This window comes from Bos indicus x Bos taurus, chromosome 6 (genome assembly GCF_003369695.1).
Source record: "Bos indicus x Bos taurus breed Angus x Brahman F1 hybrid chromosome 6, Bos_hybrid_MaternalHap_v2.0, whole genome shotgun sequence".
NCBI lineage: Eukaryota > Metazoa > Chordata > Mammalia > Artiodactyla > Bovidae > Bos > Bos indicus x Bos taurus.
Genome location: NC_040081.1, coordinates 106,074,526 through 106,218,704, shown reverse-complemented (window position 1 = coordinate 106,218,704; position 144,179 = coordinate 106,074,526). Strand labels below are relative to the sequence as shown.

Here is a 144,179-nt window from a genome sequence, read left to right as displayed (position 1 = left end):
CTATGACTTGATCAGATTTATTTTATAATAAGATCACTCTGGCTCTTGAGTTAGAAATGGATGCTAGGAGGTTGAAGATGGAAGCAGAAAGATGGGTTAAGAGGCAGTAGCGAAAGCAAGAGCTAATGGTGGCCCAGGCCTGCTTAATATGGTAAAAGCAATGGAAAAGAATCAAATTCTGCATATACTATCTTGAAGGGAAGACTTAGGATTTCTGGATGAACTGAGAAGAATATTTGGCATGAGAAAAAGAAAGGAGACAAGTAGGACACTGAGTGTTTGTTTGACAAAATTAAATGACACAAAGCTTGGGAATAGCAAGCAAAAATAATCATCTGCAGCAAAGTTTTCAGAGGACGCTGCAATTAGGATGAAAGCCATGCACCATCCACTTCTAACACAGAACCTATACGCTTTCTCCTCCAATCCCCTGACTTTCTCTTGTCAGTGTCTCTCTTACAGCCTCAAGACTTTTCATTGATGGAAATCAGTTTGAGTAGTAAAGAAAGATGAGCACCAAAGAATTGATGCTTTTGAACTGTGATGTTGGAGAAGACTCTTGAGAGTCCCTTGGACTGCAGGAAGATCCAACCAGTCCATCCTAAAAGAAATCAGTCCTGAATATTCATTGGAAGGACTGATGCTGAAGCTGAAACTCCAATACTTTGGCCAACTGATGTGAAGAATTTACTCTTTTGAAAAGACTCTGATGCTGGGAAAGATTGAAAGTGGGAGGAGAAGGAGACAGCAGAGAATGAGATGGTTGGATGGCATCACCAACTCAATGGACATGAGTTTGAGTAGACTCCAGGAGTTGGTGATGGACAGAGAGGCCTGGAGTGCTGCAGTCCATGGGGTCACAAAGAGTCAAACATAACTGAGCAACTGAACTGAACTGAACTGAATTCAACTTCAAGTGGAGCTAGCTCTAAAGAATCCACCTACCAATGCAAGAGACATAAGAGATGCAGGTTCTGTCCCTGGGTTGGGAAACTCCCCTGGAGGAGGGCATGGCAACCTGCTCCATTGTTCTTGCCTGGAAATCCCATAGACAGAGAAGCCTGGTGGGCTACTGTCCACAGGGTCACACAGAATCTGACACGACTGAAGTGACTTAGCACACATGTAGGATTCAGCTTCAACAAAAATTAGTCATTGAGCCATGGCCTCTTGACTGAGGTGTCAGCGAGACATGGCATATGGGCAGGTGGTTAAGTCCTGCTGTCCTCCAAGTTCGTGTCTTTGGCTAATTAGGAAAAATGCTTATTGTCTTAAGAATCTAAGGTGGAGCTCATGTCCAGTTCAAGCGGTTCCCATAGGCCTGCAGGTTGGAAATTGGACTCCTGGGTTTAGAATGTGAACTCTTACAGATCAGATCATCCACTTTCGTTTTGCTCCATTCATTATTTCAAAGAAGAAAAACAGACTGCACACTCTCAGTAATAAATAGCATCAACCTATAACCCTGTGTTATGGAAATCCCATCAATAATAGTTTCAAGAAAGTGAATTTTGCCTGTTAATCTTCCAGACAAAAGCTTCAAACTTCCAAAAATGTTTTCAGAGATAAAACAATGTACTGGACATTTCCAAAGGAAACTGTATAAAGGATGGAATCAGAACCAGGAAGATGTAAATGGCCTCGTGCAAAGAGAAGGGCTGGAAGAACAGGGATGTGAGTTCACTGAATGAGTATGTGTCTTCATACTCATACTAAAGGCTGCAAAGCTTTAGTCTTTTCATCTGCAAACAAGGGTAATAATATAAACACCTCCATGGGGACTTGTCAGAATCTGTTGGAATAACAAATGCAATGAAATTGTTGAAATATACAGCTTTCCTTAAATGTTTGTTCTATGGCCCCTATCTAAATTATAATCCTTTGTCTGTGAGATCTCTTAGAAAGAAAGCAGATATGACAGGGAGAGAGACAGAGGGAGGGAGACAGGGAAAATAATGAGACTTACCAAGAAACATGGCCAGGCATCCCTTTGAGTAAAAGTCATCCCTGATGACAGAAAAGCAAATTATACACAGATAAATTGAGTCAAGAGCTTGACAGAACCCCAACCCCCCACCCCACCCCCACCCCCCCAAAAAAACAACTCTGGGAAACAGACACAAAATCAGGGTGATTTGAGAGACCCTGGGGGGATAGGACAGGGCCACACACTGAACATGTGGTAAAGTCACCAAAAACTGGAAAAGGAGAAAGCAGTTAGCCAGAATATGAGGAAGAAAGAAAAGAAAGTATTTCAGTGAGTTTGCTCTGATTGAACTTAGGGGCAGAAAACAGTGATGATCATGGCTAAACACTGGCCCTCGTGTGGACCTGGCTCTGGCTAAAATCTTCGTGAGTATTATGGCCTTAAATCTTCACCATCAAACCAGTAAATGGAACAGCATCAAATCACCTGCTGTTCCATTAATTCTTCACAATCACTCAGTAAGGTTAAGGGCTGATGGACTGACACTTAGGAAGACATAAGTGTGAAATTGAACGTGCTTTTAGAACATCAACACATGGTGAACTGTTCAAAGGAGAAGTCAGTTTCCTTGAAGGGACCCCAGCAGAGGACCCTTGGGCTGCCGGAGGGAGGCGGTGAATTGGATGCCTCAGCTCCCAGTGCCCGCTCACATCTTCCATCACCACCTGGGTGTCACCTTATTTTCACACTGTCCACGTCTACTTGGTCTACCCTGAGTTCCACTTCAGGCTTCTCTGCTGACTGAGACTGTGTGTAACCTTCAGAAAAGCTAATTAAACCTCACACCTCAATTTCCTTGATTGGCTTAAATAGCAGTTAATTGATCAGAGGTTTCTAGAGATTAAAGAAAACTACCCATTAGTCACAAGGAAAAGGCTCTGTGATTAGTCTGATGACAAGAGGTTTTCTACATGTAAGGCACGACCCAAGTCCCTGACAGTCTTCCCATCAGATGCTGAAGTCAGCCTGTTGCCTTGGCAGATCATCTCGGGTCTGATTGTTGCTGACAGCCCTAAGTGGGAAGCAGGTTGAATGGGGAGGTGTCCCTTCTGCATCATTTACAATACAAGGTCTTTATTTTCATGATTCATTATTTCACCACTGAAATTTGGCTCAAAGGAAACCCATCCTTTCCCTTCTAGCTAAGCCCTGTATCTTTTTTTTTTTTTTTTTTTCTTTTTAAAGAGTCCCCTGCTTGCATCATTTCAGGACTTATTATATTTGTGGGGTACTGTAGGACACATTGACTGCATCACACTCTGGGTTATTCTCCATTGAAAGTCTTCAGATCCCCTAATTCTAGAGGACGATAGCATTTGTTGGGCTTCCCTGGTGGCTCAGATGGTAAAGAATCTGGCTGCAATGTGGGAAACTTGAGTTCAACCCCTGGGTCAGGGAGATCCCCTGGAGAAGAGAATGGCAACCCACTCCAGTATTCTTGCCTGAAGAATTCCATGGACAGAGGTTATAATCTTTGGAGTTGAAAAGAGTTGGACATGACTGAGTGACTAACAGTTTCACTTTTGTGGCAATAATAAGGACAGCTTCCAGAAAGAGATACATGGTTTCTCAAAATGAAAAATAATAATAGAATTACTAAAGACTTGTCAACTAGGCCTTGTTTAAGAACTCAGTATCCAGAAAACCCAATACCTTGAAGCTGAATAATCTATCTCTGCTTCTGAGCGCTCTGTCGCTTCAGTTGTGCCTGACTCTTTTCGACCCCATGGTCTGCAGCCCTCCAAGCTCCTCTGTCCATGGGAGTTTCCCAGCAAGAATATTGGTGTGGGTTACGATTTCCTCCTCCAAGGGATCTGCCCAAGGGAAATCAAACCTGTATCTCCTGCATTGGCAGGCAGATTCTTTACCACTGAGCCACTGGGAAAGCCCTGGTATCTCTGCTTATGTCTCCCTATTTATCTTGATGGAGGAGAAGGAACTGAAGAAGAACATACCTACTACATGCCAGGTTTGAACTACAAATGTTAAGTGCTATATTTTATATTTATTAAGTATCTATATTTTTATTTTATATAAAGTTATATTCATGTTATTTATTCACTCTATTGTTTATTTTATTTTTTTTTCTATGAGTGCTATATTTATTCCATAATCCATATTCCAAATATAGGCTATCTCCTCTATTAACCTCTGGTCTCACAAGTCTTGAAACGACTAGGCTCCTGTCCCTAAAGTTCTAACTTCGTTCAGGATTGGGAACACGTCTATTGTTTATTATATGTGATTATTATTTTATATTGGGCTTTTCAGTTAGCTCAGCTGGTAAAGAATCTGCCTGCAATGCAGGAGACCCCAGTTTGGTCCCTGAGTCAGGAAGATCTCCTGGAGAAGGGATAGGCTACCCACTCCAGTGTTCTTGGGCTTCCCTGGTGGCTCAGGTGGTATAGAATCTGCCTGCAGTGTGGGAGACCTGTGTTGGATCCCTGTGTTGGAAGATCCCCTGGAGGAGGGCATGACAACCCACTCTAGTATTCTTGCCTGGAGAATCCCCATGGATAGAGGAGCTGGTAGGCTACAGTCCATGGGGCCAAAAAGAGTCGGACATGACTGAGAGATTAAGTACAGCACACAGCACAGCATAATTTTATATTAAGTTGTAATTTAAGTAATTGAAGCTATATTTAAGTATCATAATCTCCCAACAAGTTCTCAGTAATCTCAAGATCTCAATATCATTCTCCCTGTCTTGCATCTGTTAGATTCTTATCAGCCACATTGCTGATAAGCAGATTTTGAGTCTGTATCTGTCCAATGCAGAGGGCTGGCTGTTTCCACAACATCAGATTGTCTCTAAAACACTAAGTCTGATATCAGAGTTGCCTGGGGCTTCGAGAAACAGTGTACTTTCCCAGATCAGGTACCAAGGAAGAAAGCTAAATCATTTTTATGTAAGATTCCAAGAAATTCTCTGAACAATCCTAAAATGATAATCTACTTTTGCATTAGAGGAAGCCTAGGCTCAGAGAAGGTAGGTTATTTGCATATACAGGTGGTTAAGAGCAAATGCTAGGTATTTACCCAAACCTGTTTTTCCCACATTTTTAGTTTCATAACATTCTTCATCCATTTCACAACCAGGACAACCACCTAGGTTTGATCTCATTCCTTCAGCTTTCCAGGTTCCTCTGTCCATGGGGATTCTCCTGGAAAAAATACTGAAGTGGGTTGCCATGCCCTCTTTTTCTTCTCTACTAACAGGACCCTAATTTTGTTTGAAGCAGTAATACGTTGAAAGAAAAAAAGAAAATCTAAAGCCCCAGTCATACTGTTTTCCTTGATGGTAAACATAGATATTTGATACTGTTTTGAGCAATGAGACATAAACTGTGGTCTCCTGTTGATTTCTAAGAAAATCTTCTTCCAGCCATAGAAAAGTCATTCTTCCTTATTACCTCCTTCTGACTGGAAGATAGAATCCATGTCCCATCTGTATCAGATGACTGATACAGAATAGTCATCTTGTATCCCCAGTGATGAGAACTATGTGCTACAGATGGTGGAATAAACAGAAACTAGATAAGTCTGGATCCTTTATGATTCCATTGAGCAGCCGCAAAAGCCCTGGAGTGCTCAGTAAACAAAGTTTCATTTGCCTTCCTGCAAGAAGGGAGATAAATACAAGATAATTTCATGGCCTCCTGACCCCAACATGAATCTGTGAGATCCATCCCCAAATTGCTGGTGATCTTTCCTTCCTGCCCATTCTCCCTACAAACTTCACACTTCAGCATCAGATGTGGAGATGGCCTTGCAGATGCTCCTTAACAAGATTCACAGTTACATACAATATCTCTCCCTCTTTTTACTTTGTATTTTGTTGCTGTTGCTATTTAGTCGCTAAGTCGTGTCTGACTGTTTTGCCATCCCATTGGCTGGATCATTGAAAAAGCAAGAGAGTTCCAGAAAAACATCTATTTCTGCTTTATTGACTATGCCAAAGCTTTCGACTGTGTGGATCACAATAACCTGTGGAAAATTCTGAAAGAGATGGGAATACCAGACCACCTGACCTGCCTCTTGAGAAACCTATATGCAGGAAGCAACAGTTAGAACTGGACATGGAACAACAGACTGGTCCAAAACAGGAAAAGGAGTACCTCAAGGCTGTATCTTGTCACCCTGCTTATTTGACTTCTATGCAGAGGACATCATGAGAAACGCTGGGCTGGAAAATCACAAGCTGGAATCAAGATTACTGGGACAAATATCAATAACGTCAGATATGCAGATGACACCACCCTTATGGCAGAAAGTGAAGAGGAACTAAAAAGCCTCTTCATGAAAGTGAAAGAGGAAAGTAAAAACGTTGGCTTTAAAGATCAACATTCAGAAAACTAAGATCATGGCATCTGGTCCCATCACTTCATGGCAAATAGATGGGGAAACAGTGGAAACAGTGTCGGACTTTATTTTGGGGGGCTCTGAAATCACTACAGATGGTGATTGCAGCCATGAAATTAAAAGACGCTTACTCCTTGGAAGGAAAGTTATGACCAACCTAGATAGCATATTAAAAAGCAGAGATATTACTTTGCCAACAAAGGTCCATCTAGTCAAGGCTATGGTTTTCCCAGTGATTATGTAAGGATGTGAGAGTTGGACTGTGAAGAAAGCTGAGTGCTGAAGAATTTATGCTTTTCTTTTTTTTTTTTCTTTTCTTTTTTTTTTTTTCATTCAGCAAATATTTATTGAGTTTCTGTGATGTTCAGTTGCTGTTTTATTTTATTTTATTTTATTTTTAAACTTTACAAATTGTATTAGTTTTGCCAAATATCAAAATGAATCCGCCACAGGTATACATGTATTCCCCATCCTGAACCCTCCTCCCTCCTCCCTCCCCATACTTTTCATCTGTGGTGTTGGAGAAGACTCTTGAGCATCCCTTGGACTGCAAGGAGGTCCAACCAGTCCATCCTAAAGGAGATCAGTCCTGGGTATTCTTTGGAAGGACTGATGCTAAAGCTGAAACTCCAATACTTTGGCCACCTCATGCGAAGAGTTGACTCATTGGAAAAGACCCTGATGCTGGTAGGGATTGAGGGCAGGAAGAGAAGGGTATGACAGAGGATGAGATGGCTGGATGGCATCACCGACTCAATGGACATGAGTTTGAGTGAACTGCAGGAGTTGGTGATGGACAGGGAGGCCTGGCATGCTGGGATTCATGGGGTCACAAAGAGTCAAACACGACTGAGTGACTGAACTGAACTGAACTGAATTGAACTGAACTTTACATAGCCCATAAGGCTCCTCTGCCCATGAGATTTCCCAGGCAAGAATACTGGAGTAGGTTGCCATTTCCTTCTTCAAGGGATCTTCCCAGGACAGAGATTGAACCCCTGTCTCCTGCTTGGAAGGCAGATTCTTTGCCACTGAGTCACCTGGGAAATCCCTTTTATTTTGAAATAATTTCAAACCATTCATTACAGAATGTTTCCAAGACATGTATAGGAAAGTTATGCATATCCTTTTTCCAAATTCACCAATTTTACTACATTTGTTTTATCATATCCTCTCCGTGTGTCTCTCTCTTCCTCTTCCTGTCTGTATTCAGAAAGAGTGAGAGACAGAGAGAGAGGAACAGTGCTCCTTGTCCCTCACTCCAAAATTCTTCCCAATCAGCATCTGTGGATTCAACCGACCAGATCATGCAGTAAGTACTATAGTATTTACTATAGTGAATCCGAGTGTAAGTGGACCTACCCAGGGACTCCACTGGCAGTCCAGTTGTTAAGATTTCTCCTTCCAGTGCAAGGAGTTAGGTTCAATCCCGGGTCCAGGAGCTAACATCCCATATGCCTCATGGCCAAAAAATCAAAAGAGAAAAAATATTGTAAAAAATTCAATAAACACTTTAAAAATGGTTCATATCAATCAAAAAAAATTTTTTTAAGTAAGGTGTATCCACCAAATTCAAAGCCGTGTTGTTCCAGGGCCAATTCTGAGCTAACATTTGTTGGGCCATCTCCTACGCACTGGGCACTACTCTGAGTGTTGTACAACCATCTACACCTCATCATAGCCCAGAGGGGCAGGAACTGTCATTTCCCCATTTCACCACAAGGAAAAGAAGAACAGAGAGGTTACGTAATTTTCAAGTCACACGGCTACCAAGTGGCTGGGCTGAATTCAAACCCAGGAAGGCGAACTCAAGACCACACAGTAACTGCTACCTGAAATCATCTCATGACAAGGTGCCTAATAGAACCCATATTCTGCAGAGCACCCCTGCCTTGTAATCTTTCTTGAAAAGTAGGTTTCACAGGAGAAGCAGAATCTGTATGTGAGAGATTACAAAATGCGGGCAGTGAGCATACATTGAACACTCTGTGTTCTAGGAGATGTGGTAATTTATGTGGCAAATTGTTATTGTCATTCAGTCGCTCAGTCGTGTCTGACGCTTTGTGGCACCATGGATGGCGGCAGATCAGGCTTCCGTGTCCTTCACCATCTCCTGGAGCTTGCTCAAACCCATGACCATTGAGTCACTAATGCCATCAACCATCCCATCCTCTGTCGCCCCATTCTCCTCCTGTCCTCAATCTTTACCAGCTTCAGGGTCTTTTCCAATGAGTCAGCTCTTCTTATTGAGTGGCCAAAGTATTGGAGTTTCAGCTTCAGCATCAGTCCTTCCAATGAAAATTCAGGCTTGATTTCCTTTAGGATTGACTGGTTTAATCTCCTTGCAGTCCAAGGGACTCTCAAGAGTCTTCTCCAACACCACAGTTCAAAAGCATCAATTTTTCTTTATAGTCCAACTTTCACATCCATATATGACTACTGGAAAAACCATAGCTTTGACTAGACGGACCTTTGTTGGGAAAATGTCTCTGATTTTTAATATGCTATCTAGGTTGGTCATAACTTTTATTTCAAGGAGCAAGCATCTTTAATTTCATGGCTGCAGCCATCATCTGCAGTGTTTTGGAGCCCAAAAAAATAGTCTCTCACCTTTTCCATTGTTTCCCCATCCATTTGCCATGAAGTGATGAGACCGGATGCCATTATCTTAGTTTTCTGAATGTTGAGTTTTAAGCCAACTTTTACTTTTTCACTTTCCTCTTTCACTTTCATCAAGAGGCTCTTTAATTCTTCACTTTCTGCCATAAGGTTGGTGTCATCTGCATATCTGAGGTTATTGATATTTCTCCCAGCAATCTTGATTCCAGCTTGTGCTTCATTCAGCCCAGCATTTTGCATGATATACTCTGCATATAAGTTAAATAAGCAGGGTGACTCTCCCCTCAGTCCATGGAAAAACTGTCTTCCACAAAACTGGTCTCTGGTGGCAAAAAGGTTGGGGATTGTTGCTATAATATATGATAGAATAGTACAGATAGTGTAGTAAAAAATATATATGTGAAATGAAAGTATCTCTTGCCATAGTAATAAACAAGTAATGTCACAGCCATCAGTGATTCCTGGCCTCCAAATTTGAATGAGAGCTCCCAAACTTTTATGCAGAGGATGCTGCCACCTCCCACAGTGATTGCTGAGGATCTAAGGGAATTTGAGAAACAAAGTGAAGAAGGAAACAGGATTGGCCCCAGATAGCTGAGGTGCATATGAAAGGAATGAATTCAGTAAACCCAGAGTCTTGCATCTTCCCAAACAGAATGCTAGATTCCTTAACTTGATACCTGATCATTGATGTTCAGACTGTCTGCTCCCTTTGTTGCAAACTTGTATATAGCCTGACTTCCCTTCCTGTCTCCTTGGAGCAGTTTTCTCAGAGTTACTGAGATGCTTCCCAGGCTTAGAGTTCTAAACATTCCCACCAGATAAAATAACTCTCTACTTTCAGCTTGGGACTACACTTTCTAGTCTCTCTTTCTTTCTCTCTCTCTCTCTCTTTCTCTCTCTCTCTCTCTCTCTCTCTATATATATATATATACATATATATATAGTTTATTATATAATATGTAGTACATATAATAAAAACAACAAATTAGATTTATTATATAATATGTAGTACATATAATAAAAACAACAAATTAGATGGCCCCTGCCAACTGAAAAGCAAAGGCAAAGGAGAAAGTAAGAGAGAAGGACTCAGTACAGAGCACAGCATATTCTAACTTCTTTGACAAATAGTCTTAGTGTTTCTGGACCATGTTTAAAGGGTCAAATGCACATCTCCAACTTAGACAGTGTGTCCTCGTAAACAAGCCATTATGTGTTCACCATACTGTTTGTTCAGCCTTTTTTAAACTTCATAGGAGTGCTTAAAAGGATAGGAACCTATCCATAGGTCAGTGGGCAGGTAAAGGCTGAAAGATCACTTTGAAGTCCAGCCACAATGACAGGGTAGGGTTGAGTATAAGAGTCTAGTAGAGTTCCTAGCACCTAGTTTTCAGAAACCTTTTTTTTTTTTTTTTTTTTTTAGTTTTTAAGGTTGTTAAGTGCATCTCTGTGATTAGTGTTCTATCTCCTTGAGAAGGATGCACATTGCACAGAACAGGGTGGTAAAGGAGACAGTGTCGAGGTCCAATAGCCAGGAGCATGGGGTCTATTTCCTTCTTTCACCCCTGGTTTGCAGTGTGACTTTGGGCGGATACTTTCCTTTGCAAAGCAGAGAAAACTTAGCCTGGGTTGTGAGCAGCACGAAGCAAAAGGGAGATAAGGTTGTAAGGACGTTGGATTTAGCAGGGAGAAAAATACTGCAGGAAAAAAAAAAATTACCATGCAGACACACAAAATGTAATTTATGGCTAAGCCTGAGAAAGCTGGGGGAAGTTCTCCTTGATCTTATACACAAAGGTACCAACTGGGAAGACGCTTGACCCAGTTCAGAATTTCTTTCATTTCTTCCTTTAAGTTTTAGCCAAAATGTGATTGAAATGTATTTTGACTCAGTCTTATATAATAACTCAATCACAAAAACTGGAGAACTGAAATCTCTCTTTCCTTACTTCGAAGTTAAGAAATGTAAAAGTCAGGTTGAACCTTAAGATCTGAGCTTCCCTAAGCAGAACAGAGGACTTACCTATTCTCTTGCCTCTCTGTGTCCATTTTCTCCATATGCATTTGCTCAACACCCATAAACTGGCAAACATGCCATAAGGGAGAAGCACAGCATAGACTCTTAAAGTGACTCCTCAGAGAGCAGTCTACAGGCCAGCAGCATCAGTCAAAGCTGGTACCTGGGCAGCAGGTAGAAATGTAGACTCTCAGGCACCAGCTTAGACCTGCTGAATCAGAATGTGTATTTTCAACAAGATCTCAAGGTGTGTTTCACTCTAAGCCTGTATTATAAGCCAATGTTTAAGTCACCTGGAAGCTTGGAGTCAAGAAATTTAAATTCAATTTGCAATATGGCTACTTTCTTGTTCTATGATTTTGAGAAGAGCTTATAAAGACTTATAAGCCTATGTTTACTTATCTGAAGAAAGTAAACAATAATAACACCTACCTCTTAGATTTGTTTTGAGGATGAAACAGAGATCTCTGTTGCATGAAACCTAGCATAGAGATAACTCCCAATTAATATTAGTTGCTTTTTCAGTTTGTTACTATTATTATTATTATTAGCAAATTGCTCCTATTCTGTGAGAAGTGGATAACCTAGACTATGGAGATACACATGAACACGTAAGCACACCAATGTATTCCAGGTACCATAAGACACTTTCTTCCGATCTTTCTCCCAGAGACCCTCGGCCTTTCACCTATGAGGCATCACCTCTCTTATCTGGTCATCAGAATCGGAGCAGACATAGAGTCCATGGAATCCTCCAGGCCAGAATACTGGAGTGGGTAGCCTTTCCCTTCTCCAGGGGATCTTCCCAACCCAGGGATGGAACCCAGGTCTCCCACATTGCAGGTGGGTTCTTTACCAGTTGAGCCACAAGGGAAGCCCAAGAAAACTGGAGTGGGTTGCCTATCCCTTCTCCAGCGGATCTTCCCAACCCAGGAATCCAACCAGGATCTCCTGCGTTGCAAAAGGATTCTTTTCCAGCTGAGCTATGAGGGACGCCCCCTAAGATTAAAACCAGTCCCTGCTGCTGCTAAGTTGCTTCAGTCATGTCCGACTCTGTGCAACCCCAGAGACAGCAGCCCACCAGGCTCCCCTGTCCCTGGGATTCTCCAGGCAAAAACACTGGAGTGGGTTGCCATTGCCTTCTCCAATGCATGAAAGTGAAAAGTGAAAGTGAAGTCGCTCAGTCGTGTCCAACTCCTAGCGACCCCATGGACTGCAGCCCACCAGGCTCCTCCGCCCATGGGATTTGCCAGGCAAGAGTACTGGAGTGGGTTGCCATTGCCTTCTCCGAACCAGTCCCTACTTAACCCCAAAATATACATAGATGCTATCTTTTGGATGGAAAGCATAGTGAAAACAACTGGAGAATTTTCAGGCTTTGGTGCTGTTTGGTTTGTTTCCTATTCTATATTGGAAAGTTTATGATTCTGGGCCTGAAAATACATCCTCATGAATCTTCAAAGTGGGTACTTAGGATAGAGATCTCAAACCAGAACTGGGCCCAGAATTCTACAGGACTATCAATCAAGAAGGGAAGTTGCCAGAACCAGAGGATCTGGATATGCTGAATTGAAGTGGCTGAGGGTGGAGCAGGACAAATAGAGTGTGACCCCAACATTGTCTCCTTCCCTCCTTTTTAGCCTTTTAAGCCGTCTCATACCCCTCTTCCAGACCCTTAAATTTTGGAGTGCTTCGTGTTCTGTCCCCAAAAAGCTTATCTGTGCTAGCTGTACTGTTTGTTGGGTGATTGCAAGCAGTCTCCTTTATTTAAATACCATAGATACAGTGCTTTCCAGGTGGTTCAGTGGTAAAGAAACCATCTGCCAATGCAGGAGATGCAGGTTTGATTCCTGAGTCTGGAAGATCCCCTGGCAGAGAAAATGGCAACCCGCTCCAGTATTCTTGTCTGGGAAATCCCATGGACAGAGGAGCCTGGCAGGCAAAAGTCCACATGGTCTCAAAGAGTCTGAATTGACTGCAGCAACTTAGCAGGTAGCTTACCTAACTCTGATTCATCAACATGTTATATGAGTTATTTTCCTAGTTTTGAGAGTGCTAGTCACTCTGTTGCGTCTGAATCATTGCAACCCAGTGGACTGTAGCCCACCAGGCTCCTCTGTCCATGGGATTTCCCAAGCAAGAATACTGGAGTGATTAACAGTTCCCTTTGCCAGGGGACCTTCCCGATCCAGGGATTGAACCCAGGTCTCTTGCATTGCAGGCAGATTCTTTGCCATCTGAGCCACTAGGGAAGCCCTCTTAATGCTTCTCAAACCCTGTCTTCTCATTATCTCTCCCACAGAAATCTGAATCCAGTTCAGCATTGTCCATCACCCAGCTCCTGAGTCATGCCTCTTCCTGATATCCCCACCTCATGCCTGTGCCCTAGAGGATTCTCTCTGGGCAGAAGCCAGAGGGATCTTTGTAAACAGTTGATGTAATCTCCCTGCATAAAGCCATGCCCCAAGTTCCTAACTCTGACCTTCAAGGTCTTTCACGATGTGGTCCCTCCCCTTCTCATGAAGTCATCTCTCTGGTCAGATTCTTCTTCATTTCTAGGCTCCAACCACACTGACCTTCTTAGTGTCTTTGCTGCTGCTGCTAAGTTGCTTCAGTCATGTCCAACTCTGTGTGACCCCATAGACGGCAGCCCACCAGGCTCCGCCATCCCTGAGATTCTCTAGGCAAGAACACTGGAGTGGGTTGCCATTTCCTTCTCCAATGCATGAAAGTGAAGGTGTTCAGTCGTGTCTGACTCTTCAAGACCCCATGGACTGCAGCCTACCAGGCTCCTCCGTCCATGCGATTTTCCAGGCAAGAGTACTGGAGTAGGTTGCCATTGTCTTCTCTCTTAGTGTCCCTAGAACAGCTCAGAACTATACAAAACTGTACAAAAAAGGTCTTAATGACCTGGATAACCATGATGGTGTGATCACTCACCTAGAGCCAGACACCCTGGAGTGTGAAGTCAACTGAGCCTTAGGAAGCATTACTACAAACAAAGCTAGTGGAAGTGACAGAATTCCAGCTAAGCTATTTCAAATCCTAAAAGATGATGCTGTTAACATGCTGCACTCAGTATGCCAGCAAATTTGGAAAACTCAACAATGACCACAGGACTGGAAAAGATCAGCTTTCATTCCAATCCCAAAGAAGGGCAATGCCAAAGAATGTTCAAACTACCATATAATTGCACTCATTTCACATGCTAACAAGGTAATGCTCAAAATTCTTCTAGATAAATTTAAACAGTTTAACCAAGAACTTCCAAATGTACAAACTGGATTTAGAAAAGGCAGAGGAACCAGAGATCAAATTGCCAACATCTACTGGATCATAGAAAAAGCAAGAGAATTCCAGAAAAACATCTGCTTAAATGACTACGCTAAAGCCTTTAACCATGTGGATCACAACAAACTGTGGAAAATTCTTAAACACATATGGTGGTCTGGAATACCAGATGACCTTACTTGTCTGCTGAGAAACCTGTATGTAGGTCAAGAAGCAACAGTTAGAACCAGACTTGGAATAATGGACTGCTTCCAAATTGGAAAAGGAGTAAGTCAAGGCTGTATATTGCCACACTGTTTATTTACCTTATATGCAGAGTATATCATGTGAAATGTCAGGCTGCACAAGCACAAGTTGGAATCAAGATTGCCGGGAGAAATATCAATAACCTCAGATATGCAGATGACACTATCCTAAAAGCAGAAATTGAAGAGGAATTTAGAGCCTCTTGATGGAAGTGAAAGATGAGAGTGAAAAAGCTGGCTTAACACTCAACATTCCAAAAATGAAGATCATGGCATCTGATCCCATCACTGCATGACAAATAGATGGGAAAACATGGAAATAATGAAAGACTTTATTATCTTGGGCTCCTATGGACAGAGAAGCCTGGCGAGTTACAGTCCATGGGGTCGCAAAGAGTCAGACAGGACGAAAGTAACTTAACACTATATTTGCCTTTCCTTCTGTTTGGAATATTTCCCCTCAGATCTTCCCATGATGATCTTCTCATCATTGTGTTTCAGCACAAAAGTCATCTCAGAGCTTCCCACATCCAGCTGTGGCAGACTCTCAGCTACTCTTTCTTTAAAGTAATTTCATTTGTTTATTTATGCCTATGCTGCATCATTGTTGCTGTGTGCAGGCTTTTCTCTAGTTGGGAAGAGCAGGGGACATACTCTGTAGTTGCTGTGTGCAGGCTTCTTATTGAGGTGGCTTCTCTTGTTGCAAAGCACAGGCTCTAACCACGCAGCATGTGGGCTCAGTGGTCTGACTCCTGACCTCTAAAGCACAGGCTCAATAGTTGGGCTGCACAGGGTTCATTTCTCTGTGGCATGTGGGATCTTCCAGAATCAGGGATTGGACCAGTGTCTCCTGCATTGGCAGGTGGATTCTTTACCAGGGAGCCACCAGGGAAGTCCTTTCCTCAGCTAATCTTTTGTGTGTCTGTGTGTTAGTCGCTAAGTTGTGTCTGACTCTTTGTGACCCCCATGGGCTGTAGCCCGCCAGGCTCCTCCATCCATGGGATTTTCCAGGCAAGAATACTGGAGTGGGTTGCCATTTTCTTCTCCAGGGAAATCTTCCCAACCAAGGTATTGAACCCAGGTCTCTTGCATTGCAGGCAGATTCTTTATTGCCTGAGCCACCACATCAATTTTCCCTTTTTAATAGCTCTTACCAGGACCTAACATTATCTTCATTACATTTTTGCTTACATGTTCTTTTTCTGCTTTTTCCTCTAGAATGTAAGTTCTTTAAAGGCAAGGACTAGGTCTCTTTTGTTTCCACCAGTACCTAGAACAATGCCTAGCCCATAGTAGGTACTATATACCTGTTGATCAATTGATTTTTTTCTGAATGTGCAGGTTCAGCCTACTACATGTAAGCTGTTTTATACCTTCAAGCAGCTACCCTGTATGGTGAGCTTAAGAAATCAGATTTCATGGTAATTAGGGAGCTCTGTGGCTTTTCAAAAGAGAGTTACTATTTCTATAAACCATTTGAAATAAGATAAAGTTTCTTGTTTACATGTCACAGCTATTTTTTCCTTTAAACCATTATATAAAAAATGTGTTTGCACAAAAAAGATGTTGCATTCAAAAATAGAATTTTACAAACATTGTTATGTATTCACCAAAAGGGAGCAACCACATACGTCATCTTGTTGCATGCTTAAGAATTATCTCTGCTTAGTGACACTGAAAAGGCCAAAGAATTGGGATGAAAATTGTTCTTGGAACAAAAGTGGTGAAGTGAAAAATAGTAAACAAAAAATATATATATTAAATCAGAAAATATCAAATAAGAATAATCTCATTTTTTATTTCTCAGAGCTGGAGTAGAGAAATTACAGAGAAACAGTGCCTCTGAAACAATCTGTATCATACAGATCTGAGAATAGAGAGTAAGCTTCATGAAGGCAATGAAACCTTTCTATACCCACCATCAGTTTATCCCATGGCTATAGCTCAGGACTTGGGAAATAGAATCTGATAAATTGTTACTGAATGAGCAAAGTGGACTTGTGCTTGTGCTCAGTCGTGTCCGACTTTTTACAACCCCATGGACTGTGGACTCCAGGCTCCTTTGTCCATGGAACTTTCCAGCAAGAATACCGGAGTGGGTTGCCATTTCCTTCTCCAGGCGATCATCCTCACCCAGAGATCAAATCCAAATCTCCTGTGACCCCTGCATTGGCAGGTGGATTCTTTACCTCTGTGCTCCTGGAAAGCCCAGATAAAGTGGAACCTCTTTATAAAGTGTACCATCAGTTCTATGATCAAGGAATCATCTATTTCACAAGCCCCTGCTACATCCCAAGCACTGTGTCAGTGGCTAGTGATAAAGAAAGCATTAAAGAGCATCTTATGATGATGGACAGAGAATGTGAGAAACTCCACGACCCTGTGTCTTATGTGAGTTCTGCCTCTGTGTAACTTTGGACAAGTTCCATGACCCCTTGTAATGTAAGCCCTGACTTCCGCTTTGACTGTGAGGCGTATGCTTAAGTATCCATTTCAAAGAAGGCTATCTAAAAAACACACAAAACCAGACTGCAGGTCACAGGATAGATAAAGATCCAGTGCCCCTCCCCTACCACCAACTGCCTTTGATTAAGAGATCTTCTTTGGTTTAAATAACTGACATTTTGGGCCACTTGTTTTTCTCTTCCCTTGCTTTAATTCCCCCTCTCCTATATTAAATTCACCAAAGAAGTTTGGAATTAACATAGATGTACTACTATATATAAAACAGATAAGCAACAAGGACCTACTCTATGGCACAGAGAATTATACTCAATATTTTGTAATAACCTGTAAAGGAAAAGAATCTGAAAAGAATATAACTGAACCACTTTGCTTATACCTGAAACTAATACAACGTTGTAAATCAACTGTACTTTCCTAAAGGAAATCAATCCTGAATATTCATTGGAGGGACTGATGCTGAAACTGAAGTTTCAATACTTTGGCCACCTGATGTGAAGAACTGACTCATTAGAAAAGACCCTGGTGCTGGAGAAAACTGAGGGCAAGAGGAGAAGGGGACAACAGAGGATGAGATGATCGGATGGCATCAGCGACTCAATGGACATGAGTTTGAGCAAGCTCCAGGAGCTGATGATGGACAGGGAAGCCTGGCGTGTTGGAGTCCATGGGGTCACAAAGAGTCAGATATGGCAGAGTGACTGAACTGAACTGAACTTAACTGATGCTGGGGAAAAATTGAAGGCAAAAGAAGGAGGGCAACAGAGAATGAGATGGTTGGATGGCATCACCGACTCAATGGACATGAGTTTGAGCAAAATTAGGGACATAGTGGAGGACAGAGGAGCCTGGCTTGCCTATAGTACATGGGGTCCCAAAGTCAAACACGACTTAGCGACTGAATAACAACAACAGCAACAACTCGGGATGAGCCGTGAGTCTGATACTTCAGTGAGTTCTCTACATATGTGATTTAATTTAATCCTCATCATTGATCCAAGTTGTGAGTTATATTCTCATTATTAATTTAGCCTTGGGGAGTTTATGATATTTGCCCAGTGTCTTAAGTTCAAGGAGTCTGGGATTGAATCCAGCTCTTCCTGACTACAAAGCCCAGGCCTTGAGCTCTCCATCTCACAAGGACTGGGGACAGTCCTAGCCTTACGTGGTTACCATGTGCCCAGTAGGATTTTTACTTTGGGACTCGTGGTCCGTCCCTGTTAGAGACAATCATCACGTGTGCTCTGTTGCCCCTCTGACTTTCCCTGGAGCCTAGACATAGTGAGGGACCAGATAGTCATGGAGAAACTCAGGTGGGGCATGATCACTTGCCTCTGGTTCAAGGAATCTGAGTGGGATCAGTTTCTACAAGGAGTCAGGTGCTGGAGAAATCCAAATTCATTTGCATAAATAAGAATTTGAGTGCTATACTGGTGACAAGGATGATTATAATTGTGGTAGTAAAAATAATAGCAAACAAAACAATCAGAAAATTAAACATATTTTTCTACCATAGATTATATAACCAATTAAGTGCCTCTTTCCCCTGGAGAAGGGAAGGGTTACCCACTCCAGTATTCTTGTCTGAGAGATATCATGGACAGAGGAGCCTGGCAGGCTACAGTCCATGGGGTCGCAAAGAGCCAGACACAACTGAACGACTTTCACTTTCGTGTTTCAAAAAGCCCTTACTGAGGATTTGTTCTTTGCCAAAGAACCTGAGGCACTTTATTACCAAACTTTTTCCTAAAATTCCTACTCTCTGAGGCTCTTTTCTCTCTCATCTCTGAAATGGGAATAACAGATCCAACCTGACAAAGTGCAGTGTGTGTGTGTGTGTGTGTGTGTGCTCAGTCATGTCTGACTCTTTGTGACCTTGTGGACTGCTGCCTGCCAAATTCCCTCTGTCCATGGAATTTTCCAGGCAAGAATATTAGAGTGGGTTGCCATTTCCTTCTCCAGAGAATATTCCCAACCCAGGGATCAAGCCCACATCACTTGCATCTCCTGCATTGGCAGGATATTCTGTACCATTAGCACCACCTGGGTAGCCCATGATAGAATGAAGTGATTATCATTCAAAGAGGAAAATGCACTGAAGGGATAAATGAAATGTCCAATCCCCTTTAGCCCCAGTGTCAAGACAGAGTTCTTTATAAACACCAGTGTGTTCATGTATTTTTTTATTCATTGAATATTTTCCATACATGGACCCACATACTCATTAAATAGATGCTTGAAAGAAAAACTGAAAGTGAAGTCGCTCAGTCGTGTCCGACTCTTTGCAACCCCATGGACTGTAGCCTACCAGGCTCCCCTGTCCATGGGATTTTCCGGGCAAGAGTACTGGGGTGGGTTGTCATTTCCTTATGCTTATAATGTGAGGTGTGACATGACCGCTGGAGATGAATCCGGGTATTACTTCTGAGATTCCTTTCTAGGCAGGTGCCTTGAGTAAGAAGAAGACAAAATCCACAGAATGCCAGGAACCAGGCATCAGACTAGCACTTCACAAACACAATTTCATTTAAATTTCACAGCAGCCCTATGAGGTAGAAGTTCCAATTCACACTCTGCAAGTGAGGAGGTTGACAGCGGGGAGCGTAAGTGATCTGCCCAAGGTCAAAGGTTAGCTTGCTTTCCAGGCATAAAAGCCCATCGTCTTCCTACACAGCCCCCTTTGTATCCATGAACCGTGTGCACTGCCTCCTGGCCCCTTTCATCATCCAGAGATACAGCGTGCCAAAGAGTGATTTAATGCCAGTAATAACCACTTCCCAAGTACAGAAGCCTTTGCAGTGTTCCCAGCTCTTTCACATTTATTATCTTGTGCCTCCTATGAAACAGGTTCACACCCTTCTCGCTACCTTTTATTTTCACAGGCATGGCAAGTACAGGATGTGATAAACACCCTGAACAAGGAAACGTTTAGCCTAAGCTAACTATTATCGGCAGCATCTATGACAAATGACTTAATATAACCCCGAAAAGCCCAATGTGATGACTAATTTGTAGTTTAAAGTAGTTGGAAATTTACTCTGTAAAAAAGTTACGTGAAAGGAACTCGATTAACTTTGAAAGAGAGAAAAAGCCAAGGAAAATACCCCCATAATGATTTACTCCTCCTGGCAGGGGTAGCAATAAAGATAAGAATTACAACCCCAAGAGCACGTAGAGAGGCAATGAACATGCTTGACTTTGCGTGCCGAATGCACAAAATGTATCAGGGCAGGCAGGGCAAAATTCACTTCAGTTGTCTAGCTCGACCTCCTCACTTAACAGGAAGAAACTGAGTCATATGTGGGGGTGTCTGATTCGGGATTCACTGAGACAAGATCTTCCCCTTGGCAGGGAAGGAAATAATGCTTGGTGTCAGGGAAGGACATGAAATCTGGGATCCTGGCCCCAGCTCACTGTCTCCATTCTGGGTGTCTTGGGACAAATCACCTAACCCTTCTAAGTGTCAGACTCTTTGGATGAAGAATATGATTAATAATGCCAAGTTCCTAAGATTATACAAGGTAAGCGGCTTATTCCATATAAAATTTCTAGCAAATGCCTGGCATGCAGTAGTTTCAAGACAAAAATATTCATTGCTTTCTTCCTCTGCCTAGTTATTGTTGTCCCCATGGAAGATCACATCAGATCTTTCCACTCCAACCCTACTCCTCACCAAAGAAAATTGTAAGATTGTTATTGACCTCATAGTAAAAGCATGAAGCCATCTAATCACTGTACAATGTGTTTGTAAACACTTAAGCCCCAGGATTCTATCCTAAATTGTCCAAAAATAAGGGTGCTAAATGTTCACTTTCTCACTATGATTGTTTTGGCCATCATTGCTCTATTTGTCTTCACTTTCATTGTTGCTGTTGCTGTTGGATTGCTAAGTCATGTCCAACTCCTTTGCGACCCCATGGACTGTAGCTTGCCAGGTTACCCTATCCATGGGACAATACTGGAGTGGTTTGCAATTTCCTTCCCCAGGGGCTCTTCCTGACCCGGGGATTAGGTCTCCTGTGTCTCGTGCATCGGCAGGTGAATTCTTTACCACTGAGCCACCAGGAAGCCTCCACTTTCACTGAATGCAGTTTAATTAGTGTCCTGGCATGTGGCATGGTGGTTATTCAGGGACTGGAGGAAGTGACTGGGAAAACATGACATCCCAGGCAGATGGAAACCTTCCCTAGTCATGAGCATATCTGAGAAGATAAAACTGCCACTTCTCTGTGATTCATGTTAGCTCTACCACTGCTGATTCTGTGTTGTCTGGACTTTCCCCAAACCTATTCTGGAGACTTTCTACTGTCCCTCTCTTAAAAGGACTACTCCCTTTGTTCTTAAGCGTAAAAGGCAAACTCTGCACCACGGCCTTTGAGTGCGTGGCACCTGTCTCCACTCCTCATGGTCTCCGGCCCCTCCTTTCTGCCCCTTGAACTCATCAGCCCTCTCACACTCAGGATGTTTTTCCACACTTTCACATCCTCCTAGAACGACTTTCCAGAACTGCTACTTCCACTTTGCAACTGCCTGCTCGGATGTCACCTCCTTTGAAGTGACACTGTCCTGAGTATCTCATTCTAAGTATGCTTCCCTTTCACCTGGTCCTCTAGCACATTCCTTGGACTAACTTTTAAATACAAAGTCTCCAAGTTCTGTACCTGTGTTGACATTTATCGGCCTGTACTTTTGTTGCCTCCAGTAATGTGAGCTTAGAGGGTGTATTATGTTCCCAGGGCTGCTATAACAAAGTAACACGGAGTGACTTCAAACAACAGAAGCATATTTTCTCCCAGTTCTGAGAGCAGTCGGAACTTCTCCAACACTGTTGGAACCAAGCCACAGTGTTGGTTCTTCTGGAGATTCCAAGGGAAATTCTGTCCCCAGCCTCTCTCTAGCATCTGGTGGCTCCAGGCAGTCTTGGTGGTCCTCAGCTTGTAGATACTTCACACCAATCTCTGCCTCAAATGACCATCTTCTCTGTGTCTGTCTGTGTCTCAAATTCCCCTCTCCTTTTTCTTGTAGGTACAATAGTCACTGAATTTACAACCCACCCTAAATCCAAGATCTCATTCCAAGATTTTTAGCTGAATTACACCTGCAAAGATGTGATCTATAGATAACTTCATCTTCATGGTACCAGGAATTAGGACTTGAACATCCTTTTTGAGGGAGGAGCATAATATAACCTACTACAGAGAGCAAACACCTTCTCTCTCTTGGGGACCACCTGAGTCCCTGAGCCCAGAATAGTACCTTTGCTTTAACAGGCTTTCATTAAATACAGTTTTGAGCTAATAAACACTGTCATTTTATGAGATTCCCTCTCTGATCCCAAAGCCTTGGCAAGTGGCCCCTCCTACCCTGAGAACTGCAGTTTTCTGTCTAAGCATCTCATTGCCTCTCCCATTATAGAAGATCCCCAGGAAGCTGGGTCCCTGGCAGGAGCAGCCCAGTAGTTTTGCATGGCTGTCCTCAGACAAACAGTGTCAAGTGGTGCTGTGCACACCACTCAGGGAGTCAGAGCAGACTGTACGTGCTGGGCTCCATGGGGACGAACATCAGGGCTCTTGCTGCCTGCTCAAATGACCCTCCTTTCCTCAGACATTAGACATGGTGGATTTGTGATTACAAATGCCTCTTCCCATTGCCACTCTGGCATCACCTACTAATTCTTACTCTTCCCGTGATCTCAATCATTAAATTTGTCCCCACCCTAAAATCCCTCCATTAGTAATAAAGACCACTGAAACTATAGCCCAATCTACTTAGTTGAATGATTACATGCTTCATTTCAGTTCAGTTGTTCAGTTGTGTCTGACGCTTTGCAACCCCATGGACTGCAGCACGCCAGGCTTCCCTGTCCATCACCAGCTCCCAGAGCTTACTCAAACTCATGTCCATTGAGTCAGTGATGTCATCTAACCATCTCATCCTCTGTCATCCCCTTCTCCTACCGTCATTCTTTCCCAGCATCAGGGTCTCTTCCAAGGAATCAGTTCTTCACATCAGGTGGCCAAAGGATTGGAGTTTCAGCTTCAGCATCAGTCCTTCCAATGAATATTCATGACTGATTTCTTTTAGGATTGACTGGTTTAACCTCCTTGCAGTCCAAGGGACTCTCAAGAGTCTTCTCCAACACCACAGTTCAAAAACATCAATTCATCAGCGCTCAGTTTTCTTTATAGTCCAACTCTCACATCCATACGTGACTACTGGAAAAAACATAGCTTTGACTAGATGGACCTTTGTTGGCAAAGTAATGTCTCTGCTTTTTACTATGCTGTCTAGATTGTTCATAGCTTTTCTCCCAAGGAGCATGAGTCTTTTAGTTTCATGGCTTCAGTCACCATCTTCAGTGATTTTGGAGCCCAAGAAAATAAAGTCTCTCACTGTTTGCATTGTATCCCCATCTATTTACCATGAAGGGATAGGACTAGATGCTATGATCTTAGTTTTTTGAATGTTGAGTTTTAAGCCAGTTTTTCCATTCTCCTCTTTAACCTTCATCAAGAGACACTTGATTTCCTCTTCACTTTTTGCCATAAGGGTGGTGTTATGGGCATGTGTGCAATTACTCAGTTGTGTCCAACTCTTTGTGACCCCACAGACTGTAGCCCACTAGGTTCCTCTGTCCATGGATTTTTCCAGGCAAGAATACTGGAGTGGGTTGCCATTTCCTTTTCCAGGGAATAGTCCCAACCCAGGGATTGAGCCCATGTCTCTTACATCTCCTGCATTGGCAGGCAGGTTCTTTACCAGCTGAGCCACTGGGGAAGCCTGACTTCCCCAGTCATATCCAGTCATCTGCATATCTGAGGTTATCAATATTTCTCCTGGCAATCTTGATTCCAGTTTGTGCTTAAGCCAGCCCAGCATTTTACATTATATAATCTGCATACAAGTTAAATAAGTAGGCTGACAGTATACAGCCTTGACATATTTCTTTCCTAATTTGGAACCAGTCCATTGTTCCATTTATGGTTCTAACTGTTGCTTCTTGACCTCCATACGGATTCCTCAGGAGGCAGGTAAGGTGTTCTGGTATTCCCATCTCTTGAAGAATTTAGATTACATGCTTAAATAACATATTTTTCCTTCAAAAGACTCAACCCATCAATAATTAATTGTTAGTATATTTTCTCTTTTATTATTTTTATTTATTTCTAATTTTTAACTGTGCTGGTTCTTTGTTTATTTGTGTGGGTTTTCTCTAGTTGCAGTGAGCAGGGCTGCTCTCTAGTTGCAGTGCACAGACTTCTCATTGAGATGGCTGCCCTTGTTGCAGAGCAGGAGATCTAGAGTGTTGGGCTCAGTAATTGTACTGCATGGGTTTAGTTGCCCCCTGGCCTATGGGAACTTCCCAGATCGGGGATCAAACCTGTGTATAAAGGCAGATTCTTAACCACCAGGCCACTAGGAAAGTCCCTAGTGTATTTTCTTATACAAATCTGGCTTCCTGAAAAATCTTGAAGCTACATGGGGGCAGCTTCTGTTCATTCTATAAGGAGAGTGCAGCCTCCACGCCTGCCAGCTAGAAGATGCTGAACACGTGCAAATGACCACCTCCACTGGGAAGTGTCTCAGCTAGAGAAAACTGCCTGACACAAGGTCACACCTCCTTCCACAAGGCAGCTGCATGTGGGCACTGCTAGTCAACAAAAGGATACAGAGTCCCAGCTCCCTTGTCACAACTCAGGACATTTCTGATGAGCCATCTCCCCTTGGGAATATCTGAAGACTTTGTTGGGTTTGAATAAGCTCAGTTTCTCCCTCTGCAGATTCCTGCTTCCTCTCTCTCCTTTCCAAGGCTGTACCTCTTTCTCCCTTCCACAGCTGTAGATCTCAAAACACTCCTGGAAAGAATGATGCTAATTCTGCATGCTAATCTCCATCTCCAAGTGTCTTCTCAAGGAATCAGTCTGTGATATTATTTGCAGATGCTATGTCCTCTGCCTGGATAGTATTTCTGTTTTATATTAACCTGCCAATCTATGTATTCTTCACATCCCAAATCAAATGTCATCTAGATGCACATTTCAGATTTTCTCTATATCAACACATATTGCACTGTCCTATAATTATTACTCAGACATTTTCCTTTCTTGCTAAAATAACTGTGTTATGCAAGGATACTGTAGTAATTAGCTACTTCTGTGTAAAATGCCATAAGTTTAAGGGCTTAAAATGTTGTTGTTGCTTAGTTGCTAAGTCATGTCCAATTCTTTTGCAACCCCATGGACTGTAGCCTGCCAGGCTCCTCTGTCCATGGGACTTCCCAGGCAAGAATATTGGAGTGCATTGCCATCTCTTTTTCCAGAGGATCTTCCTGGTCCAGGGATCAAACTTAAGTCTCCTGCATTGACAGGTGGATTGTTGACTCCTGAGCTATCAGGGATATAATACCTCCTTATTATCCAACTGGTCTGTAGGTTGGTAATCTAGAAGAGCTCAATTAGGTTCTCCATTTAGGATCTCAAAAGACTGAAATCAGGATGTCAACCAGCCTGGCTCTTTCCTGGAGGCTTTGGGGAGAATCCATTTCCAACTATTCAGGTTGGTAGAACCCAGTTCCTTGTGGTTGTAGGACTGGGTTCCCTGTTTCCTTGCTGGCTGTCCCCTCAAGGCAACTATGCTTTTAGAAGCTGTCCCCATGCCTTCTCACATGGACTTCTCCATCTTCAAAGCCAGAAATGGTGCATCAATTCAACGTCTTCTTATGATCTGAAACTCTGTGATTTCAACCTGTGTCTGCTGCTGCTGCTTCTGCTGCTAAGTCGTTTCAGTCGTGTCTGACTCTGTGCGACCCCATAGACTGCAGCCCACAAGGCTCCCCCGTCCCTGGGATTCTCCAGGCAAGAACGCTGGAGTGGGCTGCCATTTCCTTCTCCAATGCATGAGAGTGAAAAGTGAAAGTGAAGCTTTATGCCTTTAAGAACTTGTGTGATTAGATCAGGCCCACGTAGATATTATCCCTTTTTATGGTGAACTTTGCCTTATAACACAATCATAGATGTGATATCTCACATTTTCAGGGACTAAGAATTAGAGAGGGCATGGATTCTGGTAGCCTTATGTAGAAATTCTGCCTACTGCAGATAGAAAGGGAATCTTATTCACAGATTATGCTTCTCAGCACCTTGAAGAGCTTCTGATATTAAAGATAATTGATGCTTGTATTAATTTTTAGGTCGAACTGACTTCAATTTCAATGACTATTATGCTTTTAAATGCTCTGTTTTAGTTGCATGCATAGTGAGCAAAATACCTCAAATGGGGAATTAAAATAATTTTAAAATGAATTGCAGTTTTTTCATGAGGAACATTTGATCCATAGAAGAGATCAAAAAATGGAAATGTCAAAAGATGGAAAGAAAGAAAAGCCTCCTGAGAGATGAACATGTAATTTTGTAGTTTGGTATATTTTACAGATGAGTCCATCAACTTCCAAGTTCAATAAGCAAATGGTAGTTATCAGTTACTAAAGTTGCTTTACTGTTAATGCCTTGATTCAATTAATGACAGAAGATTTTTCTAAACCTGAATCTGCTTAAATTTATAATATTAAATAGAAATCCAGATGGGAGGTGTAGGAAAATAAGAATCAGTAGACTGCCCCTAGAGTGTGCTGTGATGGATTAATGGTTTTGATTTGGAGATGAGGTTATTTTCATGCATGTACTTATGTGTTTGTTTATCTACACCACTGCTGTGTGTTCAGAGTTGCTGTCTCTCTACATATACACATGCCAAGACTGACACCTTTTTCTAGCCTCCCTCCCTTCTGCTTATTGAAACCTTCACTTCGTTTTGTGCTCAGGCATTCAGAGTGATGACAAAGGGTGGACAGTTGTTTCTGGCTGCAGCATACCCAGATAAAACTGTTTCAATTGATTCAGAGCGCCGATGTCCGCCAAGACCCTATACTTCTTGACATTGCATTTTTCCCAGTGAATAATAAATCACTGTTCCACCAGCAGCCTCTCTCCCTCTGCCTTTCTCTTTTCTTCCACCATTAGTCATGCTGGTCCAACTCACCACCTGTCACTTGGCAAGCTTATGCCAATACTTTTACCCACGTAGAGGCAGATTTGGTTTCATTGAAGTTGGGAACACACCTGTGCTGACTTGAGCCCTCAACGCACAAGCTGTAGTCCTTTGAAAAGTTTTTTTTTTTTTTTTTTGCTGTTTGTATATATTGCAATCTGCTGTTTCTTGGTATGGACTTTTCAAACATTTCTATCATTAGAATTTTGAATTTCAGATGATGTAAATATGCTTCAGGACAAAATATATAAGTAGTTAAACACATAGTGGATAATCTTGAAAGAGGATCAATGTTACATAATTAACTTGTATTTAGTTCATCTACCAAGGCTCCTTTAATTCTCCCAACAAATCCACTGAAGAGAAATTGTACATTATTTTCAATAAATAGATGAGAAAGTTAGACCCAGGAGAAGCAACGTGTCTGTATCATTCACCAACTAACTGAAAGATCCTGAACTCCTTGTAAGGAGTGTCTGATTTAAAGCCCTTGTAATTTTCACTTTGTATGCTGTATTTTCTACGTGGTAACACTGATCCCTTATATCTAGTTCCTCAACATTTGAAGAACCCCTACTATGGTGCTAACCACAAAGTTTTGTAGAGGCAAACACACAGTCCTGTCCTGATGCTGGTGGCTCAGCCGAGTAAATGTTCATGTAAACAGTTATGATGCAGTTTTTATTAGAAGTTCTGTAACAGAAGTAAGTCTCAAAGTAGGTTTATGTAGAGCTGCTCCTCCAAAGAAGTAGTCACTACTCATGTACAGTTATTTAAATGATTAAAATGACTTTGTATGTAAAGTTAGGGATTCAGTTCCTTTAAAGAGCTTGATAGACATGGGTAGGAAGTGTCTACCAAAATGGACAGGGCAGAGAATAGAACACACCCATCATCGTACTACTTTCTATTGGACAGCGTTAGACTAGAGGATCAGAAAGGCTTCACACTCACCTTCAAGTAGCTCTTGAGCTGAGGCCTGAAGACTCAGTAGAAACCTTCAGGCAAACCAGCAGAGGGGAGAGATTCCAGGCAGAGAACATAGAATGTGCCAATGCAGGGAACCGACATAAGAAGACAAGGATTTTCTAGCGAAATGAAAGTAAATTAGAATAACCCCAAGTGTTTAAAAGATGTCCTGGAATCGGGAGCATAACATGGATTGCCTGGAAGGTAGGGGCTGCCTCAGTGATCACCTTCTATGATATTACATGACACAGTATGAAATAGAGGAGGAGGGGATGTATGTGGCAGGAGGTATGTTATACATGTATGTTGTGCATACATGTTGTGGGATGGCATGTGAGGTTCCTCCTGTGCAAGTTTGCAAATATTTTCTGTGACAGGCTTTCTGAAATTCCAATACTTTTGAAAGTATTGAAGTATTGAAACTCCAATACTTTGGCCACCTGATGTGAAGAACTGACTCATTTGAAGAGACCCTGATGCAAGATTGAGGGTGGGAGAAGGGGATGACAGAGGATGAGATGGTTGGATGGCATCACTGACTCAATGGACATGAGTTTGAGTAAACTCCAGGATTTGGTGATGGACAGGGAGGCCTGGAGTGCTGCAGTCCATGGGGTCACAAAGAGTTGGACACTGAGCTACTGAACTGAACTGACAGGGGTTTTTAACTTTTCAAATAAAATACTATTGAGAATCCTTTGACAGAAGGCAGCTAAAAATAGAACTGGAGGGCTTTTCTCTCGGGCATACCTGGATCATGAGACATCCTTCCTGAACCCTGGGGATCTGAAGAGCTAGTGGGCACATCAGAGACCCACTGATGATTTTGAACACGAGGTGGATGATTGGACACTGTATCAGGATTATCCCTCTGTCCAGTTTGGAGGAATGGTGGTGGGGATGTAAAATGGAAACTGGGATGGATGAATACAAAGGCATGGAAACAGATGAAGAAAAGACGGTAAATGACACTTTAACGAGAGCAGAAAGAATGGTCTCAGGATTTGAAGGAATCTAGACTATAAGGAAGAGAAGCAGACTCATTTCCATTTATTCCCCTTGAGCAATTTGGTGGCTGGTGGTATCATTTTTCATGATGTGGAATTCTAAAGGGATGGTTTACTTATTGGTTTAAATTCTCAAGGCCTCAAAAAATAAGAAGATGGGGAGCATGATGGTTTACATTTAGGCCTTGAGTTATGGCTCTGTCATTCTGTCAAAGTCAGAGGAAATATCCCCAAAATCCTGTTCACATCAATGAATAATGTGTATCTTATTTCTTTATTCTTCCCCATAGCAAACACCAATCAGAAGCATCTGAAACAAACAGACCCCAGAAACTAGAGTCAAACCAGCATTTTGTCAACTGATTAGATAGCAGTTAATTTAATGCTAACATTAATCAGGGTCTGATTGCTCCATTGTGAGGAACAAGAACTGTGTGCAGAGATTAATACGCAACATGTGTTTCAGAATGTTTCTGTAGAAACCCCCACGCAGTAATTAAGAAGAGCACCAAATGAAGGTTATTGATCCATTGTGTTATTGAGAAACAACATAACTGATATTTCAGATCTTAATTGTTGGTTCCAAAATAAAAGAGACTGTACAGATCATTAGTAACACAGAGTCCTTGTGTGTGTGTGGTTTTAACCATTTAAACTGAGACATGGAGTTCAAATGTTACCCTGGTTCAAATAAACATTGATTTAATTGTCAAGTAATCTTTATTTGTAAGTGTTTAAAGTTATCACCATTTGGACAAATCTGAGCTTTGCAATCAGTTTCCATGCCTGACCTCTGTGGAATGAGGTTTTTCATCTTTAAATGAAAGGCTACTATCTGGGTTTCAACACTCTTTTGCAAAGTGACATTGATAATACCCACCTCACAGATTTGTTGAAAGGATTCTGGGAGAAAGTCAGTGTTAGAGAGTCAGTACAGCTTACTGTTTAGGAACAAACACTGGATTCAACTTCTGTTTTTCAAGCACAGCTTTGCCACTTATTGGACATTTTAGTTAACCTCTCTGTTCCTCGTCTTTTTAAAGAGGTATAATAGTAATAGGCATTTATGACAGGGTTAGTGTAGAATTAAAATTTTAAAATATATATATATGAGAAGTTGTTAGAAGAGAGCCAGGCAGATTATAATCATGATATAACCATCAATAGTTTTTATTGTTATAATTTGAAAGTATTCAGGCACAGAGTTTATTCTCAATAAATATTAACTACATTCTTTTCCTCTCTACAGTAATTCAGTAGCTGGGAGGCTGGCCTTTTCTTTCTATGCAGCAATGAGACAGTGAGGAGGCAAATAGAAGGAAAGACTCTTGGTCTGCATGCTTCAGCCACTTGTCCACAGAGCTTCCAGACAGCATCTTTTTGTCTAATTCCTAAATATGACTAGACAACCCAGAAAAACCCGAAATGTGAAGAAACTGTGGTAGAGAAAGACTAAGATGAACTAGTTGAGGAATGAAGGCCAGGAAGCAGATTCTAATTAGTACCTACAGAAAACTAAGGGCACACTGCTATCAAAAAAAGAATAATTTGCCATGAGAAGCAAACCATGAAACAACTGGAAGAGTTTCTTTGGAGTTTACACACACACACACACACACACACACACACACACACACACGTATCACTGGAAGGACTGATGCTGAAACTGAAACTCCAATACTTTGGCCACCTGATGCAAAGAACTGACTCATTTGAAAAGACCCCAATGCTGGGAAAGATTGAAGGTGGGAGGAGAAGGGGACGACAGAGGATGAGATGGTTGGATGGCATCACTGACTCGATGGACATGAGTTTGGGTAAACTCCGAGAGTTGGTGATGGACAAGGAAGCCTGGCATGCTGCAATCCATGGGGTCACAAAGAGTCGGACACGACTGAACAACTCAACTGAACTGATATAAAATTAAAGGAAAAACATATACATGGGTTGAAGATAATGTCAAATAAATGGCATGGAACCTAGAGCTAAAAAGATAAAGATGAATTTGAGAGAAAAGATGAGAAATAAGTCAATGGGCCCAGCTTTGGACTCAGATGAATTCTCAAAAGGAGTAACGGCATTGATGGGGAGACTGGCAGAGGGATATTGCTAAATAAATAATACAAGAAATGTTTTCTGAACCTAAGTATGAATACTCCAAAGGAAAGTCCAAATCAGAGATACAACTACACATATATCAAAATGTCTAAGAGTAGAAAATAAATAAAATTAAAAGGGAAAATACTAAGTGATGGGAACAATGAGGAACAACCAGCATTCTCATACACTGCTGGTAGGAAAACAGAAAGGTGCATCCAACTTCAGAAAACAAATTGGCGATATCACATAAACTTAAACATGTAATTATGCTGTGACCCAAGATATGTTGCTTTCAATTATTCATACAAGAGAAGTGAAAACAAATGACCACAAAAAAGTCTGTAAAGAAGTGTCCATGGCAGCTTTATTAATATGATATTTAAAAAAGCAACCCAAGTGATCAATTCATCAATTGGTGATTGGATAAACAAATTATGGTACATCCAAATAATGGAATACTACTGAAACCAAAAGGAACACATTACTGATATATTCAACAACATGAATAAGTCTGCAAAGTATTTTAATAAATTCAAGAAGTAAGACATGAAAGCCTACATACTGTTTGACTGCATCTGTAGGACATTCTGAAAAAGGCAAAACAATAAAGACATAAATAAGATGAATGTTTTCCAGGGATGAGAGATGGAGGATTGGAGGTTAAGAAGAAGCTTGAAGTTCTGGAAAGACTCTGTATCTTGATACAGTGGCAAATTTATAATGATATGTTTTGTGAAAACTTGTCAAAATGAACTTCAAAAAATGGGTAAAATTGCTTGTGAATTTGCCTTTAATAGACCTGGCTTAAATAAAAAGATAAAAGGTTTACTGAATAAAAAGGAGATAATTTGTTAAGATCCACATTGCATATGTCATTAATAAATTTCAGGAATGGTGCCAGCAAGATGATAGAGTAGGAAGCTTTGGAATCAGCTTGCCTGTACAAACACCAATTCAGCATAATTCATGGACAAATTATCTTTGTGAGAAATTCAGAAATTAGATGAAAGACTCTTACAACCCAAGAGAATGTGGAGCCAGGCTCACAGAAGCCAGTAGGGAGATTCAGGTTACCTTCTCACCTCTGGACCTGCCTGACACAACATCAAATTATCAGATATTATAGATAATATGTTAGATCAAAAAACAAGTCTTAGAACATTTAAGAAGATTGAAATTATACCAAGTATATTTTTCTGACCATGATGGATTGAAAGTAAAAATTAATAAAGGATGCTGAATCTGTAATACTTTGGCCACTGAAAGAGAAGAGCCGACTCATTGGAAAAGACCGTTATGCCGGAAAGGATTGAGGGCAGGAGGAGAAGGGGACTACAGAGGATGAGATAGTGGGATGACATCACCGATTCAATGGACATGAGTTTGAGCAAACTCCAGGAGATAGTGAAGGACAGGGAAGCCTGGCATGCTGCAGTCCTGAGTCGCAAAGATGTAAAGCGTTGGATACAACTTAGCAACTGAACAAAAATAGCAGAAGGAAAACTGAAAAATTCATAAATGTATGGAAATTAAACAACACACACTTGAATGACCACTGAGTCAAGGAAGAAATAAAAAAGAAACAGAAAATACTTCGAGACCAAGGAAAATGAAAACACAACCTACCAAAAACTTAGGGGATACAGTAAAAACAGTATTAAGAGAAATGTGTGTGTGTGTGTGTGTGTGTGTGTGCATGCATGCATGCGCTCACTCAGTTGCTCAGTCATATCCAACTCTTTGCAACTCCCTGGATTGTAGCCTCCCAGGCTCCTCTATCCATGGAATTTTGCAGGTGAGAATACTGAAGTGGGTTGAGAAAATTTCACAGCAATAAATATCTCTATTAAAAAAGAAGACAGATCTCAAATAAACTACCTAAATTTCCATCTAAGAGAGTGAGAGAAAGATGAAACTTAAAGTTAGCAGAAGGAAAGAAATAGCAAATATTAGAGCAAAAATAAATAAAATAAATAATAGAAAAATAATCAACAAAAGTAAGAGTTGGTTTTCAAAAAAGATGAACAAAATTGATAATTCAGTTGTTTAAGAAACATAGGAAAATATTCAAATATATAAAATCAGAAATGAAAGAAGAGACATTGTATCTAATACCACAGAAATAAAATGGATCACAGGAAACCACTATGAACAATTATAAGCCAACACATGGAATCACCTATAAGAAATGGATAAATCCCTAGAAACATATCTTGGTAAAACAAAATCATGAAGAAGAGAAAGTCTGAACAAACATATCACTCATATGAAATTGAATCAGTAATCAAAACCTCCCAACAACAACAAAAAACCCAGGATCTGATGACTTCGTAGGAGAATTCTACCAAATATATAAAGAAGAATTAATGTCAATCCTTTTCAAATTCTTCCAAAAAACTGAAGAGGATGAAGCATTTCTAAAATTACTTTATGGGTCCAGTAATACTTTGGTACCAGAACCAAACAAACATACAGTTAGAAAAGAAGACTATAGGCCAATATCCATAATGAACACAGATACAGAATTTCTCAACAAAATACCAGCACACTGAAACCAACAGCACATTTAAAAAATTATACACCATAAGTGAAATTTATCACTGGGGTGCAAGGATAGTTTAACATAGAAAAGTTAAGTAATGTGACACAGTACATTAAACAAAACAAAAGGCAAAAAGCACATTATTGTGCCTATAGATGCAGAAAACATTCATCAAAATTTTGTTTGACACAATTTAACCTTTCATAATAAACACCATCAACAAGCTAGAAATAAAAGGGCATTACTTCAACATAATATAGGCCATACATGACAAGGTAATGTCATAGTCAACAGCAGAAGATTGAAAGTCTTTCCACTAAGAACAGGAGTGAAGCAAGGATGCCTGCCGACTCTCACTAGTTCTATTCAACACTTTCCTGTAAGTCTTAGAGTAATTACACAAGAAGAAGAAATAAAAGGCATATAAATTAGAAAAAAATTAGAATTGTTCCCATTTACAAGTGTCCTGATCTTACATATGGAAAACCATAAAGACTCCATTAAAAACAACAACACAAACTCTAGAACTAATAAGAGCACTAATTTCATTCATGCAGGGTCCACCATAACTTAGTACCTCCCAAAATCTCACTTCCTCATATCATCGTATGAGAATTAGGATTTCAAAATATGAATTTTAAGGGATTACCAACAATTGGACCATATCACATGGTCCAAATTAAACTCCAAAATATATAAGGAACAATTCAGTGGTGAAAAACAAACACTTAACTTGATTTTAAAATAAGGACTTAAATGAACATTTATCCAAAGAAGATATACAAATGGTCAGTAGGTAAATGGAAAAAAAATGGTCAGTGTTGCTAATTGCAAATAAAACCACCATGAGATATCACCTCATACCTGTCAGAATGGCTATTATCAAAAATAAATAAAAAATAAAAAGGCAGCAAGTATTGGTGAAACGTGGAGAAACTGCAACCCTTTTAAACAGTTGATGGAAATGCAAAATGGTGCAGCCTCTGTGGAAAATAGTATGGAAGTTCTTCAAAAAATAAAAATAGAACTATCATATGATCCAGCAGTCACACTTTCGATGTTTATTCAAAAGAATAGAAATAAGGATCTTGAAGAGATATTAGCACTGCCATGATCACCGCAGCGCTACTTACCATAGGCAATACAACCTAAAGACACATTTATAGATAAATAGATAAAGAAACTGTGGTTTATACACACAATGGAATGTTACTCAGCCCTTACAAAGAAGGCTACTTTGCAATATTCAATAGCATGACTGAATCATGAGGACATCGTGCTTCATTTAAAAAAGCCAGTCACAGAAAAGCAAATCCTGCACTATTCCACTTGCAGGAGGTTTCTAAAATGTTCAAGTTCATGGAATCAGAGTGTGGAGCGGTGGTTGCCCAGGACTGGGGGTAGGGGTAAACGGAGAGGCAGTCATCATCAACAGGCATAAAGTGTCAGTCAAATGAGATGAATAAGCTTTAAAAATATGTTCTGAAACACTGTAACTATAGTCAACAGTGATGTATTATACATTCAGAACTTTGTTTATAGGCTGGGTCTTAAGTTGCGTTCTTCTCACAATAAAATGAAATTAAAAAAAAAAAGAAATTTCAGTACACTGAAGAGTAACAAAGTGTTAACAATCACAGAGATAAAAATAGGTTATCTACAAAGAAGGAAAGGACAGGGGACTTCCCTGGTAATCCAATGGTTAAGACTTTGTGCTACAAATGCAGAGGGCATGGGTTCCATCCCTGGTCAGGGAACTAAGTTCCCACATGCCCATGTGGCATGGCCAAAAGACTTAGAAAGAAAGGACAGAGTATCTTCAGATGCATGAAGAACACAGGAGGCCACAAAACAATAGAGAGAGGATTCCAAAGGAATAAGGGAGAAATAATTTTCAAATTCAGAATTGTATATGAAAGGCCAATTGTCAGGACAGACAGAATGTATGAAATGTATATTCTGAACATTCACTCCTAGGAAGTTACTTGAGAATATACACCAGCAAAATTGAAAATAAAAACTAAGAGAAAGACGTGGCTTAAAAAATAAAGATAGTAAATTTAAATCAAGACAGCAATAAATGTAAGCCCAGAGGACAGGGTGCTGTGAAGCCATTTTAGAGAACATACAGTCCAGATTCAACCAGGACATGGAAAGAAGGATGCTATGAGAAAAAAAAGAAATAAACAGAATAAGAATAATGCTTGAAAATGTAGATTGGCAAGAGTAACATCACCAAGACGGTGACAGTTTATTCCCAACTTTGCTTCCCTCCACCACACACACACCCAACAGGAAGAAGAACTAACAATTATTCATGGACAAGACACAACTGAGAAAATTCTAGAATTTTGTGGTGAGGTTGAGGCACCTCCTTGCACTACAGAGACTGAGAAAGATTGATCATATGACAAGGGCACAATTTTCAAGAAAAAAATTTAAAAAGAAAAGGAAAGCTACTGGAAACTTTTAGAAAACAAAAATGGCATTCAAATCTTTATTTGAAACAGCCCTGGAATTTTGAAACAGACAGTAGGCTTTGAGATCTTTCAAGAGGATTCCAAGCACCCCTCCTCACAAATTTAATACACAATTTGAGAAAACAAGGCAAGATTGAAGACGCGTTGATTTAAAGAGTTTAGTGCTAAAATCACATAAAACAAATGCCCAAAGTGACTCAAAAAAACTCACTGAGACAGAAAATGAAACTTAGCAGAATTTCATGTTTGTACAACAGAAATCTAATTTGAATAAACTGCTGTAGAAAATTGATCTGATGTGTGGGAATTAATGTTTTTTTCTTTTATTATCAAAACATAAACGAGGCATATAAAATAAATTAAATATGAAACTGTGCAGAATTAAAACAAGGATTTGGTGGATACAACATAAACTTTGGGAAGCATAAACAGTACATGTTTCCCTACTTCCACCACCATTCAAGTTAAATTGTTATACAGAGGAGTGCTAAGTTTATCAGTTAACCTCGTATATCATCTTCCCTGCCCCCCATCCCTGCTCCCCCAGCACACAGAACTTGCCTCTTGGTGTAACAGAGTTTGAGAACTTGTCTTAACATGATTTTCATTTACTGACTTCAATCATTGCCAACTGGCACTGATACCGTGAGTATATATGCTCTCTTTTCAAACATCTCTAGCTGAGTCTCAAGGTATCATATTGGCTCATCAGAATGAAGATTTTCTTAAAATTAGAGGAAGGTTCTTTTGCTTTATTAACTTCTTTCAAAGAGATCTATTCTACTGGAAAATAAAAATCTTACTGAATCAGGCAGCCTTGCCAATCTATGGTACTGTTCACAAGTACCTAAATTGCAGATATTATGTTCCTTTGATCTACTTGAATAGTATTGAGCATTAACTCAAGTAAGGAAAATGAAGGTGAGATTTACCTAAAATACCATAGTTCACTTATTCAGCCACTCATCAGTCATGTGATGATGAGTTGTGGTCCTGTTGTCGTTTAGCCACTAAACAGTGTTTGACTCTTCGGCAACCCCATGGACTGTAGCCTGCCAGGCCCCTCTGTCCTTGGGATTTCTCACAAAATATAGAAATGGGTTGCCATTTCCTTCTCTGGGGGATCTTCCCAGCCCAGGGATCGAACCTGTGTCTACTTCATTGGCAGGTGGATTCTTTACCACTGAGCCAGCAGAGATGCCTGGGATGATTAGTTATTGAGCATATAATACTAGCAGGCATGCTGTATTATGGGGGTACAACGATGAGTAGATTGTTACATAATATTTGTGTTAGAAAAAAAAAAAATAGTTGGCTGTAAGGTAAACAGGTTAAAGAGTGAGAAAGAGCTGAGAGTGGAAGGAGACTGGATGCCTGAGTGACAGATAACCCACAAGACCTGATGTTGGGGGAGAGAAAGAAGGATGTATTGAGGTCACCTCCTAGATGTCAAACTTCTTACCCAGATAATGTTCTAAGGAGAACCTCTAACAACTATCCTGCTGGGCTATAGAAGGAAATCCTTTTTCAGGAAATCCCTGAGAAGCCTCTCGTTAGGGTGGTGTGCTGCCACAGGCGCTTGGCTTATCTCAAGAGTTTGCATGCTCATAAATTCATTCAACTTCAAGACTCGCTAATTACATTCTCGTATTTTAAGCCTATGATGGAAGAAATTCAAACCACATGGGTGTTTGTCTACAAGTCAAAATTTGCTCAAGATAAACCAGTGGTAATAACTTAACCTCAGGCCCAGGGACTCTTGAACATACTTAAACCTCGATGATTTAAGGGAGATGATGGCTAATAAACATGTTGGAGTTCTTTCCAGATGGAACACAAATATTTTCTCTTCCTAATTCCCCCTTAAACTTGTCATTATTTGGCAGAGCTGGTCAAAATAAATGTACCATGCTTCAAAGCAGCCAGCACGTGAGAGGCTGGATAGCAGCAAGATGAATCCACTTGTCTCAGCAGACATATGCTCTGAGCACAGATGTTTGGGAAATGGAGGTTGGGCACTTGTGATAATGTATGGCATCATTTCTTTGACCTCAAGATAAAAGCAAACAAGAGAAGCAAAATATGCCACTCACCAGACTATAAAAATGAAACTGCCACACAACTCTGATCCAGTGCATGAATTCTGTCTTTGCCTGAAAGAGTATTTTCATCAGAAGGCCAGTTATTCCTGGTTCTGGAACACATTTTTTGTGAAAGAGTGTACCACTTAGTCGCTCAGTCACATCCAGCTCTTTGTGACCCCATGGACTGTAGCCTGCCAGGCTCCTCTGTCCATGGGGATTCTCCAGGCAAGAATATTGGAGTGGATTGCCATGCCCTCCTGCAGGGGATCTTACCAAGCCAGGGATCGAACCCAGGTCTTCCGCATTGCAGGTGTATTCTTTACCATCTGAGCCACCAGGGAAGCCCATGAATACTACAGTGGGTAGCCTATCCCTTCTCCAGGGAAACTTCCTGACCCAGACATAGAAGCGGGGTCTCTTGCATTGCAGGCAGATTCTTTACCAGCTGAGCTACCAGGGAAGCCCTTAAAGATGGAGTATTTTTATCAGAAGGCCAGTTAATCCTGGTTCTGGTATGCTTTGTATGCATATGTGTGTGTGTGTGAAAGAGAGAGAGGGGGAGGGGGATGGAATCAGCAAATAGGAAAGAAGGGTTTTAAGTTCAATTTAGCTAATATATTAGGCCACATTCATGAGCTGTTCCAACATTCTGAAAGGATAAAGAAAAATGAACAATTACCCAGCTTCTAATGTCATAAACTTTGAATGCATGTCTTTACTAATATTCTCAGCAATCTTGTGAGGATATAATTATTTTCCCTAATTTCAGATGATGAAACCAAAGTCTAGCAAAGCTACATAACTTGCCCAACATCAAGCAATCAGGCTTTAATATGACCAGGAACAAAATTTGAATCTAATTCTAAAGCTCACATGGTCACCTAAATCTCACTTCTTCTCAGCAGTAGATGCTGTGTAAAATATAAGGCTGTGTGGTTGTAATAAATACAAATAAAACAACACAAGAGTTATTGAAGATGGCTCACATTTGAATATAAGTCACGTGATGCTTAGTGCAAAGCTACAGGATTTCCACAGAAATGTGTAATGAAAGGAATACGAACTTCCAGATCAAAAAGACCCTAGTTCTGACTCCATAGTGGATCGGTGTCTTTTACTTTGATCTTTGTATTGCTTTTGCTTCCAGTGAAGAATGTTGGTGGATGAACCTAGAGCCTGTTACACAGAGTGGAGTAAGACAGAAAGAGAAAGACAAGTACCGTGTAGTAACATATATATTTATATGGAAGCCTGGTGTGCTGCAGCCCGTGGGGTCATAAAGAGTCGTACATGACTTAGCAACTGAACAATGAACAACAGTATGGAATCTAGGAAAATGGTACTGATTAACCTATTTGCAGGGCAGGAATAGAGATACAGACACAGAGGGTGGACTTATGGACACAATCGAGGAAAGAGAGGGTCAGAGGAATTGAGAGAGTAGCACTGAAATATATACATTGTATGTATAAAATGGACAGCTAGTGGGAAGCTGCTGTATAACACAGGGTGCTCAGCCTGGTGCTCTGTGATGACCTAGAGGGGTGGGATGGGGAGGGTGAGGTGGGAGGAAGACTCTAAAGGGAGCAGACATATGTATACTTACAGATGATTCACTTTGTCCTATGGCTGAAACCAACACAACATTGCAAAGCAATTATCCTCCAATTAAAAATTAAAATTAAAAAAATTGTTGCCTCTAGCCTGAAATATATAGGATAGCCTATTCTCATTGCTCTTACCTGTAAGAGTATAGCACTTTTCCATTTATGTATAAAAACTCAACATTCAGAAAACTAAGATCATGGCATCTGGTCCCATCACTTCATGGCAAATAGGTGGGGAAACAATGGAAACAGTGACAGACAGACTTTATTTTGGGGGAGGCTCCAAAATCATTACAGATGGTGACTGCAGCCATGAAATTAAAAGATGCTTGCTCCTTGGAAGAAAAACTATGACCAACCTAGACAACATACTGAAAAGCAGAGACATTACTTTGCCAACAAAGGTCCATCTAGTCAAAGCTATGGTTTTTCCAGTAGTCATGTATGGATGTGAGAGGTGGACTATAAAGAAAGCTGAGCATGGAAGAACTGATGCTTTTGAACTGTGGTGTTAGAGAAGATTCTTGAGAGTCTTTTGGACTGCAAGGAGATCCAACCAGTCCAACCTAAAGGAAATAAGTACTGAATATTCATTGGAAAGACTGATGCTAAAATTGAAACTCCAATCCTTTGGCCACCTGAGGCAAAGAGCTGACTCCTTAGAAAAGACCCTGATGCTGGGAAAGACTGAAGGCAGGAGGAGAAGGTGACAACAGAGGATGAGATGGTTGGATGGCATCACGGACTCAATGGACATGAGTTTGAGCAAGCTCTGCGAGTTGGTGACGGACAGGGAAGCTTGGCGTGTTACAGTCCATGGGGTTGCAAAGACTCAGACATGAATGAACAACTGAACTGAACTGAAAACGTTTCAGAATGGAGAACAGCACTGGTTTTGTTGGAGGTTTACAGAAACATTGTGACCTACCTACCCCAACAAAAGATTCCTGCATCAAGAAGTTTGCAACAACCAACCTTGCCCCTCCTCACATTGTCTTTAAAAATATTTTACTGAAAGCCTTCAGGGAGTTAAAAGTTTGGGGGGTGGTCATGAACAACCTCTTTCCTTACACATACAAATATTTACCAATATTCTTTCCTGGAAAATTTGATGGACAGAGGAGCCTAGCAGGCTGCAGTCCATGGGCCACAAAGAGTCAGACATAACTAAGCAACTGAGTGTGTGCATGCACGCATACACACACAGACACACACGCCACCTCTCTCCTTGTATGGCCCTGAAGTAAACCTTTTCCTGCTCTAGATGCCAACGTTTCAGAATTGTTTGCCCTCTCCATGTATGGTCACACAAACCTGTGTTATGTGACATTTTGAGTCTCAGCTCTCACCCTTACTTTCCTGTGACCTGGAGCAAATTGCATAACCTCATAGCTGCAGGTTCATCATCTAAAAAATAAAAGTTGCCCATATCATAGAGTTTTTGTGAGAATTAAATGAGATGATGTGATTAAATTACTTGCCAGTATGCCTGGTCCAACCAGTCCATTCTAAAGGAGATCAGTCCTGGGTGTTCATTGGAAGGAATGATGCTAAAGCTGAAACTCCAGTACTTTGGCCACCTCGTGTGAAGAGTTGACTCATTGGAAAAGACTCTGATGCTGGGAGGGATTGGGGGCAGGAGGAGAAGGGGACGACAGAGGATGAGATGACTGGATGGCATCACCGACTCGATGGACATGAGTTTGAGTAAACTCTGGGAGTTGTTGATGGACAGGGAGGTCTGGTGTGCTGTGATTCATGGGGTCACAAAGAGTCAGACACAACTGAGCGACTGAACTGACTGATGCCTGGTCCACAGTACCTGCCTTCCAAACGTCACCTTCACGTCACCTTGAGCAAGTGACACTGAGAAAGAAAAGTCAAAGAGGAATTCATGAACCAAGTTACTATCTACAAGGCAAGCTGAAAAAGCATTTATGGTAAAGTTACGTGGAGACTTCTGTATATGTTTGTACATGAATGCACATATGTATGTACCTTTAAGTTTTATGTAGCTAGAAAACAAGGTCATTTCAAAACTCTGCCATTATTCTATCTATCCAACACATGTTACCCCAGTTCTCTGCCAGGAAAAAAATGTAAATTTCCTATTCGTGTCACCAGTACAATGGGTGGTGCACACTTGTACATTTCCAGCCCAACTCCCAGGAAGAATGAGTATAAATGCAGCAATTAGCACACTGTTATACTAAACTTCAAAACCTCGTCTGCTATACTTAGGATCACAAACTTGACACTCGAGCACAGTTTGGCAAGGAAAGAGTTTCTCTCTGGCTAAATAAACTCTGCTTTCCATTTTAAAATGATAACTCCAATTATACAAAAAAATACAATATACTCCTCCCCTAAAAAACTCTCTTAGTGCTCCCAAGAGATATTGCCTCTTCCTGTAATGGTTGTTAGCAGAGTTTGCTTACATTCTTACAGTTTTATTATAGATACCCTACCATTTTACTCAGACTTTTCCTTCAATATCGCAAAGATTATTTTCAGCAGAGTGGTTAAATCTCTGAAACACTCTCTTCCAACAACACAAGAGAAGATTCTACACATGGATATCACCAGATGGTCAATACCAAAATCAGATTGATTATATTCTTTGCAGCCAAAGATGGAGAAGCTCTATATAGTCAGCAAAAACAAGACTAGGGGCTGACTGTGGCTCAGATCATGAAATCCTTATTGCCAAATTCAGGCTGAAATTGAAGAAAGTAAGGAAAACCACTAGACCATACAGGTATGACCTAAATCAAATCCCTTACAATTATACAGTAGAAGTGATAAATAGATTCAAGGGATGAGATCTGATAGACTAAGCGCCTGAAGAACTATGGACGGGGGCTCATGACAATGTACAGGAGGTAGGGATCAAGACCATCTCCAAGAAAAAGAAATGCAAAAAGACAAAATGGTTGTCTGAAGAGGCCTTACAAATAGCTGAGAAAAGAAGAGAAGCTAAAAGCAAAGGAGAAAAGGAAAGATACCCAAAGATACATTTGAACGCAGAGTTCCAAAGAATAGCAAGGAGAGATAAGAAAGCCTTCCTTGGTGATCAATGTAAAGAAATAAAGGAAAAATAATAGAATGGGAAAGACTAGAGATCTCTTCAAGAAAATTAGAGATACTAAGGGAAAATTTTATGTAAAGATGGGCAAAATTAAGGACAGAAATAGTATGGACCTAACAGAAACAAAAGATATTAAGAAGCGGTGGCAAGAATACACAGAAGCACTATACAAAAAAGACCTTCATGGCCCAGATAACCACGATGGTGTGATCACTCACCAAGAGCCAGACATCCTGGAATGCGAAGTCAAGTGGGCCTTAGGAAGCATCACTACAATCAAAGCTAGTAGAGGTGATGGAATTCCAGTTGAGCTATTTCAAATCCTAAAAGATGATGCTGTGAAAGTGCTGCACTCAATATGCCAGCAAATTTGGAAAACTCAGTGGTGGCCACAGGATTGGAAAAGGTCAGTTTTCATTCCAATCCCAAAGAAAGGCAATGCCAAAGAATGTTCAAACTACTGCACAATTGCACTCATCTCACACGCTAGCAAAGTAATGCTCAAATTTCTCCAAGCCAGACTTCAAAAGTACATGAAGTGTGAACTTCCAGATGTTCAAGTTGAATTTAGAAAAGACAGTGGAACCAGAGATCAAATTGTCAACATCTGTTGGATCATTGAAAAAGCAAGAGAGTTCCAGAAAAACATTTCTGCTTTATTGACTATGCCAAAGCCCTTGACTGTATGGATCACAACAAACTGTGGAAAATTCTTAAACAGATGGGAATACCAGACCACCTGACCTGCCTCCTAAGAAATCTGTATGCAGGTCAAGAAGCAACAGTTAGAACTGGACATGGAACAACAGACTGGTTCCAAATTGGGAAAGGAGTACGTCAAAGCTATACATTGTCACCCTGTTTGTTTAACTTATATGCAGAGTATATCATGGGAAATGCCAGGCTGGATGAAGCACAAGCTGGAATCAAGATTGCTGGGAGAAATATCAATAACCTCAGATATGCAGATGACACAACCCTCATGGCAGAAAGTGAAGAACTAAAGAGCCTCTGGATGAGAGTGAAAGAGGAGGGTGAAAAATTTGGTTTAAAACTCAACATTCAAAAAACTAAGATCCTGGCATCTGGTCCCATCACTTCATGGCAAATAGATGCAGAAACAATGGAAACAGTGACAGACTTTATTTTGGGGATGCTCCAAAATCACTGCAGATGATGACTGCAGCCATGAAATTAAAAGACGCTTGCTCCTTGGAAGAAAAGCTATGACTAACCTAGACAGCATATTAAAAAGCAGAGACATTACTTTGGCAACAAAAGTTCATCTAGTCAAATGTATATTTTTTCCAGTAGTCATGTATAGGTGTGAGAGTTGGACCATAAAGAAAGCTGAGCACTGAAGAATTGATGCTTTTGAACTGTGGTGTTGGAGATGACTCTTGAGAGTCCTTGGACTGCAAGGAGACCCAAACAGTCAATCCTAAAATAAATCAGCCCTGGATATTAATTGGAAGGACTGATGCTGAAGTTGAAACTCCAATCCTTTGGCCACCTGATGCGAAGAACTGACTGCTTAGAAAATTCCCTGTTGCTGGGAAAGATTGAAGGCAGAAAGAGAAGGGGACGACAGAACATGAGATGGTTGGATGGTCTCACTGACTCGAAGGACATGAGTTTGAGTAAATTCCAGGAGTTGATGATAGACAGGTAAGCCTGGCATATTGGAGTCCATGGGGTTGCACAGTCAGACAGGACTGAGCAACTGAACTTAACTAAATCTCTGAAAACAAACTGTGATATCCAGGACATTCCCTTTACCTGCTTTGTGTCCCTGAGCTGGGTACTCAAAGTCTATAAACCTCAAACTTTTACATGCAAAGTGAGGATAATGAAAGGCATCAACTTATTACAGGGCCCTGTGAGGGTAAAGTGAGATGATCCATATAAAACTCTTCGGAGAATCCTGGGTAAAAAGTAAGAACACAATAAAATTATTATTGTTTATAACTAGGAGGACTTTTTTTTATTACAAATATCAACAACAACAAAAAAATTCAATTAACTTCAGCATATGGAAGCACATTTATTTCCAAAGTGCCAAGTCTGAACGTAGACCTGGACAGAACCAATCAATGGGGGTGGTTCCTACTCAGAGACAAGCCCTGCCCTCAGGTGGCAGGACGCCTGCAGCGGAGCAGGTGTTGGTCCAATCCCCCACAACCCTAATGCCAGCAGGGAGATAATGTCTTGCTATCACATGCACAACTCCCAGGAGTCCTTCTGATTGGCTCAACCTGGGTCACTTGCTCACCCAAAACAATGACAATTGCTTAGGGAATTTGATGCTTTGAATGACTTATCGTGGGAGGTCAATTAGTAGCCCCCCCAAAGTTGTTCACTGATCCAAAGAACTTGTGAATTGGATACCTTACAAGGCAAAAGGCACTTTTCAGATGTCCTTTGATTAAGGATCGTGAGAGAAAAAGATTACCCTGGATGATCTGGGTTCCCCAAATGGAATCACAAGCGTTCTTATAGGAGGAATGCAGAAGGGTCAGAGGTCAGGCAGCATGACAATGGAATCAGAAATTAGAATAAAATAACCACAAGCCAAGAAAGGCCAGCAAGCTGTGCAATCTGAAAGAGACAGGGAACATATTCTCTTCCTGGGGCCTCTGAAAGGAAACAGCCTGCCTGCTGAGACCATGAGGTTAGCTCCATGAGAACCATTTTCGACCTCTGACCTTCAGAATGGTAAAACTCTATGTTTATGATCATTTGTTGCAGCCACACCAAGAGAAACAAGATGCTAGTCTTGGGTCACGGTCTTCACTTCCCTGTGTATTCAGATCACATGAAGGAAAATGGAGGAGGAATAATTCTCAAGAAGGAAAACAGAGATTCTGTCATCAGAATAGAATGAATATTGGGGTAAAAGTTCACGTCTGCATATCAATGTCGGCTTTGTTGCTATAGCCTTTTGCTGTTGTTATTCTTTTTTAAAAAGTATGCATAAAAAACACTACCATTGTTGACTATATCTTTGAGTAACTTTCCATAGTATATTTACTTCATCTTCTATACTTCTAAGTTGGATCCTGGAACAAGGTATTTTTCTTTGTTCATCCTGGACATGCATGACGTTGAGATAACAGCAAGGCGATCTGTGCAGTCAGTTGACAGGTTATATTCCTATTAGTGTTGATCACATGACAAGATCACATCACCTAATAGTAGTTATAACCATGATCAGACAATTGAAAACAGCAGTCAGTTCTGGCAACTTAAGTGCTAGGCCTTCTTCTTTCCCTAACAGGTTTGTTCATCTTAAAGATCCCACTTTCCTTCTTTGGGTCCTGATTCATGATCTGCAGATTGTGTGTGTTCTGCACGTGTTCAGTCATTCAGTCATGTCTGACTCTTCTTCATGGGGGCTACAGACCCCATGGACTGTAGCCCGCCAGGCTCCTCTGTCCATGGGATTTCCCAGGCGAGAATACTGGAGTGAGTTGCCATTTTAGTCTACAGATAAGTGGGAGTTGAATGAACAAAGCGATCTCAAAGTCATCTTCTGAGTTTATGGCTCTGTCACTCCATATTAGTGGCATTGATTGCAAGGGAATCACAGCCTCTGGTGCACAGAGATTTTGGGGTGTGCGGAGGAAACAGTTCTGAGTTTGGAAATGTTGGGATAATAGTCAAAAGAAAGTTGACAAGAGGCCAGAAACACTAAATTCCTGGGCCAAATCCAGCAGCACCCAATTTTCTCTCTTATGTACTATTTCGCTTGTGCTCAGTCAGGTCCGATGAACTGATGGTCCAATGGACGATGGTCTTTGTGGCCCCATGGACTGTAGCACACCAGGTTCCTCTGTCCATGGATTCTCCAGGCAAGAACACTGGAGTGAGTTACCATTGCCCCCTCCAGGGGATCTCCCCGACCCAAGGATCACGAACCCTCATGAATCCTCATCTCTGTGTCTCCTGCAATGGCAGGGAGGTTCTTTACCCCTGTGCCACCTGAAAGCCCTCTTACGTAACTATAAGAACGATGTATTGAATCCACAGCCAGGATAGTAGAGGAGGCTGTTAGTGAGTGAGGAAATGGACAGGGAAAATTTATTTTTCTGAGAGTGGCAGAAGTATACTGAAATCATCTGGGAGACTTTTTTTTTTTTAATTGTCAATGACGTAATCACAGAAAAATGCCCCTCAGCCAAGTTAATTCTGACAGTGTCTTTAAATGTCAGGATTCGAGGTGGAGGGTCTTGGGCAATGTGATCAAAGTCTCACAAGTGATTTTGGCACATCTTCATTCCCTAATCTACCCCAGCTGCCCACCCGCATTGGGTCTAGATTATATGTAATGTCTTTTGCATTTTCTGTCTTAATTTGGGTTTACCTTCTATTAGCTGCTTCTCCCTGTGTAGGAACTCAACACACACTGAAGAAAGACATGAAACTATCCCCATCACCTTATTTTCCATCCGATAACTTTTCCTGGGCCAAGGTGCAGACAGAGCTTTATGCCAGCCATGTCCAGAGAGCAGAGCACTAACCCAGCCCAAAGTGACCTCCATCTGACAGATGTAGGTGGCAGAGGTTCCCCCAGGACTCAAAGGTAGAATCTTGAGTTTCCCAGACAAATGCACACAGGTCAGAACTCAAAAGTGGCTAACACAAACAGGCCATCCCCCGCAGTGGGCTTCTGGCTACTACACAACATGGCAGGTTCAGAAACTCAATTTTCCCTGACAATTCAGTATCAGGCTCTGACAAGACAAGCTACTTCAAGATCTGTCTGGCAAAGAGGGACAAACAATTTTGTCCTGGTCAATGGGGGTTGATACTCTACCCAGGGAAATGTCTGTCATCAAGACCTATGTTATGTTGGACCATTTACAAGTCTTTCTAGGACTGCTCTAAAAAATAAGAACATCTTTATCTAATGTGGGGTCATTATCACTATTTATGACTCAGAGCAAACATTCAAATCATGGGGAGATAGAGCAATTCAGCAAATGAGAAGAGACTACAAAAATAAATAAAAGGAACCACTGGGATAGGACATCTCTGCTTTATCAAAGACAACAATGCTTTAAAAATTAGAATATAATTGCTTTACAATATTGGGTTATTTTCTGCTGTACAATGAAGTGAATCACCTATATGTATAAATATATCCCCACTTACTCCTTGGAAGAAAAGTTATGACCAACCTAGATAGCATATTGAAAAGCAGAGACATTACTTTACCAACAAAGGTCCGTCTAGACAAGGCTATGGTTTTTCCAGTGGTCGTGTATGGATGTGAGAGTTGGACTGTGAAGAAAGCTGAGCACCGAAGAATTGATGCTTTTGAACTGTGGTGTTGGAGAAGACTCCTGAGAGTCCCTTGGACTGCAAGGAGATCCAACCAGTCCATTCTAAAGGAGATCAGCCCTGGGTGTTCTTTGGAAGGAATGATGCTAAAGCTGAAACTCCAATACTTTGGCCACCTCATGCGAAGAGTTGACTCATTGGAAAAGACTCTGATGTTGGGAGGGATTGGGGGCAGGAGAAGGGGACGACAGAGGATGAGATGGCTGGATGGCATCACCCACTCGATGGACATGAGTTTGAGTGAACTCCAGGAGGTGGTGATGGACAGGGAGGCCTGGCGTGCTGTGATTCATGGGGTCGCAAAGAGTCGGACATGACTGAGTGACTGAACTGAACTGAACTGAACTGAACTCTCTCTTGGACCTCCCTCCCACCCCAGCCCCATCACACACATCTAAGTCATCACAGAGCACCGAGCTGAGTTTCCTACTCTTTAGAGTAGGTTCCCACTAGTTATCTAACCTACACATGGTAGTGTATACGTGTCAATACCAGTCTCCCAATTCATTTCACCTTCCCCTTCCTCTCCTGCATCTACATGTCCATTCTCTTTGTTGCATTTCTATTCCTGCCCTGGAAATAGTTTCATCTGTACCATTTTTCTAGTTTCCACATTTATATGTTAAGAAGCCATGATTTAAAATGAGAAGACTACATCAGTGCCTTTTACCAGAAAATGAGGAGTCAAAAGACCTATATGGAAAGATTTACTGTATGTCAAAAACTGTGTTACTTCCTTCCTGTTCACAACCTTATTTAATCTTCACAACCAAATTTAGAACTGTGTTGATTCTATAGATGAAAACATTGAGGAACAAAACACCAGAATGTATTGTACTGGTGTATATGTGGGAAGAAAAATCTCTCCTTCTGCCCTTTCTTGCACAACCTAGATGTTTCTCTTGGTTTGAACTGAAGACTCTTTGCCCTCTCATGCAAACTATTCCAGGGCTCACTTCCTGGAGGAGTTAAGGCAATGGTGATGCCTAGAACAGGACCTTATTAAGACCCACCAGTCACTGTGCACCTGATCAGATGCTTGCCTGGGACTCCTTGACAAGTCACACATGTAATTTTAGAAGTTTCTTTCCCAGTGACAGAAGCAAGCATCACTTGGCAAAAGTAACACAAGAATTTGGTATGGACCAAATATTGGGGCATTTGAACGGAGGGGCTAAATAAGGTGAGGGCATAAATGTAGGACCTATTGGTTTTTAAGAAAACTGAAACCAGGTGCGCAGAAGGCTGCCAGAACACATTCTCTTCTTATCCCTACCTTGGTTTGTACCTATAGTCCCACATGACCCTCAGTATCTCGCTAGGGGTGGACTTACTACATGTAGTAGGAAACTTATCTCTCACCTTCTGATAGGGACTGACTTACATTCATTCTGGTCACAGATTTAGAAATTAGCTCACCTCATCTTCTTTATCCTTTCCTCTGTTGATGGACACTTAGGTTACTTCCATGTCGTGGCTATTGCAAATATACTGCAATGAACATTGGGGTGCATGTGTCTTTGTGAATTACGGTTTTCTCTGGGTATATGCCCAGTAGTGGGATTGGTTAGTCACGTAGTAGTTCTATTTTTAGTTTTTTAAGGAACTTACATATATACAACGGAATACTGAAAGTGAAAAGTGAAAATGCTAGTTGCTCAGTCATGTCCAATCCTTTGTGACCCCATGGCCTATAGCCCACCAGGCTCCTCTGTCCACAGAATTCTCTAGGCAAGAATACCGGAGTGGGTAGCCAATTCCCTTCTCCAGGAGATCTTCCCAACCTAGGGATCAAACCCAGGTCTCCCAGACTGGAGGCAGATTCTTTACCAAAATGAGCCATCAGAGAAGCCCCAATATTTAGCATTTAAATACATTGTATTTCTTTTTGAAATACAGGCTGAGAACAGACTCTACAGCAGAGAACTCTACTCAGTGCTCTGTGGAGACCTAAATGGGAAGGAAATGCAAGAGGGCATACATGCGTAGGCACAGCTGATTCACCTTGCTGTACAGCAGAAATGAACACAACATTGTAAAGCATCTCAGTCCAGTTCAGTTCAGTCGCTCAGTCGTGTCCGACTCTTTGCAACCCCATGAATCGCAGCATGCCAGGCCTCCCTGTCCATCACCAACTCCCGGAGTTCACTCAGACTCATGTCCATCAAGCAGTGATGCCATCCAGCCATCTCATCCTCTGTTGTCCCCTTCTCTTCCTGCCCCCAATCCCTCCCAGCATCAGAGTCTTTTCCAATGATCAACTCGTCGCATGAGGTGGCCAAAGTACTAGAGTTTCAGCTTTAGCATCATTCTTTCCAAAGAACACCCAGGGCTGATCTCCTTTAGAATGGACTGGTTGGATCAGCTAAGGCCAGAGAAGTAGCTCTGTATGTTCTGACAACAGGAGTGAACAAGTAAAGTAGGAAAAGAGAACTTTCCAGAATAGTAAGCCTACTGGGCTAACTGTACCACTGGCACCCAGAAAATAAAGGAGGCAAACATCCATGCGGCAAGAAAGAAGTTTCTACTAAGTCTAAGGTAAACATTTCAGCATCCTGGAAACTCTGTTACATTTTCAAACTCGGAGTAGGCGGTTGTCAAGACTTTAGAGCCTGCCTGCACTCACTTATTCATTCCTCAGACATTTACTTGTGCTAAAATAGAAGAGAAAATAAGAATAAGATATGATCCCTACCCTCAGAGTTTACTGCCTGCTGGGGGAAACAGACAAGTATACTAATGATGTCAGTATTGTAAGCAGAGTGTATTAATGAAGGTCCATAGAGGGCAGTGTTTTTCACGCTGTGTGTTGAGACCCATTGGCAGGTCATTAAATCAATTTAGTAGGCTGCAGACAGCATTTTTTAAAAAAGAAATAAAACAGACCAGAATATATCAGTGGGCATTGCACAGCAGTAAAAATGCAAGAATTTTGGTGAGACAATTGCATTTCAATTGCGTGGGAAGCTGTGTCGGCTTGTGCACCAAGTCATGATGTAAAATATATTTCTAACTTGAGGTCACTGTCAAGAGTCTTTGAAAGATGCTAATACGGTGTGAGTGGGAACACAGAGTAGAGATATCTAGATGAGACTCCTAGGAGATGGTAGAGGAAGTTTTCTGAAGAAGGGAGCTCTTCAGCTGAACTTTGGAGAAAAGGCAGTAATTCCAAGACAAATGGCTCAGTCATGTCTGACTCTTTGCAACCTCATGTACTATAGCCTGCCAGGCTCCTCTGTCCATGGAATTTTCCAGGCAAGAATACTGGAGTGGGTTGCCATTTCCTTCTCCATGGGGATTTTCCCGACCCGGAGATTGAACCTGTGTTTCCTGCATCTCCTGCATTGTTAGGCAGATTCTTAACCACTGCACCACCTAATAGAAATGTCAGCTTCTGAAAAAGGCACAGAGAATTCATTCAGAAAGCAGAACAGATTGAAGAAGTCTTGCGACTGAAGAGTAGCAGTTGTTGACCTACAATGGGTCATGCCTTCTGCCTTGATCCCTCAAGTTACCACCCGAGGACCAAGAGCTGATGATGAAGAGATGGGAAGATGAAGAACACATTTATCACTGCAGGCATGAAGTCATGAATGACAATCAGATTAAAGTATTACAAAAATTTAGAAGTGTTAAATGTTGCATTTGCTTAAGAACCCAAGAAAGCTTCATGAAGGAGGAAGCAGTTTTTTTAGTTATCTATGAATATTTCACAAACTTGGCACAGGGATCAAACAGGCAGGGTTTATGTGCCTGAGTGTGGGGAGCTGGATGGGGAGGAAGATGGAGAAAACATTTCAAGAAAATTTCAGCACCAAAGAGAAAAAGGAGACTTTGAGTAGGTCTACCTCTTCCATTGAGGCTGCCTCAAACCAATAGTTGTTGTTGTTTAAGTTCTTTGTACGATGGCAAATAAAATCCAATTCATTCTTTGACACTCACAAATATGCTCATTGGAGGGAATCAGTCTTGCATTTTGGTTAAAAATCAGATCTGCAGACAGGCTGCCACTTACTTGCTGTTTGATGTTGGACTAGTTACCTCATCTTTCTGGGATTCAGAGTTCTTATGGGTGAATTCATAACTGTGGCCACCATGGAGATATGCTGCTCAGATCTTGAAGAAAGACCTTGACAGAAAGCTGACAGAAGTGTCATTAGCTATCGGCCTTCAGCAGCAGCACCACAGGCTTCCACTGCAGAATTCACGCTGAGATCATGCCCGTCAATGAAGCAAATGAAAGTGAGTCACTCAGTCATGTCCAACTCTTTTGCCACACCATGGATTGTAGAGTCCATGGAATTCTCCAGGCCAGAATGCTGGAGTACCGGGTAGCCTTTCCCTTCTCCAGGGGATCTTCCCAACCCAGGCCTCCCACATTGCAGGTGGATTCTTTACCAGCTGAGCCATCAGGGAAGCCCAAGAAGACTGGAGTGGGTAGCCTATCCCTTCTCCAATGGATCTTCCTGACCCAGGAATCGAACCAGGGTCTCTTGCATTGCAGGTGGATTCTTTACCAACTGAGCTGTGAGGGAAGCCCTATGCCCTTCAATGGCCCTAGTCAATGACAGAGCATGGATACACACATCCTACCACCATTGATCCAACCTGGGGCTCTGTTAAAGGGCAAACTTCATTTTGGATCTCCTCCTTGGGATTGCCAAGACATTGTCAAAACTGCATCATAGTCGGAGTCTCACTCTGCCTATTAACAAGTGTGCTTCCTCCAGACTCTGCCCATTCAGAGGTGGCAGGTCTGCTCTGTGGCCTGAAGGCTTTTCCCACCCTCTCCTGCATCTTCCCTCTTTATCTTTCACTGGCAAAACGGCTAAGGAGCCCCTTATACTGCTCAAGCATCTATTTCCCTGAATGGACACAACACCCAAATACTGACTGCTCCAGGTATCAGTTCTTGAATCCCTGCTCCTTATTTCCCAGATAAGCCCACTTCATTTTTTAGGGTTTTAATGCCATTCCTATGTTGAAGTCTCTCAGATTTGTGACTCCAGCCCCAAACTGTCTCCTGAACTCCAGATATATCCAGTTCCTCTTTAACATCTCTATTGGCACTCCAACAGGAACCTAAGACCAAACTGTCCAAGTTTAAACCCACCATCTTTTATCCGAAAGCTGTCCTTTCTTCTTTCTTCCCATCTCGGTAAATAGCAACTCAACATTTACAGTTGCGCAAATGCTTTAGAGTCGTCTTTGATTTCTCTCATTCTCTCATAGTCCACATTCCACTCATCAGCAGATCCCATGGGCTTTACCCCTCAAAAAATAAATAAACCAAAAGAACAACAACCAAAAAACAAACCACTGAACCCAAGCAGTTCTCACCCCCTGCACCAGTACAACCCTGTCTCAGCCACCTGTCCGCCTCTCTGAATTACTGCCATGGTCCCCTATTTGGGCTTCCTGGCCCTGCCCTTGACCCATCCATCTATTCTCAACACAACCACTGCTTGGTGCTCTGCTGTGCTCAGTCACTCAGTCGCTTCAGATTCTTTGCGATCCCATGGACTGTAGCACACCAGGCTCCTCTGTCCATGGAATTCTCCAGGCAAGAATACTGGAGTGGGTTGACATTTCCTACTTCAGGGGATTTTCCCTACCCAGAGATGGAACCTGAGTCTCTTGAGTCTCGTGCATTGGCAGGTGAATGCTTTACTACTGAAACCAGAATACCCTTTTAAAATGCAAACCAGCTCATGTCATTTCCATCTCAAACCCCCCAATAATATCCCCTGCCGTTCAGAATGAGCCCTTCACAAAATAATCTGTAAGACCCATGTTAGTTGTTCCTTCCTTCACAGTGCTCTCCTTGTTCACTCATTTCTTGTACTCTATGTATTTATGTAAGTATGTCTATGTATGCATGTATGTGCTTAGTTGCTCAGTCATGTCCAACTCTTTGGAACCCATTTATTTGACCAGGCTCCTCTGTTCATGGGATTCTCCAGGCAAGAATACTGGAGTGCATTGCCATTTCCTTCTCCAGGGGATCTTCCCGATCCAGGGATCAAACATGCGTCTTCTGTGTCTCTTGCATTGCAAGTGGATTCTTTACTTGCTGAACCAATGAGGAAGCTCCTGTACTCTAACTACATGAAATTCACTCCTGATCCCAAATATTCCATGTCCCCAGGATTTTCTTCATGCTATTTCCCCCAGATATCTGAATGGCTCCCTCTCTTTCCTTCTCCCCATTTCTGCTCATATCTCCCTTATCAGTAAAGCCTTCGCTGAACTCTCTCTGAAAAATTGCATAACCCAGCACTCCCTTTTCCCTTCCTTGCTACACTTATTTGTAACACTCTTAACATTTAGCTTAATTGATGTTTGTCTTATTGCTCTCTTATGCTCTGCTAGTATGTAAATTCCAATGGGCCAAAATGTTACACTTATTTTAATCCCTATCATATTTCCTAATGCCTATCTCAATGCATTGGGCTTCCTTTGTGGCTCAGCTGGTAAAGAATCTGCCTGTAATGTGGGAGACCTGGGTTCGACCCCTGGGTTTTGAAGATCCCCTGGAGAAGGGAAAGGCTGCCTGCTCCAATAGTCTGGCCTAGAGAATTCCATGGACTGTATAGTCCATGGAGTTGGAAAGAGTCAAACACAACTGAGTGCCTTTCACTTTCATTTTCATTTCAATGCATTGTATGTGGCAGGAACCCAATATGTGTCTGGTGTATAAATTAATGAATTAAGATAATAATAGTGCTGATCTCATACAGGGGTTGTGGTCTCTAATAATTGATGTAAACACTTTAGAACAGTAACTAATACATAATAAGTACTCAACAGCTGTGAGTTTGTGCTACTAATATAAGCATTAACAAGTATTAGTCATGTCTCCCTTGTAAAAAGGGAACACACAAATGCATCTCTATTCTGGGGACAAGGTTTAACTGCAGTAATCAGGTAGGGGCTACAGAATCTAGACACATCTATTAAATGGTTTGTTCAGGAAAATTTAGGACAACACATCCCATGTAGGTAAAAATGTAAAATTCACCCACAAAATGAGAACTTTAAATAGCTTACTGTCTTCCTGATAAATGCATTGTATAAACACTGCACAGTTAGATTTTTTGTGTAAATGTCAATTTCTTCTTCAATAATGTGAAGGATTTTAGCTAGGTTGAACTGAAAGGCACAACTTCAGTTTAGTTTGCCTGAATTTTTTCCTCTTTCATCTCCGAAGTTTGGAAACTATATTTATTTTTTTTCAACAAATATTTTTGGAGTGCCTGATATATCAAGGCACTGTGTAAGGGGAAAATGATTCAGCAGTTAACAAGACAGGCTTGGTTTCCGCGTTCATAAAGCTTATGCTATCACGGGGACTTCCCTGGTGGCTCAGCTGGTAAAGAATTCACCTGCCAATGCAGGAGATGCAAGATAGGGGGATTCGATCCCTGAGTTGGGAAAATCCACTGGAGAAGGAAATGGCAACCCACTCCAATATTCTTGCCTTGGAAATCCCCTGGACAGAGGAGCCTGGCGGGTTACAGTCCAAAGGGTCTCAAAGAATTGGAAATGACTGAGGGCACACACACATACTTAGGCTATCAAGAAAGGGGTTAATTAAATAAAGAAATCACAGTAGAAAACTGCTACCATAGTGGAAGTACAGGATGCATATGATAGAAACAAGTAACTTAACTCAGGGTGAGGAACAAAGATGGGAAAAAAGAACTCTTTGCTTCTCCAAAAAGAAGATATTTAAGGTGTGTGAAGTTGCCCTTATAAAGATTACAATGCAAAACAAAATCAAACAAAAACCCTTCTAACAAAGAAGTTATCCTGGTAAAGCGAAGGATACTTGTAGACAGATGGGAAATATGTACAATGGCTTGAAGCCTGGCGAGAACATCAGATCTCCCAGTCTTAAAAGTTCTGGAAGGTGTTCTTCAAGGTAAAACAAGGCTTACCTGCTGTGTCATATGAATCACTTGCCCATAATGAGCTGAGTTTCTCAGACTCTATTAGCAAGTACAGAAAATTCTTAGTCTTCCTTTAATGCATGCTCAAAGTTGTCATTAAATATTAATAAACAAGGTTTCATTTTTAATATGGCAAACTCCAAATATGTCTCCTGAACACATTTAAACTCCAGCCAGGATTTCCTGTCTGTCATCACGGCCCTGCAATCTGTCTCACTCAATGGCAAGAGTCTACAGCTGACCTTCCCTGCTGGCACAGGGGTAAAGAACCTGCCAGCCAATGCAGGAGACACAGGTTCAATCCCTGGGTCAGGAAGATCCCCTGGAGAAGGAAATGGCAATCCACTCCAGGATTCTTGCCTGAGAAATCCCATGGACAGAGGAGCCTGGTGGGCTACAGTCCATGGAGTCACAAAGAATCAGACATGACTGAGGGACTAAACAGCTGGCCTTGGGCTTTGGACATTGACCTTCTTTCCGGGCTGGAGTATATGACTACTACTGCCCCTCCAACTTAGTACTGGAGACAGTTCAGTTTAGTCTCTCAGTCATGCCCGACTCTTCGTGACCCCATGGACTGCAGCACACCAGGCCTCCCTGTCCATCTGGAGACAGAGCTGAACATAAATCCTGAATGCAGGCACCACGTGAGAGCTTTGGCAATTCCATCTAGTATCAGGCCAAAACTACAGATGTTCTTCAGGGCACTGGAGAGAGTGGCAGATCCCAGGAAATCTACAGGGTAAATAAGGAGATAGGGCATGTAAATGCAAAAAGACACTTAACAACACAATACGAGCTTTGTGGAATGACCAGTGGTTTCCCCCAGATAATATAACAGAAAATCAAGGAAAGGAAAGACCGTCATGATGAGGAAACATATCTCAAAGCGACAGCAGTTTGAACTGGATCATGAGGAATGAGTGGGATTCTGAAAGATGGGCATCAGCTGGATAATTCACACAGGGAGAGGGAAGGTGTGAGAGTGGGAGGCAGAGAGGCAGCGGAGAGAGCATAAGTTAGAAGATTTGGAGAAACCTGCAATCAGCGTTCTGAGGTATTAAAGAGACTCTTTCGATCTTAGTGATCTCTCTGCTTGCAAACTTAGACTCATTCACACGTGGCATTGAAACATGTACAATATCATATATGAAACAAGTCGCCAGTCCAGGTTCAATGCACGATACTGGATGCTTGGGGCTGGTGCACTGGGACGACCCAGAGGGATGGTACGGGCAGGGAGGAGGGAGGAGGGTTCAGGATGGGGAACACGTGTATACCTGTGGTGGATTCATGTTGATATATGGCAAAACCAATACAATATTGTAAAGTTAAAAAAAAAAAAAGTAAATGCGGACGTGGTTGGTTATTCAAAACCTAAGATTCTGCAAAGTTTTAGGATAGGATTTAAATCAAACCAAGGAAATAAAAACCAATGTTTAAAGAGTAAAGTCATGAATCATAAAAGTCAGCTATTTTATAGTTTGAGCTATTTAAGTTTGAAGCTCAAGAAATTACATGTTTAAGTGCCTAAGTAGTCTTCAGTTGACTTTTAATTAACCTCTTTCTCCCATTTCTCATTTAGGGAAATTGAAAAATATTTTTATAGGCCAACAAAACTTACTTTAGAAAAGAATTATCCAAATTTGAGAGTCACTTATAATAATCTTTCAAAACATGTGATATTTGCAGTTGAATCAAGCCAAAGTGTATTTATCCCTTATCAGTCCTAGTTATCTTGGCATCATTCTCCTATTAATAAGATTCAGGCAAAGCTTAGCCTTCCAGTGCAGAAGTGAAAACCCACAGTGATTTTTTGAAATTATTTTCTCTAATCAGGTTACATCTCGTTAGTTGTGATTATATTCTTTTAGATTCTGATGTTTACAGATGCTTTTTGTGGTAACAATATTTAAAATGTTCTCCCAAGTATATGCCTGCCTCTTCCTACAGATCCTTCTTTCTCTGTCCTTCTGGGTTGGAGGAGAAAGATTTTTTTTTTTTTCCTATTTAGCTTAACCTATATCTCAGTACAGAAAAGGAAGGAGTTTCTATTTCTTTACACCTCCACCTCCAGCTCTAAAGAACAAGATGATGGTAGATTTGCTTATATATATATATATATAGAGAGAGAGAGAGAGAGAGAGAGAGAGAGAGAGAGAGAGAGAGAGAGGTTAGGTCATTCATTTTCGTGGAGTCCCCTAGCCACTTTGTAACCCCAAATTATGAGATTCTTATGCCTTCCATGATAACTGGCCACCAAAAAACGATCCCCTAGTGTGTCAGTCAGGGTAGGCTACATTGTGCTGCAGTAACAAATACACTTTACGATCATGGGGGCTTAGAAAAATGGAAGTTGATTTCTTCCACACACAAAGTCTGATGTGGCTTGCCTGGGATGCTCCTCCATCCTGTGATTCAGAGATCCAGGGTTTCTTCAGCTTATAATTTAGCCTCTTTAGCATGTTCCTTCTAAGGTCACTTTAGCATGGGGAAGATAAACGGGGGAGAAGCACACTGGCTTGTTAACTGTCTCCACCTGGAAGTAATGTATCATTCTGTTTCAGATTCTTTGGACAGAAGGAATCATTGGCCTCAACCTAATGGCAAGTGCAGGTGAGAAATGAAGGGAGATGCCCAGAATATTTGTTGAGAAATAACCATCTCTGCCTCAGTCAGATGATTGATTGCACTTGGTTATCCTACATCAAGCTTGGAAGAAACAAATGGAAAACACATTCTTTTCAACACATTGAAATGAAATCACTGTCCAGAAGTAACCTGGAATGCAAAGTATATACATTCTGGAGAAAAAGTATACTTATTGCCCCTTTCCAGCAATAAGACTTTTGGCACGTCTCATGGACACTCTGAGTCTCAGCGTCTTCACCTGTAAAATGGAAAGAATACCAACAAAACAGTTGTGAGGATGGAAAAGGAGGTAGCAAAAATACTACATATTCAATTTGAAAAGCAGTCATTATTATGATTGTATTTTGTTGATACTAATAAAATGGTGATATCATTATCATCATGCAAAATCATGTTTGTCATATTTAATTGACCAAAAATAATTAGGACAATTTTGAAATGTAAGCATCTCTGAGACTTCCTAGTTAAGCTCAGAAGTGGCTTTTGAGCATTTAACTTACTATTAGGAAGTATAGCATATTATTCACCTTCAGAATTTCTCATTTCAGATTTTTTTTAAACACCAAACTTTTGAAGTAATCCCAACAATTTTAAAGAGACCTTGGAGTAAGCAGAGAGGTGTGTTTCCATGACAACATTTGACCAACACACAGGGAAGAGAAGAAGGAAAAGGGGTTCTCATTTAATGAGCACCTACATGTTATATAGTATGCTTTAGATCCAATTTCTGTCCAGAATGTGGGGAAATGCTATGACATCAGTACGATGATCACAGTTTTATGGAAGAACAAACAGGGTTAAAGGTAGAGAGAGTTTCCTCAACCATTTGGAATGTGGCCCCAGTGGGATCTGACCCATCCTTTTGCCTGTAGCTCCTGCCCAGGTTCTCCCCGAACCACTGAATCTCCTGCAACTGCAACTTCTTTCTGATTCCTGTGCTGAGTTTCCCATGATCCCGTGGCTTTATTTCTCTTTGTTCTGAGACATTCTCGGGGCTTCTCAGGGGTTAACATATAAATCTTCATCTCCAGCTTGCTCTCTTACCAACACACTTGTCCCGTTCTCTTCTGACAATAGGATAAATATCCTTAGATTCATCAACTTGCCTACTCACAGAGTTCTTTCTTATTGTAGAATGCCTGGGATGACAGTGGAGAGAGGGGTCTTCCCTGGTGGCCCAGGCATTAAGAATCCATCTGCCAAAGCAGGGGACATGAGTCTGATCCCTGGGAAGATTCCACAGGTCGTGGGGCAGCTAAGCCCATGTGCCACAACTACTGAGCCCTTGCACCTAGAGCCAAATTTCTGCAACAAGAGAAGCCACTGCAATGAGAAGCCCATGGACCACAGTTAGAGAAAGCCCACGCACAGCAATGAAGAGCCAGTGCAGCCAAAAATAAATAACTTAAAAAAAAAAGTGGGGAGCGCTGGAGTACTGGAATCACAATGCTGATCCATCCTAGGGAGGACCCAGTAGGCAAGGATCATCAGTGCTGACCCAGATCTAGGGGAAGATGTGGTGAGGAGCAGAATACTGGCATGATGTCAAAGGGGTCTTCCCACAGATTGCTTCTTAGTTGAAAAAGGAAGGCCAGTCACCATATGCTGGTGAGAACAGATGACACTTAGGCTTTGTGCTCAGAATTACCTTTAGCAGTGAGGAGCAGGTGGAGACCATAGCCTCTGGATGTAACGTGTTGAGGAGGAAACACCATCCCTTACAAGTCACCTGAATCTAATCAAAAGGGAAAAATCAGGCAAACCCACAGTGAACATTCTACAACTTGCCTGGATTCTTTAACGGCTGAGAAACCTTCCAGATTAAAGGAGACTAAATAGGCGTGACCACCAAATGGCCACCGGACCCTGTACTGAAAGAGAAAGGGCTTAAAGGATATCATGGGACAATTCACAAATATGTGATATTGGAAGGTAGATTTAATGAAAGTATTGTAATAATGTTAAATTTCCTAAATGGAACAGTGAAAGTGAAGTGAAAGTCACTCAGTCGTGTCCAACTCTTTGTGACCCCATGGACCATACAGTCCATAGAATTCTCCAGGCCAGAAGAGAATGGAGTGGGTAGCCTTTCCCTTCTCCAGGGGCTCTTCCCAACCCAGGGACTGAACCCAGGTGTCCCGAATTGCAGGTGGATTCTTTACAAGCTGAGCCACAAGAGAAGCCCAAGAATACTGGAGTGGGTAGTATATCCCTTCTCCAGTGGATCTCCCTGACCCAGGAATCAAACCAGGGTCTCCTGCATTGCAGGCAGATTCTTTACCAACTGAGCTATCAGGGAAGCCCCAATGAAACAGTAGTGTGGCTACTTAAGAGAATATTCTTATTCCTAGGAATTACACACCAAAATATTAATAAGTAAAAGGGTAGAATATAAGTAACCTACTTTCAAATGGCTCAGAAAAACAATATTTTGGAATTTATAATTCACACATACATAGGTGCATGTATATGAAGATACATGTGTGTATGGATATTTAGCTGTATGTATGTATGTAGGACAATAAACCAAATGTGGCAAAATGTTACAGACTGGTGAATCTGGCAGAAGTGTAACTACAAGTTCTCTAGAGAGAAAGAGGCTGTTTTTTCTGCCAATTCAATGAGCTTTAGAAGTTTAAACAAATTGAAGTTTCTATTAATAGTGAGTAATTATTGTGTGCCCATCATTTGCTATGGTGTGTCCCAGGCAGGTCACAGGCATTCTTTCTAATTTTTTTCAGTAGCTCTGGATGTGGAAATCATTTTCATGTTTTGATGTGAGGAAATTGAAACAGGATACACTCACTGCCGGATGTGGCAGAGTCCTGGATCTGAGCTCAGGCCAGGCTCATCGTGCATCACTAGAAGGGATCATTCATTTGTGGTCAGGCAGAAAGAGGCGGGGTTTTGCCCTTCCAGAGCTCACAGGCCTTGCAAGGCTAGAGAAGGAATATAGAAAAAACAAATACCATATGATAACCCTTATATGTGAAATCTATTAAAAATACAAAATACCTTATTTACAAAACAGAAATAGTCCTACAGACATAGTAAACAGCTCATGGTTGAGGGAGAGGGATAAATTAGGAAAACAGGATTACCATATACACACTACTCTGTAGGGGCTTCCCAGGTCACTCTGCGGTAAAGAATAAGCCTACCAATGCAGGAGCCTCAGCAGACAGGAGTTTGATCCCTGGGTCAGGAAGATCCCCTAGAGGAGGAAATGGCAACCCATTCCAGTATTCTTGCCTCGAGAATTCCATGGACAGAGGATTCTGCTCAGCTATTTGCAATGAGTCCAACGTGACTGAGCAACAGAGCATATGCAAGTAATGCTGTATATAAAATACATAAACTCTAAGTATCTACTGTACAGCACAAGAAAATATACTCAATATTTTATAATAACCTACAAAGGAAAAGAATCTGAAAAAGAACAGATATACGTATATGTATAATTGAATCATTTTGCTGTACACCTGAATCTAACACATTTTAAATCAACTACACTTCAATTTAAAAAAAACACATAAATAATAAAAAATTAAACTAGAAAGAAGGAAGAAAAGTAACTGGATGGCATAGAGTGCTGTGAGAAGTACTGTTACAGTCTTCCAACCATTATTCATTGAGCACCTACTAGCTGCCAGGTGTTATGCTAAGCTCTCTGGGACCAGAGCTGTGGGGAGCAGAGCCCAGAGCTCCCATTGCAGTGTGTGTGGTGACGCTTGAGGGCAAAGTACCTCAGGAGCACCTATGATGGACGGGAACCTCATCCAGACTGGGGGCTTCTCAGAAAGGACGTGCCTGCTGCCTTAAGATTCCTAGAGATGGATGAACCTGTGAAATCTGGCTCACCTCTATGTTCTCAAGCCTAGCACATAGGGAGCTCACTAACTGGTGAACTTGAAAATAGAGGTGTTCTATCTTGTGTGCCTGGAGAAGGAAGTGGCACCCCACTCCAGTACTCTTGCCTGGAAAATTCCATGGATGGAAGAGCCTGGTAGGCTACAGTCCATGGGATCGCAAAGAGTTGGACACGACTGAGCGACTTTACTTTCTTTCTTTCTATAGTTCCTTTTGGAGAAGGAAATGGCAACCCACTCCAGTACTCTTGCCTGAAAAATCCCATGGATGGAAGAGCCTGGTAGGCTACAGTCCATGGGGTCGCAAAGAGTCGGACACGACTGAGCAACTTCACTTTCTTTCTATAGTTTCTTTTGGAGAAGGAAATGGCAACCCACTCCAGTGTTCTTGCCTGGAGAGGCCCATGGACAGAGGGGCCTGGTGGGCTACATTCTGTGGGGTTGCAAAGAGTCGGACACGACTAAGCAACTAATACACACACATACACACACACACATACATCTTGTGTACAGACTGCAGTATTCCTAATTGAATGAATGAGTGAATGCATGAGCAAATGAATAAATCCTTACCTGCAAGGAGCATAGTGAGATGAGCTCTGCCATCAGGCAAGCTTCTCTGTCATCCTTCCAGCCACCAGTGTCAGCAAGTCTTTCCCGCACTGATCTAGCATTTAGAGGAGTTTTGGGGGAGGCAGCTGGTGATAAACCCATCAGGGTGGTTCCTGGTTACCCTGGCTTCTGTGTTTTCCTTTCAATTGGAGGAAATGCTTTATTAAGGAAAGCCATTCAGATCTCTCTTTCTCTCACAGTCTCTTTACTTGCTGCTGCTGCTGCTAAGTCACGTCAGTCGTGCCCGACTCTGCAACCCCATAGATGGCAGCCTACCAGGCTCCTCTGTCCCTGGGATTCTCCAGGCAAGAATACTGGAGTAGGTTGCCATTTCCTCCTCCAATGCAGGAAAGTGAAAGTGAAAGTGAAGTCGCTCAGTCGTGTCCAACTCTTTGTGACCCCATGGACTGTAGCCTATCAGGCTCTTCCGTCCATGGGATTTTCCAGGCAAGAGTACTGGAGTGGGTTGCCATTGCCTTCTCCCCTCTTTCCTTGAGTCACTCAATATTTTTTCAAACTCTTACTTTCACCAAAGAAAATCAAGCCACCTTTCTGAAGCTCTGCCTCTGGTTTTGTCTTAGTCAATGTTGGGCAAAGCCAGCAGCCCACAGGCCTCTGTAGGTCAGAAACAAGGGTCCTTTCGCTCCATGCAAAGACCATAACCATCACAGTAACACAACTACATCCTTCCAGTTTTGCTAGGGGCTTTTCCGTATCTCTTTTCATGTACAGAGTACTTTTAAAGAATGTGTACAACATGTGTGAATATACTGCTTAGGGATTTCCACATTCCTTTTGGTTGTGCTGCAAAAACCTGTTTGGAAGCCTCGGGGGCCTGCTTTTGGTGGGAAGGGGCCCCCTTAGGGCCAGAAGCTCACTTATTTCTCCGCCCTTTGCTCAGCCAACCACATCAGCCAACTCAGCTGCTTGCTCCTGCAGGAGCAGTAGCAGTAGCAGCGTTAGTCGCTCAGTCGTGTCCAACTCTTTGCGACCCCACGAACTGTAGCCCGCCAGGCTCCTCTGTCCGTGGGATTCTCCAGGCAAGAACACTGGAATGGGTTGCCATTCTCTTCTCCAGAGGATCTTCCTGACCTAGGGATCCAACCCAGGTCTCCTGCATTTTCAGTTCAGTTCAGTTCAGTTCAGTCGCTCAGTCGTGTCCAACTCTTTGCGACCCCATGAATCGAAACACGCCAGGCCTCCCTGTCCATCACCAACTCCCAAAGTTCACTGAGACTCACATCCATCGAGTCAGTGATGCCATCCAGCCATCTCATCCTCTGTTGTCCCCTTCTCCTCCTGCCCCCAATCCCTCCCAGCATCAGAGTCTTTTCCAATGAGTCAACTCTTCGCATAAGGTGGCCAAAGTACTGGAATTTCAGCTTTAGCATCATTCCTTCCAAAGAAATCCCAGGGCCGATCTCCTTCAGAATGGACTGGTTGGATCTCCTTGCAGTCCAAGGGACTCTCAAGAGTCTTCTCCAACACTACAGTTCAAAAGCATCAATTCTTCGGTGCTCAGCCTTCTTCACAGTCCAACTCTCACATCCATACATGACCACAGGAAAAACCATAGCCTTGACTAGACAGACCTTTGTTGGCAAAGTAATGTCTCTGCTTTTCAATATGCTATCTAGGTTGGTCATAACTTTTCTTCCAAGGAGTAAGCGTCTTTTAATTTCATGGCTGCAGTCACCATCCTCAGTGATTTGGGAGCCCCAAAAAATAAAGTCTGACACTGTTTCCACTGTTTCTCCATCTATTTCCCATGAAGTGATGGGACCAGATGCCATGATCTTCGTTTTCTGAATGTGGAGCTTTAAGCCAACTTTTTCACTCTCCACTTTCACTTTCATCAAGAGGCTTTTTAGTTCCTCTTCACTTTCTGCCATAAAGGTGGTGTCATCTGCATATCTGAGGTTATTGATACTTCTCCCAGCAATCTTGATTCCAGCTTGTGCTTCTTCCAGCCCAGCATTTCTCATGATGTACTCTGCATAGAAGTTAAATAAGCAGGGTGACAATATACAGCCTTGACATACTCCTTTTCCTATTTGGAACCAGTCTGTTGTCCCATGTCCTGTTCTAACTGTTGCTTCCTGACCTGCATACAAATTTCTCAAGAGGCAGGTCAGGTGGTCTGGTATTCCCATCTCTTTCAGAATTTTCCACAGTTTATTGTGATCCACATAGTCAAAGGCTTTGGTATAGTCAATAAAGCAGAAATAGATGTTTTTCTGGAACTCTCTTGCTTTTTCCATGATCCAGCAGATGTTGGCAATTTGGTCCCTGGTTCCTCTGCCTTTTCTAAAACCAGCTTGAACATCTGGGAGTTCACGGTTCACGTATTGCTAAAGCCTGGCTTGGAGAATTTTCAGCATTACTTTACTAGCGTGTGAGATGAGTGCAATTGTGTGGTAGTTTGAGCATTCTTTGGCATTGCCTTTCTTTGGGATTGGAATGAAAACTGACCTTTTCCAGTCCTGTGGCCACTGCTGAGTTTTCCAAATTTGCTGGCATATTGAATGCAGCACTTTCACAGCATCATCTTTCAGGATTTGAAAGCACTCAACTGGAATTCCATCACCTCCACTAGCTCTGTTCATAGTGATGCTTTCCAAGGCCCACTTGACTTCACATTCCAGGATGTCTGGCTCTAGGTCAGTGATCACACCATCGTGATCATCTGGGTTGTGAAGATCTTTTTTCTACAGACTTCTGTGTATTCTTGCCATCTCTTCTTAATATCTTCTGCTTCTGTTAGGTCCATACAATTTCTGTCCTTTATCGAGCGCATCTTTGCATGAAATGTTCCTTTGGTATCTCTGATTTTCTTGAAGAGATCTCTAGTCTTTCCCATTCTGTTGTTTTCCTCTATTTCTTTGCATTGATCGCTGAGGAAGGCTTTCTTATCTCTCCTTGCTATTCTTTGGAACTCTGCATTCAGATGCTTATATCTCTCCTTTTCTCCTTTGCTTTTCACTTCTCTTCTTTTCACAGCTATTTGTAAGGCCTCCCCAGACAGCCATTTTGCTTTTTTGCATTTCTTTTCCTTGGGGATGGTCTTGATCCCTGTCTCCTGTATACTGTCACAAACCTCAATCTATAGTTCATTAGGTACCCTATCAGATCTAGTCCCTTAAATCTATTTCTCATTTCCACTGTATAATCATAAAGGATTTGATTTAGATCATACCTGAATAGTCTAGTGGTTTTCCCCACTTTCTTCAATTTAAGTCTGAATTTCGCAATAAGGAGTTCATGATCTGAGCCACAGTCAGCTCCCAGTCTTGTTTTTGCTGACTGTATAGAGCTTCTCCATCTTTGGCTGCAAAGAATATAATCAATCTGATTTTGGTATTGAACATCTGGTGATGTCCATGTGTAGAGTCTTCTCTTGTGTTGTTGGAAGAGGGTGTTTGCTATGACCAGTGCATTTTCTTGGCAAAATTGTGCATTTTAGGCAGATTCTTTACCATCTGAGCTGCAGGGAAGATCTATACATGTTCCATAAATTGAAGTCCACAATGGCAATCCACTCCAGTATTCTTGCCTGGAGAATCCCATGGACAGAGGAGCTTGGCAGGGCTGCAGTGTATGGGGTTGCAAGAGTCAGACATGACTTAGTGACTAAACCACCACCACCACCAGTTCCAGGTAACATACATTTCATTTGATACATAGATCTCATAGCAGGGGAAGAAAAAAAATATCAGTTGGAGACTAGTTCCGTTCAGTTCAGTCGCTCAGTCATGTCCAACTCTTTGTGACCCCGTGAATCACAGCACGCCAGGCCTCCCTGTCCATCACCAACTCCCAAAGTTCACTGAGACTCACGTCCATCAAGTCAGTGATGCCATCCAGCCATCTCATCCTCTGTCGTCCCCTTCTCTTCCTGCCCCCAATCCCTCCCAGCATCAGAGTCTTTTCCAATGAGTCAACTCTTCGCATAAGGTGGCCAAAGTACTGGAATTTCAGCTTTAGTATCATTCCTTCCAAAGAAATCCCAGGGCCGATCTCCTTCAGAATGGACTGTTTGGATCTCCTTGCAGTCCAAGGGACTCTCAAGAGTCTTCTCCAACACCACAGTTCAAAAGCATCAATTCTTTGGTGCTCAGCTTTCTTCACAGTCCAACTCTCACATCCATACATGACCACTGGAAAAACCATAGCCTTGACTAGACGGACCTTTGTTGGCAAAGTAATGTCTCTGCTTTTCAATATGCTATCTAGGTTGGTCATAACTTTCCTTCCAAGGAGTAAACGTCTTTTAATTTCAGTGGCAAAGTTACAATATCTTCTTCATAGTGTTTGTAAGAAATATAGGCCCAGAAAGGGAAAGTCTTTGCCTAAAATCACAAAGCTAATTAGTGAGGGAGCAGAAACTAAGTCCGCATCCTAGGTATCATTCAGATTTCTACTACAGAACACATGACTGCTGCATCTGGCTAAACCAATCACAGTGAACGAAAAGCAGAAGTGATCTGGACCAAGAAGGGAAAGAAACATAACAATTTTTTAAAAAAATCTTGCAAACTGAAGTCTCTGTGTCCCTTGTAGGTCTAGTTCTCTGACTCTTGAGAGGTTCCAGAAGGTGGGGTGAAGCCACCTCTCCCACCAGGAGCCATACATTCCCTCCAGAAACTCACCACCATCTCTTTTGGCTCCAGAATGTTCTTCCAGACAGGAAATAACTCACCCTGTCCTGACTAAGTAAAAGACTGGATTAGAGGCTTGAATGAAATAATGGAAGGGGACACTTTCTTTCTAATGTAAAACAATAGGACTTTATCATGTTCAAGCTGCCTTGCAGCAGCAGAGAAAGGCAATCAGCTTTAGGTAATGGAATCACCAGGGCTTCCCTGGTGGCTCAGATGATAAAGCATCTGCCTGCAATGAGGGAGACCTGGGTTCGATCCTGGGTTGGGAAGATCCCCTGGAGAAGCAAATGGCAACCCACTCCAGTACTCTTGGCTGGAAAATTCCATGGACGGAGGAGCCTGGTAGGCTACGGTCCATGGGATCACAAAGAGTCAGACATGACTGAGCAACTTCACTCATGCACTCACTCAACGAAATTAAGGACTTCACTGGTGGCTCAGCAGAAAAGAATCCACCTGCCAATGCAGGAGATAAGGGTTCCATCCCTGGGTCAGGAAGATCCCCTAGAAGAAGAAATGGCAGCCAACTCCAGTATTCTTGCCTAGGAAATCCCATGGACAGAGGCTACAGTCCATGGGGCTGTAAAAGAGACACAACTCAGCGACTAAACAACAAGGGAATCAAGCCACCACCACAGCTTTCAAAAACCACAGAAGGGAGAAGGTCCCCAAGCTGCATGAAGTTCCTTTGAGAAGGCAAACTCAGATCTATTCTAGCCTCTTCCTGTGAGTGAATGGCAGCCCTGGAGATGATCCTTGGGGACACAGCCACACTTTGTCCCCCGGAGTCTCTGGGAAAGTAGGGGAGACCAAGGCAGTGGCTGCAGCTGAATTAGTATCTCCAGGGGGGCCAAAGGACAGTTATTTACAAATTGTCATCACTTTCAGCACACTTTTTCCTTCTGCAAAGAAAAAGATGTTGGTTTATAGCTTCCTTACCTGTAATTTCTTGCAATGGTTTTTATACTCTCTCTTTCTTCTTCCTTTTTTCCTTCATTCCTTTTTTCCTTCCTCCAGTAATCAATCTCTCTCTCTCTCTCTCTCTCTCTCTCTCTGTGGCAAAACAATACCATGTTTTCCTGTTCAATCCCTGAAGAGCGTACCAATTATACTTATTTTAAAATGATGATAACAGTATAATTACCAAAAACCATTAAAAGCAGTTAAATCGTAAAAGCTTGAAAGTGCTGATCCTCCATGAAATTATACTGATTTGATAGATTCAAGGGTTGAACATTGCCTACTCTGTCATGTGCATAAAATGTTATCTTTTCATCTTAAAAGAAGTGGTGATATCGGTATTTCTTTTATGATGTCTAGGTTGTTTCCTCTCTGTGAAGAAAGAACTTTCATTTTCATAGTCACAAAGGAAATTAAGGAATGTCTATTCAACTTTTCCAGATTGGGGCATGTACTGGTATTACCAGTTTCCTTCCCACTCTTAGTGCCTGGCTAAGCAAAAGAGAAATAATTTTGTGGTTGTTCGCTGTATCACAAAGCAATAATATTGACCAATAAACAAGTGAAATGACCTGTCAAATTTTCCACAGGTCCCATAGGTTAGAGTTGACCAAACAGCTTCAGGGTTTTTCAATACACATTTTTTTTTTAAGATTAACCTACATTTAATTCTACTCTCTCATGTTTGCTGAATCTATAAAGTTGAACATGTTACCATACTTCTCTGAAAGTCTCTTTCTGCATATGTAAAATGGAGACAAGACCAGTATTCACAGATTGTGGGTAGACTGAACAAGAAAAGACGAAGCTTAGTGGGATGTCTCACATATAATAGATCTTTTATCAATGTGGTTTTCTCTAATCTCACCGGAACTATGCACTGACCTGATGAGGTTGATGGTGCAGGTGAAAAATATAATTCATGTCCCACATGGAGGCAACTGAGCTCAGAGAAATAAAATGAACTGACCAGAATCTCACAAGTGGTTAACTATCACTTTAAACCCCTAGTTCTCAACCAAGGGTAATTTTGCCTCCAGGGGACATTTAGAGATGTTCAGAGATTGGGAATTGTCACATTAGAGGGATTATGCTATTGACATCTAGTGGGCAGAGGCCAGGGATGCTATTAAATATCCTGCCATACACAAATACAACTGCTTACAGAAAAGAACTGTCCAGACTAAAATGTTCGTAGTGCCAAGGTTAAGAAACCCTGGCTTAGATCCATGTATTTTGACACCAAATCAAGAGTTCTTTTCAGTCCGCCTTACATTTCCCAAAGTACATCAAAGCACCTTGTAAAACTCACGCACTATTTTTGTTGTTTGAAAGGCAGTAGAATAGAATAGAAAACTTTAAGGTTTGACATATCTGGGTCTATTCTCAGCTCTGCTATTATTAACATTTAATCTGTGTGACCTCAGGCAAAATTAACTCATCTGAACCCTGGCTTCTCTATTCATGAATTGTAACAGGACACTTCAAAAGTTAGAAATAATATAGCAATGCACCATTCACAGCAGCTACAAATACATTTATTATTACAGTTGATGTATTATTTATGGATGCGGGTGCAGATAAATGAGGTACTTTCCATTTTTTCAACAGATACTAATGAATACCCACTATGTCCTAAGCACACAGGGGAAAGAGGGAAATAATACAAAAGAACGCATTTTTAACTCCATGGAAATCCATTATCCCCTAAAGGGGGGATTCCAAATAATCTAAATTATTGGATAAGATTTAATTTTCCAGGTAATTTAAATTTAGATTACCTTCCATAACCCAGTAGAATAGAAGAACTAAATAAGAAATAGAAAAATTTCTTTGCACACTTTGGGGGTGGTGGTCTAGTCTCTAAGTTGTATCTGACTCTTTTGTGACCCCATGGACTGTAGCCTGCCAGGTTTCTCTGTCCATGGGATTTTTCAGGTAAGAACACTGGAGTGGGTAGACATTCCCTTCTTTAAGGGATCTTCCCAACCCAGGGATCAAACCCCCACCTCCTGCATTGCAGGCAGATTCTTTACCACTGAGCCATCAGGGAAGGCCTTTAAGGATACTATGAATATGTGTGACAACATAAGAGAAAAAAATTGAGATCAATCTAGAAGTTCCCCAAATGTAAGGTGAGCACAAAAGCAAAACTGCTTGTTTTAGAGAAATGAAAGAAGGAAAACAATCAGGTAGGGGAAGGGAGTGTCCTCCTGTAAGAGGGCCAAGTCCTCCAGGGGCCTGGGGGTGTCTGACCTCCTCCTTTGTGCCTATCTTTTCTTTCTCTTTACCTCTGAGACTCACCCTCAGTGCCGCCCCAAATTCTGTCTACCAGCCTGTTAATTGCTGACGTGTCAGTTCTCTGCCTGGGAAGGGCCTGACTTTGGTAAAAGCAGAATTTATGATTAGGGCTGGTAGATAAAATACAGGATGCCCAGTCACATTTGAATTTCAAATAAATAACAAATTAGTTCTTGTAAAAGTATAAAATCCCAAATGTTACATACAAATATTAGGACATACTTATAACAAAATGAATTATCATCTACCTGAAATTTAAATGTAACAGGACAGTCTATATCCTTTATCTGGTAACCCTACTCTGAACAGTGGCAAACCTAGATTCTGATCCAAAACCAAGTTGAAGGGGAAGAGGGTACCCATATAATCATCCATCTACACTGTGCCCCGTCTAGACTGAGAGACAGAAAAGACCTCACCTCTAGTATTCATGAATGGATAAATATTAATACAATACAAATATAACTTTAAACAGAAGTATCTTCAAAACTGAAGTTCTGGGGGAAGAGTGCATTGGAAGGTTGAAAGTACCCAACCACCCTGGACCTCACCCAGGAAGGAGGCCTTCTCGTTATACCAATTTTATATCCATATTATTGGACCTCACAAAGCTCTCACAGACAAGCGTCGTTATGTGTATTTCACAAATGGGAAACTAAAAGTCAAGGAGTAAAGCAACATTGAATCTTAGTCAGACGAGAACTAGATGGACACCCTGTGAGTGAAAGTCGCTCAGCCGTGTCTGACTCTTTGCGACCCCATGAACTATACAGTCCGTGGAATTCTCTGGGCCAGAATATTGGAGTGGGTAGCCTTTCCCTTCTCCAGGGGATCTTTCCAACCCAGGGATCGAACCCAGGTCTCCCACATTGAAGGTGGATTCTTTACCCACTGAGCTACTAGGGAAGCCCCTAGATGTATACCCAGAAGGCTAAATTTTTAATTTCAGCTCTACACAGACATTACTACCAGAAATACCTTAACGTTTTTTAGTCTCTGATTATCACCTTGTGGCAAATAACACACAGACCACAGGGTAGAGGGAATATTTCATATTTGATGAATGCAAAATAAAAACTAGTACTGAAAGAGGTACCCCAAAACTGATAACTACTGGTATTAATTTCTACGGAGTAAGTTTCCCATGAACAGTGATGCTGTGACTAAAATCAGGGACCTGGTATGTAGCAGTCATGGGGACACGGAGTTATTTAATAAAGCACATTTAAATTCATGCCTAGTACTCAGATAATGTCTTCAAATTAAGCACTGGCCTCCCCTATAACCCTATTTTTAAATGTAAATTATAATGTGATACTTTAGTAATATCTTGAATCACACACATGTTTAATGAATTCAATTTATCCAATCAATTTTCTTATTAACAGCAGACTCTGGCCAGTGACATATCCTGACTGTAAAGCCCTTCATGGAGAATAGACCCATTCTTTGCTCATCTCTGAGAAATTGGAAGAGAGGGTATCAACAGGCAAAGATAAGGTGGTAGGCAAATCTGGAACACAAGCAGGGAAAGTGAAGGTCAGTGAGTACTTATAGGAACTCTTTTGATGCAAATCTCTTTGATGACAGATATCTTCCATAATTCCCATCCCTTTAACTCTTTAAGAAATACAACAGCCGTAGCATTTTCCAGTGAGGCAAAATCATTGTTATTTGCCACCAGGGATCTTAATCTTGCAAAAGGATAAAGTTAGTAATATAATTTTACTAATAATTATATCATTAACTTTAAACTTAGTGATATAAATATTCTAAATATTTAAAGTTAGTGAGATAAATATAAATATAACTTTAAAGTTAGTGATATAAATAAAGTTAGTAATATAAATATAAATATTAGTGATATAGAGTTAGTGATATAAATATAATATCACTCAAAAAAAAATTTGAGTGAAAGTCAGCCTCCCTCATTTATACTGGAATTAATAGCCAAGAGTCCTGGGACATAGGAAGTGGACGGCTGAATGTGCTGAACGTAAGTGCCATTAGTTCATGCCACACATCACACCTGTTCCCAACTCCAACCAACTTTGGAGACCTTCTCAGGAGTTGACTTTCAAGTTTTTGTGTGTACAAACAATCAAATTTACTACTTGCTATTTCTTTAATGTTCGATGTAATTATACTTACAAGTATACCAGGTAAATTTTCTCTAAATATTTAAACAGATTTAATCTATTCATAAATCAAAATTTAAACTATAAATCATCTTACACACTGAAAGGTTGATTGCAAACCTTAATCAAATTCTCTAACTCAAGAAAAGCATAAACCTAATGTGTAACATTCCTTTAGTGCTTCAAACACCTTAGAAACATATTCACAAATATGTGATATTCACAAAGTATCATAATGCTTATAAAATATATTGTTATATTCATACTCAGCCTAGCAGAAAATTAGTGATCATACAGATTTAGCTAATTTCTCCATTACTCACATACTTTATTTTACTGCATCTTTCCAGGTTACAGAGATGTATTGAACATAAAGCAAAGAGATTATGGTTGATCAGCTGAGATCGTTGAGTTATCAGTGAATTCACTAGTAGTCACACCAAAGGCCACAGTTTGAACTTCTAGAGTGAGTGAAAGCCTAGCAGGTATTTCTTACCAAGGTTGTTTCATTTTGTCAGAATGTCCACAGTCACGTCTTTTCCTGCAACTTGCTGTCTCTGCTCTCTCCCTTCATTATTTCTGTGTCATGGAGGCATGGAGCTGATTTATGTCTTCCCCAAATTCCTCTTATGAAGTCTTAACCCACAGTATCTCAGAATGAAACTATAATTGGATATGGCATCTTTAAAGAGATAATTTAAATAAGCTGAGGTCATATGGGTAGACTCTAATCCAATATGACCGATGTCCTTATAAGGAAAGTAAATTGGGACTGTAGCCCACCAGGCTTCTCCATCCATGGGATTTTCCAGGCAAGAGTACTACAGTGGGTGGCCTCTAGGATCCCCTGGGAAGATCTCCAGGGGATCTTCCCGATCCAGGGATCGAACCCAGGTCTCCCGCATTACAGACAGACGCTATAACCTCTGAGCCCATGAGACTCCCTCAAACTGGGACATAGATGTATGCAGAAGGAAGACAATATAAAAACAGAGCAAGATAGCTTTAAGTCGAATAAAGTTGCCTAGGACAGATTCCTCCTTCATGACTCTGAGAAGGAACCAAGCCTGCTGACACCTTGATCTCAAATTTCTAGCCTCCAGAACTATGAGAAAGTAAGTTTCTGTTTAAGCCACTCCGTCTGTGGTATTTTGTTCCAACAGTCCTAGCAAACTAATATAAGACAGTTAACTCCATTTTACAATTTAACTCAACCTCCACGTTTTGTATCTCAGGAAAATTGATGGACTCATGCAGACATTTCATTCTCTAGGAGATAAGAGGCTGAATTAACCCACCAGGTAGTCTTCTTGAATTTGATCCATTATATGGAAACCATAGGGCTTCCCTGGTGGCTCAGATGGTAAAGCGTCTGCTGCAATTTGGGAGACCCAGGTTCTATCCCTCAGTCAGGAAGATCTTCTGGAGAAGGAAATGGCAACCCACTCCAGTACTCTTGCCTGGAAAATTCCATGGATGGAGGAGACTGGTGGGCTACAGTCCATGGGGTCGCAAAGAGTCGGACACGACTGAGCGACTTCACTTTCACTTTCTTTTCATGGAAACCGACTGGCATGCTTTCTACTCTCATTTTTGCCTGTGGTCTCTTGTGCTCACAGATCTTTGCTCCTCTGGGTATAATTTCTATTTCCTAGGTAAAGAAACAAAAAGACAAAATGTAATACTTACATTTACTTGGAAAAGCAGAATGTCATCTATGGCAATAGTTCCTTACCAATTTTAGTTCATTTAAAAATTTCATTCACCCTTTCTTTTGTATTATAATTATCATCTTATACATTTTAATGAACTTATTTCATCTTTGAATGTCATAGCTTTCTTATAGACTCAATTCATTCCAATTAGCTATAGTTAATATTCTTGTTTGATGCTTAAACTGTTATAACTTGACAAGTAGGAGTTTCTTAAAACTATCTCCTTTGTCCTTGCAGTATGACCCTTGCATTTTTAAAAAGTTTCCTTATCTTCTGGCACTCACTGTAGCTCAAACTCCATCCTAATTTTTCTCCATCCCATGGAGTCAGTTGACCTCCCCGGAGTCTTGGTTCTCTCTTACCTAGTATTGGAAGATGAGATGTGGCCACTTGGTATTCATAGCTATCTTTTCTACATGCGTGATGGGGGACAGGAAGACACCAATGCTGGACCACCCTGGGGATAAAACTGAAAACATCTATTTGTCATCAAGGTCATGAGGCTCACAAGCTCTAATTTAGCTGTAAGATTAGCATGTGTTAAGTCACTTCAGTCGTGCTTGACCCTTTGTGATTGTCAGGCCCCTCTGTCCATGGGCTACTTCAGGCAAGCATCCTGGAGTGAGTTGCCACACCCTCCTCCAGGGAATCTTCTCAACCCAGGAATCAAACTCAAGTCTCCTGCATCTCCTGCCTTGCTGGTGGATTCTTTACTATGTGGTGCTAGTGGAAATGGAAGCCCACTCCAGTACTCTTGCCTGGAGAATCTCATGGATGGAGGAGACTGGTGGGCTGCAGTCCATTGGGTCGCTAAGAGTTGGAGATGACTGAGCAACTTCACTTTCCCTTTTCACTTTCATGCTTTGGAAAAGGAAATGGCAACCCACTCTGGTGTTCTTGCCTGGAGAATCCCAGGGACAGGGGAGCCTGGTGGGCTGCCGTCTATGGGGTCGCACAGAGTCGGACTCCGATGAAGTGATTTAACAGCAATAGCAGCAGCAGCTAGTGGAAAAGAACCCATCTGCCAATGCTGGAGATAGTGAAAGATGTGGGTTGGATCCCTGCATCTAGAAGATCCCCTTGAGTAAGGCGTGGCAACCCACTCCTGTATGCATGCCTGGAGAAACCCATGGACAGAGGAGCCTGGCGGGCTACAGTCCATGAGGTAGCAACGAGTCGGATACACTGAAGCAAAGCATTCTTTCATTCTTCTTTACCACTTGCACCACCTGGGAAGTTATTTTAAAAAGATCAATACTTTATTTTAATTTATTTCCATTTCAGTGTGCTTAATTTAAATTTTAACCTATCACCCCAATTGTAATCATGTCTCCATTTTTACTTTCTTTTTATGTCTCATCAACCACCATTTTGCAATCACTTTACTGACCCCAAAGAATCGAAAGCACCTCCTAAATTGCCTCTATATCTCCTCCCTCACTCTTGGGACAGATGCAAAGTAATCCAGCCCCTTTCACAGACGTGATCACATTTAGGTCCCAGAAGGTGATATTTCCCAGGCTTCAGGCCTCATTTTCTAAGGATGTAATTTACAAGCTGAGTGACCTTTACCTACTCTCTTCCCCTCTTTGGACCTCACTAACTCATTTATTTGGGATAAGGCAATGGCACCCCACTCTAGTACTCTTACCTGGAAAATCCCATGGACGGAGGAGCCTGGTAGGCTGCGGTCCATGAGGTCGATAAGAGTCGGACACTACTGAGCGACTTCACTTTCACTTTTCACTTTCATGCATTGGAGGAGGAAATGGCAACCCACTCCAGTGTTCTTTCCTGGAGAATCCCAGGGACGGCGGGGCCTGGTGGGCTGCCGTCTATGGGGTCACACAGAGTCAGACACGACTGAAGCGACTTAGCAGCAGTAGCAGCAATTCATTTATTTATACTGTTTTTGTCTTTTTTACTGAAAAAAGAAAAGAAGAAAAAGAAAAAGCCAGGTCTCAAATTCTATGATTCAGGAAGGCATGCAGTCCAGGATCAAATCTGCTTCATTACCTAAAGTATCTTTACAGAATGAATATGGAGGGAAGGAAGAACAAAACACCTAAGAGCTCTCCCGGTTCCTATAAAACCAGACACCAGAAGCCACTCAGCCATTCTTTGCCGATGCGAACCCAAAGATGAAAAGGGTTAACCTCTGTGTGTGAAAGTACTTTCTAAACTTAAACCCTGGGTACATTTTCTGCATTTTTATTACGAATTAGCAATCACAATAATGACTGAGTTAACACAGGCATTAAGCTGTTAAAGCCCTCACCTCAGTGTGAGCAGCAAAGATCTTCCAAAGTCCACAGACCCTGGACTTCCAATTCAGGGCTCCATCCACCAGGTCATGCAGCATTTCAAATATGAAAATGAACTCCGTGGGTGAAAAGCAATCATTCACCCGTGGGCCAAGTTCTCATCTTTCTCTGCACACCTGTCGGGAAGAGAGCCAAGCGGAAAGGCCCCACTTACCTGAGATAAAGGCCAGTCCACTAAGGACCGTGACAGGGGTGCCCTGCCCTTGAGCCCCGTAGCACACCAGCTGCATCAAGACTGTAAGGCACACAAGCCTTCCTGGCCTATTTTATTCATTCCAGGTCCCGGGGATAGTGCTCCAAACTCTGAATGAAAGGCACATTTTTGTTTCCATCCCAGTGTAACCTAAGAAAGCAGGCTCTTGATACAGCAGTTTAATTAGAGTATGCAAATCGCTATGCTTCCATTTCTCTCCTGTGTGTTACCATTTGTGCCTTATTTACAGGAGAAGAGAATGCAGCTCAGAGAAGTGGTGGGGATGATCAGAAAAATTAAAAAAAGGGAAAAAAAAAGGAAGCAATCTGCCCTCCTCCAGAACAACGTGCTGGTGAGGATGGTGAGGGATAAAGGGTCACAAACTTGCTCTCCCAATTCCCATCATGTGACACCATTCAATATGCTTACCTTGTGAGACAACTTTCGTTAAACCATGTCCAAAGTGAGGTGCATGCGTTGTAAACAACATGTAAATTTTGTAAATTTATTTTTAATATGCAGGCTCTAAAGTATACTCTTTTATTATTGAAGTATAGTTGATTTACAGGTTGCGCTAGTGTCCTGCAAAGCAGGAGGCCTGGGTTTGCTCCCAGAGTTGGGAAGATCCCCTGGAGGAGAGCATGGCAACCCACCCCAGTATTCTTGACTGGAGAATCCCATGGACAGAGAAGCCTGGAGGGTTATTATCCACAGGGTCTCAAAGAGTCAGACACGACTGAAGTATCTTAGCATGCATGCATGCATGACTATATCAGTTGACACATTGATCTTCATTTCATTTCCATGTTAGAATGGCAAATAAAGAATTCCATTTTGGACCTAAGTTTCTAATATCTGAGAGAGATTTGAATGGAGCTGTCAAGTATACAGTTAGACTAGCAATCACAAGAAAAGGTGAGTTGAAGCCATAAACCAACAAGGTGTCAGGACAGAGAGGGGAGTTGATGGGGTCCTTTAGTAACAAGGTTTTAAATAGAAGGGCGTCCCAGGTGGCTCCGTGGTAAAGATCTGCCTGTCATGGCAGGAGACACAGGCAACGTGGGTTCAGTCTCCTATGTTGGGAAGATCTCCTGGAGGAGGAAATGGTAACTCACTCCAGTATTCTTGCCTGGAGAATCCCATGGACAGAGGAGCCTGGTGGGCTACTGTCCATGGCATCACAAAGAGTCAGACAGGACTTGGCATCTGAGCACGTATGCATGCTAATATTTAGAGCTTAAGCAGGAGAGGGGAAACAATTCAATAAAACAGAGAAGGCAAGTGTAAAGAGTGTGCAGAGAAGCAAGCTTGTTCCCAGGAGAGAGTGGTGTTTCATAAAATGGTAGACAAGGGTGTCAAGAAAGACTGATGGACCATATTACATTTTGCTGGAGGGTTTAGTAAGATGAGAGAAGGACATGCCTACTGGATTTGATTCCCAGGATGTTTGGTGACCTCATGGTGATCTCAGCAAGAGGGTGGCCATTTCAGAAGACTCCAGTGCAAAGTGAAGCACAAAAAACCCATGCCCCAGGAAGGGCATTTTATTGTTACTGTTAACAGAAGCATATTTTATTTGGGTATAAAGAAATATATGCATGTTCTGACTGAAAATTAAGGGAATTAAAGAAATGCATGAAATGACCAACAAAAATGTGTTTTAAATTTAATCATCAATAATCCTCACTTAAAACAAAGCCCTGGAAGAATGTTGTGTGTCCACTTCCTCTGTTTTCTGTTGGTAGATTCTGTTCCTTTAATTTACTCCATGTAATTATGATTAGATTTTATGCACTGTTCTTTTTTCACTTCAGTTTTTAACAAACAAACTTTAAATGCTTTGTAAGCATAGTATACCACAAAGTGTGCACATCATATATTCATCCCATTTAGATCGTTTCTAATTTGAAAGCTATTACAAATAGAGCTGAAATGAATGTATTTCTGTATAAGCCTTCTCCACAATTATTCTGGATTAAACAAAAAACAGAAATATTCATAGGGAAAATTCTAGGTTAAATGGAAATATAGCTGATTTGGGGCTTCCCTGGTGGCTCAGCTGGTAAAGAATCTGCCTGCCATGCGGGAGACCTGGGTTCGATCCCTAGGTTGGGAAGAGCCCCTGGAGAAGGGAAAGGCTACTCACTCCAGTATTCTGGCCTGGAGAATTCCATGGACTGTATAGTCTATGGGGTTGCAAAGAGTTAGACACGACTGAGCAACTTTTGTGTTTGCATTGTATTTGTATAGCTGACTTACAACACTGTGTTAATTTCAGGTGTATAACCCAGTGACTCAGCTCTATAGTGACCCAGGGATTGAACCCATGTCGTCTGCCTTGGCAGGCAAGTTCTTTACCAGCTGAGCCACCAGGGAAGCCTGGTGGGCTACAGTCCATAGGGTCATAAAGAGTCAGACACAACGGAGCAACTGCACACACACAGTCTGTGCTAAACAGTAGGTCCTTGTTGGTTATCTGTAACTTTTTAATGAAAATTTCAAACACACAACAAATTTGAAAGAATGTTACAGTAAGCACCCATACACACAAACCTAGATTCTACTATTAGTATTGTATTATACAGTGTGTTTGCTAAGGACTTATTTTTAAAATGAATATTAGTATGCTGTGGAATGACAAAAAGGACCACAAATTGATCCATAAACAAGATAATAAACTCTTGGTAGTTTTAATTTAGCAATTTCCATGAACATAATTTCCTTTCTCACCATTCAGAATATTACTTTTCTACCTTTACCTCCAAGGATTTAGAACTTGTCTAATACTGAGCAATAGAACATTGCTGCCAGTACAACAAGACAGACATGGGTCAGAGGAGAGAGAAGAACCAGACAGGAAAGGAAGGAAAGGAAAGAGAAGGGAAGACCATTTGCTACCATTGATTTCAAGAAAGCCTTTAAAATTGTGTAACTTTTTTTTTCCCCAAATTTTTGTGTTGTCCAAAGCAGAAGCATCTGCATAGTAGACACTGTTTCTGCTTCTGGGACAACCAGCCTCCTTTTCCTACCACCCTCAGTCTGTTATTTGAGAACTTCCTATTAGGTGGAGTCCTGGGGAGATACACCCAATCCCTCACTAGGCAAGGAGAAACAAAATAGTTCTTCTTGTTCTGTCTTGGGTCAGTAGGACGCTAACACATGGACTGGGCTCCACAAGTTGGTAATCAATTTCAGCAATCAATTTGGATCTTAAGAGAATGATGCACTTATGTGGGAATAGAGGTCATAGTCATCACTGTTGCAGCCTGAGCAGGCCAGCCCACACACATCTGTAGTACCTTGTGCTGCAGTCTTTGGTGGTTAGCTGTCCCTGAATATCACTTGTTTCTACATCTGGTCTTCCTCCTCTTGTCATTTCTATGAACCCTAAAAACCCTTGAATAATCACCCTTTCCACCTAAGTTGCCACAGTTCAGTTCAGTGACTCAGTCACGTCCAACTCTTTGTGACCCCACAGACCACAGCACACCAGGCCTCCCTGTCCATCACCAACTCCTGGAGTTTACTCAAACTTATGTCCATTGAGTCGGGGATGCCATCCAACCATCTTATCCTCTGTCATCCCCTTCTCCTCCTGCCTTCAATCTTTCCCAGCATCAGGGTTTTTTCAAATGAGTCAACTCTTCCCATCAGGTAGCCAAAGTATTAGAGTTTCAGCTTCAACATCAGTCCTTCCAATGAACACTCAGGACTGATTTCCTTTAGGATGGACTGGTTGGATCTCCTTGCAGTCCAAGGGACTCTCAAGAGTCTTCTCCAACACCACAGTTCAAAAGCATCAATTCTTCGGCATTCAGCTTTCTTTATAGTCCAACTCTCACATCCATACATGACCACTGGAAAAATCATAGTTTTGACGAGATGGACTGTTGTTGGCAAAGTAACATCTCTGCTTTTTAATATGCTGTCTAGGTTGGTCATAACTTTCCTTCCAAGGAGTAAGCATCTTTTAATTTCATGGCTGCAATCACCATCTTCAGTGATTTTGGAGCCCCCAAAAATAAAGTCTTTCACTGTTTCCACTGTTTCCCCATCTATTTGCCATGAAGTGATGGGACTGGATGCCATGAACTTAGTTTTCTGAATTCAGTCTTTAGTGTTTGTAAGAGGTCTCTACCTGAGCCCAGTGGGCAAGACCAGGCTGCATTAGGATTTTGGACTTTAGAGTGATGGAAAGTTTCTAGTGGGTAAAAACTCTTTCATCACAGGACTATTATCCAGGGAGGCTGGAGACCTCCCTGAAAAAGAGTGGCAGTCAGAACAAAAGGATACACAGGAGTGAATGCCCGCAGATGGTAAGGAGTCGAAAGAAGGCTGTTCAGAGTGGCTGACACCCTGGGAATGAGGACCTTCTCATTTTCCCATCATGCAAAGGCTCAGGACTCCAGGGAAACGAACACAAGAGACACAGAGGCTGTGATTTCCAGGGACAAATGAAGATGCCAGTAGAGACATTCCATGAGGCTCCTGTAGAGACTCCAGAGCTGTGTTTTTCCACTTCATGGAGCCAAAAAGAATGAAAAATTGATAATTATCGGTTCTTCTGACAGCTCCTGACTCCTCAACACTCATCTCCAACATGTCAGGTGGGAAAATTCCACCCAGACCACAGCCCCCACTCCCACCTTCAAGAACAGTTTCCTAACTCAAACAGGGGCTCTGTTTCAACCTAGAGGGGTAGGATGGGGAGGGAAATGGGAGGGAGGTTCAAAAGCGAGGAGATACATGTATATTTATGGCTGATTCATGTTGAGGTTTGACAGAAAACAACAACATTCTGTAAAGCAATTATTCTTCAATAAAAAAATAAATTAAAAAAAAAAAGAATACTTTCCTAAACTTCACAGATAAGATTTTAACATGAAACTCTGGTTAAAAACCCAGCTTCCCCAACTCTGCCCCCAGAAGGCATAAATCAGAGAGTAGAGGTGAAAGCTGAGACTGATTTTTACCATGTTCTGCTTTATGACTCTTGTTATCATGAAAGTTTGTGAAACACCATTTTAATGTCTCTTACCTGGTAAAGATATGAAGTAGATTCCTAGCAGGATTTCCCTTGTCATCTGTGGTATCATCACAGATAAAGGTGGTTTCAAGGGTGAGACTAGTGGTTCTTGATACATCCCAGCATCTCCTGGAGTCTCCTAGGGGACCTGTGACAAAACAGATCACTGGTCCCACTCCCAGAGTATCTTACTCAGAAGATCTTGGTTGGGGTCTTAGAATTTGTATTCGTGACAATCTTAGGTGAAGCTGAAGCTGCTGATCTTGGACCACATTTTGAGAATGACTGACGCAGAAGTCCACAGGTATTCATTCACCTAATTATCACTCACCTATATTACCAAAGGAAATCCCTCACCCAATCAATAAACTGGTAGAAAAGGACAGGAGATTCTCGGTCAGGAATTGCATACCCTGAGGCACTAGAGGCCAAGACCCTCCCTCCATTATAACATATCAGACAATAAGATCTAGAATCCCCAGTGTGGTCATCATGTAGACTCAGAGATGCAACACAAATCCTAACCCTCTTTAAACTGAATAAAGTAGGAGGTTGTTGGGACATGGATGCCTATAGAGTGGTTGATGTTTCTACAGTACAGCCTTGGGAAACCCAAGGCAGAGTCAAAACAAGGAAACTGAGACAAGGACACCTGGGCCTTGGGACACATCCCTAGTGTCGGGAAGAGGACAGCTGACAGTAGGGGAGGTCATTCCGGGGGGAGGGGACAACTGGGGAGAGTTGACAAAGCCGGGCTGGAGCACCCAGCTTGCTCTGCCATGCTCTGGTGGGATGCCACTAGGCATAGAGTTGGTCTACAGAACCCAGTGCATATGGTCTACCGTTGGGTGGACGGGAGTTAGTTCAGTTGTGTCCAATTCATTGTGGCCCCATGGACTATAACCTGTCAGTCTCCTATGTCCATGGAATTTTCCAGGCAAGGATACTAGACTGGCTTGCCATTCCCTACTCCAAGGGATCTTCCCAACCCAGGGATCCAACCTGCATTTCTTGTGTCTCCTGCATTGTCAGGCAAATTCTTTGTCACTAGCACCATCTTGGACACCCTATTATTGGAATGCTTTGTAAATGCCTGATGATGCACTGTTCTAAGAGCCTTTCATGAAACAACTCCCTTAACACACCCCAGCCCCAATTAGCAGGTACTGATAATATTGACCTTTACTGATTAAGGAAGTAGGGCACAGAAAAGCCAAGGATGCTGGTGGAAGATACAAGGCAAGCATTCAGTAGAGCCACATATCAAGTCCAGGTCATGTGACTTCAGAGGCTCTTGGCTTACCTCAATGTGTCACTGCTGCTGCTGCTGCTGCTAAGTCCCTTCAGTCATGTCTGACTCTGCGCAACCCCATAGATGGCAGCCCACCAGGCTCCCCGTCCCTGGGATTCTCCAGGCAAGAACACTGGAGTGGGTTGCCATTTCCTTCTCCAATACATGAAAGTGAAAAGTGAAAGTGAAGTCACTAAGTCATGTCTGACTCTTAGCAACCCCACAGACTGCAGCCCACCAGGCTCCTCCGTCTATGGGATTTTCCAGGCAAGAGTACTGGAGTGGGTTGCCATTGCCTTCTCCGAAGAGACTATGTAGTTCATGATTTATTGTTGTTTAGTCACTAAGTCATGTTCAACTCTGCGATCTCATATACTGTGGCCCACCAGGCCTCTTTGTTCATTGGATTTTCCAGGCAAGAATACTGAAGTGGGTAGCCGTTTCCTGCTCCAGGGGATCTTCCCAACCCAGGAATGAACCCGTGTCTCCTGCATTGGCAGATGAATTCTTTACCACTGAACTACCAGGAAAGCCTTATTTCATGATTATCTGCCACCTTTAAATCCCCGTTTTAGCCACCTTTTGTGGGGTCTAGAGGAGGGGCATGTAAAAAAAGATACTCTTCCTGGAGAAAGATGATCATCTAGTAGGACAGACAGACCCCTTACAGTTAACAAAACAGATGACAGATAGAGGCATCTATGTCCAGCTAAAGGCTGTGAGGCTGCAGAAGAGGGAATTGAGGGAGTAGATGGTCAGTTCTGGAGACCTGGTTGATAGAAGCAACCTTCAATCTAGGCCCTAAATGGATTACAAGCGAAAAAGAAAAGTCCTTCCAAAGTGGACACTTAAAAGAGAATATCTTAGCGGAAGAAGTACCTGATGCTGAAGTTCTCACCTCATTTTTCAGATTCTCCTTTGCTCTGCACCCCTCTCTGGTTCCTGCTACCACCATCCTGCTGGCCTCAGAGGGTAGTAATCTTCTTCAGATACCCTGGCCCAGACAGAAAAGACCTTTCTATTAACTCCCCACCATACAGCTGAGGCCAGGCTGGAATTAAAAATAATGAAAATCAATATGCCTTTTGCTGAATGCTCAGGAACAGAAACAAGGAAATAAACAGTCCTATCATATCAAAACTTTGTCTAAGAGGTCTGCTTCTTCTACATGGGATCCCTGGGGTAAGAGCATCAGAGCTGACGCCTTCCCTTCCTAGACCTTGGTCTCCCTCGACTTAGGGGATACTATTTTCATTCCCGCCTGCTATCAAGACTCCTCAAAGTCTAGACAGGAGATGGACAATGGTCTTCCCTGGATCTGTGTGCCTGTCCTTTCAGGTCTGGTGTCGTGTGTTCTCACCCACCTCCCCTCTGAGTAATTAGAAGTGATTGACTTTCTCCTCTGGACTTTAATTTCTTTACAGCCTTTTAAAGAACACCATGGCTACCTTGTCTGAAATCAAGTCTGGATGGAGCCATAAATTAACTGCAGAAATTTGATCCAGGCGTTTGACCTTTCTGTGTTTCTGTTTTTCTGCTGGCAAAATGAAGGGTTGGAATGAGTGGTTAGCTCAGTCTCCTTTCTGATCTCTCTATTATTCTAAGGCCATCTAACAGGCATGACTCAAATTGCTCGTAGCCTGTTTTTTTCTACAGCGATACACTGAGGGAAATTGCCTGAACCTGAAAAGTCACGTCTAAGATCCCATTGCTTTTAAAGAACAAGCCTGGCTGAGTAGAATCTGGGCTTCTCGATTCTCTATCTCCATAGAGATGGTATTTAAAGTACATGAGGGGGGCTTCCCTAATGGTGCAGTGGTGAAGACTGTGCTCTCAATGCACGTCCAAAACCAGATCCTGAAATGCTGTAATTAGAGATCCCATGTGCTAAGACCCAGTGCAGCCAAAAAAAAAAAAAAAAGTGCATTAGGTTTAAAGAAATCCAGAGCCCTTCCTATCTCTGGCAAGCTCAACTGCATGTAAAAACAGCATGGCTGATACAAACACAAATGCCCAATCATCAGCTTCCTCCTCAGGCCCCAGTATCCAGTCTCTGATATTATAAGCAGGATTCAAACTAGAGTCATGACAACAAGCACTTTTGCAGGAACAAACAAATTGGTATGGCTGGGACATGCCAATGGGCCATCAGGATATACATACAAACAACTCTGAGCTAAACCCTGGTAGTCGCAGTTTCCTTTTCATATGTGAAGATGTACACAGTTTTACTATGATGATGATAATGACAAGATTCATGTTCAAAGAGTAAAAGAACTCAAGTGAAAATAATAAAATGTTTGAGGTGACCCCACTGCTATCAGCGATATCTAAGATTGTGTGGAAATTCACACTAGTGCCTGAAGGCTTTTTACCAGTAAGGATCTAGAATATCAGATGCTTCTCTTTTGGCAGGAGACCTGGGAGAACTAGACCCGGAAGACATAGATATAATAGAAACTAGATGGAGACACCTCTCAGTAAAAGTCTAGGAGGCAGCAAAACCAGGAACCCTGATCCAGTGAAGAAGCAAAGTTAAGAGATCAGAGTGCAGAAAGCAAAATCAGACTTGGGTACAGAAGCAAGGAATTCAAAGGCAGGAAAACAGAAGAGAGGACCATTGAATGAAATGAATTAGCAGAAGATCATTTGGACAAATACCAGAAAAAAATTCTTTATTATCTGAGGTTGGATATTAAGATGATCTTCTAATGTCATGGTAATATGGGACACAGGGTTCACAAAAGGTTCTATAAGTCAATCTAACCCACCAAAAAAAGACAAAGGATGTGTGTTTTCTGGGTTTCATGATGGCTTGGGCTTCCAACTGAATTTGGTTTGATAATATATTAGCACATATCCTGCTACATATCCTTGAGTAACAATTAGCAAGAAACTTAGCAGCTTAAAACAGCATATTTGTATTGTTTTGCTCCAGTATTCTTGCCTGGAAAATTCCATGGACAGAGGAGCCAGTTGGGGTCGCAAAGAGTGGGACACGATTGAGCACACACACCATTGTTCTGTGGACCAGGAGTCCAGGCCTTACTTTGCTGGGTTCTCCACTTCAGAGTCTCATTTGAAAGCTTCAGCCAAGGTGTTGGCCTGGGCTGCAGTCTCACTTGGAGTTTCGCCTGGGGAAAAAAATCCTCTTCCAGGGCCACGTGACTGTTGGCAGCATCACAACTGAGGCTGTGAGACAGACCTCAGTTAGAAGCTCTTCTCAGTTCCTCATCATGTGGCTTCCTCCACAGGGCAGCTCACGACATGCCCGGCTTCTTCAGAGCCAGTTAGGAGAGCCTTCTAGAAAGACCATGTTACAGTCTCATGTAATGTTACCAAGGGCATGCACATATGTTCCATCACCTTTGCCATATTCTAGTGATCTGAAGCAAGTTAGAAGACACACAGGCACTCAAGCAGAGGGAATCATGCAAAGGCACTATCAGAAGGTGGGGATCATGGAAGTCCCTTCGAGTCTGTCACCCGTAAATAGAGGTGTTATTTGTTGCTGGATCTCAGTATTCTTCCATTCTCTTTGACAGATTCAGAGAAGACACCACATGCTTGGCAATGAACAACATCACACAGTTAAGTACAGGCTGCTGGACCAGACAATGGAGCTCTCTAATCATTCCTTAGTTGACGACACAAGGTTGTTTCCTTTCTCTTGGGTAATAGCTGAGTTTCCATTCCCAGAAATCTAAGCTTTCCTTTTCCCAAGTAGACAGAAACCACGAACCAGATGAAATGAGGTAAAAATTTAACAAGGAAAAGTATTAGGGTTGACATCTGGGTCCCTTAAACCTACCTCACAAGTCGGGGCACGATGTGGTCATAAAGACTTGTGAATAAGGCTTAAGGGATTTGATTGACTCAGTCTGAGTCAGCAGTGTGATGAAGCTGCCAAGAACAGCAAAAGCTTTGTTAGACACAGTGTAATTAGTCCAGATGGGCGATTACTCCAGAGGAGACGACCCTTTCTCACTCTGGGCTGCTCTGACCACACACTAAGACTGGTGCTGATGCCAAATCTCACATTCTGCAGGGGACATGGGTACATCGTGCTTAGTCGCTCAGTCGTATCCAACTCTTGGCAACCCCATTGACTGTACCCTGCCAGGCTCCTCTGTCCATGAGATTATCCCAGCAAGAATACTGGAGCGGGTTCCCATTCCCTTCTCCAGGGGATCTTCCCAACCCAGGGATCAAACCTACATCTCCTGCATTGGCAGGCAGATTCTTTACCACTGAGCCACCTGGGAATCCCACGAGTCCATCTCTGCACTGAAAGAGTAGAACCTCTCAGGAGGCTGAGGAGGTGAAAGCATGAAAGATAATAAACCAAAAGGAACGAATTCCTGAATAGTGGACAGCACTGTTTTCAAACCCTAGAGGGCTGTCTTATGGACAGGTATGAGATGGTTTTATGTGAGTCCAAAGAAGAGCACTGATACCCTTAGTGGAAATCGTGGAGGATCAGAGTTCTGCTCAGAATGAGAAACATTTTCAAAAGCCACAGCTGCCATAGAAGAGGTTACATGTTTGTCACTGGAGAGCTTCACCAAGTCATTCAGTTATTCAACAAACATTTATTCTGCCGACAGCCAAGCACCAAATTATGTACATAACCAACAAAGCAAGTGCATTCCCTGTCTTCAAGAAAGGTATCTTGAATAAAACAAATTAATAAACAGTTTCAGTGACAAGAAGTATTCAACAACCTCCAAGCCTTAGATAGTCAGTTCTTACTGATGGCCCATGTAGGAGACCATAGCTTGGTGCCATGTGCATGTTCATTCTGGAACCAGAATGAAGGAACTTAGGACAAGAGAAGAACAAGAAAGATGTCATTGAAAGCTTCCCCTTAGATGAGGCTTGTCTACTCACATCCCATTGGTTAAAGCACGTCACATGGCCAATGCCAATGTCCATGGACTGTACCAAAAAGTACAGTCTTGCCACATAATGACACAGCAACAGTCAAGTATGTATAACCCTATACAGGAAGGTGGGAGCAATCAGTTCAGTTCAGTTCAGTCGCTCAGTCGTGTCCCAGTTTTTGTGACCCCATGGACTACAGCGCGCCAGGCTTCCCTGTCCATTACCAACTCCCTGAGTTTACTCAAACTCATGCCCATTGAGTCCGTGATACCATCGAGCTATCTCTTCCTCTGTCATCCCCTTCTCCTTCTGCCTTCAATCTTTCCCAGCATCAGGTCTTTTCAAATGAGTCAGTTCTTCCCATCAGGTGGCCAAAGTATTGGAGTTTCAGCTCCAACATCAGTCCTTTCAATGAACATTCAGGACTGATCTCCTTTAGGATGGACAGGTTGGATCTCCTTGCAGTCCAGGGTATTCTCTAGAGTCTTCTCCAGCACCACAGTTCAAAAGCATCAATTCTTCAGCACTCAGCTTTCTTTATAGTCCAACTCTCACATCCATACGTGACTACTGGAAAAACCATAGCTTTGACCAGATGGACCTTTGTTGACAAAGTAATGTCTCTGCTGTTTAACATGCTGTCTAGGTTGGTCATAACTTTTCTTCCAAGGTGAGAACAATATCAGGGACAAAAACACACTTTATTCTTGAACTCAGTCTGTAGAAGTTGAGAGAACAAGATTTTGTGGACTATGTAACTCTTTGAAGGGGCTTCAAGGATGAAGAAGACTGTTTTCTTGACAGTCTTAGGCCAATCACTGTTCCTTTCCAAAATCATTCTATATTTACACATATACTTATATAGAATAATACAGTGTGGATGTTTATAATTTAGTTAACTCTGGTCTAAAGGAGATGGTTTTCTTGCCTGAGGAGAGAAATGAAAAAATAAACAAACTTTCTACTCAAGAAAAAAACCTCCAGAAATTTAAATAAGGTAAATGAAATTTAACAGTTGAGAAATTACAACTATGAAGAACTAGGTTAATCCAGGAATGAAACAGAGTGAATCAGGAAAAAAAAAATCAGAAGCTGAATTTAATTAAGGGACCAAGAAGGAAGATATTAGTAGCTGTTCTCTGTGAGGAATAATAAATGAAAGATTGTCATTTTTGGTTGTAAAGGCCTAAATTATGGTCTTCTGCATGCTTCCCTCCTCAAAAAAGAATGAATTTAATTTATCTGTAAAAATTTCACAAATGGAAGGAGCCAAGGCAGGCTGACTACAGTTTGTTGATTTGTTTGTTTATAAGAAATTCTACTGCCTTGGCTACTAGAGGCAAATTAATTCCCAAATGGGGAGAAAAGAAATGTCCTTTTTTCATAAGTGTGGTTAGTGAACCAAGAGAAGTTGTTTGAGGCAGAGACGGGCCCTGAGCCTAAAACACGTCATTGCTCACACTGCATAACTTCAAATACATTTAATTCCTGTGTTTGGGGAGTTCCTTTTTTTTTGTTTGTGTGTCTGCATGTGTGTGTTCAACCTCCTGATGCAAAGTCATTCTATAAAAACTTTTGGAATCTTGGAATCAACATGCCAAATGCACCATAAAATGGCAGTGAGTTAACCGCTACTTCAGTAATTTCCAGTCAAAAACCACTTTGTTCTCTTCAGAGGAAAAACACAATTTTAATATTTTAAAAACAGTGTGGTGATTATAATAAAATGACAACCAGCATTTTCCTCTAAAGCTATGACTAGGGCCTTGGGTATGTCGCTCAGTCACATCTGACCCTTTCAACCCCACGGACTGTAGCCTGTCTGGTTCCTCTGTCCAAGGGATTCTCCAGGTAAGAATACTGAAGTGTGTCCCTTCCCCAGGGGATATCCCCAACCCAGGAACTAAACCCACATCTCCTGCATTGCAAGCAGGTTCTTAACCACTAAGCCACCAGGGCCCTAGTTGGGCCCAATCAGGGGTGACTAAGGTGAGTTCCAATCTTTCTGGATCTGCAAAGTAACGGTTTGCAAGGCAGTGTTGGTAAATGGGAGTTTGAAGCCTCTTTGGAGTTCTGTGTCCACAATGTGCTAGCCATGGGAACCTGACCGGTAACAAAAGCAAACGCTTACGGAGCACTTACTATGCGCCACATACGGTTCTAAGTGTTTACATGCATTAACTCATATAGTCCTAGCAACAACAAGATGTAAAGTAGGCATTATTATCATTCACATTTGTAGGCAGGAAAACAGAAGCATAGTAACTTGCCCCAAACATACAAAGATTGTCTATAAATCAATAAACACAAGACAATAGAAAAATGGGCAAAAGACATGAATAGGTGTTTTATAAAAGAGGGATACATTAGGGGTATGGGATTAACAGATACAACCTACTACATACAAAGTAGACAAGCAACAGGCTTATGTTGCACAAGACAGGGGGTTACAGCAATCATCATCTCGTAGCCTATAAATGAGTGTAACTGCAAAAATACTGATTCACTATGCAGAAACCCTACTCCTAAGTTTACAACAAACATAAATGTTTACATTTCTGCACCAAAAGGACACACACAAGAATGTTCACAGACGCATGATTTGGGAAAGTCCTAAACTGGAAACAACCTGAACGTCATCAACAGTAGGACTAAGAATCTTCCAACACTCACACAATATTCAGCAGTAACAGAGAATTCCATCTCCAAGCAATGGCATGGATGAATTGTATAAGCAATGTAGAAAACAAGATCTGGGACTCAGAATAGTGATGCGTGCTGGTATTTAAATCATATTCCGGTTTGCAAATTTAGTCTCTAACTTTAAAATTCAGGAGAAGGGGTGACTTTGGGGAAGGAAGAGGGGGAGGATGTTTGATGAGGAAGAGGCCTGAAAGTCTCCTGGAGGTAAAGACCTACTCCTCCATCTAAACCCACTTCTTCATTCCTGGCTCAAGAACCGAGTGAGAGTGAATTGCTTGACAAGTTGCCCTTCTTCAGACTTCCATGGGTCATCAGACAAGAATGTATTGTTCATTTTCTATATAAAGTAAATATTGAAGTATTACTAAAACTGATTTTTTTTAAAATCAGAGACTAGGCTCTGGTTTGCACCCTTTCCTAAGAAATCAGAAATCCAAATATACAATAATGTTATGTTTAATAAAGTTAAACATAAACAACCTTAAATGCTATAGACTTAGAAATACTCTAGTACAGCAAACTGGTGATTTCAATTTCGTTTTTCATTTCAGTTATTATCTACCCAGTCTTAATCCAGGAATTGCCTTCAGGTAGTGGTATTATTGTTTTCTTTTTTTCTCTGTCTAATTTTCTGTGATTTTTTTCCAAATTAGCTATAATGAACAAGTATTACTTTATAAGAAAACAAATGCCAAAGCAAACTTTAAAATTTAGCTTAACCCTTAACACTGGGATGTGGAGGTTTAAAAACAGTATTTAGCCCTCGCTTGTGTGTCATTGGTGGCCTGTATGCTTTTTTCTCCTCTGATCTGTTCAGTAAATTCATTAGAGAATTTTGCTATTTGAAACGTCTACTGAAACCAAACATTATGGTACATGGATGTCCCAAATCCCACCTCTTTGTGAAGGATTCTGTTCCCTGATTAGCTGATCTTTTTCTCTGAATCCATCAAACACTCTGAGGGTAGGGCTTCCCTGGTGGCTCAGTTGGTAAAGAATTTGCCTGTAAGGCAGGACACGTGGGTTTGATCCCTGGGTGGGGAAGATCCCCTGGAGAAAGGAATGGCAACCCACTCCAGTGTTCTTGCCTGGAAAATTCTATGGACGAGGAGTTTGGCTGGCTACAGTCTATGGGATGGCAAAAAGTCAGACATGATGAACATACTTTCGCATGCATAAGGGCTTCCCAGGTGGTGGTGGTAAAGAACCACCTGCCGATGCAGGAGACTCAAGAGTCTAGGGTTCAATCCCTGGGTCAGTAAGATTCTGTGGAGGAGGAAATGGCAGTTCACTCCAGTATTCTTGCCTGGGAAATCCCATGGACAGAGGAGCCTGGGGTCACAAGAAGTCGGACATGACTGATCATGTCCGACTGATCATGCATGAAGCAGCTGTCGTATGCATAGAACTTAGTGGTATCCATCTCTTGACTGATTAAATGATTTACTAATTAAGTACCTCAAAATTTGATTCCACAATTTTGGCTTTCTTTACTCTCTATTATAACATATAACTGCAAAGGTCATGTGAAAATTACAAGAAAAAATTTATAATACGTCATGTAGGGGTGCCATTTCAAAGCTTCTAAGAAATAACATTGCATTTCACTGACTTTACATTTTTTACATCTTAATATTTATGAAACTGAGATTATACCACAATTGATAGCATCTCACCATTGTGATCCGCCAAGAAGCTGTCATGAGGCTGATGTCGCTGCCTGCTCGCGCATGGACTTGCCTATTGCCACATTTAGTGTGTACTATGTACCAGGCACTTTCTGCGTAATAAGAAGAGAAGGGGGCCATTTTCATGATTTTACAGAAGAAGAAGCTGAGGCTAAGTAACTCAGATGAGATCACAGAGCGCATTCTGCAGATCTAGGATCTGAACCCTGGCAACCTGGATCTGGAATCTGCCCTCTTGAGGTTTGTCATATGTCCTGAATGTTTATTTTGGAAGAATTCACCTCATGTTCTCTTTCCAAGAATGAGTAGGGCCTCAAAGGTATAAACTATGAACCCAACAGACTTACAATAACCCCAGGCATTGACCTTGGCCATGGTTAACAACTAGAGCACAGGATGGTACGTAATGAGTGCTAATTACGGGCAGTTCTGGGGTTCAGCTCAATGACACTATGAGCCGTGCTGTGTAGGACCAGCCAAGACGCACGGGTGATGGTGGAGAGTTCTGACCAAATGTGGTCCACTGGAGAAGGGAATGGCAAACCACTTCAGTATTCTTGCCTTGTGAGAACCCCATGAACAGTAAGTGAATTAAGGTAAAGGGGAAAAGAGTTCATCAGTTGGGAGATTTTAAATCAGCTTCTGTAAATGGCACCCCTATTCCATGCCCATGCCGTAGAGACAAAGATGGACGTCGGCTAAATAAGTCCTTTATTACTGAGGGAAAAGAGATTGCAGAAATTTACCATATGAGAGCTAAGAGGGCTGCATAACTGAACCCCAGAACTGGGCACTTACCCATGGGGGAAGAGACAGCCCTGGGCCAGAACAGACCTCTCTCCCATAGAGGTGGATCCCAAAGAGGCAGCAGAGGAGTCGAGCAGGTCGGACATTTCCTACAGGCATCTTGCTCTCAAGAGGAAGAAAGGCAGAACTAACGGATAATCTGAAGATACACTTCCCAGTTCGTTCACAAGTAAGTCCATTCACTGGGATTCCCAGGTGGCTCAGTGGTAAAGAATCTGCCTGCCAATGCAGGAGATGTGGGTTCAGTTCCTGGGTTGGGAAGATTCCCCTGGAGGAGGAAATGGCAACCTGCTCCAGTATTCTTGCCTGGAAAATCCCATGGACAGAGAAGCCTGGTGGGCTACAGTCCATGGGATTGCAAAGAGTCAGACACGACTGATTAACTGAGCACACACATACACACTGACACACAAGTCCATCCACTTCCCTATTCAGGCAGAGTGTCTCTACCAATCAGAACAGCTTCCAGGTAGAGTGAATCCAGAAGGGCAGGCTGAGCCCAGATAAGGAGCAAGAGCTGTGAAGGGCATTCAACCCTCCAAAGTATATGTGGACACCTTCCTGATTTTCAGCTCTAAGATGACAGGAAGTGCTATCCTGTCCACTCCTGTATCTCCAGGGCCCACCCCTGTGCCTGGCACAGACGAAGAACTAAAAACTACATGATGCTGGAATAATGAATGAATGACCACAGACACCAGAGCCGAGATCTGAAACCCTGCATGAAATCAAGGGCCGCAGTGTGAGATAAAGTTTGCCAGCAATACATCTTCATCATAAATGTATGCAGGGTGAAAAAAACAATGACATTGAGAACTGAGCTTTTAAGCCTAGAGTTAGTTTACTAAATGCGATTATAACAGTATCATGAATATGGGATTTAAATACCTTATGGTTAATTCCTAGAATGTAAGTATCTTTTCAAGGCCTGACGAGAACCCCTGATCTCTTCTTCATTTGGAAGAGATAGACCATAAACTCCACTGGACTCTTCTTTCTTTGATGAAGTGAATACATGAAATTAAGCAAGAAAACAGAGATTATATCATGAGACAGGAGGACAAAAACATAGAAAGACTTGATGTTCAGTTCAGTTCAGTTCAGTCGCTCAGTTGTGTCCGACTCTTTGCGACCCCATGAATCCCAGCATCCAGGCCTCCCTGCCCATCACCAACTCCCAGAGTTTACCCAAACTCATGTCCATCGAGTTGGTGATGCCATCCAGCCATCTCATCCTCTGTCATCCCCTTCTCCTCCTGCCCCCAATCCCTCCCAGCATCAGGGTCTTTTCCAATGAGTCAACTCTTCGCATGAGGTGGCCAAAGTATTGGAGTTTCAGCCTCAGCATCAGTCCTTCCAATGAACACCCAGGACTGTTCACCTGGTCCTAAATCCAGCACTGCTGGTTGTATGCCCTTTAGGAATCTCCTTAACTGCTCTATGTCTGTGCAAAACGAGGATAAGAGATATTCAGATCTCCTAGCACAAATCTTATCAATAAACACCATGATTTTTGCTTACCTCTTCATACCTCCACCTTATTTCTCATGCTGTCTAATACATTTTCCCAACTTTGTACCAGTTAGCCATTTTTAACATGGAATTCAAGCATGGTTTCATCTAATCAAAGTCATTCAGTCGTATCTGACTCTTTGTGACCCCATGGTCTTTGTGACCCCATGGACTATACAGTCCATGGAATTCTCCAGGCCAGAATACTTGAGTGCGTAGACTTTCCTTTCTTCAGGGGATCTTCCCAGCCCGGGGATCAAACTCAGGTCTCCCACATTCCAGGCAGATCCTTTACCAGGTTTCATCGAGTCTCTGTCCTAAACCGTCTTTGGTCCACTTGTTTTGACATCTTCTATGTCCTGGAGGTCAGACTTTGTTTCCATGGTGAGGTCTCTCATGGTAACAGGATAGATACAAAACAGAATTGAGGTATCATATTTGCAAGGTAGCCATTTTAAAATTTTATAATAAATATTGTTACCAATATATTGAGATATGTCAACTTGATCATTTTAAATATCAACTTTTTTTTTCTTTTAGAGCTAAGTTGTCTGAGCTTCAAAGTGTTCTATAAAATACACATTACTACCATAAAGGAGAAAAAAAAAAATATATATATATATAGCGAGCTCTTTTGGAGTGTCATTACAAACTCTTTTAAAAGAAAAGTATTATAAAAGTCAGAAAGAGAACTCACAAGCACCTTTCAAGACTTTTCTCATAGTTTTGATTCTATTTTAAATCTGGAATCAAAACAAGGCTCAGAAGTGAGAAGGCAGCCCTGCCGGTTTGCAGGGACAATAAGGCCACACTCTGGAGGACTTCAGCAGGGACTCCGAGAGGAGAGAGCTGCTAGAAATAGCAAGGGCTGCTTGAAGCTGCAAGTTCAGGGTAGAATGTAAGGGCGTGAGAATCACATTCCAAATGTTCTGTCGACCTTCCTAGTACACCGGGAACCTGAGCGCATGAGAATCGTCAGGCTGAATTGTAATTTTTCTCTTCTGCACATCTGTGAACCCCTTTGGGGTTAGGGCTTACACTTTATTCTTCTCTGTACATCTCCACCCAGGTACTTACCACCGGGCTGCTATCTAGGACGTACCCAGTAAATGTTTCCACTGAACTGACAGGGCTAGAGAGAGGTAAAGATCCTTTTTTTTTTTTTTCTCCTGCAGAGTTTGAACCTCTCAGGATCCTTGAATAAGGCCTAAAAGAGAGAATCAGCAAGACCCGCTTATCAAAGCATCATCAGCTTTGGTCCCTGCAAACCCAAAATCAAAGAGAGTGCCACAATTTCCCGTGGCCCTGAAGTCTTTCTGGCACTCAGCAGGGTCTAACAATTTGAACAAGAGGACCACTTCAGGGCTGCAATATTGCAATTTCTGCAGCACTGATGTGTGTAATTTGGGGCAAAGCTTGACCCAGGACCAGAAATAAAAGCAGCATGTTTTCTATAGTTGTTTATCCAACATAACAAATGGACCTTGAAGTATGAGTCTGGAATTGCGGTTTTCACGCATACTCTGTGTGATCAGTCTCTCAGTTATGTCCGACTCTCGGTGACCCCATGGACTGTAGCCCTCCAGGCTCCTCTGTTTGTGGGATTTTCCAGGCAGGAATACTAGAGTGGGTTGCCATTTCCAGGGATTCTTCCTGACTCAGGGATCAAACCCATGTATCTATCTCCTGCATTGGCAGGCAGATTCTTTACCACTGCACCTCCTTACCAGAATCAATTAAGCATTCATCCCCAACAACATCACCATCAACACAGGGCCAACCACTCCATTAGAAATCTTGAGATTTCTTGTATCTCAAGGTACTTTCAGGGCCTTTCAAAAATATTGTAATTTCTTTTAAACTCTCAAGAAATACTGATTTGGGGGACCTCATAAAATATTTAAATAAAAATAATATCAATATATTCTGGAGAAGGAAATGACAACCCTTTCCAGTGTTCTTGCCTGGAGGATTCCATGGACAAAGGGAGCTTGGCGGGCTACACAGTCCATGGGGCCATGGGGAGTCAGATCACAACTGATCGACTGAAGACGCACACACATGCTTCTTTATGGCGATGTAGACGTGCCATATAATTTTAATGTTTAATTAATTACAAAAGCAATATGGGAGAAGGATAGGTCCTATAAAGGCAAAAGTTAGAACTGAAACTTGTCACCACATGTGCCATGAGTATCCAGTGTTACTAAGGGGATGAAAGTCCTGTTTTCAGAAAAACATCCCATAGTCTATTAATCACAGAGGCGTGAGTCATTTTCAAGGACACACGGATAAGGCTGGGAGTTGGACAGGCTGGTGGGGTAGGCAGGTGACAGGTGCGCTGGCTGGGAGGAATCACAATCCTACATATTTTCTGGATATGACCATCATTTTTCTATTCTCACAAGCCTTCTGCTCCAGCTAATTAGCAAGTCAAAAGAAATGGAAACAATTCTAGACCTCAGCACAATCAAATTAGAGGAGTTATTTGAGGATACCATTTTCACACAGTGCAATCACACTCCCTTTGTTTTGGTCAAATGAGTGAAAACTATCTTTCAAAGCGAACGCCCTCTCCTCTCCCAACCAGCTCTGTGCACAGCGGCATTTCATATCTGCTCTCATCCATTATACACGTGATCTTTTCTATGAAGACAGGGATGCACAGTCTACAATTAAACACACCCATCCAGCTTTCTCTACAACAAGGACCTTTTAAAAGTACATTGACTTTTAAGGTGATTCAGCACTGAAAGCCATTAGTGCATCATCTAAATCAAGACTTGGAAAGTTTATTAAAATTGGATTTTTAACCTGATCCCAATTTCCTCTGCTTATAAAGAATCCCATTGGACTCCTCAATATTCATGCTATTAACCTGAAAGTTTCAAATGGCCATTAAGGGAAGAAAGGCTGAGGCTGTACAGGGGAGCCTTACAGATAAAACCAGGTTGAGCTCAGGAAGGTAGAGTGACTCTGAGTCCTCGACGTCATCCGAGGAAGCAAGCCCTCTCTTTCTCTCTCTCTCTCTAATTCTCCTTCTCCTGACCTCTCTTCCATCATATATTTGAGGAAAAGTAGAAAACCAGAGATAACAAAAGCAAACATAAACTATTCAAGTACAGAAAGCAGTGGGCTAGGAATCTTTTTCATGGCAAATAGATGGGAAAAAATGGAAAGTGGCAGATTTAATTTTCTGGGGCTCCAAAATTACTGTAGATGGTGACTTCAGCCATGAAATTAAAAGATGCTTGCTCTTTGGAAGAAAAGCTATGACAATCCTAGATAATGTATTAAAAAAACAGAGATATCACTTTGCTGACAAAGATCCATATAGTCAAAGTTGTGATTTTTCAAGTAGTCATGTATGGATGTGAGAGTTGGACTACAAAGAAGGCTGAGCACCAAAGAACCGATGCTTTGGAACTACGGTGGTGGAGAAGACTCTTGAGAGTGCCTTAGACTGCAAGGAGATCAAGCTAGTTAACCCAAAAGGAAGTGTTAGTCACTCAGTCATGTCCAATTCTTTGTGAGCCCATGGGTTGTAGTCCACCAGGTTCCTCTGTCCATGGAATTCTGTAGGCAAGGATGCTAAAGTGGGTAGACATTCCCTTCTCCAGGGGATCATCCTGATCTAGGGATCAAACATGGATCTCCCACATTGCAGGCAGATTCCTTACCATCTGAGCCATCAGGGAAGCCAGGAAATCAACCCTGAATATTCAATGGATGGACTGATGCTAAAGCAGAAACTCCAGTCCTTTGGTCACTTGATGCAAAAAGCCAACTGATTGGAAAAGACTCTGATGCCGGGACTAAGGGCAAGAGGAGAAGGGGGTGACAGAGGATAAGATGGTTGGTTGACATCACCAACTTAATGGACATGAGTTTGAGCAAACTCTGGGAGATAGTGAAGGACAGGGAAGCCTGGCGTGCTGCAGTCCATGGGGTTGCAAAGAGTCAGACAGGACTTAGTGAGTGAACAACTATAACAGCAACAAAGATGCTAAATAAGAACAAATAACCAGTGAATACTTTCTTATTTACCTAAGCATAAGAATATTGATCACTGATCAATGAATGCTGGCCAAAATCAAAAAAGAGAGAGAAGCTAAAACACCAATCCTTGCCAGTGGCCAGATCTGTCTGGAGTCATTTGGGGCAAGAGAAGCTTGTGACAGAGTCTCAGGGCTGCGGCCTGAGGTTCTAGTTCCCTTTTGGGGCTTGTAGTGGGGAACTAAGTAGATCAGTTAACCGGACTTTGGCTCCCAGGGTACAAATGGAATCACTGCCAGTCTCACTTTGCATCTCACAAATGAGTTGTGAAATCCAGACTGTGGGCCCAAAGGCACTTTGAACTCTTAAGGAAAAGCAATCATACCAACTTAGGACATCAAAGTGGCTCCCTATTTTGAAGAACTTGTGATCTGCCCTGGGCTTAGCTGCTGGTAGGAGCTTAAGGACTCCAGTACTTGGCAAGGGTATATTTGAAAATACCATTTGACCTGCACAACCTCATCATACATGATTTTACAGGGGTTCATTGAATGAGGCAGGAAAAGTACTTTTTTTTTTAGAAGCTAATGCAAATTTGAATCTTAAGGCTTTTCAAAGAGAGGCTTTAAACTGACTTTGTTTTTTTCCAGGTTTACTGAGATGTAATGGATATACATCACTTTAAGTTTAAGGCATACAGCCTTCTGGTTTGATTTACATCTGTTGTGGTATGATTATGACAATGAGTTCAGCCAACAGACACCTTCTCACGTAAACCCAACAAAAGGGAAGAAAAGAAGAAAAGAAAAAAGTCTCTTTGTGATGAGAACTCTTGGGATTTACTCTATTAGCAACTTTCCTATATACCATACAACAGTGTCAGCTATAGTCATTATGATGTACATTTTTAAAATACATATGTGTGTGTGCGTGTGTGCGTGTGTTCAGTGGCTCAGTCATGTTTGAACCTCTGCAGTCCCATGGACTGCAGCCCACCAGGCTCTTGTGTCCATAGAATTTTCCCGGCAAGACTATTGGAGTGGGTTGCCATTTCCTTGGGCTTCCCAGGTGGCACTGATGGTAAAGAACCCACCTACCAATGCAGGAGATGTAAGAGAGGACTGTTAGATCCCTGGGCCAGGAAGACTCCCTCCAGGAGGAAATGGCAACCCACTGCAGTGTTCTTGCCTGGAGAATCCCCATGGACAGAGGAGCCTGGTGGGTTACAGTCCATGGGGTCACAAAGAGTGGAACATGACAGAAGAAACTTAACACAAAGGTACTCCAAAAGCATTTTAAAAGTTCTAAAATATTATGTCAATATTAGTCTGGCTCAAAGAAGCGATCAGGATCATTAAAACTTCTATAATCTTATTTTCCAAAATAAGACTTGGCCTTGGCTTCCCAGATACTACTGGTTTTATTAGACAGCCAGAAAATGCTGATCATGGTTTTGCTTTCCAAAAGGGCAGTGGGTAACATTACAAGAGAAAAAGGTCAATTTCCTACAGGATTTATTACTTAGGTGGGTGTGTATTTTTAATCCGAGCAAAGTTAATGAGGTTTTTTACACTTGAAGGGCAAATTTGATTTCTTCCAAACATTTATTTTCCAATACTTAAGATATGGAAGAGCGACTGAAATTTCATCTAAAATAAATTACTTTGACACTCATCTGGCACGTTTTCTTTTTCCTTTATTTAATTTCTTAACATATTGGCTGATCTGCCTTTTAGGGCCACTAGTTTGGGCTCCGATAGAGAGACAGCCTAGCTTCTCCAAGGGGATTCCTACTCTGGGTCCCTGGAAACCTTACAGTTGAAATTAGACTGAAGGCTGGTCTAGTTCTGACACAAAACTTTCAGGTACAGGAACGCGGGGGAAGGGGGCAGGGGGACCGGCTTAATTTCAGAGCCCGCGTTTGCAATCCCGATGCCCTAGAGAAGGCAGAGCTAAAAAGCTCTGCGTTCTCCGGATGAATCCGCATCCGCTCCGGGGACGCGAAACCGAAGAGGGAGGGAGTGATCAATGGCGACACCGAGCGCTGGGGAGCCGGCTCCTCGCGCGGATCCTCGCTCCGGCTGCCCGGCCGCCGGCGTCCGGGTCCGGCTGCGGTGCGAGTGGATGGCTCCCCTCGCTTCCTGGGCGGCGCAGGGAGCAAGCGATGCCTAAGGTGGGCACCTGCCCTGCCGGAGACCGGCCGCGCTGACGCACGTGGGAGGGCCCGGCGAGGCCGGGGAGTGGAGGAAGACGTGGGCTCCGGGTTAGGACCTCGCCTTCCCTAACGAGAGTGACGGTGGAGACAGGATGTCCCAGGTTCGCAGGGACGGCAGTCGCCCAACCCACAACCGGCCCCACCCTCCCGGGAGGGAGCGCTAGTCCCCTCCCCAAGTTCCATCCCCACCCCCAGCTTCCCAGGGCTGAAACCCCGGGAACTGCCGGGCCAGGGAAGGGGCGGGACTGACTCGTGCCGTACCTGTCCGCGGGATTTCCCGAGCCCTGCCCGGCCGCCCCGGGAGCGGCGTGGCGAGCCGGACTCCGAGTCGACCCGACCCCGGGGCAGCACCGGAGCGGACCGGGCAGCAGTGGGCGCTCGCGATCCTCCTCGGCCCGACACGCTCTCCCTGCGGGCTCGGCCTCCTCTGTCCCCTCCTCCCGCTCCCGCTCCTCCCTCTGCTCCTCCCCTCGGCGGCCGTGATAACCTCGCCTCCCCGCCTGCAAAGTCCCCGGCGCGAGGGCAGCCGCGAACCGCCGCCACCACTGGGTCTCCGCGGGCGCCTGCGCCGGTGTCTCGCCCTCCGGCCCGGGTCGTCCTGGAAAAACTCGCTCCGCTGGCCGCCGGGGCTCCACGGCGCTGCCCATGGCCAAGCCCAGGAGCCGACTTCGGGCGCCGGACCGGCTGGACAGCCGAGGCGCGGCTCAGGTGAGTGCGGCGCGCGCTTGCGGCGGCGGGGGTCGCCAGTGTGGGGAGCGGCAGGACCCGGGGCCATCGAGGTGCCCCGACCTGGCATCCTGGACTTCAGGACCAGAGCAGAGCCCAAGGTGAGTGAAGGCTGGCGCAAGTGGAGTGCACGTAGGTCGAGGAAGGAAGGAGAGCCCAGAGCTTTCCCCATCCTACTAGCCTCCAGACTTTGTCCCTCAGCTAGGCAAGTCTTCAGGGACTGGTTTTTTTCAAGCAGGTTTCTGACTTGGTGGATTTTTTTCTCTTTTTTTCCCTTACCCCCTAGAAGAGTCAGGAGGTTTGCATCTGCCCGACGCGTCTCTCTAGGACCGACCGTGAGGGGCAGTAGGAGCGCAAAGCTCCGCGGAGCCTGGGTACCACTCTGGCTGGCAACTGGGGCGGGGATAACAGCAAAAAGTCCGTCTTCGGGGAGCATCCAGGGTGGGGAAACCTCAGTGCGGTTAGCTTTGGGAACGAAGCAGAGATGGGACATCTCCCGAGGGGCGGGCAAAGCTCGGGAGGAGAGAGATGGAAGCGGCGGACAGACAGTAAGTAGCCTACCCCCTCGCCCCGCCCTCCCCCCCCCCCCCCAGTGCCAAACATGCACGGTTCTGGTTTTTCGTGTTACTTTTTACTTTTTTTTTTTTTTAATCCTGCGTCTGTTTCTATTTCGAGCACCTTGGGTGGTGACGGCAGATGAAGGTGAGGGGAGGAGGGGCGCCAACCCGCGGTGGAAGCGCGTAGACTCGGACTCAGAACCGGGCACACTCGCGGAGCCTGAAGTCTGCAGGTGCGACCTCTAGGCCAGGCGGCCGGCTTGCGCTGCTGACCCCAACCTGTCCCGGAGGCCGGCAAAAAAATAAAAAAGAGAGAGAGAGAGAGAGATGGAGAGGCGAGAGGGAGCGAGAGCTGGGATGCAGGGCGCCGGGCGCGGGGGTGGGGGGCGGGGGGGGAGGCGGTGCGGGGAGTGTGAGGTGTGCTCTGCTCCGCGGAGGTTTGCGAGCTCCGCGAGTCTTCCATCTCCTCCCCTCGGCGAGGCGATCGTCCACGCTTCTTCGCGCACCCAGGCCCCTCTCTCGGGAGGGGATCGCACCCCTCTTCCTCCGCCCTCCACTTTGCAGGACCAGTCGGATCCTTGCTTAGCCTTGCGTGAGTCTCGCTCCTCCCTCCCCTTCCCGGCGCTGTCCGCTGGCTATTTTTATCCACTACTTGTTCAGAGATGCTTTCGGGGGGGATTCTGGGGAGGCGACTCCAAATCTGGTGTCTTCTCGCTCCGCTCCCAGAAGCGGTCCCCTCCTAGCAGGGAGCAGCCGCGAGAAGCGGCCAAGGGATGTAGACGGAGGTCTGGAAACCCGGGTTCCACCTGCCCCGCTTCTCCGCCTGCCACTAGGTGCGGGCGCGGATCCTCGAGGGTCCCATAGCGCCCTGGGGCCGGTACTTAGCTGGCTTTTGTGGCCGCAACCCGTTTACACTCAGGATCCTTTGGGCCCTACTTGGGCGTTATTGCTCTGCAGCCACATTTTACCCTATTTTGTTGAAATGCAATTGCCCACTACCGTTCAAGGGTTAATTTCAGGAATTTTATGTTAAAAAAAAAAAAAAAAAAAGGAAAGAAAGAAAGGGCAGGGAGATAACCTAACTTCTGCCTCCTTGAATTTCTAAACCCCATCCTTTGGCGTTCGGAATTATTCTTCCTTTCTGCTTCCTCGGTACTGATTGGGTGCGACTCGAATAAGCCTGACCGAGTGAAATTCCAGAAGATGAACGCTTCAGCTGCAGATCCCCGCGTTACTCTTTGTATTTCTAGAGCTTAGATTTTTTTTTTCCCTTTCCTCCCATAGGATTGCAGAAATAACATATTGAAATGGCCCATTGTGTTACATAAGATTTTCTCCAGCGCTCGGCAGAGCAAAATCAACTTCTCATGGAGCGTTTCAGGGCTTCAGCGGATCCCTCTAACTCAGCTGAGTTTGCCTGGGATCAACAACTTCGTGACTAAGCACTCTTAAGTCGAAACAGTTCATTACCATGACAGCATACACTGAGGATCCCTTTCTGAGGCATCCTGAGCCTTGCTTTTGCGGCTTCTGATTCAGGCTAAAGCTGCCCGCTGTACAGTGCACTGTAGCTTTAAGATGGGAGATTCTTTGCTTGGGAAACTGGTGAGAAAGTGATACCTTGAACTCTACAGGGGAGAACAGGAAAAGCCCGTGGTTCTAGCTGTGCTGTTGGTGTGCCTTGTGTGAAATTTCAAGTCTTCCACGTTGTTGTTCAGGAGTCCTTTACTTGTATTCTCCCGTGTAATTGGGGATGTGCTTTAGTTCTGAAAAGAAGACCATTCTCTTACTGGAAATGTCCAGCGAGCTCCTTGAAGGGAAATGCAATGTGGAAGCTTTTCTTATGTTGAATTAAAATTTGATGATGGCTAAAAAGAGGCTAGGGAGAGGGACTGGCTAATGTAATGTACTTGATTGGTACAGAGTGGCTTTTCCAGAACAGAGCATCTACCCAGGGTGGTCCAGACCCACAGTGAGTCCTGAGTCATGTTCTGGCTATAGAAGCCAGTTTGGAGAAAGGCATAGTAAAAGGTACTGATGTCCTGGTGGAACTGAGTCTGTATTCAGGATTAGGACTGAGAATTCAGGCTCCAGGGCCTGCTTCTATGCCAGGGTTCTTGTGTAAGAGACAGTCTTGGAGGAGTAAACGCAAGTAGCAACTTTGGTGAGTAGCAGCAGCCTTCTAGCTGCTCTGTGGGAAATGAAGTGACTTTCTGGCTGTTGCTGAAAGCTGTTATTTTCCAGCTGATGTTGGAAAAGATCTGCCTGTTCCCCCATCACTTTGATGTAAGTATCTTCTGTCAACCCCACTAATGGCCCAGGGCTTCCCAGTCAGGCCAACCTTTTCCAGTAGGGAATGGCAAGACTGCTAACTGGATTTGGAACCAGCTTCTTGCCTCAGGACCCTAAGCAAATGCTGTGTCCTCTCTGAGCCTCAGATTCATCCTCTAAAAAATAGAGCTCGAAAGAGTATTATGAGAAAGTGGGAAGATACATGTGGAGAGCATTTGGGCAGTTCTAAAACACTGGTGAAAAACATACTGGGTTAATTTCCTTTTCCTGCAAATTTCATTTGATCTATTTTAATGCTAATTTTCATTTTAGTTTGTGAATGTCTGTGTGAATTACATATTTTAAATATTCAATGAGGGAGAGGATTTCAAGTAATGGGCCAATATCTCCTGATTATTCCACCTGAAATTCACCAGCATCAGGCCTCACTACTTCTGAGAACGATTAGTTTCTTATTTGTAGAATCAGAGGTAAAGTTTTTTGGTGCTTTTTTTTTTTTTAGCTTAATGCATTTTGTATATTAAAAGAAATGTATGTTTCAGGAAGGGCCTTGGTATTGATTAACCAAAAAAGGAAGAATGTTGCAGATTAGTGTTAGCAGTTGGGGAAAAGGGATACATGATCAGTTTTAGAAGATGACCTGGGTCTCCGATGTCTACATCTGTCATCTAACATAAAGCACTGTCTCTCTGTTGCATTTTTGTTATTCAGAATTTGTCCCCAGGTGCTAGTTAAGTGGCTTAGTAGATGCTCAAATAGTAATTTCAAAATAAGTGAATGAATGCTTGAACTGAACCTTCACAGCAAGCTCATGCGGTACATGGGCAGATGGCAACTTTTCTATTTTAAAGATTTGGAACCTGCCGATTAGAAAAGTTAATTAATTTCCTAAAGGTACAAAGGATTCCAGATTGGAGTTGAGGTCTGCCTGTTCTCATTCCATTCTGTTCTTCATCCTGTGTTGCCCTTTCTCCCATCACCACTTAAAATTCTCCTAATCCATAGTGGACTTTTGCATTTTGTAAGGTTTCCAGCAATCAAACACCCTTCTTCTTCAGGGAGGTACCAACCTTCCCTCAGGTTGGCTTAGTAGTAAAGAATCCACCTGCCAATGCAGGTGACATAGGTTCAATTCCTAGGTGGGGAAGATCTCCTAGAGAAGGAAATAACCCACTCCAGTATTGTTTGGAGAATCCCATGGACGGAGGAGCCTGGCATGCTACAGTTCATGGGGTCGCAGAGAGTTGGACAGGACTTAGCCACTGCTGCTGCTGCTGCTAAGTCACTTCAGTCATATCCGACTCTGTGCGACCCCATAGATGGCAGCCCACCAGGCTCCCCTGTCCCTGGGATTCTCCAGGCAAGAACACTGGATCAGGTTGCCATTTCCTTCTCCAGTGTATGAAAGTGAAAAGGGAAAGTGAAGTCGCTCAGTTGTGTCCGACTCTTAGCAACCCTATGGACTGCAGCCTACCATGCTCCTCTGCCCATGGGATTTTCCAGGCAAGAGTACTGGACTGGGTTGCCATTGCCTTCTCCGGACTTAGCCACTACACAACAGCAACAACAACCTCCCCTCATGGAAGGACTTTAAGGGCGGGGCGGCGGGGGATGGGGGGCTCTTTCTTTGTATCCATATCTCTGAGCTCTGAACTGGGGCTCAGCCTGGTGATCCCACCTGAGGCTTGGAATCTCAAAGGACTGACTGAAGGACAAAAGGACAATCAAGCGTTTATTTACCAGTGTGAGTCATGAGTCAAGAGGCGTCAGCTGCAGCCCCAGTGTCTTAGGATGTCCCAGGGATGCTATTCCAGGGGCATCCTTGTCATTTCCAAGACCGGCTTTCCAGCTTCTCATGAATTCCTCGAGGTAACTCATAGTCTTCAAGTAAATTCCTTCTCTCTCGGATTCAGTCAGTCTTGTAACCAGCTGATGTCAGCCTCTCACAATGCATCTTCAGGCCTGCCTTGGGCATGAAGCTTTCTCAGCTTCCTCTACCCACAGGGAATTAAGTTTCATAGCTTTTTCAGGCCCTTAGAGGAATATTTACTGGGCCATAGTATGTCAACAGTTATGTGATACTACCAGAGTTCTAGAAAAATGAATACATTATTCTTCTGAGAAATAGCCTGAACATAAGGGAAATAGGTCCCAGTGGGCATTTTTTCTTTTCTTTTTTTTTTAAATCCATGCTGTGTGTTTTTTGGTAACTTTCCAGCAGGGGTCGCTCACTCAAATGCCTTCAGCAACCCGGCAAGTAAATAGCCTGAGTGAAACAGGCCTGGAGGACAGGCTGGGTAAGGGTGATGTCTTGGCTCTGATCCAGCACGCAAGCTGGGACCTCAGGCTCTGTCTTGCCGAGTATGATTTTATTTTCCAAGATAGGCTGTGAGTTTACAATTTTATGTAGAATTGACTGACTTAAGTTGTGTTAGTTGTTCAGTGTGTCTAACTCTTTGTGACCCCATGGACTGTAGCCCACCAGGCTCCTTTATCCATGGGGTTTTTCAGGCAAAGAAGACTGGAGTGGGTTACCATTTCCTTCTCCCGGGGATCGTCCCAACCCAGGGATGGAACCCACATCTTCTGCACTGGCAGGTGGATTCTTTATTGCTGAGCCACCAAGGAAAGCCCTTGACTTTTAATTGTGTCTGTGTGTGATCAGTCATATTGGATTCTTTGTGACCCCATGGACTGTGGCCTGCCAGGATCCTCCGTCCATGGAATTTTCCATGGACGAGAATGCTGGTGTGGATTGAAATTTCCTACTCTAGGGGATCTTCCCGACCCAGGGATCAAACTCCAGTCTCCTATCAGCAGCTAATTCCGTATTTTTAAAATAATACGATGTGGATGAAACAAAGCATGTCTATACGTAGACCTCCTTCCTCATCTGTACCTGCAACCCACAGGCCTCCAGTTTATGGCCTCTGGGTTCCAGGCACAGAAAAGTAATGGGTGGGACTACAGAGGCTCAGTATAGTCAATTATTTATAAGCTTGAAGCAAGAGTGCATCAGGAGTGTAGTGTAAACAGTGTTCCTGTGAGTTAAATTTTGCGTTTACAGAATTTCTGTTTGCGGTGTTACTTTTTCCTTGTGCTGTAAGCAGCTACACCAATCACATTTATGCCCTTAACACATGTTTATTGAGTTCCAGTCATGTACCAAGCGCTGTTCTTCTCACTGGTGACACAATAGGGGATAAAACAGATGGAAAGCTCTGCTCTTCTGCTTGTCTTCAGTGGAGGAGACAGGTAAAAGCAAGATGGGGAAGGACAGTCCATCTTAGGTCAGACTCTTAGGTACTAAGAATAAAGATAAATTAGGGGAAATGTCAGGGTACCAGGGTAACACCTTTGGCAGAGGGCCAGGAATCTCCAGGTTCAGTCTCTGATCCAACATAACGAAAGTCAGGTCCGACATAAAGGACATAAAGGATTTGAGGATTTGGGAGTTTGGACCTAGTATTATATTCCGGGACTTGCTATTGTGGGTAAACCCCTAAGAGCAGACTCTTCTCTTAGTTTTAATGAGGCCATCTCTTGAGCCCATTCATTGAGTGTCCAGCAGGTGGTAGGTGCTATATTAGGTGCTAGAATCCATTAACACAAAATTTCCAGTCCTCCAGGAAGTTGTAGGCCAGTGTGGAAGACATGACCAGATCATCACAAAAGAGATTACTAAAGTGAGTGGCGAGGGCGAGAAGGGATCACCGTTCAACGGGAAAACCATTGAGTTTTGACACTCAGAATGCTGACATTCAGCATCTTTTTGACTTTTTTTTTTTAAGATTTTTTACTTTTTAACATGGACTGTTTTTAAAGTCTTTATTGAATTTGTTGCAATACTGCTTCTATTTTATGATTTGACCTGTTCCCTGTGAGGCATGTGGGATCTTAACTCCCTGACCAGGAATCAAACCCAGGTGCCCAGCATTGGGAGGCAAAGTCTTAACCACTAGTCTGCCAGGGGAGCCCCCATTTAACCTCTTTTTAATGGACCATCTGAGATGTACCAGGAACAGTTTAGATCTGTGCTTTTCATCATCAATACAATTTTTCTGAAGCTTTTTTTTTTTTTTTTCTTTTAAACCTGGCCATGGCATTTTGTCTGAGAAGGCACTGGCACCCCACTCCAGTACTCTTGCCTAGAAAGTCCCATGGACGGAGGAGTCTAGTAGGCTGCAGTCCATGGGGTCGCTAAGAGTCGTGTCACTTTCCCTTTTCACTTTCATGCATTGGAGAAGGAAATGGCAACCCACTCCAGTGTTCTTGCCTGGAGAATCCCAGGGACGGGGGAGCCTGGTGGGCTGCCGTCTATGGGGTCGCACAGAGACAGACACGACTGAAGTGACTTAGCAGCATGGCATTTTGTATTCTTAACCAAATTTCATTTTGTATCAAGACAATTGAGTCTTTAAAAAAATCTTTTCTAAGTGTGAAATGTACTTAGGCCCTTTGAGACTCTGGTACATCTCCCTCTCCAGTCGACTTTGCCATTGATGGTGACTGTTGTTGCCAGGGTAGCTGCACAGAAGCGAAAAAAAAAAAAAAGTTATTGTTCTTGAGGAACTTACAGTTTAGTATTGGCAGTCAGATAAATGAGCAATTTTTCTGTGTATGAACCGAGAAATGCATCCTGTTTGGGCCTTTGCCTGTGGCATCAGGTAGGCCTGCCTTTGAGAACAACTTCTTTCCAGTCACTCTGTTTCTTTCTTTCATGGCAGTCCTCCTTCCCACAGCATGGTTTTGCAGCCATAATGTTGATCTGGAGTCGTCCTGTCACTTCGGTGGTTCTCGTCCTCCCCACCTTTCACGCCCCCGTCAGAATATACACCAGGTCTGAGCAGGCATCTGGAGCCTCAGGTTTGTTTCTGCCACCAGTTTGCAGAACAGTGTGTCTGGTTCCAAGTAGTTGCTCAGAAAAGGAGCAAGAGGCAACGTTTCTGCCTGGGGGAACTGGGAAAGGTTTCATGGGGGAAAGAAATATTTAAGGAAAGAGAGAGGCTTGCGGAGAAAAGCCAATGAATGGTGATGATACAAGATAATCAAAATATGGCCCCAAGCCATCCCATTTGTCCATTTTAGAGATCCTCAGTGTGGTCAGTCCAGGTAAATAGCTGGCATGTTAAACACAAACCCTTCCCTGAATAGATTCTGGCAGCACAAAAGTACTCTGGCGTGAAAAGAATGAAAATGATTTAAAAAGAATGAAAAAATGGAAAAAGTAAATAACAAAATAAGAGAAAAGAATGAAAATGATAACTCTTAACTTCCGTCTAGAACTTTCATACCCACTGTCTCCTTTTTGTCTTGTACCCGGTCCTTCAAGGGAGACAGGGATCTCTTAGCATTTTTATTTTATATTTAAGGAAACCAAGATTCTGAAAAGTGACTTTTCTTAGATCCTCAGAATGAAGATGGCAGACCCTGGTCCAGAGCCACAATTCTCCACTTGCAGTGAGCAGATGGCTCAAGGTGGAGACAGGTTAAATCCCTGGGGGGCTGAGTAGCCCACATTTTCTATAAGCAAAGGCATGTTTTTAGATTTGAAACATTCACGTCTCCTTTGATTTGTTGAGAACTTCCACTTCAGCACTTTCCGAGATGCATTTTGTGTCTTGATGAATTTCCCCTAGAATTCCTACAGATTAGGTACACTCTGCAGTAGGGTTGTTTTTGTGTAAATATCTTTACTCCTTAAGGAGAGTAAATCAGAGGCCTGTATCAGCAGTTAACATACAGTGGGAGAAAGGTGATTGCAGATGCAGCTGAAATGAAAAGGCTTGCTCTTCTAGCTGTGCTCAGAGAAATACATACTTGAGTGGCACATAGTGAAAGCAGGCTGGCACAGCACCACCTCTGAAAAACTCAGTTTCACTTGATATAAATTCCATCTTCAGCCAGATTTTTCCCAGTGTCCCTGATAGGAAGGAAGGCCAGAGAAGGTGTTAATTACACGTTTCTGGAATTAGGTGTAGGAGTTATTCTCGAAGAGTGTGGCTTTTGAAGTCATGTCTGTTTGAATTTCTGATCTCCTCCTTACTGATGGTATCACCCCGAGAAATAGACAGTTTTTCTGGGTCTCAGATTTTTCAGTATTTTAATGAGGATTAAAGGAGATTACCCTTGTCAAATGCCTAGCCTAATGCTCAAGAAAATGCACATTCTTCTTATGCAGGGTTGCCTGATTTCACAAGTGAAAATACAGGATGATCAGTGAAATTTGAACTTTGAATAAAGAACATATACTCTTTTAGTATAGGTATATCCCGGATACTTCATATTAAGACATGATTGATTGTTTTTCTGGAATTTAAATTTAACTGGAAGTCCTATATTTTATTAAGCATCTCTATTCTTGCAGTGACAGTTGTAGGTGATGCATTTGGTGAAACTTCTAGAGCTGTAGGCAGTGAGAGAGGGAAGAATACAGTCATTTGGAGGTGAAATAATTTAGCCACTGTATGATCCAAGTAGAGAAGGAAGGGCTGTTTTCTCTGATGAGCTTAGCAACAGATCAAACCAAGGCAAACTTACTTGTTTGCGAAAAGAAGCAGAAGAATTGTGGACAAGTCAGATCTCTCCCATCTATGCAGCAGATTATTCCCAGCACCCTTTGGGAAGAAGGCATTTCAACCCTTTAGGCCACCAGGGGAGCAGCCAGTCCACCAACGCAGCACATTATTCAACACAAACATTGCTCTGAGCTCATTACTGCAGGACCGGAGTTGGAACCAAGAGATCCACACAAGGGCTCCACTGAGTACAGTGAAGGAGTGCTTTGTGCTTTGAAAACGCACACTTGCAATTGCTCCCTCCTCGGATGAATCCAAAGCTAATAAAACAGTGAGAGGGCCTTTCAGACTGGCTCCTCCCAAGCAGATGACCTCAGGTTATGAACTGAGGCCGAGATCTCCTGAGGACCGCTGGACTTTGTTGTTCTGAGGATGGCCATGGAAATGTGTTTCCACTTCAGGTAATAACCTGGCAGAAACTCAACAAGCAGTACTTTGGTTGCCAGTGGACTTTTCCCAAGCAGAGTTTAATGCTTTCTTCTATAGTAAGATACTGCTTATGCCAAAATGATGTTTCTGTTGCATCTGAAATTACTAACTCTTCATTTAACTTGAGCTGCTTACGAGCAGTGTGTTTATATGGAATATGGACCAGAAAGGAAGCAAAGTGGCTTGGCAGGTTGCATGTAGAATGACTCAGCCAGAGAGATCTGGTTACATCCACTTTTTTACCTCTTGGCCATGCAACAGGAAACGAGTTATCTCCCATCTCTAAGCCTCAGTTTCCACATCTTCAAAATGGGCATAATTAAAATTATAGCAGATAATTGTTTAGTGCAAATTAAACTAAATAAATAATGTCAAACATTTACACAATGCCTGACTCATCAGCATTAAAAAAAAAAAAAAAGATGCTGTTAATAAGATAATGAAAGCAGTGTAGACTTCTAGATTGCAAACTCAGTGTTATATCACAGAGAGCGTGGATCTCATAGCTCACATTCTTGGGAGACTGTCTGGTCTTTTGCCCTTTGTTTCTTTAGTCTTAATTTATATAGTGTGAGCAAATCTTATTATTTCATTTTCTGGGCCAAAAGCTTAGAAGCAGCAATGCAGAAGGGTACAGCAGGAACCGTCAGGGGAAAACAAAGTACAGAAAGAGAAGGGAAGGAGGAAGAACCCAGGAAAGAAGGAGGGAAGAGAAGGGAGGAGAAGCCAGGACAGAAAAGGATTATGAGCAGACAGCGGATTAGTAGCCCAGGGAAATGCTGTGGCCTCTTGTAGCATGAAGTCCCTGATTAAATCCTATCCAGACACAGTCATTTAAGTAAATGTCACTCCCTCTCCCTGTCCCAAGGCTTCTCAGGATCTGGGCTTAATACCTATGACCTTGAGGGAAGGACATACAAATTGTAATGGTGGAACTGGAAAAAATGTGGAACGTGATAGAACTAGAGAAGTTGAGGCCTTTCTCCCTGCTCTGAGTCAGCACGAAGTCCTAGATGACAGCTGAACACAAGGCAACCCAGTGCCATCTGCTGGAGACACCGGCCACCATGCCCCTCACGGTCCTCCGCATGATGCCTGGAGTGGGTCTGTTACTTTGGCTTTGGTTTTATTTCCATTCATTACACAGGAGCTCTCTTTACTTTAACTTTATTTTTTCTTGGGGTATAGCCAATTAACAATGTTGTGATAGTTTCAGACGATTGGCAAAGGGACTCAGCCATACACATACATGTATCCATTTTCCCTTAAACTCCCCTCCCATCCCAGCTGCCACGTAACATTGAGCAGAGTTCCATGTGCGGTACAGTAGATCCCTGTTGGTTATCTGTTTTAAACATAGCAGTGTGTACATATCCATCCTAAACTCCCTAACTATCCCTTCCCCTCATCCTGCCCCCAGCAACCATAAACTCTTTCTCTAAGTCTGTGAGTCTCTCTCTTAAACGTGGGCTCTTATTAGAGAGACTTTCGGGTGGCATCTCTCCTGCCGTGCTTTCTCCCTGTGAAATGGTTCCTCCCCTCCTGACCTCTCAGCCCCATCTACACACACATCAGAGGAACTGACCTTTTCTGGGGGACAAGTCGGTCCTCAGTTGTTCAGTGAGGCAGGAGCATCCTTGGGGCCAGAGCATTATTGAAGATCACAGAACCACCCCTGCTCCCGACAGCACTGCATTATTTGAGGTTTTTGACATTGGAGAAAATGCTTTTGTTTTTCCCAACCTTGACTGTCCTGTTTAAGAGCATTGCATTTCCTCATGGACCTTTTGGGCTCCCCTGGTGGCTCAGTGGTAAAGAATCCACCTGCCAATGCAGGGAACGAAGGTTTGATTCCTGTGTTGGGAAGATCCCCTGGAGAAGGAAATGGCAACCCACTCCAGTTTTCTTGTCTGGGAAACCCCATGGGCAGAGGAGCCTGGTGGGCTACAGTCCGTGGGGTCACAAAGAGTCAGACACGACTGAGCAAGTAAGCAACAGCAATAACCTGGACCTTTTGCTGGTAGAAACATTGGTTAATATATGTAAAATACCCATTGGAAAGTCTGGTACTGAGTAAGTGTGTATAAGGCGGCACTTAGTAGTGATTATGAGCTTTTCTTGCTGGTAAGCCTGATCTTGTGTGAAAAGCAGATTAAGAATGTTACTAAGGCTCTAGCTGTGTATCCCCACCCAGACCACCTTGTCCTTCGCTGATCTGTCCAGGTGGGGAGAAGCCCAGGACGACCCCGGCAGCTGCCCTTAACCTCCATTTTCACGTAGGAAGGGAACAAGGTTGAGGGACTCCTAATCAGGGTAGAAATCTTTCTCAAAAGCCTGCAGATTTCCCTGTAAAACACAGAAGTTTGAAAGTTAGTCACTCAGTCGTGTCTGACTCTTTGTGACCCTATGGACTATGCCCACCAGGCCCATGGAATTCTTCAGGCAAGAATACTGGATTGAACCCAGGTCTCCCCATTGCAGGCAGACTCTTTACCAATTGAGCCACCAGCAAAGCCAGATTTCCCTGTAGGTCCCCTTATCCAAAAGTTTGGTCACATGCACACAGGCCAGAACTGCGGAAGGAGAAACTAAGGCACAGCCATTTGAAACTGTGGAAGAGCCAATTAATCAAACAATAAGCCAATTAATCTGGGTCATCCAGAATCGATCTCTTTCACCTTTGAGCAACTACAGGAGACGTGAGGGAGACTCAGGTTCGATCTCTGGGTCGGGAAGATCCCCTGGAGGAGGGCATGGCAACCCACTCCAGTATTCTTGCCTGGAGAATCCCCATGGACAGAGGAACCTGGCAGGCTACAGTCCATGGGGTCACAAAAAGTCAGACACAGCTGAAGTGATTTAGCATGCACAAGCCTTTGAGCAACAATTACACTTATGTTTGTATCTTGCAATTGGTGATGTATGCTGCTCCTCTCTAAAACATCTTTGACTACTGTCTTCAGCCAAAATGTAAATCTTATATTCTTCTGGTTTTGCTTTTCTTTCCCCCCTCAGCTTCATAACTTTTAAAACTGTTTGCAATCTACAGTATTCTCTATGTTAATTTCTCTAGCTCTGACCCACTGTGCAGAACACAAATATAATCTGGTCCCGGCCCTGTCCCCCGGTGCACAGTGTCCCATGGAATCCATGGTTTACAGCATTGGTGTTTGAGTACAGGACACTTAAATGCAGATGAGCTCTGGGCCCAACTACATTGCTACATCACAGTATCCCTTTGGGCAAGGTTATCATTTCTGCAAACCTCACATACTCTTCATGATTTTTTCATAAACTTATTTAATGTTTAATCTGTTCCAGTAGATTAAATCACAGGAGGATGGAGGCTTTGTCTGGACCCCCCAACCCCTAGATCAATCCCGAACCAGGGTGTGGTAGGCATTGTCACCCAAGAAATAACTACTGACCAAAAAAACTAAGGACCCCAACATATTCTGTTTTATTGATTTGTCAGGATTAAAGGCAGTGGTGTATGGAGCACATTTAGTGTTCATGTTGTTATTTAGTAGCTAAGTCACGTCTGATTCTTTTGCAACCCCGCCTGACTGTAGTGCTCCAGGCTCCTCTGTCCATGGGATTTTCCAGGCAAGCATACTGGAGCGGGCTGCCATTTCCTACTCCAGGGGATCTTCCTGACCCAGGGATCAAAGCATCGTCTCCCCCATCTCCTGCATTGGCAGGTGGATTCTTTACCACTGAGCCACCAGGGAAGCCTTAATGCCCGTAGTGGGTTCTCCAGACCTAGCTGTTAATAATGCAAGTAATGTTGCAATTCCAAGTCCCGCAGCCTGGTGTTCGCACACTACTCTTTCAAGCCTTGTCCCTTGCCGTCCTCTGTTCTGACTCCCACCTCGTGGTCTGCCCACAGGACTCCCCACTGTTTCCCCAGATGAATCAGGACCGTGGGCATCCCCACCCTTTGCCCGGGCTGTGCTCCCTCTGCCAGCCCCGTCCCCTTTCTTCTTAGCTCCAGACTCTTGTCTTTCCCCCAGATCTGTCTTGGATGCTCTCCGCCTCCCACCTCCCATCCAAAATAATAATAATAATGCCTGTGGCAGCATCCTACTGTCTGTCTTTAGGTTCAGAGTAGGGTTGCACTCCCTCCCCCTCCCCCACCCCATCTGAAGGTCAGATGGCCTTGGGACTTGCTGCGGGCAGTGAAAGTGACAGGAAGCACTGTGTCACTTCCTGGAGCTGGAAGGGCCAGCTGAGGTTCTATGCACATTCTCCCCGCTCTGGCCCCAGATGGCCGGCGCTGTCTTTCTAGGTCTCTGAGACCCTCGAGTGAGCAGAGTCCTGCCACCAACCCAAGTGGAACAAGAAGCTGAGGGTTGGAGGTGCTGAGATGCAGGGTCTATTCTCGGTGTTCCCGGCTCCTCTGGCGCTGTGACATTGCTGTAATTGACATGGGCTTGGCTGCTTCCCGCAGGAAACGCCTGCCACGGGAGAACAGGATAAACCTCTGCTGTCAGCTCTGCACCCGCTCCTGCCTGGTCCCAGATCTCAGTGCAGGATTGCGCAACAGAATGTGGATCTATGCGCGGAGAAGGCAGAAAAAAAAAAAAGCCTGCCTTCGCAGCTGCTGGAAGTGAAAGTACCGTTAAACAGAAACAGGAGTCTTTGAGAGAAGCCTGAGGTTTTAGTCCAGATTTGTGAGTTCAGATGGGCAGCTGTCGGTGGTGGTCCATCAGGGAATGAAAGTGACCTGAGTCGGTCTCTGGGTAACATCAGTGCCACCTGGTGCTTTGTTTTCTCATGAGCCCTCTGGTTGCAGGCAGCCCTGTGTGCACCAGCCTTCCCCCAGCCTGGCAGCCCCTGTTCCAAGGACTGCTTTACATTATTTAGTCTTGAAAGTGGGCTTCCCCCGTGGCTCAGCTGGTAAAGAATCCATCTGCCAATGCAGGAGACACAAGAGACGTGGTTTCAATCCCTGGGTCAGGAAGATCCCCTGGAGGAGGAAATGGCAACCCACTCGTCTTCTTACCTGGGAGATCCCATGGACAGAGGAGCCTGGAGGGCTACAGTCCATAACGTGGCAAAGAGTTGGATATAACTGGGCACACATGCACACACACACAGTCTTGAAAGTCAAGCTTGCCTTGACCTTACTCTGCTCCCAGCCACGCTTCCTGGCTGTACAGATTCCAGCAGAAGCTGCAGAAGGGCTCAGGGTTGGCATGGAGCCACTTAGGAGGATGCCAGTTACACCAGCCACCAGACCCTGCTGATTGAAACAATCTTGTGTTCAGAATTGCCTTCACCTGCCGCCTTTTCTTACTTGAAGAGTTCTTTACAGTCCTCTGCAAAGATGGTGCCAAGGCTAATTATCTCATAAACGTTGTCCTTTAAAAATATTAGATTAAGAGCCACTTTGTGCTCTTTATTCTGCTATTTTCTTTGTTTTCTCTCTCTCTCTGTGAATGGCTCTCAATGCTCAAAATTTTCTGCTTTCCCTAAAGAATACTTTTCCTTACATGTCAGTTTTTGGAATGTTGCGATTCCTTTCTTTACTTAGGACCATTATTTAAGTAGGCTAGATGTTATAAAAATCTGAATTTTAATTGCTATTATTGTCCTTTTACTTCTCTTTTCAAGCTGATGTCATCATGCTACTGTTACTCTGGTATTTTTTAACTCCTTTGTCTTGAGGGTTTAACCTTGTATCAGGTGAGCTAAAGTGTTCTTCCTCAATATCTTATTTGAATCTTACAGTCACTCAACAATGTAGGAACCACCTCCTTTTTTGCGTATGTGGGTGCTTAGTTGTATCCAACTCTTTGCAACCCCATGGACTGCAACCCATCAGGCTCCTCTGTCCATGGGATTTTCCAGGCAAGAATACTAGAGTGAGTTGCCAGTTCCTTCTCCAGAGGATCTTCATGATCCAGAGATTGAACCCGCATCTTCTGCATTGGCAGGCGGATTCTCTACCACTGAGCCACACCTGGGGAGCCCCCTACTTTCTTTAGATGGGAAAAATAAGACCCAGAGAGATGTGTGACTTTTTTCATGATCAAATAACTAAGCCAGGATTTAAACCCCAGCAGATATCAACTCACTTGCTTTGATCTTCCCACACCATTCTATTTATTTCTCTGTTTATATGCTTTACCCTGGATGTCATTTTAAAGCATATTGAACTTGGTTTTTGTCCTCACCAGACTTCTAAGTGTTCCCTAGGTGTTTTTTCCATGAAGTATGTCCCAAACTTCCTCTTCCTGGCTTCCTTTAATTTGCTAAAATAGTGTTCATCCCAGATCCTCCTCCGACTAATTGGGCCAAAAGTGTCTATTTTCCACATCCATCTTCCTCTGTCCACAGTGGGCCTCTGGGGGCTGTGGAGGGACCTGTCTCCTTCTTGTATCCCTGACCAGTGTCCAGAAGGGACCTGTGCTCTGGAGACCTGGTATCCCTGTCCTGAGCAAACGATGTAGTCTCCTGGATGGTATCTGAGAGAAGAAAGAGGGTAATGTGTGTAAGAAGAAATCTTGAAATTTAATTTAGTGACCCACATTATTAAATGTCTTTCTTCCTGTGACTGTAAATACTTGTGGAAAGCCAACCAGAAATGTCAGCATAATCATCAATACCTCATTTAATGGGAACTGTTGAGCTTGGGCCAAGCCCCTCATTTGCCCCAACATATGGGACACCAGATGCTGAAGAGTTGGTACTTTTGAACTGTGGTGTTGGAGAAGAGTCTTGAGAGTCCCTTGGACTGCAGGAGATCAAACCAGTCCATCCTAAAGGAAATCAATCATGAATATTCATTGGAAAGAGTGATGATAAAGCTGAAGTTCCAGTACTTTGGCCACCTGATGCAAAGAACTGACTCATTGAAAAAGACCCTGGTGCTGGGAAAGATTGAGGGCAGGAGGAGAAGGGGATGACAGGGGATGAGATGGCTGGATGGCATCACCAACTCGATGGACATGAGTTTAAGCAAGCTCCAGGAGACGGTGAAGGAGAGGGAAGCCTGTAGTGCTGCAGTCCATGGGGTTGCAAAGAGTCGGACAGGACTGAGTGACTGAAGAACAGCGAATGCTGGTTTGAGTTTGATCCTAGTCTGAAGCACAAAGCCAGGGCATCAAGTTCACACCAGCTGATGGGGAAATGAAGGTGATTGTCAACATGGGAACTCTGTGTGGCTCAGTGACCAAGATGGCTGTAGTGATTTATTCTTTGACATCTTTGAAAATGTCCCTTTGGAAATGCATTGTCATAGAAACATCTCATAGGCAAGACCTCAAGGTGTGTGTTAGCTTCCCTAGTGCCTTGATTGTCTTGAGAGGATGTAAAAGTTGCAGAAAGTCTTAAAAACCTGGTCTGTCATCAGAGCTCCAACACAAAAACACACATGCATACACATACATACAGATTTTATGTAGCAAATTCCTTTCAGAGGATGAACCTTCATGATGTGTGTGTGTGTGTGCTCATTTTTTCCAGGCAGGAATTGTGAGGCCGGTGGCCATTTCCTACTCCAGGGGATATTGCCAACCCAGGGATCGAACCCACGTCTCTTGTATCTCCTGCATTGGCAGGTGATTTTTTTTTTTTTTTTAACCACTGATGCCACCTAGGAAGCCTGAACCCTATTGAAGTCCCGTCAAATCAAGTTGACACCATGAAAGAAGGAACAATGGAGAAGTTCACACGCAGACTCCTGTCTCTTCTCTCCCTCTCCCAACACCTTTGCTTTTTCCTTCTTGTTCACTAAGACTTGGAGGAAGAAATTCTGCCTATTATTGGGACATGAGGACTCATTCCCACACCATTTTCCCGCCTTTGGTTTTGACAAACAGAACAAACTATTTCTAAATGTAACTTTGTTACAGTTCTTCTTGTCTCTTGACACATTGATATGACCAAAATAATTTGATGTTGATGTATGTATACCCATCATTCTGTTGTCTGTGAATCTTTATGCTAGTAAGCTGTGCATTCATGGCCATTTCTCAGCCCTAACCTCAGTGCAGTTATCACGTATGTTGCCTCCTCTCTCTCATCTGCCCCCGAAAAACACCCTATACCCCTGCATATACCTGAGTTATTGGAGGGAAGGAACAAGGATGCAAGCTGTGTCTTTTAATTCCCCAGGGCCTGAGACACAGCAAATCCGTTTAGGTCTTGGCTGGGTTCTGGGTACGCTGGGCCAGCTGATGATTGTGTTTTGCACTTCCTACTATTCTTTAAAGATTGCATCTTCACTGATTTAGGAAGAGACTGGATGTTATGTGTGATCAGGACCAAGAAGCGGGACCCCTCTGGCAGCCCTCTGTCCTTTTCTGTTGTCTTAAGGAATTCTGCTCACTCCCAAACTACCCTCCCAAACATATCTAAGCAAAAGTCCTGAACTCAACTGCCTCCATCCAGCCCAGAAGGTGCTGAGGCTCACCCTTTGGAGTTGGGTGTGGGGGAAGGTTTATCCCATGACACACAACCCCTCAGCCCCCACCCCAGCTGGAAGGACTTGGTCTACTTTGTATATTTTCCTTTCATTGAGAAGCTTTTATATAATGCTATTTTTCTTCATCTTTTTTTTTCCCCCTGGGGGTGATGAAACCTCCTTCAGAGGGTTCCCCTCTCCTACATATCCACCTCTTAATCAGGTCCTGGTTTCATTAATATTTGTTGATTGAATGCTGAATATGATCTGAATAGAACCAGAGCAACAGGTAGCTTGGGAGACCCTACACCTGTCAGTACAGGAGACATAAGAGACGTGGGTTCAATCCCTGGGTTAGGAAGTTCCTCTGGAATAGGAAATGGCAACCCACTCCAATATTCTTGCCTGGGAAATTCCATGGACAGAGGAGTCTGGCGGGCTACAGAGTCGCAAAGAGTAGGACATGACTGAAGTGGCTTAACACACACACACCCTCAAAGGGAGTCCTTCCTGCTAGAAGCTATATGATTTTCCTGAATATCAAAAGGACCTCAGAAGTGTAGAAATTCAATATACATTGCTCCCGTTAGCCTATGAAATGGAAAGCTGATGCCAAGTGACAAAACATTATTAAGATTTATTTTTAACAGTGATTGTTTTGTTTAGAATCTTGGATAATAGTGTCTTGCTTTGACAGACAAGAATGTTTCTTAATTCTCTAAAGCCTTCATATTATAGATGGATATAAGAGGGCAGATGTTCTGAGAATTTATGGTCCAATTGTTTTCTTTTGTAAAAGAAGCTTAAGAGTATTTCTGGGTCTTGGCCAAGGTCACACAGAAGTCAGGACAGAACTTGGGACTAGACCCCAGCTCAACACCCTGCTCGCTCTTGTGTATGGGTCCTTTCAAGCCAAGACGACTTTGTGGAGATGCATTTTATGTACCTGAAATGATCGGTGTTAGAGAAATTGATTATCTGGATTAAAGATGGAAAACAGAGTTCTGCCAGGGCTGATGATCACGTTTGGTGAGGGTTTCTACATGCCTGCCTCTTCTTGGTGCTTCGTGTATGTGGTAATACCTTCTTTAAGCCTCACAGCAATCCTATAGTATTAATACCGTCATCCGTGCATGTTACATACAAAAACAGAGCCCACAGTGGTCACATGACCGTGGTCACACAGTGGGAATAAGGGATGGAGCTGGGGTTCAAACCCACACTGTTAATCACCAGCTGGCCCCTCTGAGCTCGTCATTCTTGAAGATTCCTGAATGTCTCCCTCAGATGCCAGATTGTTTCAGATACATTATTTAAGGGATAATAAATTGAAAATATTTTTAAACTATAAACCACTTTGCAACAGTATGCAGAAAGAATACGTGATCAGGCTGACGATGGTTGAACTTACTGTATAGTATTGTAGTTAATCTGAAGATACTGAAATTTATCACAAGCGATAACAAAAGATCACAGAAAAGGTTGTGTCAAGTGCAAGATCTAGATGTAGTTCTTCTGGACCGATTAAACAGCATTTAAAGATTCCAAGATGACTGAGATAATAAGGCAGATGCTTTCTGTTTAAATTTATTATAGATAAGTTCAAGCTCGATTCAGAGGCAAATGAGACAGTAACTCATTTTGTAAAACCTGAAGCTTTAAGAATAAGGAAATATTTAACTTGAATAGTATTTAAAAAAATTTTTTTAAAGTAAGGGATGAACAGAAATCACAGTTCTGTGTGTATGTGTGGGAGGAGGGAGAAAACAGCTGCTAACTTTATTCAGTACTGTTACAGGAACAGCAACAACTCAATTCCGAAAAGGAAAAAAAAAAAAAAAAATCACAGACAATGTAAAATTGAAACCAGCTATGGTGCCGTGCTTTAATTCTGCCCATGCGTGTTTCCCCCTCAGCAACTTGCAGTCAGGGGTATCTCAGTCCTTGCCCAACCCTGGTGTCTTTCAAGGTCAGTACTGAGCTCACACTCAAATGTCTGTTTTTAAATGATCACGTTAAACCAAGAACACGCATATCCAAGAGGAGAGACAAAAACAAGCTCTTGGACCAAGAGTGAGCAGTAGTTTCCAAGATTTTCCATTAACGTGTCCCAACTTGGAGTCTGTGAGTGGCGTTTCTGGGACTCAGGCTGAGGAATTTTTCCTTTGTTCTATTGCCAGGGCTCTTTCCCCTCCCTGTGCTTCTGAATTTCAAGTTGTGGCCCCTACGGGCTCCTGCAGTCTCGTATCATCTGCCACTTTTCCCCAAAGACCTTACCTCCACAGCCAACCCCAGCACGGGCTGAGTCCCTGCCCCCTGCCCAGCCCTGATTCTGCTGCAAACTCTTTCTGGGCTGATTGTCCCTGGGGACTTCCTGCCAAGCAGACCCCAAGCCTCCTCCTGGATTATTTCTGGCCACTGATGTTGATTCCTTTTAGTGCAATGATGCCAGGCCCTCCCTGTCTTCTTCCTGTGTGGCTTCTCTCCCCTGCGCTCTGATACAGCGGTGCCTAATCCCTGATCACCCTGGACACCGTAATAGGTTTCCTTCCACAGGTATCTTCTACATTACAGGGTGCTCTGAGGGCAGTGACGGGGTCATTTCTGTGTCCCCAGGAATTCCCCTCCTCCACGGGATCACATTTTGTTGGAACTCTTCACTGTGACCCGTCTTTCTTGTATGACCCTGCACGACACGATTCATAGCTTCATAGAGTTACACAAGCCCCTTTGCCATGACTAGGCTGTGCTGCATGAAGGGGATGGAAGCATCATGCTGCTGCTGCTAAGTCACTTCAGTCGTGTCCGACTCTGTGCAACCCCATAGACAGCAGCCCACCAGGCTCACCCGTCCCTGGAATTCTCCAGGCAAGAACACTGAAGTGGGTTTCCATTTCCTTCTCCAATGCATGAAAGTGAAAAGTGAAAGTGAAGTGGCTCAGTCGTGTCTGACTCTTTGCAACCCCATGGAGTGCAGCCTACCAGGCTCCTCCCTCCATGGGATTTTCCAGGCTCGAGTATTGGAGCATCATAGGTGTCTTGTAAAAGTGTGAAGTGATCACCTGTGGGAAAGCATAGACCTGAGGCATCAGTCTTTGCAGACTTGCCTTCTAATCCTTTCATTTAAAAAAAAAAAAATCTTCACCTTTTTGAGCATCCATAAAAATCAAGAACTTTCATATAAGTATCCACAATAGAGTCTCAAAAAATCCAAAGATCAGATGACACTGGTCCCTCTTCCCCAAAAACACCAGCCAGAGTTATGGCAGCAGCTTGCTCATTACACCGCCTGTGTACACACGGGGCTGCTTGCTGCTTTCCTTCGCCCCAGCCACCCAGTTTCCAAGGTTCATGTCACCTGCCTGGATCCAGGAGACCGTGGTGTGCCACCCTGGGAAGACTCACCCAGTGGAAACAGTCCCAGGCAGACTCTTTCTTTCTTCTTTCCCCTAAGGGCTGTTTATCAGCCCTGGTGGCTCAGATGGTAGAGAATCTGCCTTTAATGTGGGAGACCTGAGCTCGATCCCTGGGTTGGGAAGATCCCTTGGAGGAGGGCATGGCAACCCACTCCAGTATTCTTGTCTGGAGAATCCCCAGGGACCAAGGAGCCTGGTGGGCTACTGTCCATGGGCCATGGGGTCGCAAAGAGTCAGAAACACCTGAGAGACTAAGCACGGCATAGCACGTGAGTGTGCTCAGCAGCTGTAACAAAATGCCAGAGGCTGGGTGGCTTAAACAACGGCAAATATTTATTCTTCACAGCTCAAGTTCAAGATGCGAACAGATTCAGTTCTTGGTGAGAGCTCTCTCCAGGTTGCAGATGGTTACCATCTAGCATTGGGGCTTCCCCGACGGCTCAGTGGGTAAAGAATCTGCCTGCAATCCAGGAGACACAGACGATGCAGTTTCGATCCCTGGGTTAGGAAAATCCCTGGAGGAGGAAATGGCAACCCACTCCAGTATTCTCGTTTGAAAAATCCCATGAACAGAGGAACCTGATGAGCTACGGTCCACAGGTTCACAAAGAGGCAGACACGACTGAGCGACTAAGCAAGCAAGCAAGAGCATGCTCAGGTGGCAGAGACAGAGCACGAATCTCTCTCCCTCTTTTCCCAGGGATGCTCATCTCATTACGGGTCTTATCTTCAGGACTTTATCTAACTCTAATTACTTCCCCAAGGCCCCATCTCCAAATATCCACCACACCAGAGACAAGGGCTTCAACCTATGAAATTTGAGAGGCAACATCATTCAGTCTATCCAGCCTGGCTCAAGAAATGAGACAAATTCACCCTCCACCTTTGTGTATCCAGGGGAAGAATTTACTTTGACTTGTATATATTTATTTTCAGTGGCAACTATTCTAGGGCTCCGTGACCCCAAATAAAGGAAACACAGGTTCCCGTGTGTTTGGGGTTCGGTGCATGGGTATCAGCAGACGTTGCTTTCTGATTCATTTCAGCCCCTGCACCCTTGACCTTGGGGCTCTGGTCCTCTGTGACCTGTGTCCTAATCAACAGGGATGCAGAAAGGACAGGGGGTTCTTTGGCCTCTGAAGCTCTGTGTCTCTTTCCTGTCCATTTCCGGGGAAATGGATTGCATGGGTGCTGGCCATGAGTGGGGTGATGAGGACTGTCCACCTCATCCAGGGACGTTCTCACAGTCAGATGGCACCTGTGGGGAGATTGGCTCATACCTGGAGCAGGAGCTGAGCCGTGCGTATCCGAGCGCACCGAGGCAGTCGAGATCCTGTCTCCCGTCTGCTGGCACGGCCCCCTTTTCCACTCAGCTGCACTGAGTAATAAGAGAGGCCCCGTCCGCCCTCCCGTCATGAAGCTCAGCCTGTGCCAGTGTGTTTCTGCTTCTAATGAAGGATTTATTTAGGTCACCACTGCCTCCTGTGCACAGCACCACAGATTAAACATGAAGGGGGTGGAGGGGTCCTCTTCATCCCTCCTGCACACACCTGGCCACCTATCATTCAGGCAGGGGGCCTTTCTGGAGGACCCTCTGCGAGCCCCTCCCCAGACAGAGAGCCTGGATCGCCCCTGTGTGCCACTGTCCTTTCTCCTGCAAGCCTCTGTCTGGTTGAGTCACTGCAGTACTTTGGATCATGAACAAATGCGTTTGACTAATTATCATCCTTGATTCCCATTTATATCACACAGCCTCCCCCCCTTTTTTTTTAAGAGACAAAAATAGCTGCCACGATTGAAGGGCTTGCCATCGGCCAGGCAACATGGCAACATCGTAAGCACCCTCATAGGCTGTTCTGTTTAATCCTTCCAATAGTGTACGTTGGCCAGGACATTCGATCGAAGGCTCTGGGTTTTCAGTGCTCTCTCGTGGATTTTAAGTTATAAAGCTGAGATTTGCGCCTGGGTTTTTGGCTCTAAATCCTCTGAATTCCAGCATCGGCCCTCCAGCCCTGTCCACAGATAACACCACCTCTGTGACCAGACTGATCCCTCTCTATTTTGTCTCCTGCAATTGTTTCCAGCCTTGGATTTAAAAACAAACTACCCTAACAACATAGGAGACCAAATCCAAAGGCAGCCTTCCCAGCCCAAGGCCAGGGGCATCAGGCTCCGAATCTGAATGGATGCAGTTGTTCCAAGCTCAGGGAGTTCTTTAGTTCTTACCATTCCAAAGGCTGTGGGTGGGCAGACCGGTTCTCCAGGCAACTGGTTAGAAACGCAGACTCCCAGGCCTCTGCCCAGAACTCTTGGATTAGAATCTGCATTTTGAACTACATCCCCAGGGAATTGATGTGCACTTGTAAGCCTGGAAAGTGCCTGGCGATGGTGATGGAGCAGCCAGAGCTCCTGGTGGGGATGTGGGGAGCTTTAATTGACTCCAACTTGCAACCCCTTGCCCAGATCCTTCAACCTAATCTCTCACCTAATTTGGAAAAGTATATCCTGTGGGTTGACTTCAGGCTACTTATGGGGCAGTTGGCATTTATCATCCATCGTTGGATCAGGGAATTCTCAGAAGCTTGGAAATAACATGGTGATTGAAATCCACTGGCCCCAGATTCTTGCCCCACCATGCTGCCCTCCCAGGCTGACCCAGGCACCTCCTTCCTTCAATTCCGGAGAGTTGCATTCATTATCCAGGTACCCTTCTGTATATATGGAGCCTCCCGTGTCATGGAGGTAACAGAGCCTAGAAAGTGGAGGAGGGAGTGTTGGAACAGTCCTGGTCTTTTTCAAGAGAAAAATAGGGCTGGTCCCTCCTCCTTTTCCCAGGCAGTCAGTGTGGCCCAGAGAAACTTTTTTTCTTTAAATTGGAATATGATTGCTTTGCAACGTTGTGTTTATTTCTGCTGTACAGCAGAATGAATCAGCTATCCGTATACATATAACCCCTCTTTTTTGAATTTCCTTCCCACTTAGGTCACCACAGAGCACTGAGTGGTATTCCTTCTGCTATACTAGGTCTTCCTTAGTTATCTATTTTATACATAGTACCAATATGTATCGGAGAAGGCAATGGCACCCCACTCCAGTACTCTTGCCTGGAAAATCCCATGGACAGAGGCACCTGGTAGGCTGCAGTCCATGGGGTCGCTAAGAGTCAGACACGACTGAGCGACTTCACTTTCACTTTTCACTTTCATGCATTGGAGAAGGAAACAGCAACCCACTCCAGTGTTCTTGCCTTGAGAATCCCAGGGATGGGGGAGCCTAGTGGGCTGCCGTCTATGGGGTTGCACAGAGTTGGACATGACTGAAGCGACTTACAGTGCAGTGCAGTACCAACATGTATAAAACAGATATATATCAACGTTCCTGTGTCAGTCCCAATCTCCCAGTTCACCCCAATCCCCCTTGGTATCCACATGTTCTCTGCATCTGTGCCTTTGTTTCTGCTTTGTAAATAAGATTGTCTATACCAATATTTTTTTCCAATTCTACATATATGCATTAATATTCCATCCTTGTTTTTCTCATTCTGGCTGACTTCTCTCTGTAGTAACATTATGTGAACTGACCTTGTGTCTTTTGTACCCTGAGCTCTTTTCTACCCCCAACTTACCTCACAGCAATTACCATGAGTAAATTCAAGCAAAAGTCAATGTCAACAGCTGTTGACAAGTGTCATGTGTAGGCAGTTTCAAGAAAATAAATATTTATGGGAGTCTTGAGATCTCTCTGTCCTTCTGTAGACTGACAGGCAGGAGATAAATCCGTTTCCTCTTTCTTGGTTTCCACGATGACCTGCCAAGGATGGAAAGTTGACCCTGCTGCCACATGCTCTTAAATTAGCCAGGCAGAGGTAAAGGTCTCCTAAAGGCAAACAAAACATCATCTACCGTTGATTGCTCAGAAGTTTGGTTGGAAACAGAAAGGACGGTTCTCATCAAACCGTCTTAACTTGGGTATTACTGCATGCCAGAAAGTTAAATCACTCGACACTCCAGCATGTGTGGAGAGAGGCAATTCTTGGAGAGTAACACAAGAGCTCTCCTCCTTTCTGCTGTGTTATCAGGCTTGGAGCAAGCTTGCCCCCTCTGCCTGGGATGTGCTCACCGCAGCCCAAGGAAGGCATCTCCACTCAGAGGCAAAGCACACTTCTTGCTCCTGTGACGTTTTTGTTCTAGTTCAGTTGCTCAGTTGTGTCCGACTCTTTGTGACCCCAGAGAACGCAGTATGCCAGGTTTCTCTGTCCTTCACCATCTCCTGGAATTCGCCCTAACTCATGTCCATCGAGTCGGTGATGCCCTCCAACCATCTCACCCTCTGTCGCCCCCTTCTCCTGCTTTCAATCCTTCCCAGCATCAGTATCTTTTCCAGGGAATCGGCTCTTCGCATCAGGTGGCCAAAGTACTGGAGTTTCAGCTTCAACATCCGTCCTTCCAATGAATATTCAGGGTTGATTTCCTTTAGGATTGACTGGTTTGACCTCCTTGCAGTCCAGGGGACTCTCAAGAAACTTCTCCAGCACCACAGTTCAAAAGCATCAACTCTTCGGCACTCAGACTTCTTTATTTGAGAAGGTCTTTTAACCTTACTCAGCTGAGCCACAAGGGAAGCCCAAGAATATTGGAGTAGGTAGCCTATCCTTTCTCCACCCTTCTCCAGTGATCTTCCTTACCTAGGGATCGAAACGTGGTCTCCTGCATTGCAGGCAGATTCTTTACCAACTGAGCTATCAGGGATAAAGAATCTGCCTGCAGTGCGGGAGACCTGGGTTTGATCCCTGGGTTGGGAAGATCCCCTGGAGAAGGGAAAGGCTACCCACTCCAGTATTTCGGCCCAGAGAATTCCATGGACTGTGTAGTCCGTGGCATCACAAAGAGTCGGACACAACTGAGTGACTTTCACTTTCACTTTAACCTTAATAGCATGTTTCTGTGTCTGCCTTGGGGAGAAAGGCAGGCCATTAGCATTCGTAGTATGCCCTGTAAATGCCAGACATCGCCCTGTCTCTTTGGCATGGGTAATCTATCGGAATCATGATAGCATCCCTATGAAGTAGATTTTAGCCCGTTTTGCAGAATGGCACACTGAGGCCCAAAGAGATGAGAAGCTAACCTGAGCTCAGCTAGCTATAAGAATTCTAGCCTGGGTCTGTCCAGTTGCTTTTCTATTACCACTCACTGCCCTTTTATTGCTTACAAATATATAAGATAAAAGGAGAATAGCCACCCCCTTGATACTGTTACAAGTATTTGGAGGGATAATTTCTACATGAGGGCTTACTGCCTGACACGCGGTGGGCACTCAGGGAGAGAGTAATTGCTTCCTTTCCAACCCTTCTGTCAAATCCCTTGGATGACTTTGGTCCCCCAGATAACCATCCTTGTCATCCAAGACCATCTTTTTCTGAGGGGCGAAAAGGTTTTCCTGCAGACAGAAGGACCACAAGCACCGCTGTGCTTGATATACTGAATGTCCCTCCTGTGAAATATTCTAGTTCTTTAATTTTATCCATGAACATGTTCTAGTGATGGAGCTGAGAGCAGATGTGTTGTAGTGGTTACATTTGAAATCTCGGTCATAATGTGAATTTTGTGGTAAGACTTAAGAAGAAAATTAAAATATTTTTGAAGGGTTATCTCACTAGTTCCCATCCTTTTTTAATGAAAATGCATTCTAGGCTCTCAGGCGATTTTGTCCGTCCTCCAGGAGAAATTTTGAGCCCCCTTCTCAACATCTGGTTCCTATTTGATCCTCTAGGGAGGAAAGCTTGCTACTTTTTGCCACTGTCTTTTTCGTAAGTGGCAAATGGTTAAGTTTCTCTTTCTGCTGAATGAAAAGCCTCTGTCAGTGCCTTCCGTCATTTGCCTGACTTGCCGCTACATCCAATGTGTTCATTCAGCAAACAGCATCTCTAGCACCCACTGGGTACCAGCAATCACACCAGCCCCCGAGGATGCAGCGGCGGGAGGTAGGATGCTGATAAGGAAGCTCTGAATTGACTTTGTTGGGTGGAGAGGCAGGCAGTAAACAAGCAAACATAATTTTGGATAGTATATCAGGAATATAAAACAAGATGATGGGAAAGAAAGTGATTAAAGGCGAGAGGTTGAGCTCATGTTGCCGAGGAAAGCCAGCGTTTGAAATAAAATCCGTGACGGGACAGCCAGCCTCAGGAAGCATGTTGGGGGATGGAGCATCCTGGAAAGACGGAGCAGAGAAGGCCAAGGCACAGAGCTGGTGTGAGCTTGGTACCATCAAATGAACTGGAAGGCCCGAGCTTGGCTTAAAAGGGCAGTGAGGTGGGAGGGGCAGACAGATCCTATTCTAGGTTCATTCCTGACCCGAAAAGGATTTGCGTTTAACTTGTATTTTTTTCACCTCAAAGCATATGGCTTCCCAGTTCCCCGACCCCATGCCTCCTTCAGTGAAAGCTAGGAGTCTTAACCACTGGACCACCGGGGAAGTTCCCTTGGATTTAATTTTTAATGCAGGGGAACCTCCACCTGGAAAATTCTGTGTCCTTTCCCATGTGTCCCCCGTGCCTGGTGTGTGGTCAGCATCTTCATGTGGAATCCAAGGAAGCCTAGTGCTGCTGATGGGAAAGACTCTTGGCTTCGGAATTCCTGAAACTCAGGGCTTGGTTTATCACTGCAAGATGAAGCAAGCAGCCTGCCTGGTAAAAGGGAGTGAACAGAGAGTGAGTTAGATCTCTTTCAACAGGGAAGGATGGGACTTCTCAGGTGATGCTAGTGGTAAAAGAGCCCACCCTCCAATGCAGGTAAACAGAAGAGATGAGGGTTCGATCCCTGGGTCGGGAGATCCCCTCAAGTAGGAAATGGCAACCCACTCTGGTATTCTTGCCTGGAGAATCCCATGGACAGAGGAGCCTGGTGGGCTACAGTCCTTAGGGATGCAAAGAGATGGACATGACTGAAGAAACCACTCCGTTTCTCTGAGCCTCATTTTCTTGTGACAGGATCAGTTCCGTCCAGCATGCAGTGTGCATCACACGGGTCCTGTGTGTAAAGTGGCTAGCCTAGTGTCTGCTCAGTAGCAAGTGCTCCGGATGACTGCTGCCAACAATGCTTTTTGGAGGAATGTAGACTGGCCTCCAGGTGCTGTTGAACAGTCTTTGTGCTGATGCCAGCTCAGGCTCCAGACTTCCAGAAGATTCCCTTTGATAGTACCTAGTTTACTTCTGAAGAGAGAATACTCCATTTATTTTTGTGCTGCTTGCAATTTCAAACTTTCCTTCCTGGTTCTTTTCCTGTTTGAGATGCTCCTGATTTGTGACTGGGGTCAAGGATCTTACTTTTGAAGAAAGCAGGTTCCACAATTAACGAGCTTTCAGAGTAAGAATTGCAACATTGCTCAGTGCTGTGGATCTCTGGGCTGTCCACTCCAGTTGTCAGAAACCACATGTGGCCTTGGGCCCCAGAATCACCTCAGATGGTGATTTCAGCCACGGAATTAAAGGATGCTTGCCCCTTGGAAGTAGAGCTATGACAAACCTAAACACCATATTAAAAAGCAAGCCTGGCTTTGCAAAGGGGTTGCAAAGACTCAGACGTGACTTAGTGACTGGACAACAGCAACAAGAAGCAGCCTTGAGATGTCCTACCAATGTATACACACTGGCTTTTGAAGACTTAAGACAAAAAACTGCAAAAAATCTCCTTCATTTTGTGTTGAAGTAATAATGTTTTGGATAGGGTTACAGAAAATATTCTGTTTTTAAAACAGGGCTCCTGGAAAATGTACAAATGCATATGTGGGTCATTTTAACATCTATAATAAAAGTAACAATGAGATATGATCCATCTTAAGGCAAGCTGTGACTAAGTGTTGGAGACATAAATGAGCAGTGGTTACTGTCAGCTTTGAGAGGGTTGCTCTTACCTTTCGGAGAAGGCAGTAGCACCCCACTCCAGTACTCTTGACAAGAATCCCATGGTTGGAGGAGCCTGGTAAGCTGTAGTCCATGGGGTCGCTAAGAGTCTCACAGGACTGAGTGACTTCACTTTCACTCTTCACTTTCATGCATTGGAGAAGGAAATGGCAACCCACTCCAGTGTTCTTGCCTGGAGAATCCCAGGGATGGGGGAGCCTGGTGGGCTGCCGTCTGTGGGGTCACACAGAGTTGCACATGACTGAAGTGACTTAGCAGCAGCAGCAGCAGCAGCAGCTCTTACCTTCCTGAGCAGCTCTTAACGACCTGTGATGATTTGAGGTTTTCTGAATATCTTGTAAAACAGTGTGTTACACTTTTACTTACATAACTCCTTTGGGGAAGGCAGTGTGGTTGGAAGAGTGGAGGGGAGAAGGTATCGGTGAAAGTAGGGAATACCAGATCACCTTACCTGCCTCCTGGGAAACCTGTACGCTGGTCAAGAATCAACAGTTTGAACCAGACATGGAACAGCAGATGGGTTCCAAATTGGGAAAGGAATAGATCAAGGCTGTATATTGTCACCCTGCTTATTTAGCTTATATGCAGAGAACATCATGTGAAATGCCAGGCTGGATGAAGCACAAGCTGGAATCAAGATTGCCAGGAGAAATATCAATAACCACAGATAAGCAGATGATACTGCCCTTATGGCAGAAAACGAAGAGGAACTAAAGAGCCTCTCGATGAAAGTGAAAGAGGAGAGTGAAAAATTTGGCTTAAAACTCAACATTCGCAAAACTAAGATCATGGCATCCACCCATCACTTCATGGCAAATAGATGGGGAAACAATAGAAACAGTGTCAGACTTTATTTTCTTGGGCTTCAAAATCACTGCAGATGGTGACTGCAGGCATGAAATTAAAAGACGCTTGCTCCTTGGAAGAAAAGCTATGACCAAACTAGACAGAATATTAAAAAACTGAGACATCACTTTGCCATCAAAGTTCCATCTAGTCAAAGCTATGGTTTTTCCACTAGTCATTTATGGATATGAGAGTTGGACTATAAAAAAAGCTGAGCGCCAAAGAATTGATGCTTTTGAACTGTGGTGTTGGAGAAGACTCTTGAGAGTCCCTTGGACTGCAAGGAGATCCAACCAGTCAATCCTAAAGGAAATCAGTCCTGAATATTCCTTGGAAGGCCTGATGCTGAAGCTGAAGCTCAATTATTTTGGCCACCTGATGCAAAGAGCCAACTCATTAGAAAAGACCCTGATGCTGGGAAAGATTGAAGGCAGGAGGAAAAGGGGATGGCAAAGGATGAGATGTTTGGATGGCATCAGAGACCCAATGGACATGAATGTGAACAAGCGCTGGGAGATAGTGAAGGACAGGGAAGCCTGGAGTGCTGCAGTCCATGGGCTTGTAAAGAGTTGGACACAATTAAGCGACTGAATAGCAACAAGGAGTTTTTAAACTACATACTAGTCTTTTGGTTGTTTTGGAGGGGGAGTTGTTTCAGAGTGGTGGTGTTTTTGTTTTGTTTTTGTAAAAGACAAATTATATTTAGTTTCTTCTCAGGAATTCCCTGGTGGTTTAGTGGTTAATACTTCAGGCTCTCACTGCTGAGGGCCCAGATTTAATCCCTGGTAGGGGAACTAAGATCCCACAAGCCTCGTGGTTCAACCAGAAAAAATAAAATAAAAGTTTCTTCTTTTTGCTGTCTGCTGGTAACTCCCCTTTAGGAAAGTGATCTCAGATGCTCCCTGTGCTAATCCGCATGCCTCATAATAAAGTGAAAAGAGCATGGATAGTCAAAGGGTGTGGATCTCAGGTCTGGCCTCTGGCTCTGTTCCTTCGGTGTCCCAGGATCGGGCTGTTTTCTGGGATGTGAGGCTGTGAGATGGGGAGAGTGTGGCTGCTCAGTGTGGAAGAGCTGCTCTCTCCCTCACTTCACCCACGTGACACCCTGCACATGCACACACATCTACACACATGTACACATAGACGTGCAGACACACAAGCACACACGTGCACCTGCTCACATACCCTAAACGTGTGAAAGGCAAGCACAACTGGTCCCTTTGGCTGACCCACACAAGCAGTGGAAAAGGAAATAGAATTTCACTGAGTCATGCTAAAACATGCATTTGACTAAAGCAAATGGCCCATTAAATTGAGCTCATCCAATCAGTAAGACCAACCTTGAACCCCATCTTGTTTGGCCAGCTCTCTGAAACTTTTTTTTTTTTTTTTTTCCCTAAATAAGCATGTGGTGATTTTGCAGTTTCCTTTTCCAGTGTTCTATGATTTTCAACTTCTTAATTGTTTGGTCTTGAATATACATTTTTCAAAGTGGTTAATACAATTGATATCTGAAAGATATCAAATCAATTTGATCATAAACAGGGAAGCCCTGTATATTGTTCTTCATTACACATTCAAGACAAATTTTAGTACTTCTCTAGTGGATCAGCCAGTAAAGAATCTGCCTGCAGTGCAGGAAGTCTGGGTTCAATCCCTGGGTCGGGAGGATCCCCTGGAGAAGGGAATGGCAACCCACTCCAGAAGTCTTGCCTGGGAAATCCCATGGACAGTGGAGCCTGGTGGGCTATGTAGTTCATGGGGTCAAAAGAGTCAAACACAACTAGCAACTATACCTCTACCACCAGACAAGTTTTAAACTATTAAAGTGAATTTTAAACCTGGCATAATGAAGATGATGGGCCTTCTTGATGGAAAATATGTTTTCTGGCTTTGTAAGTCCTACAGTCCCCAAACTGGGCCTGTCTCCAACTCTCCCTAAGCTGTGTTTAGACAGAGATTATTTAAAACAGAGCTTCCAATCGCCTCTTTCCTGGAGAGGGTCAAACACGGATTGCTGCTTATCAGCCCCGTAAAAACATCAACCGTGGCTCATGTGTCTTGGGGGCCCATACGCTGCAGCTCAGCAGTGCCTGTGCTCCTTAGGAACTTTAACGCCCAAATGTGATAAATCTCAGAGTTAAAGGAGAAGGCATAAAGCAGGCAGTTCATGGGAAGAGCCCTGCGTTTAGAGCTTTAAATTTAGACCGTGAATCTTGAAGTGGAATAAATTTTTGTGTCCCTGGGCAAGACCCTCATCTATAACTGTCCTGCATTTCTACTTTCCACTGCCGTGTTGGGGTGACATTCCACTGAGCAGACTGCAAGACTCGCTCTTTATAAACAGTTAACCTTTGCTTGTGTGAAAGTTTTTTGTTCCTTCCAGTAACCTCACCTGTTCATCCCTCCAGGCCCACTGCACACACTTGCTCTACTAGGAAGACATCCCTAATTGTTTCAGGCAAAATGAAGGAACGCAGGTCCTCAAAGTACCTGAACTGTGATCATAACGGATACCATACTGATGCTTGCAGTCAGGTTGTGTTGGTTAACTTTTGCCAAATTTGTACTGCAATACAAACCAGCCCAAAACTCAACAGCTTAAAACCACAAGCATGCATTCTCACACACGAGGGAAATGGCTAGGCTGCACACATGGGGTGGCTCTATGCCAAGTGCGGTTTGTCTTTCTCCTGGGACCTGGGCACATTTTTTTTGTTGTTGTTCATCACAATGGTGTAAGGACTGAGGCCATGTGAAAACACACTCCTCTTAAGGCCTCTGCTGGGCACTGGCACACTGTCGTTTCTGCCCACGTTGTTGTGCATTCACTAAGTCGTGCCCAACGCTTTGCAATGCCATGGACTGTAGCACACCAGCCTCCTTTCTCTTCCACTATCTCCCTGAGTTTGCTCAAACTCATGTTCATTGAGTCAGTGATGCTATCTAACCATCTCATCCTCTGCAGCCCCCTTCTCCTTCAGCCCTCAGTCTTTCCCAGCATTGGGGTCTTTTCCAATGAGTGAGCTCTTTGCATCCAGGACCAAAGTATTGGAGCTTCAGTTTCAGCATCAGTTCTTCCGATGAATATTCAGGGTTGATTTCCTTTAGGTTTGACTGGTTTGGGCTGAGTTCCAAGGAATTGATGCTTTTGGATTGTGGTGCTGGAGAAGACTCTGGAGAGTCCTTTGGACTGCAAGGAGCTCAGACCAGTCAATCTGCCCACGTGCCACTGGCCAAATCTTAAAATCACTGGGAAGTATGTTCCCCTCTGCACTGAGGCCACAGCAAGAACTGGATCCAGGGACAAGTGAACAACAGGAACTAACCGTTCCATTTTTCAAACAAGTTCGCCGGTCCTATTAAATCAGAAGCCCCTCATGGGTAGGGGAGCAGAAACCATGGCTGCTTCGCTGTCTCTTGCCCCTCTGCCTGGGGCTCGAAGCTAGTTGCTATTCACTGATGTTTCCTGAGGTCCAACAGACCTTCCCAATCTTTTTCCTTTGTAGCAAAGTTTGGCAAAATAGGACTACAGGCCAAATCTGGCCTGGTTTTTGTGTCAATAAAGCACTAAACATATAAATATTGGGGGGAAAAAAAGTAAAAGAATAATAATTTTTAATGACCCATGAAAATGATACGGAATTCAAATGTCAGTGCCCATAAATAAGACTTTATTGGAACACAACTACACCCAAGTCTCTGTGCATTGTCTGTGGACATTTAAGAGAAAATCGACATAGCTGAAAGAGTTCCCATGGAGACTATATGTCCCCCAAAGCCTAACCATTTACTCTCTTGCCTGGTGCAGAAACTGTTTGACACTGCTTGATAGGATACGTGAAAGTGAAAGTCACTCAGCCATGTCACACTCTTTGCTACCCGACCCTGTGGACTCCTCTGCCAGGCTCCTCTGCCCATGGGATTCACCAGGCAACAATACTGGAGCGGGTTGCCATTTCCTTCTCCAAGGGATCTTCCCCATCCAGGGATCAAACCTGGGTCTCCAGCATTGCATGCAGATTTTTTACCATCTAATAAAGAAACTGAGAAAACCCCGAGGAGCTGAATGTCTTGCCAAAGATGACAGAGTTGTCAGCTTGATTAAGCCAAGTATTTACGTGGGGTTAATATTTTCCCCTTTGTTTCCTAGTAATCAGAAGCCTGCAATACCCATGTGTCACTGATCTGGAGACGTCCCCCCGCGGGCAGCACTTCATGACCCAGCGGCGCCCGGCCCAGTGAAGCCACCGTGGTGTCCGGCATGGCCCCGCTGCTCCTGGGCGCGGTGATGCTGGTGGCCCAGCTCCAGCTAGTGCCTTCCCGCCCCGCGGTGGTGCCAGGGGACGAGCCGGGCCTGCCGGAGCTGGTGCGAAAAGCGGCAGCCCTCCAGGAGGAGATCTCCGACGGCGCAGCCCCCAACGGCTCCGCCCAGCAGCTGCCGCAGACCATCATCATCGGAGTGCGCAAGGGCGGTACCCGCGCACTGTTGGAGATGCTCAGCCTGCATCCGGACGTGGCGGCCGCCGAGAACGAGGTGCACTTCTTCGACTGGGAGGAGCACTACAGCCAAGGCCTGGGCTGGTACCTCAGCCAGATGCCCTTCTCCGCCCCACACCAGCTCACGGTGGAAAAGACCCCTGCGTACTTCACGTCGCCCAAAGTGCCTGAGCGCGTCCACGGCATGAACCCGGCCATCCGGCTGCTGCTTATCCTGCGGGACCCGTCGGAGCGCGTGCTATCCGACTACACGCAAGTGTTCTACAACCACGTGCAGAAGCGCAAGCCCTACCCGTCCATCGAGGAGTTCCTGGTGCGCGACGGCCGCCTCAACGTGGACTACAAGGCTCTCAACCGCAGCCTGTACCACCTGCACATGCAGAACTGGCTGCGTTTCTTCCCGCTGCGCCGCATCCACATCGTGGACGGCGACCGCCTCATCAGGGACCCCTTCCCCGAGATCCAGAAGGTGGAGCGGTTCCTGAGGCTGTCGCCGCAGATCAACGCCTCCAACTTCTACTTTAACAAAACCAAGGGCTTCTACTGCCTGAGGGACAGCGGCCGGGACCGCTGCTTACACGAGTCCAAAGGCCGGGCGCACCCCCAAGTGGACCCCAGACTCCTCAATAAACTGCACGAATATTTTCATGAGCCAAATAAGAAATTCTTTGAGCTTGTCGGCAGAACATTTGACTGGCACTGATTTTTTTTTTTTTTTTTTTTTTTTGCGATAAGCTAGGCTCGGAACCTTTCCTATTGTAAGTTCTGGTGTACATCTAGGGTGGGGGAAAGAATTTTAAAAGGGCATTTAAGTATAATTTATTTGTAAGATCCATAAATTACTTCTGTACAGTATTAGATTCACAATTGCCATATATACTAGTTATATTTTTCTACTTGTTAAATCGAGGGCATTTTGTATTGTTTTTCATGGTTGTTAACATGTGTAATATGTCTCTATATGAAGGAACTAAAATATTTAACTGCAAAAAAAAAAAAAGAAAGAAATTCTGGAGATGCAGTCTTTTTTGAATATAATTAACTTGCCCCCAACTCCAAATAGCTGTGTGTGTTCATTCATCGCGTATATTTCTTTGTTATGTTTTTAAAAAAATGTTTTTCATAGTTACTACCTTCCTCTCCCTTTCTCTCCTGTCTTCATTGTCGTTTAAATTTTTAATGTCTCCCTGAGGTCATCAGATTTATTTTTTACTTGCATTGTGAGACTTATCTTCATTGAGATGCCTGTTATTCTTGGAGGTGACAGTTTCACCCATTTCCAGCTTTAGCAGGTCCCTGAGTGTGGATTCTAACTCCACGTAAACTCCAAGAGGACAAAGCAATTAAGCTGGAGAAGTTAGTTGCTAACCAGCAAGAGACTTGCTTCAAAGAGTGCTTACACTTCCTTCTGATTGCAGCAATAGATGAAACAACAATAAAGGAAATTAAACCTGGCTTTCAGAATGATCTTGGGGCTGTGTACTTTGCCCCAGGTGGCAGTGGGTCTCCAGAAAGTCACTTAGAATAGAAAAGAGGAATTGCAGAATCTTTGCATGTCCCCATCTGTGAAAAGCTGACTAAAGGGATAACCGTTTGCTTGGGCTGCTGCTGCTGCTGCTAAGTCACTTCAGTCGTATCCGACTTTATGCAACCCCATAGACGGCAGCCCACCAGGCTCCCCTGTCCCTGGGATTCTCCAGGCAAGAACACTGGAGTGGGTTGCCATTTCCTTCTCCAATGCGTGAAAGTGAAAAGTGAAAGTGAAGTCGCTCAGTCGTGTCCGACCCTCAGCGACCCCATGGACTGCAGCCTTCCAGACTCCTCCATCCATGGGATTTTCCAGGCAAGAGTACTGGAGTGGGGTGCCATTGCCTTCTCCGAGTCTATTAATCTCTTTCCTGAAAGATCAATATGCACTTATAGACCTATATTCCATATGCTTTGAGATCTGGGTGTGTGCATGTTTAAAACATCAGCTCCAAATTTGGAGTCCTGAATGTGAAAAGAAATTTAAATTCCCAAGGGTTGAAATTGAAAAGAGAAAAAAGTTCAAAGCAGTGGCGGATATAGGTTTGGAACCCCTTGCACCTGCCTCAGAGACGAGGGGCCCAGTTTCAGTTTCACTTCTGCCCTGAACAACTGGGTTGTTAGGAATGATCAGATAAGTCCCTCTGAGCCTCAGTTTTCTCCTGCATTCTTCGTTCAGTCAGCCTCATACAGAATTAAATAAATCAGATTTTTTTTTCTTATTATGAATACAAATATGTTCGTTATGGTAAAACAAAAAATTATAAGGACACAAATGCGTCTCCTGACATAGTTCTTACTTAAGGCAGAGGACTGAAATAGACATTTTGTAGAGGAACTCATTGAGATTTCCCTCAAGCAACCCCAGGAAGGAGGAATTATTCTGGCAAGTTCACAGTGGAAGAAACAGGCACAGGGAAGATAAGGAACTCGCCCAAGTTCACGTTGACTATAAAACAGAGCTCAGAGTCCACTTAGAGTCAAAGCCCAAGGGTTTTTTATTTTATTTTATTTTTTTGGTTTTTTTCTCTACCCATTTTCCCCCTAAATGCAAATGGAAAGACCTAGAGACAGTTCTTCCTGACATATTCCTTTTCTGGTGCCAAATGTCTTCCATCCCAAGAGGTGAGCCTGAGCCAGAGGGAAAGAGCAAGAAGGAGCCTGAGGTTTTCTCAGCCGTGCTATCAGGGAAGTGAGTCACCTTAGTTATGCTTCACCAGTCTGGCTGGACCTTAGCATGGACTGCGTCCCACCCTGGGCCCTGCACAGACAACAGAAAATGCCTTCTCTGCACCTTCATTCGGAGAAGGCAATGGCACCCCACTCCAGTACTCTTGCCTGGAAAATCCCATGGACGGAGGAGCCTGTTAGGCTGCAGTCCATGGGGTCGCTAAGAGTCGGACATGACTGAGCGACTTCACTTTCACTTTTCACTTCCATGCATTGGAGAAGGAAATGGCAACCCACTCCATGTTCTTGCCTGGAGAATCCCAGGGACGGGGAAGCCTGGTGGGCTGCCATCTATGGGGTCGCACACAGTCGGACACGACTGAAGTGACTTAGCAGCAGCAGCAGCACCTTCATTAAGTGAAAGTGAAGTCGCTCAGTCGTGTCCGACTCTTTGTGACTCCATGCCTACCAGGCTCCTCCATCCATGGGATTTTCCAGGCAAGAATACTGGAGTGGGTTGCCATTTCCTTCTCCAGGAAATCTTCCCAACCCAGGGATTGAACCCCGGTCTCCCGCATTGTAGGAAAATCCTTTACCGTCTGAGCCACCCGGGAAGTCAAGGTTGTCATTAAAAAAAACCAGCTCCCCAGAGGGTGTGGCAGAAATAGAGTGGGCTTCCTGTTGACACGGTACTTTACCATCTGCAGAGTGTTTCCCTTTATAGTGCACCACTGGATCTTACTTCTGTTATACCCACTGTAATAGATGAAGGCTGAAAAAATGAGAGACAAAGATGAAATCAAGTTATCAAGGTTGCCCAGGAATTGGGTGACTAAGGGGAGCCTCTGATATGTGTTTTCTGACTCCAAAGAGGATGCTTTTTGCAAAATACCTAAGCATGCCAGCACCCTCGGGATGGTGTACTTGAAGCTTGTGCTGTTGGGGCAAGAAGGTGGTGGGTAGGGATGAAGGAGGGAGGGACCAAGCACTGGAGACATGATCTAACTTTTGTGGCTGACACAGCTGATGCTAGGGGATGACTCAATTTAAGATGATCAATGGGTATAAATTCAATAATTGTTGGTTTGGAGGTGTGCTTATGTGCTCAGGTACATCTGATTCTTTGCAACCTCATGGACTACAGCCCCCCCGGCTTCTCTGTGCCTGGGATTTTCCAGGCAAGAACACTGGAGTAAGTTGCCATTTTCTGCTCCAGGGGATTTTCCCAACCCAGGGATCGAACCCATATCTCTGGCATCTCCTGAATTGGTAGGTGGATTCTTCCCCACTGAGCCACCTGGGAAGCCCAATGGGGGTGTTGTTGACTAAAAATGCTGTCATGGAGGTCTACCACAGGCAAGGGTCAGGGGCCCTGGTAGCTATTTCTATTCACCTGTTTTTGGTACCCCCTGAGCCAGCCATTTGGAAGGGATAAGCAGTATGAGGCCGTTGCTCCAGACCTGTTCCAGGCCCTTGGCTCTCATCTGAGCACGGTCAGATTCAGAGGGGTCCTGCCGTAGACCAGGGTGGGCCTACTCAGAGGCCCAAATGCAGTGACTCAGGAGTCAGATGGACACCTGATCCGTCTCCAAACGCCTCACAGGAAGTCTATTAACAGAGAAAAGCCTAGGGAGTGAGGTTGCTGCCTGGATTGGTCTAGGCTCAGGGCCAGCCTGGGTGATGCCCTCCTCGCAGGGCGACGGAGAACAGCTGAGCAGGGTCTCAGCTATTGTGTTCCGGATATTTGGAATATTCACTTGATGCTTCTGAGGCATCAGACAGCCCCCTCCCATCCTCCAGGAATCAGATAGTGCTGAAAGCCTGATAACACTATTTTGGTTATCAGCTCACAGCCTGGAAATTTGCTATTTTAGCAAAACTGCTGGTGTGCCTCTGAGCAGAGTGCCTTGCTCTTTCTATCTTGGGAGACAGTACACAGCAGAAAGGAGATGTGGGGCAGAAGAGGCCAGTGTTCAGAGTGCCTGCTACCCGCAGAGGTAGAGTCAGAGATCACTGCTGAGAGTTTGAGTATTCATTACAATTGTGTTCTTCTTTTGAGACCCTACTCCGTGCTTAGCATGGCACTAAGCTCTCAGGAGAATGAAAATGTTAATCCAGGAATAAATAGTCATTAACTGTTCTGTGTTTAAAATAAAAACAACAAAAGCATAGAAGCGCTAGGAAGGCTGTTCTGTGTTTAAATTAAAAAAAGGAAAGCAGGCAGCTTAAACTGTGTACAGATTAGCCAGTGTAGTGTGCTTAGGGCCTTCTATATGGATTCAAGAATATCCCTGAGAGAAGTCAGTTAGCCCCAGGATAGAGTGGACTAACAGGCATAAGACATGGACCTGCCCCATTGTTTTAAAAGAAAATAAGTAGAGGGAGCTTCCCTGGTGGTCCAGAGGCTAAGTCTCTGCATCCCCCAAGCAGGGGGCCCAAGTTGGTCCCTGGTCGAGTAACTGGATCCCACAAACCACAATTAAGAGGTTGCATGCTGCAGTCAGGAATTTGCCTTCCTCAGCCGGGGGTTCACATGCTGTGACTGGGGATCCCACATGCCACAACTGGGACCTGGAGCAACCAGACAAATATATATATAAATATTTTTAAATGATAATAATAAAGAGAGGAATACTATTCTGGCTATAGGGATGGTGGTCTCAGAGATGGGGAATGTTGGCATCAAGGATCATATAAAGTGAGAGATGACAGAGGTATCATTTAACCGCACCATTGCTCAGAGTAGGAAGAAATGGGAAGGGTGGCGAGGCAAAGCTGTGACCCAGATCGCTTATCCTGTGGGCCACAGGACCCTGTCCTTACTGCAGGAAGGCTTCTTGGGGGAATTGCCATAGAGCCGGAGCGCAGGAGGCAATGGAGGTAACCAGAGCAGGGCATTCTGGACAAGAGCAGGTTAAGGAATCAAGGCAGTGGGGGTGTGGAGGCAGAGGAAGTAGAGATGCAAGCGGGAGAAGGTCCCCTGGGCATGGGAGTGGGTTCAGCACACTGGGAGCTCACTCTGTGGCCTTGACATCTGCTTCCCAAGTGGCGGAAGCTGGCTTAGTAGGCATCCATGCGTCTCTCTCTCTCCTGTGCAGGTGTATATCTGTCAGATAAAAATAACTACCATTTTTGCATACCTGCTATGTGCTTGGTATTTTAAATATGTTGTTTTTAACCCATGTGGTAACTCTGAGAAGTAGGAAATGACATAGCCCTAATTTTACAGGGGAGGAAATGCAAACTCAGAGGCTAAAGGGCCTGACCACGATGCCAGAGCCACTGATGGCTACAACTGGAATTTAGCCTCTAGTGTCCACGCCCTGCTACTAAAAGTCTATGCAACTGTGAGTCAGCAGAGGAAGAAGTAAAGCATATGCCTCGGGCTCCTCCGTCCATGGGATATTCCAGGCAAGAATACTGGAGGGGGTGGCCATTTCCTTCTCCAGGGGATCTTCCTGCCCCAGGGACTGAACCAGGCCTCCTACATTGACAGGCAGATTCTTTACCACTGAGCCACCAGAGAAGCTCCTAAAAACATAAGAGGCATCCAGAATCTCAGGAGGCACTCTCTAGTGCTATTGGATCATCTTCAAGCCAAGAGTCGTTGAATCCTGATACAAAAGGGATGTGATAAATCAGGTTCCTTACCAGTAGATGTTCATTTAGAAAGTCTGAGCTTGAGCTAAAGACCAGAACAGCACAAAGGCGCTCTCCAAATGGCAAGCAAGGGATGAGGACCAAGATGCTGAGATGCTTGACTGAGGTGTTTAACTGAAATATTTTGGTGGAAGGAATGACCCTGACTCTTCCGTTCACCCTGAAGTCAAGATCCTCACTCCACTTTCCTCAAATTTCCAAGTTAGGTGACCTGAGAGAAAAAGCAAGGAGAGCTAGGAGACCTGAATCAATCTGAATCCCAATTCCACCAGGTATTAGGTTCAAATTCCCAGAAACTCAATTTTTTTTTTTTTCTGAATATAAATGGACTGACATTTACTTAACTCTATTTTGGGGAGCATTCAGTAAGATAAAGTAAAACCTGTTAACTTTG

General features: G+C 43.5%; 2 protein-coding genes and 3 long non-coding RNA genes across 10 annotated transcripts; 1 reads left to right on the top strand and 4 right to left on the bottom strand.

The window, feature by feature from the left end:
• Positions 1-74,886: 74,886 nt before the first annotated feature.
• LOC113894742 lies at positions 74,887-76,813 on the bottom strand. Its single transcript, XR_003511651.1, has 3 exons — positions 76,766-76,813; positions 75,477-75,583; positions 74,887-75,050 (listed from the first exon to the last, which is right to left on the bottom strand). It is a non-coding gene; the product is annotated as an uncharacterized LOC113894742 (long non-coding RNA).
• A 185-nt stretch (positions 76,814-76,998) lies between these two features.
• LOC113894524 lies at positions 76,999-95,185 on the bottom strand. Its single transcript, XR_003511609.1, has 5 exons — positions 94,919-95,185; positions 84,847-84,942; positions 82,670-82,805; positions 77,393-77,554; positions 76,999-77,038 (listed from the first exon to the last, which is right to left on the bottom strand). It is a non-coding gene; the product is annotated as an uncharacterized LOC113894524 (long non-coding RNA).
• Positions 89,435-94,288, bottom strand: LOC113894525. Its single transcript, XR_003511610.1, has 3 exons — positions 94,022-94,288; positions 93,212-93,315; positions 89,435-89,760 (listed from the first exon to the last, which is right to left on the bottom strand). It is a non-coding gene; the product is annotated as an uncharacterized LOC113894525 (long non-coding RNA).
• Positions 95,186-101,214: 6,029 nt separating the features above from the next.
• LOC113894657 (translation initiation factor IF-2-like) lies at positions 101,215-102,972 on the bottom strand. The gene is made up of 3 exons (XM_027545318.1): positions 102,759-102,972; positions 102,015-102,550; positions 101,215-101,819 (listed from the first exon to the last, which is right to left on the bottom strand). Exons 1-3 carry the CDS (start codon positions 102,970-102,972, stop codon positions 101,400-101,402), a joined length of 1,170 nt encoding a protein of 389 aa, XP_027401119.1. The 3' UTR covers positions 101,215-101,399.
• Positions 102,243-138,883, top strand: HS3ST1 (heparan sulfate-glucosamine 3-sulfotransferase 1). Of its 6 annotated transcripts, none has more exons than XM_027545043.1 (4): positions 102,275-102,461; positions 102,766-103,027; positions 103,155-103,269; positions 137,082-138,883. In XM_027545043.1, exon 4 carries the CDS (start codon positions 137,193-137,195, stop codon positions 138,129-138,131), a length of 939 nt encoding a protein of 312 aa, XP_027400844.1. In that variant the 5' UTR covers positions 102,275-102,461; positions 102,766-103,027; positions 103,155-103,269; positions 137,082-137,192; the 3' UTR covers positions 138,132-138,883. The 6 variants fall into 6 exon arrangements, with proteins under 6 accessions (XP_027400843.1, XP_027400844.1, XP_027400847.1 ...); XM_027545044.1 differs by lacking the exon at positions 102,275-102,461 and adding an exon at positions 102,478-102,580; XM_027545046.1 differs by lacking the exon at positions 103,155-103,269.
• The last annotated feature ends 5,296 nt before the right edge of the window (positions 138,884-144,179 follow it).

Bases quoted from the DNA above. Each gene is read 5' to 3' on its own strand.
- LOC113894657 (XM_027545318.1), bottom strand. From the start codon at position 102,972: ATGTCCCATCTCTGCTTCGTTCCCAAAGCTAACCGCACTGAGGTTTCC. The intron at 102,551-102,758 runs GTAAGGGAAAAA...CCTGAAGTCCAG, and splicing joins CCTCCTGACTCTTCTAGGGG to GATGCCAGGTCGGGGCACCT. The intron at 101,820-102,014 runs GTACGGCACGAG...CACTCTCGTTAG, and splicing joins TCGGGAAATCCCGCGGACAG to GGAAGGCGAGGTCCTAACCC.
- HS3ST1 (XM_027545042.1), top strand. From the start codon at position 137,193: ATGGCCCCGCTGCTCCTGGGCGCGGTGATGCTGGTGGCCCAGCTCCAG.